Raw genomic sequence first — 101637 nt, 5'->3', positions numbered from 1 at the left:
AGACGGGAAAGTGGAGCTGAGTCCACAAAAGATCAGCCATTGAATAGCGGAGCGGGCTCGAAGGGCCAGATGGCCTACTCCTGTTCCTAGTTCTTATTATTATGGGCCAGGGTTTAGAGAACCCCAAAGTGTATCATGGAGTTCACCTGACCCACAACCTTTAATAGATTGTGGTATGGGGAGCACATGGCCCACTCTACAGGTGTGGTACAGCAGAAATGGAAAAGTACTTTTACTTTATAAAGCAAAACAATGTTTATTCTATGAACTCAAGTTACCTTTTTAAAACATACAGTAAAGATCTTAGCAACCATTAATTCAAATACAACACTAAGTAATGCTTAATAACTTCCCAAACAATATCCAGAAGACAAAAGAAACACCTTTTAACTGAAGCACATTAGGTTTACATTCACTACTGAGAACATTTATAATTCTGAATTCACCAAATGATCAAGAGATAGTCTTTTGATGTCAGAGAGAACAGCAGTACACCTGCTTGGTCTGGCCTCAGCTCCAACACTGAAATCGAAACTAAAACACACCCTGCAGCAAATAGCTTAAAACGAAAGTAAAAAGCTGACAACCCAGCTCCACCCACACTCTGACATCACTGATAAACACCCATTTCTTAAAGGTACATTTCTTAAGCACCCATTTCTTAAACGTACTCTCACATGACACCTCCTTTCTCTCTCCACCCCCCCCCCCACCCCTCCGAAGAAAAAAAAATTAACCAACTTCAAGATGGTTTCATTTTTCACCTTTTCACTATCCTTTAAGAAATGCACACAGTAAATATACTTCTCCGTTTCAAAAACAACACACGCAAACAGGTATAATATAGTCCAATTTTTTTCCATTCTTCCAACTGAAATCTTTCTCAATTGACAAGTGTCTTTGAACACGAAGGTCTCTGCATGATCCGTCCATTTCTCTACGCCTCGGCATATCTGGTTCAATCTGATCACAAGTCCCTTGTAATTCTCTCACACAGGAGCATTGGTTATCATTTTTGACGTTTCTTCAGCAAGTCCATCAGTGGAGCAATCACGCTACAAAACATTTGCACAAATGTTCGATCAAATCCACTTGTGCCAAGAAATTGTATTATCTCCTTTCGTCTTGAGGGTATTGAAAACTCATCAATAACTTGGTTTCACATCCCGTGTGACCATTCGACCCTGTCCGATTGTATGGCCAAGGAAAGTGACTTGGGCTTTTCCAAATTCACTTTTGACTAGGTTTATCACCAAACCTGCTTCCTGAAGTCGATCGAATAACTGCATCAGATGTTTCAAATGTTTTGCCCTTGTCTGGCTGAAAATTACCAGATCGTCGATGTATACCGCACAATTGGGTAATCCTGAAACAACTTTGTTAGTTAACCGTTGAAACGTGGCTGGGTGTTTTTCATGCCAAATGGCATAACTTTGAATTGGTATATAACATCTGGAGTCATAAAAGCTGAAATCTCCTTCGCCCTTTCGGATAAAGGTACCTGCCAGTAACCTTTAAGTAAATCCAGTTTAGAAATAAAAGCTGATTGTCCCACTTTCTCAATGCAATCTTCCAAACGTGGGATAGGATAAGAGTCCGTTCTTGTAACTGCATTCACCTTTCTATAGGCCACACACAACCGTTGGGTACCGTCTGGTTTAGGCACCATCACTATGGGTGAGCTCCATTGGCTGCAACTCTCTTCAATTATGCCATTTTAAGCATACTCTCAATCTCTTTGTTAACCTGTGCAAATTTTAACGGGTTAAGTCCATATGGATGTTGTTTGATTGGAACAGCACTTCCCACATCTACATCATGTACAACCATTTTAGTACTTCCCAATTTATCTCTACAAACTTGCCCATGTGATATCAATAACTCTTTTCAGGTCAGTCCGTTTTTCCTCTGGAAGGTAACTCAACAATTTATCCCAATTTTTAAGAACATCCTCATTTTCCAATTTAATTTGAGGTATGTCAAATTCACAGTCATCTGGATTTGGTCAAATTTACAGTCATCTGGATTTGGTTCGTCACTTTGAATTAGAATCATTAAAACCTCCTTTTTCTCTCCTCTTTCAAAGTACCTTTTAAGCATATTCACATGACACACTCGGTGAGTCTTCCTTCTATCTGGTGTTTTTACCACTTAATTTCCTTTCAATCTGATAAGGTCCACAAAACCTAGCTTTTAATGGTTCACCTATCACTGGTAACAATATTAAAACTTTATTTTCACTGGCAAAACTACGAACTTTGGATTTCTTGTCCGCTACCCATTTCATCACGTTTTGTGCAACTTTTAAATGTTGTCTAGTCAATTCGCCTGCCCTATTTAATCGTTCCCTAAAATTTGACACTTAATCCAATAATGTAATTTCCGATTTCTCACTCACCAACTTTTCCTTAATCAATTTAAGTGGTCCTCTTACCTCATGACCAAAAATTAGTTCAAAAGGTCTAAATTTGGTTGATTCATTAGGTGCATCCCTAATTGCAAACAGTATGAATGGAATTCCTTTATCCCAATCCTCTGGATAATCTTGACAATAAGCCCTCAACATTGTCTTTAATGTCTGATGCCATCTTTCTAACGTTCCCTGCGATTCTGAATGGTACGCAGTTGATATAAATTGTTTTATTCCCAAGCTATCCATAACTTCTTTGAACAACCTGGAGGTAAAATTTGATCCTTGATCCGATTGTATTTCTGTGGGTAGTCCATATCTAGTAAAGAATTTAAGTAATTCCTCCACAATCTTTTTAGCTGTAATATTATGTACTGGAATGGCCTCTGGAAACCTAGTAGACACATCCATTATCGTCAACAGATATTGATTCCCACTTTTTGTTTTAGGAAGCGGTCCTACGCAATCAATTAGGACCCTTGTAAAAGGTTCCTCAAATGCTGGAATGGGTATTAAGGGCGCTGGTTTTATCACTGCTTGAGGTTTACCTATCACTTGACATGTGATTACTCCCTGTGCCACGTGCCAGTGAGGCTAGAAATAGGAAGATAGAGCAGACAAACACGTGGCTAAACAGCTGGTGTAGGAGGGAGGGTTTCTGTTATCTGGACCACTGGGAGCTCTTCCGGGGCAGGTGTGACCTGTATAAGATGGACGGGTTGCATCTAAACCGGAGAGGCATAAATATCCTGGCCGCGAGGTTTGCTAGTGTCACACGGGAGGGTTTAAACTAGTATGGCAGGGGGGTGGGCACGGGAGCAATAGGTCAGAAGGTGAGAGCATTGAGGGAGAACTAGGGAATAGGGACAGTGTGGCTCTGAGGCAGCGCAGACGGGGAGAAGTTGCTGAACACAGCGGGTCTGGTGGCCTGAAGTGCATATGTTTTAATGCAAGGAGCATTACGGGTAAGGCAGATGAACTTAGAGCTTGGATTACTACTTGGAACTATGATGTTGTTGCCATTACAGAGACCTGGTTGAGGGAAGGGCAGGATTGGCAGCTAAACGTTCCAGGATTTAGATGTTTCAGGCGGGATAGAGGGGGATGTAAAAGGGGAGGCGGAGTTGCGCTACTTGTTCAGGAGAGTATCACAGCTATACAGCGAGAGGACACCTCAGAGGGCAGTGAGGCTATATGGGTAGAGATCAGGAATAAGAAGGGTGCAGTCACAATGTTGGGGGTATACTACAGGCCTCCCAACAGCCAGCGGGAGATAGAGGAGCAGATAGGTAGACAGATTTTGGAAAAGAGTAAAAACAACAGGGTTGTGGTGATGGGAGACTTCAACTTCCCCAATATTGACTGGGACTCACTTAGTGCCAGGGGCTTAGACGGGGCAGAGTTTGTAAGGAGCATCCAGGAGGGCTTCTTAAAACAATATGTAAACAGTCCAACTAGGGAAGGGGCGGTACTGGACCTGGTATTGGGGAATGAGCCCGGCCAGGTGGTAGATGTTTCAGTAGGGGAGCATTTCGGTAACAGTGACCACAATTCAGTAAGTTTTAAAGTACTGGTGGACAAGGATAAGAGTGGTCCGAGGATGAATGTGCTAAATTGGGGGAAGGCTAATTATAACAATATTAGGCGGGAACTGAAGAACATAGATTGGGGGCGGATGTTTGAGGGCAAATCAACATCTGACATGTGGGAGGCTTTCAAGTGTCAGTTGAAAGGAATACAGGACAGGCATGTTCCTGTGAGGAAGAAAGATAAATACGGCAATTTTCGGGAACCTTGGATGACGAGTGATATTGTAGGCCTCGTCAAAAAGAAAAAGGAGGCATTTGTCAGGGCTAAAAGGCTGGGAACAGACGAAGCCTGTGTGGCATATAAGGAAAGTAGGAAGGAACTTAAGCAAGGAGTCAGGAGGGCTAGAAGGGGTCATGAAAAGGCATTGGCAAATAGGGTTAAGGAAAATCCCAAGGCTTTTTACACTTACATAAAAAGTAAGAGGGTAGCCAGGGAAAGGGTTGGCCCACTGAAGGATAAGCAAGGGAATCTATGTGTGGAGCCAGAGGAAATGGGCGAGGTACTAAATGAATACTTTGCATCAGTATTCACCAAAGAGAAGGAATTGGTAGATGCTGAGTCTGGAGAAGGGGGTGTAGATAGCCTGGGTCACATTGTGATCCAAAAAGACGAGGTGTTGGGTGTCTTAAAAAATATTAAGGTAGATAAGTCCCCAGGGCCGGATGGGATCTACCCCAGAATACTGAAGGAGGCTGGAGAGGAAATTGCTGAGGCCTTGACAGAAATCTTTGGATCCTCGCTGTCTTCAGGGGATGTACCGGAGGACTGAGAATAGCCAATGTTGTTCCTCTGTTTAAGAAGGGTGGCAGGGATAATCCGGGAACTACAGGCCGGTGAGCCTTACTTCAGTGGTAGGGAAATTACTGGAGAGAATTCTTCGAGACAGGATCTACTCCCATTTGGAAGCAAATGGACGTATTAGTGAGAGGCAGCACGGTTTTGTGAAGGGGAGGTCGTGTCTCACTAACTTGATAGAGTTTTTCGAGGAGGTCACTAAGATGATTGATGCAGGTAGGGCAGTAGATGTTGTCTATATGGACTTCAGTAAGGCCTTTGACAAGGTCCCTCATGGTAGACTAGTACAAAAGGTGAAGTCACACGGATCAGGGGTGAACTGGCAAGGTGGATACAGAACTGGCTAGGCCATAGAAGGCAGAGGGTAGCAATGGAGGGATGCTTTTCTAATTGGAGGGCTGTGAGCAGTGGTGTTCCACAGGGATCAGTGCTGGGACCTTTGCTCTTTGTAGTATATATAAATGATTTGGAGGAAAATGTAACTGGTCTGATTAGTAAGTTTGCAGACGACACAAAGGTTGGTGGAATTGCGGATAGCGATGAGGACTGTCTGAGGATACAGCAGGATTTAGATTGTCTGGAGACTTGGGCGGAGAGATGGCAGATGGAGTTTAACCTGGACAAATGTGAGGTAATGCATTTTGGAAGGGCTAATGCAGGTAGGGAATATACAGTGAATGGTAGAACCCTCAAGAGTATTGAAAGTCAAAGAGATCTAGGAGTACAGGTCCACAGATCACTGAAAGGGGCTACACAGGTGGAGAAGGTAGTCAAGAAGGCATACGGCATGCTTGCCTTCATTGGCCGGGGCATTGAGTATAAGAATTGGCAAGTCATGTTGCAGCTGTATAGAACCTTAGTTAGGCCACACTTGGAGTATAGTGTTCAATTCTGGTCGCCACACTACCAGAAGGATGTGGAGGCTTTAGAGAGGGTGCAGAAGAGATTTACCAGAATGTTGCCTGGTATGGAGGGCATAAGCTATGAGGAGCGATTGAATAAACTCGGTTTGTTCTCACTGGAACGAAGGAGGTTGAGGGGCGACCTGATAGAGGTATACAAAATTATGAGGGGCATAGACAGAGTGGATAGTCAGAGGCTTTTCCCCAGGGTAGAGGGGTCAATTACTAGGGGGCATAGGTTTAAGGTGAGAGGGGCAAAGTTTAGAGTAGATGTACGAGGCAAGTTTTTTACGCAGAGGGTAGTGGGTGCCTGGAACTCACTACCGGAGGAGGTAGTGGAGGCAGGGACGATAGGGACATTTAAGGGGCATCTTGACAAATATATGAATAGGATGGGAATAGAAGGATACGGACCCAGGAAGTGTAGAAGATTGTAGTTTAGTCGGGCAGTATGGTCGGCACGGGCTTGGAGGGCCGAAGGGCCTGTTCCTGTGCTGTACATTTCTTTGTTCTTTGTTCTTTATGTGTGACATGATTGACAAAATTTAACTACATTTTTATGTAGCCGAGGCCAATAAAAATGTTTTTGTATTTTAGCTTGTGTTTTCCTTATTCCCAAATAAATGCCCCGGCCAATGAAGGCAAGCATGCCATGTGCCTTCTTGACTACCTTCTCCACCTTTCAGTGACCTGTGGACCTGTACACCTAGATCTCTCTGACTGATCTCTCTGACAAAGATGTGCAGGTTAGGTGGATCGGCCATGCTAAATTGCCCTTAGTATTCAAAAAGGTTAGGTGGGGTTACGAGGATAGAGTGGAGATGTGGGCTTGAGTAGGGTGCTCTTTCCAAGAGCCGGTGCAGACTCGATGGGCCAAATGGCCTCCTTCTGCACTGTAGATTCTATAATTCTTTCAGCCAATCTCCATATCATTAACGGGACTGACCCCCTACCTAACGGCCTCCTGTGATCTAACTGGCTCCCCAATGAGTGGTCACACAGGTGCCCTTTAGCACACCTATTTAAATACTGGAACCTAGTGTAATGGCTGCCAAGAGGATCTGAGGAGGTGAGTAGCCATCTTTGAAACCAGGCAATTAGCTGCTGCCCCAGTTCTCAGGGGGCAGGTGTCGGCTGCCATTAGTCGGGTTGGGGGGGGCGTTACCCCTTGGCTGGGCAGTGGGGGGGGGGGTGTCACCCCTTAGCTGGGCAGTGAGGGGCTCAGCTACTGTGGGTCTAACATGTTACCCCTCCCCTCAGATAGTATATCCCCATAACGGGGACAACTTCATCTGCTGCCGATTTGTCGCACTGCACATCCCCAGGATAGACCCCTGTCCGTGGTTATATCGTGAAGGTAATTTTAACTCCCTCTGGCCATGGCGGCCTCTGGTTGCAGAGCTGAAGGCTATTGCTAATAGGGAATTGACCTTGTTAGTTACATGAGCCATCCCAGCTCCCAGGTGTGCCCCTGCGTTTGGCTGCAAACTGCCTGAAAGCGTAGTGTTTGTTTGCTACAGCCTTTCGACTGCTGTGGCCTGCAATAAGGCAATGGGAGGCTGTAATTAGGCCTACTACCAGTCGGAAGGAGGGGAACAGGTGCTCGCTCCCTCTGCTGTTCTCTGTGTTAGTGTGGCTTTCAGGTAATGATTGTTCCTGCCTTGAGAGTCTGCTACTGGGAGCTACCAGAAGGAGAGAGAGAGGAGGAGCGACTCGAATGTTACTGCAGTTCCTGGAGGCTGTGTGTCTGCTGCTGCCTCTACTGCTTCTGTGACCTGGAGTGAGGCAAGGGGAGGATTGGCTGGCTTAATACTGGTTTGAAGAAGCAGAAGAGGTGCTCTCTCACTCCTCTGCTGGGCTCGCTGTTAGTGTGGCTTTCAGGTAATGATTGTTCCTACCTTGCGAGTTTGCTGCTGGGAGCTGCCAGAGGAGGACTGACCCAACTGCTGTTGCGACCATTTGGAAGCTGTGTCTGCTTGCTACTGCCTCTTTTGCTTCTGTTGTCTGGAGTGAGGAAAGGGAGAGAGTGAGATTCAACCACTGCCAGTGCTGACGAAGGAGAAGGGTGGCTGCTGATTCAACTGAGCAGCATGCTGGAGCCACCATCTCTTTTATTTCTGTGGCCTGGACTGGGTGGAGTTGGTGACCAGAAGCTGGTACGACAGGAGTGGAGGGGTGGCACTCGATTTGATTGAACACATTTTTGAACGTATGAGGACTTGCCCTTGCAGCTTGTTGTGTTTTTAATTGTACTATGTTCAATGTTTCATGTTTCAAAGTGTGCTGGGCAGCACGGTGGTTCAGTGGTTAGCACGGCTGCCGCACAGCGCCGAGGACCCGGGTTTGATCCCGGCCCCGAGTCACTGTCCGTGTGGAGTTTGCACATTCTCCCCAGGCTAAATTGCCCCTTAATTGGAAAAAAGAATTGGGTACTCTAAATTTATGGGAGGAAAAAAATGTTTGGAAGTGTGTGCTTGCTATTGACTCCATTACTTCTCTGGGCTGGACAAAGGATTAGGTGGAGTTGGTGACCGGACACGGGTACTACAGAAGGTGAAAGGAGGAGGGGGGGGAGGAGGAGGGGGGGAGGAGGAGGGGGGGAGGAGGAGGAGGGGGGAGGAGGAAGAGGGGGAGGAGGAGGAGGAGGAGGAGGGGGGAGGAGGAGGAGGAGGGGGGAGGAGGAGGAGGAGAGGGGAGGAGGAGGAGGAGGGGGAGGAGGAGGAGGAGGGGGGAGGAGGAGGAGGAGGGGGGGAGGAGGAGGAGGAGGGGGGGAGGAGGAGGAGGGGGAGGAGGAGGGGGGGAGGAGGAGGGGGAGGAGGAGGGGGGAGGAGGAGGGGGAGGAGGGGGGGAGGAGGAGGGGAGGAGGAGGGGGAGGAGGAGGGGAGGAGGGGGAGGGGGGAGGAGGAGGAGGAGGAGGAGGGGGGAGGAGGAGGAGGGGGGAGGGGGGAGGAGGAGGAGGAGGAGGAGGAGGGGGGGGAGGAGGAGGAGGAGGGGGGAGGGGGAGGAGGAGGAGGAGGAGGGGGGAGGAGGAGGAGGAGGAGGGGGGAGGAGGAGGGGGGAGGGGGGAGGAGGAGGAGGAGGGGGAGGAGGAGGAGGAGGGGGAGGAGGAGGGGGGAGGAGGAGGAGGAGGAGGAGGAGGAGGAGGAGGAGGAGGGAGGAGGAGGAGGAGGGGGAGGAGGAGGGGGGAGGAGGAGGGGGGAGGAGGAGGAGGGGGGAGGAGGAGGAGGAGGGGGGAGGAGGAGGGGAGGAGGGGGGGGAAGAGAGAGGCGGGGGGAGGGAGAGGAGGGGGGGAAGAGAGAGGCGGGGGGAGGGAGAGGAGGGGGGGAAGAGAGAGGCGGGGGGAGGGAGAGGAGGGGGGAGGAGGGGGGGAGGAGGGGGGAGGAGGAGGGGGGAGGAGGAGGAGGGGGGGAGGAGGAGGGGGGAGAGGGGGGGAGAGGGGGGGAAGAGAGAGGCGGGGGGAGGGAGAGGAGGGGGAGGAGGGGGAGGAGGGGGGAGGAGGAGGGGGGAGGGGGGAGGGGGAGGGGGGAGGAGGAGGAGGGGGGAGGGGGGAGGAGGGGGGAGGGGGGGAGGAGGGGGAGGAGGGGGAGGGGGAGGAGGAGGGGGAGGAGAGGGGGGGAGGAGAGGAGGGGAGGGGGGAGGTGAGGAGGGGGAGGGGGGAGGAGGAGGGGGGAGGAGGGAGGAGGGAGGAGGGAGGAGGGGGGAGGAGGAGGGTGAGGAGGGGGGTGAGGAGGGGGGGGAGGAGGGGGGGAGGAGGGGGAGGAGGAGGGGGAGGAGGGGGGAGGAGGGGAGGGGGGGAGGAGAGGGGGGAGGAGGGGGGAGGAGGGGGGAGGAGGGGGGAGGAGGGGGGAGGAGGGGGGGAGGAGGGGGGGAGGAGGGGGGGAGGAGGGGGGAGGAGGGGGAGGAGGGGAGGAGGGGGGAGGAGGGGAGGAGGGGGGCAGAGGGGGGAGGGGGGAGGAGAGGAGGGGGGGGCAGAGGGGGGAGGGGGATGGGGAGGAGGAGGAGGGGGGAGGAGGAGGAAGGGGGGGAGGAGGGAGGAGGGGGGGAGGAGGAGGAGGGGGGGAGGAGGAGGAGGGGGGGAGGGGGAGGAGGAGGAGGAGGGGGAGGAGGAGGAGGGGGGAGGAGGGGGAGGAGGAGGGGGGAGGGGGAGGAGGAGGGGAGGGGGAGGAGGGGGAGGAGGAGGGGGGAGGGGGAGGAGGGGGAGGAGGGGAGGAGGAGGGGGGAGGGGGAGGAGGGGGGAGGAGGGGGGAGGAGGAGGGGGGGAGGGGGGAGGAGGAGGGGGGAGGGGGGAGGAGGAGGGGGAGGAGAGGGGGGGAGGAGAGGAGGGGGAGGGGGGAGGAGGAGGGGGGAGGAGGGAGGAGGGAGGAGGGAGGAGGGGGGAGGAGGAGGGTGAGGAGGGGGGTGAGGAGGGGGGGAGGAGGGGGGGAGGAGGGGGAGGAGGAGGGGGAGGAGGGGGGGAGGAGGGGAGGGGAGGAGGGGGAGGAGGGGGGAGGAGGGGAGGAGGGGGGGAGGAGGGGGGGAGGAGGGGGGAGGAGGGGAGGAGGGGGAGGAGGGGAGGAGGGGGCAGAGGGGGGAGGGGGAGGAGAGGAGGGGGGCAGAGGGGGAGGGGGGGGAGGGGGAGGAGGAGGAGGGGGGAGGAGGAGGAAGGGGGGAGGAGGAGGAGGAGGGGGGAGGAGGAGGAGGGGGGGAGGAGGAGGAGGGGGGGAGGGGGAGGAGGAGGAGGAGGGGGAGGAGGAGGAGGGGGGAGGAGGGGGGAGGAGGAGGGGGGAGGGGGAGGTGGAGGGGGAGGGGGAGGAGGGGGAGGAGGAGGGGGGAGGGGGAGGAGGGGGAGGAGGGAGGAGGAGGGGGGAGGGGGAGGAGGGGGGAGGAGGGGGGGAGGAGGAGGGGGGGAGGGGGGAGGGGGGAGGAGGAGGGGGAGGGGGGAGGAGGGGGGGAGGGGGGGAGGAGGGGGGAGGGGGGGAAGGAGGAGGGGTGGAGGAGGGGGGGAGGAGGGGAAGGAGGGGGGGGAAGGAGGGGGGGGGGAAGGAGGGGGGGGGAAGGAGGAGGGGGGAGGAGGGGGAGGAGGGGGGAGGAGAGAGGAGGGGGGAGGGGAGGGGGGAGAGGAGGGGGGGGGCTCTCTCACTCTTCCACCATGCTCTGTGTCATTGTGACTTTTCTGGTGTATTGTTCTACTCGCCCTTGAGCGACTTTCCACCGATGTGCATCTACTGCTGAAGCTTTGTGTGGGAGGGGAGTGAGAGGCATGCTGTTGTCAGCAGGGGAGATTAAGGAGAGCTGGTGACCATCTTAGCTGCCCTGTAGGGTGGTTCTGAGCCGGCCTCTAACGCTCCCTCCTCCCAGACAGTGCCCATAAGGCCCTGGAAGTCGCCGTGGGACAGAGGGGTGGCTGGAGTGAGCTCCAGAGGCCCATGCCTCATCTGGCTCTGCCAGCCCTGGCAGCTCCCCATTGTCTACACCATGGTGTCGACGCCCTCAACGATGCCACTCTCTGACCGGGCCACACTCTGGAATGCCTTGGCAATGCCCACCTGAGACTGGGACATGTTCCGCAGCTCCTCGGCATGCCCATCTGGGATGGGACATGCTCCGCAGTGCCTCGACAAGATCCACCTGTGTCAGGGACACATCCCCCAGAGACTGGGACATGCAGTTGAGGGGTTCAACCATGACCGTCACTGACTGAGCAACGTCTTAGACACCGCCATTCATGGTGCTGAGCTCGTGCTCCAGGCTTTCCACTGCGGTAGCTGCTCTAAATGTTATCCTCGGTGCCACGCATTGCCGGTGCCACCTCCAGCATCCATAGCCACTGGGACTCCTCCAATTGGCTATGGTCCCGCTGGAGTGTCGCTAACATCCCCTACTGAATCTCATAGCCACACCCTAGCATCTGCATCAGCTCCGGGATAACCTTGTCCAGAGGCTCAGTATCTGCCGGTGAATTCAGCTGGATCCTGGGATGCAGCAGACGTCTGACTGCTGTCCCCCTGGAAGTTCCTGCCTCTGCCTGATGGACATCAGCAACTGTACAGTGCTCACCAGATTGTGCCCCAGGTGTGTGTTGTTCAATTTCGCTCACTCTGAGTAATGCTATGGACGAGGCATTTTCAGAACCCCAAAATGTATCATGGAGTTCAACCAACCTCTCCCTTTAATGTATTTGTTGCTTTTCCTAGCACGCGGCTTTTTCCCTAGGTGTGGGATTACAATTATGGGCACGTGGGTTTTTAAACACAAAACACTGTTTATTCCATGAACTCAACTTAACATCTTGAATAAACATTGGATCTCTTAACACCCCTTACTTCAAAGATAACTCAGAAAATATTGCAACAGTAAATAATGCCTTAAAATGTTCCTTCAAACTTGCAAGAGACTTAACACCTTTAAACAAAATCACATCAGGTTAAAAGCTTCACTATTATAAGTTTAAATCACCCAAATGATCCAGAAATGGTCTTTTATGGCAGAGATCCAGTTCACTGCAAAACACAGACACACACAAGCTCTTTTTCAAACTGCAAAACTAAACTGAAACCTCAAAATGGCTGACCTGAGCTCAGCCCCACCCACTCTCTGACATCACTGTTTTCTTAAAGGTACATTGCTTAAACATCCATGTCTTTAAGGTACTCTCACATGACACTAACATGACTCTAGAAGTAGATTTCTGCAGTGCGATTAACTGCTGAATATTTGAGAGATATTTAAACATGACGGAAACAAGGGGATCTGGAAGTTCTCCTTTGACTATTTGGTGTAAGGCATTTTTAATTCCTTGAACCATATAGTTAGCCTTAATGAGATCATTAGTGGTTTAAATTTGAAGCACCAAAGGGAGTCAGTGGTCAGAATTGTCATTATAGTGACATAGATTGTAGATTTGAAGTGGTCTCCCTTAACCACCAGGAGAAGATTCCTAATGCTTGTACCACCGAAGAGGTGGCCTTTTCACTGTCCCCTCATCAGTCTCCGTCTTTTATGGGCAAATCATGATACCAAATATGTTTGATGGAATTCTCCGCGGCGCGATCCTCCGGTCCGCTGGCAGCGCACCGACACCTGCGGGGTTGCCGACGGAAACCCCATTGGCCGGCTGTGGGATCAGAGAATCCCGCTGCTGGTGGGGCCACGCTGGAAAACGTGCTGGCAGACTGGAGGTTGTATTTGTTTTCTCTGATACGGGGGTAACAAAGTTTGTCAGTGTCATTTCTCATTATGACCCTAAAGATGGTGGATTCTTTCTGAATCTACCCTGTCTAATCCTGTTTGAATTTTATAAGTTTCTATGAGATTACCCCCTCACTCTTCTAAATTCCAATCAATATAACCCTAACCATTTAGTTTCTCCTCATATGACAGTCCTGCCATCCCAGGAACCAGCCCGGTAATCCGACTCTGCACTCCCTCCATAGCAAGAACATCCTTTCTCAGTTAAGGACACCATAACTGCACACAATTCTCCAGATGTGGCCTCTCCAATGCCCTGTACAAGTGTAGTGAAACATTCCTATTCCTGTATTTAAATCTTCTCGCTATGAAGGCCAATATACCATTTGCCTCTTTACTGCCTGCTGTACGTGCGCACTTACTTTCAGCGACTGGTGCATGAGGACACCAAGGTCTCACTGAGTATCCATCTCTATCAATTTACACCCATTGAAATCATAATCTGCCTTTATATTTTTGCGACCAAAATGGATAACCTCATATTTATCCATGTTATACTGCATTTGCCATACATAATGCCCATTCACTCAGCCTGCCCAGATCCCACTGAAGCACCTCTGCCTCCTCCTTACAGCTCATCCTCCCACCCAACTTTGTATCATCTGCATTTGTGGAGATAATACATTTAGTTCCTTCATCCAAATCATTAATATATAATGTGAACAGTTGGGGTCCCAGCACAGATCCCTGCAGTACCCCAATAGTCACTACCTGCCAATCAGAAAAAGACCCATTTATTCCAACATTTTGCTTCCTGTCTGCTAACCAGCTTTCTATTCATCTCAAGACACTACCTGTAATCCCATGCACTTTAACTTTACACAGTAATCTGCTATGTGAGACCTTGTGGAAAGCCTTCTGAAAGTCTAAATGAACCACATCCCACCGGGTCTCCCTGGTCAACTCTACTGGTTACATCATCAAAGAATTCCAGTAGATTTGTCAAACATGATTTCCCTTTCATAAATCCATGCTGCCTTTGTCTGATTACACCACTGGTTTCCAAATGCTGTGCTATGAAATCCTTGATAATGAACTCTAGCAACTTCCCTACTACTGACATTAGGCTCACTGGTCTATTGTTCCCTGTTTTCTCACTATCCCCCTTTTTGAACAGTGGGGTTATATTAGCTACCCTCCAATCTGAAGGAACCATTCCAGGGTCCAAAGAATTTTGAGAATGACTGCCAATGGATCTACTATTTCTAGGGCTACTTCATTAAGTACTCTGGGTTGAAGATTATCAGGCCCTGGAGATTAGTCCGCCTTCAATCCCATTAATTTCCATAAAACCATTTCTCTACTAATGCTAAATTCCTTCAGTTCCTCACTAAAACTTGTGCTTCTCAGAACATCTGGTACATTATTCATGCCTTCCTTTGTGAAGACAGAAGCAAAGTGCGAATTTAGTTCCTCAGCCATTTCCTTGTTGCCCGTTATGAATTCCCCCGTTTCTGACTGTCAGGGACCTACATTCATTTTTATCAATTTTTCTCTACATATTTATAGAAACTTTTACAGTCAGTTATTATGTTCCCCGCTAGCTGACTTTCATATTGTATTTTCCTCTTCATTTGCCTTTGCTGAATTTTAAACTGTTCCCAGTCCTCAGGTCTATAGCTTTTTCTTGCTGACTTGTATGTCTCTTCTTTGAATCTAATACTATCTCTAATTTCCCTTTTAAGCCATGGTTTGGCCCTATTCTCATTTTTACTCTTGCGCCAAATAGGAATAAACAAATTTTAGAATTTACCCATTCATTCCTTGAAAGTCTGCCATTGCCTGTCCACTGTCCTTCCTTTCAGCAATGTTTCCCAGTCCGTCATTGCCAACTCATGCCTCAAACTATCATAGTTACCTTTATTTGAGATTCAGGACCCTCGTCTTAAAATCAAATACCTCACTATCCACCATGATAAAGAATTCGATCATATTATGGTCACTCATCCCAAAGGCTTCTCTCACAACTAGAATGCCAATTCATCCTTTCTCATTGCACAACACCCAGTCCAAGATCGACTGTTCCCTTGTTAGTTCCTCAACGTATTGGTCCAGAAAACTATCCAAAATCCTTTGACACATACATCTCTGATTTCCTGTCTAATGCTATTCTCAGCATTACCACTGCAGTTTGGTGTTCTGTGTACCACCCCCATAAATGATTTTTGTTACATGGTGTTTCTTAACTCAACCCGTACAGATTTCACATCATCTGTGCGAATATCTTTCCTCAATATTGTATCAATAATTCCTTCAATCAACAATGCAACTCCACCACCTTTCACTTTCTGTCTGTCTTTCCTAAAAACTGAAAAGCCCTCAATGTTTAGTTTCCATCCTTGGTCACCTTGGAGCCATGTCTCCGTAATCCCAATTTTATCATATCCCTTTTAACGTTCCTTGACCGGTCCCTACTAATTTTTACAGCATTGTTATTTGATACTGGTCCCTGCTTTCTTTGCCTATCACTTTTCTTATTATCCTTGCTATGTTTTTCTCTTGTTCTTGATCCCCCCTGCACTGAATCCTTCCATAGGTTCCCACCCCCTGCCATATTAGTTTAAACCCACCCCAACTGCCCTAGCAAGTACCACCCACCCCCTGCCCCTCCCCCAGGACATCAGTCCCGGTCCTGCCCAGGTGTAACCTGTCCAATGTTTACAGGTCCCACCTCCCCCCGAACCAGTCCCAATTCCCCAGAAATCTGAAACCCTTCCGCTCACACCATCTCTTCAGCCACGTATTAATTTGATATGTCCTGCTACTTTTACTCTGGCTAGCACGTGGCACTGGTAGTAATCCTGAGATCACTACCTTTGAGGTCCAACCTCTCATCTTTCTTCCTAACTCCCTATATTCTGCTTTCAGGACTTCATCCCTTTATTTACCTATGTCGTTTGTACCAATGTGTACCACGCCCACTGGCTGTTTACCCTCCTCCTCCAGAATGTCCTGCAGATGCTCGGAGACATCCTTGACCCTAGCACCAGGGAGGCAACATACCATCCTGGAGTCTCGTTTGTGGCCACAGAAACACCTACCTATTCCCCTTACAATTGAATCCCCTTTAACAATTGCATTCCCACACTTTTTACTCCTCTCTTCTGCAGCAGAACCAACCATGGTGCAATGAGTTTGGCCTTTGCTGCTTTCCCCTGAGAGGTCATTCTCCTTAACAGTATCCAAAACGGTATATTGTTTTGCAGGGGAATGGCCACAGGAGATTCCTGCACTCTCTTCCTCTGCTGGTATCACCCATTCCCTTCCTGCCTTGTGGAGTGTGAGCCTGTGGTGTGACCACCTCTCTATACATGCTATCCATGATACTCTCCGTCGGGCGGATGCTCCACAGTGTCCCCTGGCCACTCCATCTCTGAAATTTTGGCTTCCAGGAGCTGCAGCTGGAGACATTTCCTGCACATATGGTGGTCCTGGGAGCTGGAAACGTTCCTGGTCTCCCACATGGAGCAAGAAGAGCAGACCACGGCTTGGAGTTCTGCTGACACGTCTTTCCCTTTAAATAAAATGTATCCTTTTAATATCAAATAATATTAACTAGTATAAAGTAATATTAATTAGGGCCCTTCTTCTCTGCTCCTTGTGATTATAGAATATATAAATATACTCACCCAATCAGCTCTTTTGATTTCCTGGCTCCACTTTCAGATTTACTTCTCCTTTATCCTCCGAGCTTGGATCCTTAACTGTTTACAGTTATTTAAGTACGAAGTCTTACAACACCAGGTTAAAGTCCAACAGGTTTGTTTCGATGTCACTAGCTTTCGGAGCGCTGCTCCTTCCTCAGGTGAATGAAGAGGTCTGTTCCAGAAACACATATATAGACAAATTCAAAGATGCCAAACAATGCTTGGAATGATTTAATCACCTACTAATGCTCGCATTCCAAGCATTGTTTGGCATCTTTGAATTTGTCTATATATGTGTTTCTGGAACAGACCTCTTCATTCACCTGAGGAAGGAGCAGCGCTCCGAAAGCTAGTGACATCGAAACAAACCTGTTGGACTTTAACCTGGTGTTGTAAGACTTCGTACTGTGCTCACCCCAGTCCAACGCCGGCATCTCCACATCACAGTTATTTAAGTTTCAGCTGTTTAGACAGTCCCTAATATCAGTTACACATCAACAAATCAGCTTACCGCTGTCCTGCGAATCACTGTTGATTTATTTCTTCAAACCCAGCGTGCTGCTTGTACAGCAAAAAGACTGCCCCTCGCAGGTCTGGTACTATCTGCTGCCTGGAGGTGAGTGAGGGCCCCGAGCCTTGTGTTCCCTTTTCCCTCCTCTCCCAGTAGAGTGTGCCTCAGGTCCAGTGCTCTCTCCCATACCTGAAGGTGAGTGAGTCTGAAGGTGAGTGAATATGGAACAGTAAATCAGAGAGTGCTGTGGTCATTGCGAGTGCTGAACAGAAGGCACTGGGGACAACTAGGTAAACGCGGTACAGCAATTTATCACCACCAAGACGTATTGGGTTTTTTGCGCATAAGGTTTGTTACCCACGGAAAGGGTAAATGGTCCAATATAATCAATTTGCCATTTTACCATTGGCTTATCTGATTTGGCAGGTCGAATCAATGGTGGTCTTGTGACTGCTCCTTTCTTATGGAGAAGACACTCTTTGCAATTTGCAGCAATAGATCACAATCAATTAATATATATGACCACCAGTAGTGCATTCCTAATTCTGCACATGTTGCTCAGCACCTCCATGGAGATGACCTGGACCTTGATGAGCTTCCCTTATTAGCTCCACATATAGTACATAGAACATACAGTGCAGAAGAAGGCCATTCGGCCCATCAAGACTGCACCGACCCACTTACCCACTTCCACCCTATTCCTGTAACCCAATAACCCCTCCTAACCTTTTTGGTCACTCAGGGCAATTTATCATGGCCAATCCACCTAACCTGCACGTCTTTGGACTGTGGGAGGAAACCGGAGCATCCGGAGGAAACACACGCACACACAGGGAGAACGTGCAGACTCTGCACAGACAGTGCTATCCATTTATGCTACCGCGCTGCCCCAAACCCCATTTCGTTTTAGGAGGGATATCCAGGCAGGCTTTCTTTACTAGGGTCTAGCAGTATTTGTAACTTCAACTTGATTTTCTGCTATTTGTTGTCTTGTTATGACATTGACCCCAGCCTCCTTAACCACAGTTAGGTCCATCGCGACAGCTTGTTTTGCCTCCCCGTCTGCAAAGTTATTCGCGAAGCTGTGCTATTTGCCCTTGGTTTGTCCTTGGATATGTAATACCTATATGTTTGGCTGTTCTGTCCTCAATACAGCTGCTGTCTGCCATATGGTCCTGATTAATCATCTTAATTCTATGTGTCTTCTGTTTAGTTCTTTCCCATATAAGATCACTCTCATATGCATTTCCTGCATATGCTGAGTTTGTACATATGAGTATTGTATTTTCAGAGCCTACCCCTTGCATAGCTTCTGCATACTGGGCAGTATGGGGTCCCAAAGGAATTGCTATGGTTTGTTTGTGGATATATCTGGACTCCTGAAATTGTCCTTTCACTGGTCGTATCCCTGTAGAGGATTTCATTAATCCATCTGGTTAGAGTATTTTCATTGAAGATCCATCAGAATACCAGACTTGTTTGTAGTCTGTGAGATTGTTTGGGTGGGAGGGAATATTGTCTCTTTGTTCTTCGGGGAATGCTCCATTTGAGGAAGAGATTCCAAATCAAACTGTTCAGAGTCAACTTCCCACTCTACTGTAGGGTCTTGAAGGAATGTGAGCCATTTACCATGTCTAATAGCTGCTGCTTTTCTTTCAATCTCTGGCAATCTGCTCAAATAAAGTTAAGTAATCTTTATTGTCACAAGTAGGCTTACATTAACACTGCAATGAAGTTACTGTGAAAAGTCATTCGTCACCACATTCCGGCGCCTGTTCGGGTACACAGAGGGGGAATTCAGAATGTCCAAATTACCTAACAACACGTATTTCGGGACTTGTGGGAGGAAACCGGAGTACCCGGAGGAAACCCTGAACAGGCACCGGAATGTGGCGACTAGGGGCTTTGCACAGTAACTTCATTGAAGCCTACTTGTGACAATAAGCGATTTTCATTTCATTTCATTTTCATTTTCATTTTCATTTTCATGGGGAGAACGTGCAGACTAACACAGACAGTGACCCAAGCCGGGAATCGAACCTGAGACTCTGGAGCTGTGAAGCAACAGTGCTACCAACTGTGCTACCGTGCTGCCACTTTTAGAAGTGCGACAAGAAATCTATTGGAATTGGGGTTTGGCCCTAGTCCGGTAGTAATAGCTTTGTTGAGAGCCCGATAGTAATAGCTTCGTTGAGAATTTGGAGGCAGTTTCGACAGCACTTCAGGCTGGGCATAGAGTCAAGGGAAATGCCGATTCAGGGGAACCATAGATTTGAGCCAGGGAAGTGAGTTGGAAATTTTAGGAGATGGAGGAGAAAGGAATTAGGACACTAAAAGATTTGTTTCTTGGGGGTCGTTTTGCAGGATTGAAGGAGCTGCGAGCGAAGAATGGGCTGGAGCGGGGGGAATATATATCAATACTTGTAGGTTCGAGACTTTGCCAGAAAGGAGATACAGAGCTTCCCAGCAGAGCCAGCTTCCACGTTGCTGGAGGAGGTGCTGACGACAGAGGGACTGGAGATGGGGGTAGTATAGATGGTTTACGGGGCTATTTTGGAGGAGGAGAAGGTGCCATTAGAAGGGATCAAGGCAAAGTGGGAGGAAGAGTTGGGAGAGGGTATGGAGGAGGGGTTCTGTTGTGAGGTGCTCCGGAGGATGAACGCCTCCATCTTGTGTTCGAGGTTGGGGCTGATACAGCTGAAGGTTGTGTATAGAGCGCACCTTACAAGAGCGAGGATGAGCCGGTTCATTGAGGGGGTAGAAGGTGTGTGTGAACGTTGCGGGGGGGCGCAAACCACGTTCATATGTATTGGTCCTGCCCAAAGCTGGAGGATTACTGGAAGGAGGTTTTTAGGGTAATCTCTAAAGTCGTGCATGTGAAACTGGACCCGGGCTCTCGGGAGGCCATATTCGGGGTGTTGGACCAGCCGGGGTTGGAAACGGGCGCAGAGGCAGGTGTTGTATACTTCGCCTCGTTGATCGCCCGAAGGCGGATCCTGTTGGGGTGGAGATCAACCTGTCACCCTGTGCTCTGGCGTGGCGGGGGGAACCTGCTGGAATTCTTGACGTTTGAAAAGGTCAAATTTAAACTGAGGGGAAGGATGGAGGGGTTCTACAATTCATGGGCATTATTCATTATGCACTTTCGAGAAATGGATCACATCGAACATTAGGGGGGACTGTATGTGTTAATGGTGACTATGGGTGATTCCAGATTCCTTTTTGTCATTTGTTTATGTTAACATGCGGGCTAATGTCTGGAGTTTGATGGGAGGATGGGATTGTTGTTATTGATATGGGGATTGACATTACATTCGTTACTGATTATTGTTTATTGTTGGGTGTAAATTTGAGAGAAAATGTGAAAAATAAAAAATATTTTTTTAAAACAGAATTGGAGTTTGGCCCTGTAAAGGGCATATTTTAATTAGTATTTGTGAGACAAAAGTCAGTTTTCGTTCAACAGCATGCATCGCTGTTCAATAATGGTAAAATTGTAAGAATAATATCCAATAGGAATAATTTCATCTTTATTGTATGCTACGGCTATTCCTGCTCTTGTTCCAATTCTCATCTTAAGAACAAGCTGTGACTGACTTTTTCTGGTGTTTAAATCTATGACCTTTTGTATGTTGTCCATTAGTTTCCCCAAGGGATTTATAGTCCTCATTGGTGAAAATTTTAGATGTACATCGGTCATAGAGATGTTTAGCTAATGCAGAATAATTAGGGAGGAATGCCTTACCATAATTTAGTAACACTAAAATTGATTGGAGTTCTTTAAGTTTTGTGAACAGTTGCGACTTTTTCTCTAAACTCATCTGTCTGACCTTTCGGGGTTTGGGGGAAAACTATCCTTGATTACTATAGTATCTGGAATTAGGGATTCTATTTATAGGAAGCTGCTGTCTCAGTGGTGGTTGTCAAGGGGGTCCTCCTGAGAATAATTGTCCGTCTCTTCAGGTAGACTTTTTTTTCTATGAGTCCATAATCTTTCCCTTTCTCAAAAAAAATATTTTGTTGATGCTGGCATAAAGATCATTGCAAAGCTTGATTAACTTTTGCTTGGTTGAGATGTCTTATTAATTAGAAAGAGTTTGTAGTCTAGTGCTTGCTTCAAAAGATCTCTGTGCAGGATACTCTATCGGAAGGAAGAGATCGTGTTACAGCAACAACAGCTGTCAAGATTGTTTATCCCGAAGCTCAACTGACAAACACAGTCTCTAGATTCTGAAAGTTATTGACTGCAGCGCAAGCTGCAAACCCTTTGAGGGACTTCTGCATTTGCTACTTCATGTATTTCTTGGGCTACTCCATATATATATATTTTTTAAAATATATTTTATTGAAAATTTTTCAATCACAATTTTTCCCCCTTACACATCAAACATAAGAGAGAAAAAAAAAAATTAACAGTACATGTAACATAATAACCACAGTCTAATAACAAGTAACTAACCAACGTGGTAAACTAATCAATTAACATAAAATAAAACTTCCCCCCCACCCCCTGGGTTGCTGCTGCTGGTCATCTATCTTCCCTCTAACGTTCCCCTAGGTAGTCGAGGAATGGCTGCCACCGCCTGGTGAGCCCTTGAGCCGATCCTCTCAGCGCAAATTTCATCTGCTCCAGTTTTATGAACCCCGCCATATCGTTTACCCAGGCCTCCAGTCCGGGGGGTTTCGCTTCCTTCCACATGAGTAAAATCCTACGCCGGGCTACTAGGGACGCAAAGGCCACAACATCGGCCTCTTTTGCCTCCTGCACTCCCGGCTCATCCGCAACTCCAAATAAAGCTAACCCCCAGCCTGGTTTGACCCGGACCTTCACCACCTTCAAAATCACTCCCGTCGCTCCCCTCCAATACCCCTCCAGTGCCGGGCATGACCAAAACATATGTGTGTGGTTTGCCGGGATTCCGCCGCACCTCCCACACTTGTCCTCCACTCCGAAGAACCTGCTCAACCTTTCTCCCGTTATGTGTGCTCTATGTAGCACCTTAAATTGAATCAGGCTAAGCCTGGCGCACGAGGAAGAGGAATTTACCCTGCTTAGGGCATAAGCCCACATACCCTCCTCTATCTCCTCCCCGAGCTCTTCTTCCCATTTTCCTTTCGGTTCGTCCACCAGCTCCTCCCCCTCTTCTCTCATCTCTCGGTATATCTCTGACACCTTGCCCTCCCCGACCCACACCCCTGAGAGCATTCTATCCTGGATCCCCTGTGTCGGGAGCAATGGAAATTCCCTCACCTGTTGTTGTCTTGTGAACGCCCTCACCTGCATATCCCTAAAAAAGTTTCCCCAGGGCAGCTTATACTTTTCCTCCAACGCTCCCAAGCTCGCAAACGTCCCGTCTATAAATAAATCTCCCACCCTCCTAATTCCCAACTGGTGCCAGCTCTGGAATCCTCCATCCATCCTCCCTGGGGCAAACCTATGGTTGTTCCTGATTGGGGACCCCACCAGGGCTCCCAGCACACCTCTCTGTCGCCTCCATTGTCCCCAGATATTTAATGTTGCCGCCACCACTGGGTTCGCGGTAAATTTTTTTGGTGAGAGCGGTAGCGGCGCCGTCACCAGCGCCTCTAGATTCGTCCCTTTACAGGACTTTCTCTCCAGTCTTTTCCACGCTGCTCCCTCTCCCTCTATCATCCATTTACGGATCATCACCACATTTGCGGCCCAGTAGTAGTCGCCCAAATTCGGCAGCGCCAGTCCTCCTCTGTCTCTACTACGTTGTAAGAACCCCCTCCTTACCCTCGGGACTTTCCCTGCCCACACGAAGCTCGTGATGCTCCTGTCTATTTTTTTAAAGAAGGCCTTAGTAATTAGTATAGGGAGACATTGGAATACAAATAGGAACCTCGGGAGGACCATCATCTTAATTGCCTGCACTCTGCCCGCCAATGACAGTGGCTGCATGTCCCACCTCTTGAAGTCCTCTTCCATTAGTTCTACCAATCGTGTCAGATTAAGTCTGTGCAAGGTTCCCCAGCTCCTGGCGATCTGAATCCCCAGGTATCGGAAGTTTCTTTCCACTTTCCTTAGAGGCAGGCCTTCTATCCCTCTACTCTGGTCCCCAGGGTGTATCACGAAAAGTTCACTCTTCCCCATGTTAAGCCTATATCCCGAGAAATCTCCGAACTCCCTCAATATCTGCATGACCTCTGTCATCCCCCCCACTGGGTCCGTCACATACAACAGTAGGTCATCCGCGTAGAGCGACACTCGGTGTTCTTCTCCCCCTCTAATCACCCCTCTCCATTTCCTGGAGTCTCTCAGCGCCATGGCCAGTGGTTCAATTGCCAACGCGAACAGCAATGGAGATAGCGGGCATCCCTGTCTTGTTCCCCTGTATAGTCGGAAATACTCCGATCTTTGCCGACCCGTAACCACACTTGCCGTTGGGGCCCCATAAAGGAGTTTGACCCAGCTAATAAACCCGTTCCCGAACCCGAACCTCCTTAGCACCTCCCATAGGTACTCCCACTCCACCCTGTCAAATGCCTTCTCTGCATCCATTGCCGCCACTATCTCTGCCTCCCCCTCTACTGGGGGCATCATTATCACCCCTAATAGCCGTCGCACGTTGACATTTAGTTGTCTCCCCTTTACGAACCCTTTCTGGTTTAGGAGGCATGGTTAGTAAGTTTGCAGATGACACCAAGATTGGTGGCACAGTGGATAGTGAAGAAGGTTATCTACGATTGCAACGGGATCTTGATCAATTAAGCCAGTGGGCCGACGAATGGCAGATGGAGTTTAATTTAGATAAATGTGAGGTGATGCATTTTGGCAGATCGAATCAGGCCAGGACCTACTCAGTTAATGGTATGGCGTTGGGGAGAGTTATAGAACAAAGAGATCTAGGAGTACAGGTTCCTAGCTCCTTGAAGGTGGAGTCGCAGGTGGACAGGGTGGTGAAGAAGGCATTCGGCATGCTTGGTTTCATTGGTCAGAACATTGAATACAGGAGTTGGGACGTCTTGTTGAAGTTGTACAAGACACTGGTACGGCCACACTTGGAATACTGTGTGCAGTTCTGGTCACCCTATTATAGGAAGGATATTATTAAACTGGAAAGAGTGCAGAAAAGATTTACTAGGATGTTGCCGGGACTTGATGGTTTGAGTTATAAGGAGAGGCTGGATAGACTGGGACTTTTTTCCTTGGAGCGTAGGAGGCTTAGGGGTGATCTTATAGAGGTCTATAAAATAATGAGGGGCATAGATAAGGTAGATAGTCAACATCTTTTCCCAAAGGTAGGGGAGTCTAAAACTAGAGGGCATAGGTTTAAGGTGAGAGGGGAGAGATTCAGAAGGGCCCAGAGGGGCAATTTCTTCACTCAGAGGGTAGTGAGTGTCTGGAATGGGCTGCCAGAGGTAGTAGTAGAGGCGGGTACAATTGTGTCTTTTAAAAAACATTTAGATAGTTACATGGGTAAGATGGGTATAGAGGGTTATGGGCCAAGTGCGGGCAACTGGGACTAGCTTAATGGTAAAAACTGGGCGGCATGGACTGGTTGGGCCGAAGGGCCTGTTTCCATGCTGTAAACTTCTATGATTCTATGATTCTATGGTCTTCGTGCACCACCCCCGGGACACAGTCCTCTATCCTCGATGCCAGCACCGTTGCTAGCAATTTGGCGTCCACATTTAATAGTGAAATAGGCCTATAGGACCCGCACTGCAGCGGATCTTTATCCCGCTTCAAAATTAGCGATATCGTCGCCTCCGACATTGTCGGGGGTAGAGTCCCTCCTTCTCTGGCCTCGTTAAAATTCCTCACCAACAGCGGGGCCAGCAGGTCCACATATTTTCTATAAAATTCCACCGGGAACCCATCTGGTCTTCCACTTGGACCTCCCCATCGTCATTGGCCTCCAGGTACCTCTCGATACATCCCCGCACTCTTCCACAGACTCCCTCATCCGCCAACAATCCCACATCTAATCGCCAGAGTGCTCGCTGCTCCCTCTCCTCTCCTAGTTCCAGGTCCACCCAATGTGGGGCATGATCGGAAATAGCTATGGCTGAATACTCAGCTTCTTCCACCCTCGAGATCAACGACCTTCCCAAAACAAAAAAATCTATCCGGGAGTACACTTTATGAACATGGGAGAAGAAGGAGAACTCCCTGGTCCTCGGTCTAAGAAATCGCCATGGATCCACTCCCCCCATTTGGTCCATAAACCCCTTAAGCACCTTGGCCGCTGCCGGCCTTCTTCCGGTCTTAGATCTGGATCTATCTAACCCTGGGTCCAGCACGGTGTTGAAGTCTCCTCCCAATATCAAGTTTCCTACCTCCGGGTCCGGTATATGTCCCAGCATCCGCCTCATAAATCCCGCATCGTCCCAATTCGGGGCATATACGTTAACCAACACAACCTCCATTCCCTCCAGCCTGCCACTCACCATTACATATCTGCCTCCACTATCTGCTACAATGCTCCTTGCTTCGAATGCTACCCGTTTCCCCACCAGTATGGCCACCCCTCTATTCTTTGCATCTAGCCCTGAATGGAACACCTGTCCCACTCATCCTTTCCTTAACCTAACTTGGTCCGCCACCTTCAGGTGCGTCTCCTGGAGCATAGCCACGTCTGCCCTCAGTCCTTTCAAGTGCGCGAGCACTCGGGCCCTTTTAATCGGTCCATTTAGGCCTCTCACGTTCCACGTGATCAGCCTCACTAGGGGGCTACCTGCCCCCTTCCCGTGTCGACTAGCCATCACCTTCTCTAGGCCAGTCCCACGTCCCGATTCCGCGCTCCCACTCGTTCCCCAGGTGTCGCATTCCAGCCCCGACCACCCTTTCTTTAGTCAGTTCCTCTTTGATTTCTGCAGCAGCAACCCAGTTATCCTCCCCCCCCCCCCCCCCCCCCCCCGCTAGATCCCCCTCTAGCGTGATTGCTCCCCCCATATTACTTCCGCAAGTCAGCTGACTTCAACTGACCCCGGCTTCTCCTGCTCACTCCTTGACCCCCCAGTGTGGGGAACTCCCATCTACCTTGCGCCTATCTTCCCGCCATTATCTTTCTGGCGCAGGAACATCTCTGTAGCTGACCCGCCTCTTGTGGCGCAGCTCCCTTTCCCACCCCACTCCCATTCCTCATCATCCGCCTATGTCCCTTCTTTCCCCCCCCACCGGCGCCCACATTTCTTAGTGTCTCCCCCCTTCCTCATTTACTTCGCTATATACATCGACAGTAACATTTCCCTGTAATATCAGTCCCTCAGTTCCGATCCAATTTCTCATCTTTAATAAAGGTCCATGCTTCTTCCGCTGTTTCAAAGTAGTGATGTCTCTCCTGGTACGTGACCCATAGTCGTGCCGGCTGCAGCATCCCGAACTTCACCTTCTTCTTGTGTAACACCTCCTTGGCTCGATTAAAACTCGCCCTCCTTCTCGCCACCTCCGCACTCCAATCCTGGTACACCCGTAACACTGCATTCTCCCATCTACTACTCCATACCTTTTTGGCCCATCTCAGAACCACTTCTCTATCATTAAAGCGGTGAAATCGCACGATTGTCGCCCTAGGTGGTTCTCCCGCTTTTGGTCTCCTCGCCGGGACCCGATGAGCCCCCTCCACTTCTAAGGGGCCCGAAGGGGCCTCAGCTCCCATCAGCGAGCTTAGCATCGTGCTCACGTAAGCCCCGCAGTCCGCTCCTTCCACTCCCTCAGGGAGACCCAGAATCCGAAGGTTCTTCCTTCGTGCTCTGTTTTCTAGGGCCTCAATCCTTTCAATGCACTTTTTGTGGAGCGCCTTGTGCGTCTGTGTTTTGACCGCCAGGCCCAGGATCTCGTCCTCGTTATCCGTCACCTTCTGCTCCACCACGCGGAGCTCAGCTCCTGGGTCCTTTGTGCCTCCTTAAGCCCCTCAATTGCCTGTAGCATCGGGGTCAGCACCTCCTTTAGTAGCTCCACACACCGTCTTAAAAATTCGTCTTGATCGGGCCCCCATGTCGCCTGGGCTTTCTCCGCCGCCATCTTGTTTCTTTTTCCTTTCTGTCCCTATCTTCGAGGATTCCTCGCGCTGCAGCCGCCGCCGCCGATATTTTCCTCTTTCGTTGGTGGGGGATTCCCTGTTAACTCACCCCACACCGGGTTTCATCGCGCGAAAATTTCCCGTTGGGGCTCTTAAAAGAGCCCGAAGGTCCGTTGGAGCTGGAGCCGCCGAAACGTGCGGCTTAGCTGGTCATCGCCGCAACCGGAAGTCTACTCCATATATTTTACCTGCATTTTGTTTATATCCATGTTTACAGGTTCAAACACGTTCTATTCGTTTTTTTCCCTTCTTATCTTGTTTTAAATATTTTTGAGGTAACCCTCACATCCCACAGCGTTGGACGCCAACTGTCGCCGGATTAGGAATTCCTAGACCCAAATGATTAATCTTACAAGTCTATTTCTGACTAAGCCAGCAGAAGAGGGAAAACTCTCTACAATACACTGAATCAGCTCTGACTGAGGGAGATTACCGGTTCAGTTCTTACACAGTTACCTCCTAATAGAAGATTGAGTATGACACCCATTTACCTCTGTTTGGTTACGGATTCTTTGTCATATAAGACTTCCTAAATGAGTGTCTAGGATCTAAACTTTAGTAAAATACAGTTTACTTTTTAGTGGAATTTTATTCCATAAACATTCTAGATGACAAAGATACAGAGTTTAAAAATAGGAATCTTCACAGTCCTTTGTTATCTGCTAACAGATTTGTTTTCATTAAGAGAGAGGTATATTTAAACATGGAAATCCAAAAGTTCTCTATTTCAAAACATTTCTCAATAGAGTAATAAAAACATACAAAGTTTCAAAATACTTTATTTCGATGAGATGGGCTATTAGAACATAACTTTGACTGCACCCTTTGCTGAAGAGGGATGAGTGCTGGCTCTGTCAAATCTGTCTCTTTTTATACATATTTTTAGTTTGAGTGTCAAACGTTTTAAATATATAGTCAGACAGAAAGCTACTATGCAAATGGCTCTGTTTTGTTTATTTCTTGTGTGCCAAGATTTTAAATATATAGTTGATCAGAAAGTTACTATTACAAGTAGCGCTATCTCATGTGTCAAAATGTTACATAGTTAGAAGGTCGCTTAATTAGTTTTATTTGTTATCTTTGATATAGCCTTCTTCATTTGTCAGTGAGGTAATTAAAAGGGATTTATGCTCTGTCAAACCAAGGATCTTTTGGCCAAAACACTTCCAATTATTCTAAGGGTGGTATACATGTCTTTCTTTCCCACTGTGTCTAAAAGGCATGTCTGCTACAATGATTTTAGTCTACTTGGGTTTGGTATACTGTGTATTAATTTTAAACCTCCATCCTTACAAAAACTTTATTTTAAACTGAATACATGGTCAGTGAGATAATCATCACATCCCCCTCTTGATAGACTTAAATTCCTTTAAATTACTGAGTTCTTACTCAAGCCCGTCCTCTCGCCTACTAACATTGACTCCTCCTCCCCTACCAAAGAAGAGTCCTTAGTCAGAAGGAGCAGCATATCGTGCATTTGTTTGGCAGGCTATCGTGTTATCCATTCACAATTCTCTTTTAATATTGGAAGATAATCACCTTTGACGACATCTCCTCATTCATTGATGATTCCATAGATTTGATCCTTCAAACATTGTTGATCTACAAGTGGTAATGTTTCTAATTTCTGTAGAAAAGATGATAATGTTTGTTTTCCTGTCCACTGTAGGAATCTCATTTGTGTGGTTCTAGTCAAAGCATTTTTTGTTCTGTTTTTCATGGTGGTTGCAGCAGTGACTGTGTTTTGCATGAGACCTAAGCCTAGTTGTAGAGCTGATTTAGATTCCCAAGTTGTTTTTCTTTCTCAGGATTTAGTTCAGTCTCTATTTCCTTTTTAGTTTGGTTCATCTCTTTTTGCATTAAGCCCATTAGATAATTACAAATGATCCTAAACTTACTCAAATTGTTAAGGGTTAATCTAATCGGTCTTAGTTCCGTTTCTTATCTCCCATAGAGAGAGAAATCGCAGGAATCCTGTTCCCGCTATTCACAGGAGCTTATCCACAAGCCTCGAGATTCTTCTTCATTTTGTTTGCGTAAAGATGTGGAACCATTGTGACTAGACTCAATTTTCCATTTTTATTTCTTCAGATATATATTTTAATTTTTTGGACTGTCTGTAGGGGTTACTGATGAGATTCCCATGTAGTTACATTCCTAGTCTAGGTGTTGGGTTGGTTTAAGAGGGTTGGAAGGTCATGGGTCTCCAAATGTCAGGTGTTCCCACATCGAGTTATCCGGATACTGAGGTAGAATAGATTTGGCCTGTACTCCCTTCTGATATGCATATGGTTGGATTTGGAGGATAAAACACAACCATTTTCTTTACAGGAAAATCAGTGTCATGAGTGTCATACTGTGTATATTGTGTTAATTCTGGGCTGTGATATTCTCGAACATAAGTCCATTCAGGTTGGCTGAGGGATTTCCCTTTTCAGCCTTTAGCCAAGCTCCAGTGCTTCCTGGTTGTACTTGATGGTCACCCACTACTAACCCCCATAGGTTAGCCAGATTGTCTGAATTCCATGTAGTACTCAGGAGAATCCAAGGATTAACTTTATCCTTTTCTTGGGGAATGGATCCTGCTGCCGGCGGGGATGCGCCACGCTGGGAAAGTGGGCTGGCGGGATGGAGAATCCTTGGTCTTCCCAAGAGGATATACAATATTGTTACATTTAACAGCAAGCAAGTAAAGAATTTCATGATCATTACTTAACATATAATTTTCATGTTTGTACGCTGAGGTTTGATGTATCCTGATCTTAGTTCAGCCTTTAAAGCTTTGTATCTTTGTAATGCAATTCTTCCTCCATAAGTGAGGACAAAAATGTTTGTTCATAAAATCCATATTTAAGGTTTTAGTAATAGATTGTTTCAATCCCTTGAGAGGGTTAAGATTTCCAGGTCTCCTTTAATTAAACAAACCGTTGGAATAATGACTGTTCTGGTTCCTCATTGTTAATGGGAATGGGTCGTCGGTTAAGTGCTGTTGGTTCCAATAATGTTGGGCTTCTTGATAACTGGATGATGGCAGAATGGAAGGGGTTCCGATTGCTTTTGAACACTTTGTCTGTCGATGTCCCTGAACAAAATCTTGCCGGAGGTGAGATTGGTTGATACATTAGGTCCTTTCTAGCTGGGCAAATACAATATAATGTGGGTAAATGTGAGGTTATTCACTTGATGGCAAAAACAGGAAGGCAAATTATTATCTTGAATGGCGGCAGTTAAGAAAAAGGGGAAGTGCAACGAGACCTGGGTGTCATGGTGGAACAGTCGCTGAAGATTGGCATGCAGGTACAGCAGGTGTTGAGGAAGGCTAATGGCCTGCAGCCCTTCATAGTGAGAGGCTTTGAGTACAGAAGAAGGGATGTCCTGCTGCAGTTATACAGTGCCTTGGTGAGGCCACACCTTGAGCATTGTGTGCAGTTTTGGTCTCCTAGTTTGAGGAAGACCATTCCTACTATTGAGGATGTCCAGCGAAGGTTCAGCAGACTAATTCCCTGGATGGCAGGACTGACATATGAATAAAGATCAACTGGGCTTGTACTCATTGGAGTTTAGAAGAATGAGGGGGAATCTCATAGAAACATATAAAATCCTGATGGGACCGGACAGGCGGGAAGAATGTTCCTGATGTTGGGGACATCCAGAACTAGAGGTCACAGCTTAAGAATAAGGGGTAAATCAATCAAGACTGAGGTGAAGAAGAACTTCTTCTCTCAGAGGGTTGTGAATTAGTGGAATTCTCTACCACAGAAAGCTGTTGGGGCAAGTTCATTGAATATATTGAAGAGGGAGCTGGACATGGCCCCTGCGGCTAAAGGGATCAAGGGGTATGGAGAGAAAGCGTGAGTGAGGATACTGAATTTGCATGATCAGCCATGATCATATTGAATGGTGGTGCAGGCTCGAGGGGCTGAATGGCCTACTCCTGCACCTATTTTCTATGTTTAATGGGCAATATGCAAAGAGTGGAGATGAACGGGTGCTGGCAGGCTGTAAGAAGTGGAGTGTTGCAAAGCCCAGTACTATTTAGCCAAAGACACCATTTATGAATGATATAAAGTTGGGTTGTGAGGAGGACACAAGGAGATTGCAAAGACATGTGGACTGGTTAGGTGAATGGGCAAGAAGACGGCAGAGTTAATGTGGGAGAATATTTATTTTGGTTGTGAGGATAGAAACGCTGAATTTTGTTTTAAAGGGATGACATTTGTAAATGTTGATATTCAGAGGTACATGGATGGATTTGCACAGAGGTACATGGATGTATTTGTACAGAGGTACATGGATGTATTTGCACAGAGGTACATGGATGTATTTGTACAGAGGTACATGGATGTATTTGTACAGAGGTACATGGATGTATTTGCACAGAGGTCCATGGATGTATTTGCACAGAGGTACATGGATGTATTTGTACAGAGGTACATGGATGTATTTGCACAGAGGTACATGAATGTATTTGCACAGAGGTACATGGATGTATTTGCACATGGTTACATGGATGTATTTTCACAGAGGTACATGGATCTATTTGCACAGGGGTACATGGATGTATTTGCACAGAGGTACATGGATGTATTTGCACAGAGGTACATGGATGTATTTGCACAGAGGTACATGGATGTATTTGCACAGAGGTACATGGATGTATTTGCACAGAGGTACATGGATGTATTTGCACAGAGGTACATGGATGTATTTGCACAGAGGTACATGGATCTATTTGCACAGAGGTACACACAAATTTAGAGGAGGGTACAGCTAGAAGACAAATAGCACGTTGCCTTTCATAGCCCTGGGGATTGGTGTACAAGGATCAAAAGTCTTGCAGCAATTGTATATGCTAAAACTCACATGATTTGCGGTAGCCCCACTACCAGTTCATTAGTGCCCATTTTAACTAAATAAAAGACAGGTCCAGAAGTTTCCATATGAACACAGTTAATGCTTAAAGTTATGATTAGGACATGCCTTTACTGTGCATGACACTACCCTGGAGAATTGCAGATGCTCCAACATTCAGGACATTCATGACTGATTGAAAATACACTAATTTGGTCTCCACAGCCTCGTGCAGCAGATTCACCACCCTCTGGCTGAAGAAATACCTCCTCATCTCAGTTTTAAAGATCAGCCCTTCAGTCTGAGGCTGTGGCCTCTGGTTCCAGTTTTTCCTGCAAGTGGAAACATCCTCTCCGCGTCCACTCTATTCAGGCCCCTCAGTATCCTGTAAGTTTCAATGAGATCCTCCCTCATCCTTATAAACTCCAACTAGTACTGACCCAGAGTCCTCAACCGTTCCTCGTATGACAAGCTCTTCATTCCAGGGATCATTCTTGTGAACTTCTTCTGGACCCTTTCCAAGGCCAACACAGCCTTCCTTAGATACGGGACCCAAAACTGCTCACAATACTCCGAATGGGGTCTGACCAGAGCCCTATGCTGCCTAAGAAGTATATCCCTGCTCTTGTATTCTAGGCCTCTCGACATGAATGCTAACATCATTTGCCTTCCTAACTGCCGACTGAACCTGCATGTTAACTGTAAGAGAATCTTGAACTAGGACTCCCAAGTCCCTTTGTGCTTCTGATTTCCTAAGCATCTCCCCATTTAGAAAATAATCCGTGTCTCCATTCGTCCTACCAAAGTGCATAACCTCACACTTTTCTACTTTGTATTCCATTTGACACTTCTTTGCCCACTCTCCTAGCCTGTCCACTTCCTTCTGCACTCCCCCTTGCTTCCTCAATACTACCTGTCACTCTACAGATCTTTGTATCATCTGCAAACTTAGCAACAGTGCCTTCAGTTCCTTCTTCCAGATCATGAATTCTGCTACAAGTCACTGCGGCCAGTTAAACAAGGATGAGTCAGTTCAGTAATCTACATCATTCTGTATTTTCAGTGTCTTGCTCACCGTTCACAGCAGAATCTGTCGTCCATCTGCAACCAGAGTGAAGCCAGGACTACAACTCCCAAACACTGGAAAGTGGTGTGACCCAGCCATTGGAGTAGAGAGAAAAACAACAACAAGAGTTCCAAGTTGTTTTACTCAATGGCTTCAATGTCTGACAACGTGTCAGGAGCAGCAACAAGTAAGTTATTTGAGGGAGAATGTGGTTGCTTGTTTTTGTTTTATTTTTGTCATTTCAAAAGTTTGAAGCCATTCCACACACTTTGGGTGTGATTTATGTGGTAGCCAGCAGGAACCGCCGTGAGCTTCCTGATGTTTGGCCCGACAGGGCCTTCACTGCTACACGGACTTCACCGCAAATCATCGTCCCGCCGGCTGATTCTCTGGGACCACGCTCGCCTGCCCCCTGCCAACAGGAGAGAGCAGCGCTTAAACAAATCCTACAAAGCCAACCCCACTCAGCTCACATCCATGCCTCTGAGACAACTAGCTCCATGATTTGGCGATGCCAACTTGGGCAGGCTACTGGAAGCAGTGGAGGGCAGATGGGATGCCTTGTTCCACCAAGTGTCAGCTGGGAGGAAGCGGCAGCGGCAGTCAGCTTGGGAGCGTGACCAGAAGGGCCGGCACCCAGTGCCGTAAGAAGGTTAACAACCTCCACCGGGGAGTTTGCACCAGACCCCCAACACACCCCCTGCCCATATTTCCCTAGCCCTTCTCCTGCCCACCCCCAATAAGGCCCCCCCCCCCCCCCCCCCCCCCGCCACGTGTAACCACACATGAGGCTAACAATACCCCTACTGTGTCCCTGTAGGAGAAGTTGGCCCACAATAGAGGGGAAAGGTCACAGGTGGGTGGCGCGGGACATCAGAGACCTCAACTCCGAAGAGGAAAAGGTCCTGAGGTCGCAGAGGACAGCAGTGACCACCGTAGACGTTGGCACACGGCACAAAGATAACGATCCACCGGCCCCAACCCAGATGACCTGTCAAACAGAAGTTATTAAAGCCATACAGACTGACCCATTCCATCCACATGTTCATTCTCCAGCAGGACCTACAGCCGGTCCATCCAGGATGTGCCCTGACCCCAGCTCCGCCCCCGCCTGCCTCCAAAGAGGACACCGAGGTTGCCACCATAATAGTTACGGCGCAGTTATCATCCTCAACCTCCACCAGCATAGAGGCACACATGCTGGTGGCTGAAGGTAGCGGACAGGCTTCTGGGGCACATTTGGTGAGCATCACACAGTTGCTGCTGCACATCAGGTGGAGGCAGAACCATCCGGTGAGACAGCGCTCAGACGTCTGCTGGATCCCAGGACCCAGCTGGGTCCCAGTCAGATGCTGAGCCTCTGGACCAGGTTTACCCGGAGCTGATGCAGACGCTAGGGTGTGGCCGTGATATTCAGAGGGGGATGTCAGCAATGCTCCAGCATGTCCATAGCCTACTGGAGGTCCACAGGTTACAGGTGCAGGCACCGGCAAAGCGTGGCACTGAGGCCAACACTGCTAGGATGGTGACTGCAGTGGAGAGACTGGTGCATGATGGCGGCAGCATGAATGGAGATGTCCAAGGCGTAGCTCAGTTGGTGGCGGCCATGGCTCAGCACCTTGACAGCATTCCTAGTCGCTGGGGGAGGTCACTCAATACCAGGTGGGCATTGCTGAAGTGCTGCGTGGCATGTTCCAGTCTCAGGTGGGCATTTCTGGGGTGCTGCAGAGTATGTCCCAGTCACTGAGGAGCATCACTGAGACCGTCAACACCATGTTGTAGACAATGGGGAGCCTTCGGGCAGTGCGAGGTGACACTGGGGCAGCCGGGGCTCGATCCAGCTGCCCCTCTGTCTCGAGGTGAACCCCAAGGCACTATTGGCACCGACCAGGAAGAGGAGCATCGGGTGTCAACCTGAATCCATCCTACGAAGTGGTGATGTTGACCACCCGAGTTCCACCCCCTGACAACGGCGCACCTCGCAGTCAGTACCCGGTGCACTGCAGCGCGGTGGCGCATGTGCCGCCGACAAGTGTGCCAGGGCCCTCGTGGGCTGTAGTTTGAGATGCCCCACAAGTCCCCACTCGAACCCTGGAATGATCCGGAAGCGTAGAATCTAGGGATGCAGTAACCTTTTGTTTCATTAATTTTTGAAAAATTTAGAGTACCCAATTTTTTTTTTTCCGTTAAGGGGCAATTTAGCGTCGCCAATTACCTGGGCTGCACATCTTTGGGTTGTAGGGGTGAAACCCACACAAACAGGACTGCAGTATCCTGGATGGCCTGGATGGGAATGGGTATCGTTCTCCGCCTCGTGGTGCCAAGTCCACATGGACGTGACGGGTGCCCCACCTTCCCCTTGTTGAAGCTGAGCTTCCAGCATCTATTCTAAAGCCCAGTGACACTTGAACACCTTGGGCCATTGCGGGCCTCTCCCTTGGGTGGAGGGTGGGGGGTGGGGGGGGGTGGGGGGGCGGGGGGAGGTGGGGGGGGGGGGGGTGGGGGGGGGGTGGGGGGGGGGTCGGGGTCGGGTCAACACATCGGCCGGTGCCTTGTGCATCTCATCGACACTGCCTTTCTTCGGTATCTGGCCTCCTTACCTGCCAACAGCACTACTGGAGAAAGTTCCACGGGGTCCAAGATATTGTTCATCCCATGAATATCTGCAAGGGAGTGATGAGGGAGAGAGACTAACAACCAGCAGTGTCTTCCATCCCAGGACACCCCCCCCCCCACTCCTCCCCAACCGTTGCGGGGACCCCACTGGACCCCAGATCCTGGACCCCAGACACCGGCACGTAACGTTATCTAGACTGGGCGCTGGTCCCCTCTGGTCACGGAGGTGCTCTCGGTGCCAGGGCCCAGCCCCTGGGTGCTCGGATGTTGGCTGCTGTGTATTGCCTCCTGCAGTGATCAAGCACAGTGCCCAGGCATCACAGTCTGATTGGGATGCTAGGTAATAACTCCCACATGCTACATGGCCCGCCTACCCACGGGGATTCACTTGGAATGTGTGAAGTGCTCACTTAACTACAATTGCCAATTCCCAATTAGCTATAGCCTTCAGCCTCACGGTCAGAGGCCTCCGTGGGATGAGGGAGTTGGGGGTGGCCGGTTGGGCAGGCAGGCAGGGGTTGTTCTCGGAACAGGACCACAAGATGGTCTAGGTGTTGTCATGCGTTGTCATGGCAACATCACGGACACAGCACCAGGGAGCTCTCAGTGACATGAGGGTGGGCTTATGTACTGGGAAAAGGAACAGCGTCCGGTCCAGGTAAGGTTATGTGCGGGTGTCTGGGGTACAAGGTGTGGGGTCCGATGAGCAGCATCCCCCCACCCCCTGCTGTGGCTGGGGTGTGTGTGTGGGGGGGGTGTACACTGGGGTGTACATCGCTGGTTGTCAGTCTCACTCTCTCAAATTCCCTCCAGATATTACATGTAATGGGTGATATCTTGGACACGGCAGAAGCTGCCCTCGTGGTGCTGCTGGCAGGGAAGGCAGAAGCCCTTGTGCAGGGCCATGCCCCACATCCTGAAGACCTGGCCACCCATCAGGCTAGGGAGGGACCCAGAGAAAGCGATGGGCCAAGGTATACAGGCATTTCCAGTCATTTGAACAGATGACGGACAGCCTGTGCTGCAGGGGGGCCTACCTCAACAAGGGAATGGTGCAGTAACTGTGCCATACCCTCGCAGCCTTGGCACCATGTGGAGGAGGAGGATACAATGCACCTGGTGGCCATCAAGGTCACCGCAGCTTTGAACTTCTGCACCTCAGGGTTATTCCAGGGCTCAAGCAGGGACTTGTGACATCTCAGGAGCTACAGCCCACAAGTGCATCAGTGAACTCACTGATGCTCTGTTTGCCAGCAGTGGACTATATATGCACACTGACATGGGAGTGTCCCGGAAAGAAACGTTTTGTCTTATCACATAGCTTCAGTGTTGTCATTGTGTGGGTGGAGCTGGGCTGTGGCTCTGGGAGTTAGTTTTATTTTCGCTTTGGCTTTGGAGCAGGTTTGTGGCTCTGAGATTTTACTTTTGTTTTCACATTTGGCTGCTGTAGACTCAGAAAGAGAAGTATTTTGGCCTGTCTCTTTATTTTCAATTTTAAAGAGTTATTCCAAGGAAGAAACCCAATCATTATAGTTACCTACTGTTTTGGTAAAAAGGGTTTTTTGGTTTATGGGATCATGTTATTGAATTGGAACAGTTAAGGGGCTGGTTTAGCACAGTGGGCTAAACAGTTGGCTTGTAATGCAGAACAAGCACGGGTTCAATTCCCGTACCGGCCTCCCCGAACAGGTGCCGGGATGTGGTGACTAGGGGCTTTTCACAGTAACTTCATTGAAGCCTACTTGTGACAATAAGCTATTATTATTAAATGTTACACATGAATTACTGTAGCTGTGTAGGGTCTTCATGTTTGTAGTTGATCATAATTATTACTGTGTGTGTTTATACAAATGTTAACTAAATTTGTAGAATAAAGCTTGTTTTTTGATTAAAAGTGTTTCAGAACTCTGTTGAATATCTGAAAGACAGGCTCTTGTGCTCATTGTAACCAAAATCAATAAACGGTTGCAGGCCTGGTGGACTCCACAATATACTTTGGAGTTGTTAAATCCTGGCTCATAACAACACTTTGACATGGCCCAGGCCTAATAGAGTGGTGCATCGTACTCCTCAAGGTGTCTCGAATGCTCTGGTGGTGCACTGCAGTGCATCCCCCCCCAGAGGATCGCCCATTTTGTGGTGGCTTGCTGTGCCCTCCACAAACTGGCTAAGTAGTGGGATGACGTAGAGGGGGAACTTGTGACCACCTTGGAGGAGGCGCCATACCAGGAGCGGCTGGAGGATGAGCCTGGGGAAAGCCTGTAGGACCAGCCGGTGGATGGAGACAGGCATAAGTGGCGAGGGTCCGGACGCCCGGAGGGTCACGGAGGCCCTCATTATCCCTCACTCCACATAGAACGTAAACAGGTCCGTCATTCCCCCCCCACCCTCCATCCATCAGCCTTCCCCCTCCCAGGGTCTATGTAACATAACTCCAGGGTGATGGTGGGACTGTGGCGGCACTGTCAGAGGGGCACCGTCAAGGGCGGGGTTGGGGAGTGTGGGAGTCTCCTCATTCAATGCCATAGTCTGACCTCTGCCTGTGTGCTCTCCAACACCCATCACCTGCACGTTGTATGCTGGGGGGCTGTGGGGGGAGCCCAGGACCTCCATGACCGGGAAATGGGGCAGGGATTGATGCTCGGCTTGGATCGTGGAAGAAAGTGCCAGAGGCGTTGTGTTGGTTGAGGTCATAATTTTCCCCACTGTCGGTTGGTGTCCAAAGGATCCATTGCGGTGGAGGGGCAGTTGGATCGAACCCCGGCTGCCCTACATCCTCTGGCTCTGCCAGCCCTGGTGGCTCCCCAAAGTCTACCAGCACAGTGTCAATGCCCCTCAATGACTGGAACATGCTCTGGTGCGCCCCAGCAATGCCCACCTGTGACTGGGACAAGCTCCGCAGCGCCTTGGCTATGCCAACCTGAGACCAGGACGTGTCCCGCAGCGCCTAGGCTATGCCAACCTGAGACCAGGACATGTCCCGCAGCACCTAGGCTATGCCAACCTGAGACCAGGACATGTCCCGCAGCTCCTAGGCTATGCCAACCTGAGACCAGGACATGTCCCGCAGCACCTAGGCTATGCCAACCTGAGACCAGGACATGTCCCGCAGCGCCTCGGCCCACATGAGACTGGGAGACTCTTCCCAGGGACCAGGACATGATCTGGAGAATCTTGGCATTGCTCACCCGAGACTGGGACATATCCCAAATCGCTCATCAAGGTCCACGCTCCGCAATGTCTCAAGGTCAACCTGGTACTGGGTCACGTCCCCAGCGACAGGGCCTTTCTGTTAAGGCACTCAACAATGACTGTCACCGACTGTGCTATGCCTTGGACACCTCCACTCATGCTGCTGAAGTTGTGCACCAGCTCTCCGCTGCAGTCACCACTCTTGCTGTATTGGCACCATCTCCTGCACCCATAGCCTCTGGGGCTCCTCCAATCGGCTATGGACCTGCTGGCGTGTCGCTGACATCCCCCTTTGAATCTCCCAGCTGCACCATGCTGTCGACATCAGCTCCGGGTAAACCTGTTCCAGAGGCTCAGCATCTGTGTGGTGCCCAGCTGGGTCCTGGGATCGAGCAAACCTCTGACTGCTGTCTCGCCTGGGCGGTCATCCCTGCCCCCACCTGATGTACATCAGCAACTGTGTGGTGCTCACCAGAATTTGCCCCCAGAAGCCTGTCCACTACTGTCGCCCACCGAGGTGGCTCTGTACTGCTGGAGGGTGGGGATTACAGCTGTGCCATGAATATGGTGGTGTCCTCTGAGCTCCTCGCCAAGGTGTTCGCATGGATGGCGGGTGGGGGGCGGGTGGGTACTGCTTCAGATGGGCTAGCACCGTTGAATGGAGATCCTATGGAAGAATGGACATGTAGTCAATGGGAGGAATGGGTCATTCTAACGACTCATATGTGTCGTTTTGGGGTGGGAGCCGGTGGATCCTCACCTCATGCGATGTACGCCAACCTCAATGTCGATGACTGATCTGTCCTCAGCCACCCTTGTGACCTGAAGGGCCTGTTCCTCATAGGGGGTGAGGACTCTGTTGTCCAGCACCCCATAAGCCTTCTGGACCATCTCCCGTCTGTTATGGGCCAACATCTCCTGCGGGGACACAGAGGGGGCATCATTAGTCGCATGCGTGTGGGGTTTATGGGGGTGGGGTAACTTGGACAGCACAGCTGGCCAGATGTGGGCCAGAAGTGGTGTCCGTAGGGCCTTGTTAAGTGGACCAATTAATATTTTACAGCAGTGACAGCCTCGCCAGTTCGAGCATTTTCAATCTCGCTACCACACTAGAAATATTTTGGTTAAATCGCACCCAGCATTTCTTAAAAGTGTCATGTGAGAGTACTTTTAAGAAATGGGTGTTTAAGAAATGTACCTTTAAGAAATGGAACTGCTCGTGTTCCTGAAGTGATGTCAGAGTGTGGGGGGAACTGAGCTCACTTCTGCTTCTTGAGTTTCAGTTTGAGAGAGCAGCTTGGGTGTGTCTGTGTGTTTCCAGTGAGCTACATGAAGAAATCAAAGGGCTGGAGCTGAAGTAACCAAAATCAGCAGCACGGCTGAACCTATTCTCACTATAAAAATTGAATGTAACCTAATGTGCTCCTGTTTGAAGGTTGGTTAAGTCTTTTGGATGTTAAAAGGACAGCTGAAACGATTACTTAGTCTTTGGGGGTTATCTTTGGATTAATGGGTGTTAAGATAGTCAATGGCTGTTTTAAAGAGGTTAACTTGAGTTGATAGAATAAACATTGTTTTGTTTTAAAAAACACTTGTCCATTTATGCTGTATCACACCTGTAGAGTGCGCCGTGTGCTCCCCACACCACAATCTATTAAAAGTTGTGGGTCAGTTGAACTCCATGCTACACTTTGGGGTTCTCTAAACTCTGACCCATAACAAAAGTGACTGCGGAAAACAGTGGGAGATGGAGGGGTGTGTTACGCACTGAACTATGTTTACATTTGTATTTGAATCTTTTGTTGTTATAAAACCATAAATGTCTTAATAAAATGTTTTTTCAAAAAATAATGACTGCAGAAATTACGGCTTTTGGAAATTGTTCATTTCAGTGGGTTTGCAATGTAACCTGCACATAGAACAAAGAACAAAGAAATGTACAGCACAGGAACAGGCCCTTCGGCCCTCCAAGCCTGCGCCGACCATGCTGCCCGACTAAACTACAATCTTCTACACTTCCTGGGTCCGTATCCCTCTATTCCCATCCTATTCATGTATTTGTCAAGATACCCCTTAAATGTCACTATCGTCCCTGCTTCCACCACCTCCTCCGGCAGCGAGTTCCTGGTACCCACTACCCTCGGTGTAAAAAATTTGCCTCGTACATCTCCTCTAGACCTTGCCCCTCGCACCTTAAACCATGCGTCACCGCGGCAGAAAACATGGACCACTTCTCTCACAGTTGATACATAATTGAGTCCATGACTGATTACAGCACCATGCTTCATGCTTCAACTAAACTAACTGTGTAGTGGGTATGTTTTTACTGCTGCCTCACAGCACCAACCACTCTGGGTGAAGAAATTTCTCATCTGTCCCAAGTGGTCTAACCCAAATCCGCAGACTGTGATCTCTGGTTCTGGACACACCCACCGTCAGGAACATCCTTCTTCAGCAAGACATTCCTGCTACTGTACTCGAATCCTCTCACATGAAGGCCAATATACCATTTGCCTTCTTTACTGCCAGTTGTACCTACAGTGTACGTGGACATCCTGGTCTCATTGCACATAATCCTCTCTCATTCAGATAATAGTCTGCCGTCTAATTTTTGCTACCAAAGTGGATAACCTCACATTTGTCCAAATTTGGAGATATGAATGATTTAGATGAGGGAACAAAATGTAATATATATTGTGAACAGCTGGGGTCCTGGCACCATTCCATGTGGTACCCCACTAGTCACGGCCTGCCAATTTGAAAAAGACTCATTAATTCCTACTGTTCCTGTCTGCCAACCAGTTTCCTATCCATCTTAATAACCTACCCCTAATCCCATATGCTTCAACTTTATACACTAATCTCTGATGTGGGACTTTGTCAAAAGCCTTCTGAAAGTCCAGATATACCACATCCACTGGCTCCCCCTCATTAACTCTACTAGTTACACCCTCAAAGAATTCCAGTAGATTTGCCAAGCATAATTTCCCGTTCTTCATAAATGCATGCCATGCTGACTGTCCAATCTTACCACTGTTTTCTAAGTGCTCTACTATAAAATCTTTGATAATGGATTCTAGAATGTTCTGCACTCCTGACATCAGGTTTACTGGTCTGTAATTCCCTGTTTTCCCTCTACCTCCTTTTAGAAAATAGGGGGTAGTTACATTAGGGGGTAATTACATTAGTTACCCTCCAATCTGCAGGTATCATTCCAGAGTCTATAGAATCCTGGAAGATGACCTCCATTTCTAGAGTACTCTGGGATGTAGGTTATTATTCACCCACCACCCCATCTTCATGGCACTGCTATCCCAGTGCTTCAGTTAAAAATCTGAATTGCTTTGTGGCTTCGCCCCTCTCTTTCAGCCTTAGAACTCTGCACTCCTCCAACATTGCCTCTTGTGCATCTCCAAGCTCCTTCGCCCAGTCTTTAGCATTTTACTCAGAGAAACAAGGAATAAATGCCAATTTCTGAAAAGAGGTCACCACTAATAAGCCATAACAAAAAAAAAATTTAAAGAAAAATTAACAAATTGAAATTACCAAGGTTCAGTTCCTCCAGTACAACAAAGCCGCAATGGTCAGACGACAACAAAATATTTCAGGCTCAACAAGGTATCACAAAAACAGGGGAACAGGACAGACTAGGATACATTCAGCCCAATACCCCCACCACCCACACAAATGGTAAAGATGCTAACAGCAAAGTATGGGGACAGTACACACCATAGCATCTAATCCATCAACCCAAGGCCTTACCAGCACCACGTAACTTTCAGCCACAAGATGGGTGTGGGGGAAATCAGGTAACCAAAAACACTCACCTCCGCATACCAAAAAGGGGGAAATTAGCTGCACCCACCAATGACCCAGGGAGCTGTCACCCCAGAAGTTATACAGTACCAATTCAATCAGGCACAAGAATTGGAGAAGGTGGCCAACAGCTCCAATTCATGCTGGACACTAATGAAGTGAACAGCAAAGGGGAGTCCAAAGAGTTCATAAGAAAGACATTTATTCATAACAGCAGTATTTACACAGGACCCAGTTACACATCTCAGGTCTCCGCTCCTTTCTGCCAGCTGCTACAGCAGCTGACCTGTTATAGTAGTGCTGGTTAACTCACAGCACAATCAGCACTAGGGAGCAATCGTCCCCAGCTGGATGAGTCCCTGCAGGGTTATAACTTAAGTGTACATCCCACCTCCTTTCCTGTACACTTTAATGTTACACTTGTTTAATATAAATTTCTGTGTCAAAGCATGTAGCACCTTGTGAAGAAACAAAGATAGGTATTTGTTTCGAAACAACTCTTCACCATTAGTAAATGCCAGAGCACCATTTACATTGACCTTCTCAGGAACAGGTCCAGGGTTCCATATGCGAACGATAATTTTAATTTTTACATTGCTTTTAATGTTGTAAAATGCCCCATGGCACTACACAAGAGCGTAATCAGGGACTTTAAAAATGGCACCGGGCTAAAGGAGGAGATATTAGAACAAGTGGTTAATGGCTTGGCCAACGAGAGATGTTTCAAACGGTGGAGAGGTTTATGGAGGGAATGGGACTAGACACTTGAAGACCCAGTCACCACTGGTAGTCCAAAGCACAAGCGACCAGAACAGGAGGATTACAGCATTGGGCCTAGGTAAAGTGATGTCGTGAAGCAATTTGACCAAGGTTAAAACCTTTAATTCTAAAATGTTGGGGGACCAGGAGCCATCGTAGGTTAGTTGAGCACAGGAATAAACGAGTGAATGTGACAAGCTACGGCACTAGCCAGTTAATGATTAACCCTTGAATGAATTTCACATTTTACAACTTGAAAGGAATGGACAGAAGTACTTTATTAGATAGTTTTTAAAATATGATTTAATGATACTTCTTGATATTCAGTGGCATATCCACTAATCCACCATGGTACATTTTTCTAAATATTTTCTTTAAAATGTGCTGTCACACTTGAAGATGCAGACAATCTTAAAATGTTTCTGATGTGGTGCCTAAAATTAAAAAGCATATTATCACCTCCACAGTTACCTGACCAAACAACAATTGAAGTCAAATTGAATTCAGCTTATGTTTACTTAACTTTATGGCCTTAAACGTAGATAGCCCCAGCTCAGCAGAATCAATGCCCAGCTCAGGGTATAACACTCTAGTCCTTTATGAAACAAGATATAATCTGACGGGCCATAAGTGACCTTTTGGTTCATCAAAAATAAAGCGGTTTTCTCGGATTGTAAAAGTACAGTGCCCACTGTGAGTGGGCCTAATGGGTGATTCTGTATTTTGCAGTTCTAGGGATAGTTTGTTACAGGGTTGATATTGACCGAGTTATTTATTAACGACTATTTGCTGTTCTGCCATTTATTCCTAGAATTCCGCCTGGCGCTTATTCAGCTCGCGGTGTCTCCCCTGAAAGCCAGTAACCTCAGCAAAGTCCGAACACTGGTGAAGGAAGCAGCATTGAAGGGGGCAAAGGTTGTCGCGCTCCCTGTAAGCAAAACAATCAGCAACACAAGAAAAGCAGTGGTTTATCTTCCTCATGGTATAATTTAACCCTCCCCAGGTGAAGTTATTTTCAGATCGAAGGCAATGGTCAGCCATGGTTATACTCAATGGCGGAGCAGGCTCCAGGGATTGCTGCTGTACTCATGCTATTTCTTATGTTTATGGAGAAAGGAACAGAGATTGGGAATAGTTCTTGTATTGCAGTGAATGATTTGACTGGCCTGCCTGGTAGAGACATTGGAGTTGTTCAGAGAATGCAGTGTTGACCAATTAGGGCCCTAAATGGCCTGAAGACCTTTTTGGGCCAAATAGCTTTTTCTCTTCTTTGGGGTTTCTTATACACAAAAATTAGGCAGATGGAGAAAAGGAGGGGGAACAAAATCTTTATTATGGAAAGCATGTCTGATGATGAGTGAAAGGGATTAAACAATCCAAGAATTCAAATGGGATTTGTAAAGCTTTCCCTTTGTGCAGGTCAAGGACACACAGTCTGAGTGAGAGAGATACAGACCGAGTGAGAATTTGGTAATTTGGTGCAGTGAGGTAATTCAGTGAAGAGTGGGAGAAGGTGCTTTTTCCCTTCTGTTTTGTTCTCTCTCTTTCTTCGGGCCTAATTTCGGGAGCCGTTCAGAGGAGGAGGAGCAGTCTCTGTGAGTATAAAAACCTAACGGACACTTCCTGTTTTCCATTTTTTTTTCCCCAAAAGTGACGTCAGAGGGAAGCTGTGATCTGAGTGGTTGATAGCAAATCTGCCCCAAATTTTAAAAAAAACACAGCTAAACTCATAAACTTAAATTAAACTAATTAATTAATTAGTGATGGCTGGTCAGGTGATGTGCTTGAGCTGCTTGATGTGGGAGCTGGCAGATCCCATTGTGAGCTGTAGCGACCACATCTGCAGTAAGTGTTGGCTGCTCGAAGAGCTCCGGCTCAGAGTTGATGAGCTGGAGTCTGAGCTTCAAACACTGAGGCACATCCGGGAGGGGGAGACTTACCTGGACACTGTGTTTCAGGAGGCAGTCACACCTGTCAGAGTAAGTAGTTTAAATCCTGCCAGTGGCCAGGGACAGCAGGGTGTGACTGCAAGTCAGGCAGGTAAAGGGAACCAGCAGTCAGGAACTCAGGAGCCTCAGCCCTTGACTCTGTCCAACAGGTATGAGGCACTTGCTCCCTGTGTGGATGGCGAACAGGGCTGCAGGAAGGATGAGTCAGCTGACCAAGGCACCATGGTTCAGCAGGCCATTCAAGGGGAGGGAGTAAATAGGCAAGTTGTAGGGGATTCTATTATCAGGGGGATAGATAGTATCCTTTGTGAGCAGGATAAAGAGTCCCGCATGTTATGTTGCCTGCCCGGTGCTAGGGTGCGGGACATCTCTGGCCGGCTTGAAAGGATACTGGAGAGGGAGGGGGAGGATCCAGTTGTTGTGGTCCATGTCGGTACCAACAACATAGGCAAGTCTAGGAAAGAGGACCTGTTTAGAGATTATAAAGAGCTAGGATTCAAATTAAATAACAGGTCCTCAAGGGTCATAATCTCCGGATTACTGCCCGAGCCATGTGCAAATTGGCATAGGGAGGCAAGAATAAGGGAAGTTAACACGTGGCTGAAAGAGTGGTGTGGGAAAGAGGGGTTCCTTTTCATGGGACACTGGCATCAGTTTTGGGACAGGGGGGACCTATACCGTTGGGATGGTCTCCACCTGAACCGAGCTGGGACCAGTGTGGTGGCGAAAAGAATAAATAGGGTGGTCAATAGGACTTTAAACTAAAGATTGGGGGGGAAGGGAAAGTCAGGGAACCAAGAGGTGAAGTAATCAGTGGGAAGCGTAGCTGCTTAGGAATACAAAAAAGCACGAAAAGACAAAACTCAGGGGAGGTTACGATAGTCCCCATCCCACAAAATATGACACAGTGTATGGAAAGGCTCAGTAAACCAAGGTCCACCACACTAAGAAAACAAAAAGGGACGGTCAATAGAGAATTAAAGGTGCTATATTTAAATGCGCGCAGTGTACGGAACAAGGTAGATGAGCTTGTGGCCCAGATTGTGACTGGCAGGTATGATGTGGTAGGCATCACAGAGACATGGTTGCAGGGGGTTCAGGACTGGCATTTAAACATCCAGGGATTCACAACCTATCGAAAAGACAGGGAGGTGGGCAGAGGGGGCGGGGTTGCCTTGTTAATTAGGAATGAAATTAAATCAATAGCACTAAATGACATAGGGTCAGATGATGTGGAGTCTGTGTGGGTAGAGTTGAGGAACCACAAAGGCAAAAAAAACCATAATGGGAGTTATGTACATGCCTCCTAACAGTAGTCAGGACCGGGGGCACAAAATGCACCACGAAATAGAAAGTGCATGTCAGAAAGGCAAGGTCACAGTGATCATGGGGGACTTCAATATGCAGGTGGACTGGGTAAATAATGCTGCCAGTGGACCGAAGGAAAGGGAATTCATTGAATGTTTACAGGAGGGCTTTTTGGAACAGCTTGTGATGGAGCCCACGAGGGAACAGGCCATTCTGGACTTAGTGTTATGTAATGAGCCAGACTTGATTAAAGATCTTAAAGTAAGGGAGCACTTAGGAGGCAGTGATCATAATATGGTAGAATTCAATCTCCAATTTGAAAGAAAGAAGGTAGAATCAGATGTAAAGGTGTTACAGTTAAATAAAGGTAACTACAGGGGCATGAGGGAGGAACTGACGAAAATCGACTGGGAGCAGAGCCTAGTGGGAAAGACAGTAGAACAGCAATGGCAGGAGTTTCTGGGAGTAATTGAGGGCACAGTGCAGAGGTTCATCCCAAAGAAAAGAAAGGTTATCAGAGGGGGGATTAGGCAGCCATGGCTGACAAAGGAAGTTAGGGAATGCATCAAAGCAAAAGAGAAAGCCTATAATGTGGCAAAGAGTAGTGGGAAGTCAGAAGATTGGGAAGGCTACAAAAACAAACAGAGGATAACAAAGAGAGAAATAAGGAAAGAGAGGATCAAATATGAAGGTAGGCTAGCCAGTAACATTAGGAATGATAGTAAAAGTTTCTTTAAATACATTAAAAACAAACGGGAGGCAAAAGTTGACATTGGGCCGCTCCAAAATGATGCTGGTAATTTTGTGATGGGAGACAAGGAAATAGCTGAGGAACTAAATAAGTACTTTGCGTCAGTCTTCACAGTAGAAGACATGAGTAATATCCCACCAATTCCGGAGAGTCAGGGGGCAGAGTTGAATATGGTAGCCATCACAAAGGAAAAAGTGCTAGAGAAACTAAGAGGTCTAAAAATTGATAAATCTCCGGGCCCAGATGGGCTACATCCTAGAGTTCTAAAGGAGATAGCTGAAGAAATAGTGGAGGCGTTAGTTATGATCTTTCAAAAGTCACTGGAGTCCGGGAAAGTCCCAGAGGATTGGAAAATCGCTGTTGTAACCCCCCTGTTCAAGAAGGGAACAAGGAAAAAGATGGAAAATTATAGGCCAATTAGCCTAACCTCGGTTGTTGGCAAGATTCTAGAATCCATTGTTAAGGATGAGATTTCTAAATTCTTGGAAGTGCAGGGTCAGATTAGGACAAGTCAGCATGGATTTAGTAAGGGGAGGTCATGCCTGACAAACCTGTTAGAGTTCTTTGAAGAGATAACAAATAGGTTAGACCAAGGAGAGCCAATGGATGTTATCTATCTTGACTTCCAAAAGGCCTTTGATAAGGTGCCTCACGGGAGACTGCTGAGTAAAATAAGGGCCCATGGTATTCGAGGCAAGGTACTAACATGGATTGACGATTGGCTGTCAGGCAGAAGGCAGAGAGTTGGGATAAAAGGTTCTTTTTCGGAATGGCAACCGGTGACGAGTGGTGTCCCGCAGGGTTCAGTGTTGGGGCCACAGCTGTTCTCTTTATATATTAACGATCTAGATGACGGGACTGGGGGCATTCTGGCTAAGTTTGCCAATGATACAAAGATAGGTGGAGGGGCAGGTAGTATGGAGGAGGTGGGGAGGCTGCAGAAAGATTTAGACAGTTTAGGAGAGTGGTCCAAGAAATGGCTGATGAAATTCAACGTGGGCAAGTGCGAGGTCTTGCACTTTGGAAAAAAGAATAGAGGCATGGACTATTTTCTAAACGGTGACAAAATTCATAATGCTGAAGTGCAAAGGGACTTTGGAGTCCTAGTCCAGGATTCTCTAAAGGTAAACTTGCAGGTTGAGTCCGTAATTAAGAAAGCAAATGCAATGTTGTCATTCATCTCAAGAGGCTTGGAATATAAAAGCAGGGATGTACTTCTGATGCTTTATAAAGCATTAGTTAGGCCCCATTTAGAATACTGTGAGCAATTTTGGGCCCCACGCCTCAGGAAGGACATACTGGCACTGGAGCGGGTCCAGCGGAGATTCACACGGATGATCCCATGGAATGGTAGGCCTAACATATGATGAACGTCTGAGGATCCTGGGATTATATTCATTGGAGTTTAGGAGGTTGAGGGGAGATCTAATAGAAACTTGCAAGATAATGAATGGCTTAGATAGGGTGGATGTAGGGAAGTTGTTTCCATTAGCAGGGGAGACTAGGACCCGGGGGCACAGCCTTAGAATAAAAGGGAGTCACTTTAGAACAGAGATGAGGAGAAATTTCTTCAGCTAGAGAGTGGTGGGTCTGTGGAATTCATTGCCACAGAGGGCGGTGGAGGCCGGGACGTTGAGTGTCTTTAAGACAGAAGTTGATAAATTCTTGGTTTCTCGAGGAATTAAGGGCTATGGAGAGAGAGCGGGTAAATGGAGTTGAAATCAGCCATGATTGAATGGCGGAGTGGACTCGATGGGCCGAATGGCCTTACTTCCACTCCTATGTCTTATGGTCTTATGGTCTTATGAATAACATCTTCAGACTCTTCTGTTGTGATACAGCCTTTATTTTTATTAGTTAGAATTCCGACAGTGCAGAAGGAGGCCAGTTGGCACCAACCCTCTGAAAGAGCATGCCACCTAGACTTATTCCCCCACCCTATCCCTGTAACCCCATAACCCCACCTAACTTCGGCATCTTTGGACACTGAGGGGCAATTTAGCGTGGCCAATCCACCTAACCTGCACTTTTTTGGACTGTGGGAGGAAGCACCTTGAGGAAACCCGTGCAGACATGGGGAGAACATACAAACTCCACACAGACAGTCACCCAAGTCCAGAATTGAACCTGGGTCCCTGGCGCTGTGAGGCAGCAGTGCTAACCACTGTGCCTGCATGCCATCCTTGTAACATAGTCATTGTTTTTCTGAAGTACATTGCGGTGACCTTGAACAAAATTCAGATAGTGGTTCTTTGTAGTATTGAATGTCTCGGATTTCTGAATATCTGCGTTGAAATATTTCATGTATTTTAAATCACAGGAATGTTTCAATTCTCCCTATGGGACAAATTATTTCCCAGAGTATGCGGAAAAAATTCCAGGGGAGTCGACCCAGGTGTTATCTGAAGTAGCAAAGGAGCATGGGATTCACCTTATTGGAGGTAAATATGGGCCCACTGTTGGAAAGCTTAATGCAGATTACATAAAGAAATAACTTAATTGCTGCATTCCATTGTATAAAGCAACTTCTTCTTCAATCATTATCGACTGGAGCGTGGAAGCTACTAATCCCCAGGTGCATTTGGTTAAAATTATCTTATGACATTTATTAATGGTGGCAGAATGAGAAATAGTGATAATGGAATTTATATTTAGCTGGCAAATTCTAAAATTGCACACCACAAATGAGCACTATCGTTATGACCGTGTGTGCTACAATGCTGCTTTCGCTCCAGCTGTGTTTGTGACACATGCATAACAATATTATGTATAATTTTTGACTATACTCCACGGGCGGGATTCTCTGGTTGGCAACGGCAAAATTGCATTCGGCCATCGGCCAGAGAATCCCCGTTTGCGCCGAAATCGGGGGGGGGGGGGGGGGGGGGGGGGGGGCGTTGCCGCTTTTGCAATACTCCACCCCCTCAAAAAAGGGGTATGGCTGGGGGGTGTTATTGGAGGACATTATTTGGCAGGCTGGATCTGCGCTCAGCCAGCGCTATGTTGCACAGCACAGCCACAGCAGGCCGCCACCATGCGCATACGCGGCCACGGACCCGGCCATTCTCCAGCCATTTTTGGCATGGGAACCGGGAGCTTTACCTGCATGGGTCCGGGAATCAGTGCAGTTATTGCACCATTTCTTCTGGCGTAAAACGCCACTGTTCCCACGCCAGCGTCAGCACATAGTCTGCAAATCTGAGAATCCATCCCCACATATCGCAAATATTACAGTAATGGATGTACCCACATTTTCAAATGGATCATGGCGAGTTGCTTGAGCTGGTGGTTTTCTCACCACTGAAGTCAAGGTCCACTCTGCAATTTGAGCACCTAATTTGGTTGACACTTTTTTTCACTGCAGTTCTGAGTAAGGCTGTGTTGTAGGTGCTATCTCTCAGGTAAGACATTGGGCAGAATTTAATGGTCAGGGCGGTGGGCCCATCCACTGGTCGGAAAGCCAGGGAAATCCCGCCATGGCCATTTCTGGAAGCCCTGGAGTGACTAAACGCCAATCAGGCAATCTGCTGCCTGTTGTTAAGGTTCCTGCATCCAGCAGGAGGAACGGTCCGCCTCCTAGAGCTGCTGGCCAATCAGAGGCAGGCAGCTCCTGCGTACCATCAGCAGCACCAGGAGCAGTGGCCACTGCTGGTACTACAATAGGCACAAGGAGGAGCAATGTCACTGGGATCCCAGAATCCAGGCAAGCCCTGGCGAGGGATAGAGATGGATTAGTGTAAAGGGCAGAGGGCTCTTTCCGTGAGAGCAGCACTACTGAGAGATCCTTCGATTGGACATAGGGTCTCTGAAAAGAAAGGACGACTCCTCCCCCTCCCTCCCCCCTCTCCCCATTCCCCAAGACCCTTTCCACCCTAAACATAATTGAGTTAAATTCCCAGGAAGGTGATGGTCTGTCAACTCAAGCCTTTCCTCCCCATTATATGGCCTTCCCCACCTCCCATCCACCCATGATAGAATTTAATGCTCTGCTCATTAGACAAAGTCTGGTAGCTCAGGTGGACATGCAGGATCCCTCAAACTATTTGTATTAGAGCAAAACGTTTTCCCAGTGTCCAATGTCACATCATTCTTTACCTTGCTGTCAGCAGGCCACTCTCTAACGTATTAACAGTCACTGCACTGGGCATAAAGTGCTTTGGGATATTCATGCCTTATTTTTACTTTCTTTTAACCAGTGATGACCTTTTTTGTTATTTTATATTAAAATAGTGGAAAACGTTGGGCAGCTTGTTGTATTCATAGAATTATAGAATCGCTACAGTGCAGAAGGAGGCCATTCAGCCCATTGGGTCTGCACCAATCCTCCGAAAGAGCACCCTACCTAGATCTATTCCACCACTCCAATCCTGCAACCCACCTAACCTGCACATCGCGGCACACTAAGGGCAATTTAGCATAACCAATCCACCTAACCTGCACATCTTTGGACTGTGGGAGGAAACGACGCAGACACGGGGGTTACATGCAAAATTCCATACAGACAGTCCCCCAAGGTGGGAATTGAACCCGGATCTCTGGCACTGTGAGGCAGCAGTGCTAACCACTGTGCCACCATGCTGTGATTTGTATTTGTGAAATTGTTGTTCGGTAAATTTGCAGCAATGCTGTTTTTGCCAGTAGCTGAATATAAATGGTTGCTTATGTTCTTTAAGGCTCTATTCCGGAAGAAGATGGTGGGAAACTCTACAACGCCTGTACAGTATTTGCACCAAATGGATCTATGTTGATGAAGTACAGAAAGGTGTAAAATCTTTATTATTTGGCAGTGACTGGGTGGAGCAGTAGGCCAGAAGAACTTCTTTTCCACTTTAGCCTAAGCTGATAAGTGGAAGTTCTCTCTCTTTCAAGGCCCAACATGAAACAATGCTGAAGACTTTCGACCTAGTTTGAATGAGATACCACGTTACAGCACAAGATTGTGCAGAGAATTGGGCACAGTGTTGGCTAGTTGTATGAGTACGTAGAACATAGAACATACAGTGCAGGAGGCCATTCAGCCCATCGAGTCTGCACTGACCCACTTTAGCCTTCACTTCCACCCTATCCCCGTAACCCAATAACCCCTCCTAACGTTTTTGGACACTAAGGGCAATTTAGCATGGCCAATGCACCTAACCTGCACATCTTTGGACTGTGGGAGGAGTGGTCCGGGGTGTGCGAACCGGCCAAAGGGGGAGCACTATTTCACAGGCCAGGTCCGCGAGCAGCCAGCGCCATGTTGCACTGTGCGACTGCTGCAGGCCACCGTCATGCGCATGCACGGCCATGGACCCGGCAATTCTCCGGGCTATATCGGCAGCTAGAGCTGGGTGCTCTACGCTGCCGGCATGCTAGCCCCCAGCCACACGGCGGATCGGTGGCCGTTTTCGCCGAATGTCCGGGCGTAAAACAGCATCGTTCCCACACCAGCGTGTGGGCGTAGCCTCACAATCGGAGAATCCAGCCAATGGTTTCTGACTGGTGCGAGTGATCATTACGCATGCCATTGGCTTAAAAAAGTTTCAGTAGAAAAAGGGATCAAATAGATTTGATAATGAAGATGGATTTTTACGATACTGTGGCCAACACTGTCATAACATAAGTTTCTTTTACTTCCACAATATGGATTTGGTTTCAAGGGCTAAATATCTCTGATTATTAACTAAGGATTGAAGGGGGTGTCCAGAGATGAGACCTCTTAAAACTGGATAGCTAGGACAACAATAGAATAGTTCTACATAAGTTAGTTTATTAAAGATTGAGATTAATCATAGAAAATATACCCAGTAATCATTACTAACCATTAAACATGTATTTTACGACATAGCAGTAATACGTATTTAAACCCTTGCTACAAGCAGTGGCCACAATGCACGATGGGATTTAAGTTAGCTAACTTGCTCATGTTATTGAGATAAACGGGATTGTGTGGTCAGCAAATTACACAGTCAACTCAGTAAGCAGTTTTTATCAGTGCTCCCAATATCCTGTCTCAAACAATCTATGGTGTGAAGAGGAATGCCAGCTTTGGCATCCTGCTCCTGGATGAACAATGAGGTGAACAGGAACTGACTGTGATATGTAGGATGGAAATGTCAGAAAAACAACTTTAGAATGGACACCACAAGATCCTAGTAAACAACAGGTGACAGGATGGGGTTAAATCATGAGCTGATCACAAGTCATCATTCTGCTTAAAGTAAATTTTACTGGATAATATAGAAGTGACTGGCCACACTAAATTGCCCCTTAATTGGAAAAAATCATTTTTCTTTTTCTAAAAATCACTAACTGCCCATGTTGTATATTTGAACCAGATTCACTTGTTTGACATTGATGTACCTGGGAAAATCTGTTTCCGGGAATCTGAGGCATTCTCTCCTGGCAGCACGATGTGCACCTTTGATACCCGTAAGTAACAACACAGAATCGGTTGAATGTATGAATCCATACGACTCTGGAATTACACGAGTCTGTTCTTTTAAAATTCGAAATGGCATCACTTGTACTGAAGTTGCTCGGTGTGAGATGCAAGTTAATGGCTATTATCTTTCACGTGGAGGTTTTTGATTAGATTATTGGGTGGAACACTAACATATAAGCCAACCTCTTGTATAAAAAAGGAGAGACATTGGCTGCTGAACAAATCACAATGTGTGCATACTCATTACCAAGGGGATTGGCTAATACCAGATCATTAGACTAATGTCCAACTTGTCAGTCAAGAAATCATGAAACGCAAATGGAAGATTAAAGGTAATTATTCTAAAAGCAAAGTTGTAAGCATGTTAAATTAAACATTTGAATTGCACAAACTAGGTTTTCAGTTGAAGCTTTAATTTATTTATCTATCTGTAGATATATTACTGATTAGCTGTAATAATCATCTTTATTAGTGTCATAAGTAGGCTTACATTAATACTGCAATGAAGTTACTGTGAAAATCCACTTGTTACCACACTCCGACACCTGTTCGGGTACACTGAGGGAGAATTCAGAATATCCAATTCATCTAACAAGCAAGTCTTTTGGGACTTGTGGGAGGAAACCGGAACACCCGGAGGAAACCCACGCAGACACAGGGAGAACATGTAGACTCCGCACAGACAGTGACCAAGCCAGGAATTGAACCCGGGTCTCTGGCGCTGTGAAGCAAAAGTGCTAACCACTGTGCTCCCGTGCCGCCCATAGCCATCAAATGTGACCATTTTATAATTCCTGTTAATTCCCATTGCCACCAATGGCTTGTGATTCTTGTTGAATGTCAGTAGTTCCTACAAATCCCACTTGTTCCCTCTTTCACCTTCCCCATCCAAAAACTGCCATTCCGCTGTGAGTAAGAGACTGTCCTAGAACAGGATTGCTGCGGTGCTCAGGTATCTCACACGATAGAATGTCATGGTTCACTTCCAGTGGCGGCTATGAAGGAGTAAGTCGCACATTTGGTGGCTCCCGCTCTGGTCGGACTTTTGAACCTTTCCCCCGTTTTTCTACCGGACTTGGTTTGTAAAACAGATGTTAGTGGCAATTGTTTACTGAATTCCCACTTCGGTGCATGGAGAGAAGGACTAGAAGTGTTTGTAAGGGCAGAAACAAAAAGATAGCGACGGCTTGGGCTGTAGCTGCAACAGAAGACAGCATGGCGGAGATTCGGACCTCTGGATTGTCGACCCAGCAGTCTATAGAGCAGCTGATGCACGTCATTCAGGAAGGCTTTGCTACGCAGAAACAGGACTGCTTGGACCCAATAAAAGAGTTGATTGAACGGTTGGAGCATAGATTGGACGCCCAGGATCGGCGATCCAGAAGGTGGAGAAGGCGCTGGCTGAGCAGGAGGAATATCAGGCTGTGGTGGAGCTGCAGGTGGGGATGAATGAAATGAAATGATGCTGAGGGACCAGCAGAAGAAGCTCCTGGAGAAGGTGGAGGACCTAGAAAATAGGTCCTGCCAGCAGAACCTAAGAATCATCGGGCTCCCGGAGGGGTCCGAAGGAACGGACGCTGGAGCATACGTCGCAGACATGTTTGAGAAGCTGCTGGGGGATGGGGCATTCTCCCGGCTCTTGGAGGTCGATAGGGCTCACAGATCACTCGCGAGGAAGCCGCGAATGGGAGACCCCCCGAGGGCAATGGTGGTGAGATTCCACAGATTCTCGGATAAGGAGCACATTCTACAGTGGGCCAAGCAGACACGGAGCTGTAAATGGGACAATTGCATCCTGCGGGTTTACCAGGACTTGAGTGTAGAGGTGGCCAGGAGGAGAGCAGGCTTCAACCAGATCAGGTCGATCCTTTTTAAGAAAAAGGTGAAATTTGGACTGTTATACCCAGCCTGTCTCTGGGTCACTCATGAGGATTAGCACTTCTACTTCGAGTCGCCTGAGGACACGTTGGACTTTGCGAAAAAAGAAAGGGCTGGTGATGGATTGAGAACTTTTGAGCTTGGCTGCAACATTCATGTTTTTGTTTTTTCTTTTTGTTTCTCTGTTTTTGTAAAAAGTTTCCCGTTTTGCATTTCATGGAAGATGTTTGTGGTGCCTTTTGCATTGATTTGCATTGATTTGCATTGATTTGAACCAGCAGTAGAGCTGAGTGAGTTAAGTTTTTCATTTGCACTGTTGGGGGATGGAGGGGTGCTTGTTTAGATCTTGGTGTTTTTCTGTTGGGCAATTGTGTGGGGATTGTTTGATGCTGGAGTTTGTTTGTATGGGTGGGGGAGGGAGGTTGGGGAGGGAACAATAGGTGGGAGACTATCTGGCGCCGGGGATGGGGGCCACCAAACTAGCTGGGCGAGCTATCTCTTGGAAGCGCATTGGGAGGTGGGCATATGTTTGGTTTAGTAAAGGGGTTGGGTTACAGGGTGTTGTTACTGGGGGGGAGGGGGGTGAATGTTCTGCTGATGAGGGAGGGACTTGAGCTGAGGGACAGAGAGGAGGTTGGGGGCAGGGGCTGCCTCGGGACGGACCAGTGGAGGTGCGGAGCACAGGCTGGAGGCGGGCCTAAAAAAAGGGATGGCTGATCGGCAGGGGGGGGGGAATGAACCCCCCAACTAGGCTGATCACCTGGAATGCCCAAGGGTTAAATGGGCCGGTCAAAAGGATTCGTGTGTTCGTGCATCTTTGGGGATTGAAGGTGGACGTGGTAATGTTGCAGGAGACACACCTTAGAGTTACGGATCAGGTTAGACTGAGGAAAGGCTGGGTCAGTCAGGCCTTTCACTCGGGGGCTAGATTCAAAGACTAGAGGGGTCAGATCCTGATGAATAAGTGGGTGGTGTTTGAGGCGGGTAGAATAGTCTCGGATGTGGGAGGTCGGTACATTATGGTCAGTGGGAAGCTAGAGGGAGTGCAGGTGGTATTAGTAAATGTGTATGCACCAAATTGGAATGATGTGGAGTTTATAAACAGGATGCTGGGGAAGATACTGGACCTGGACTCGCACAGGTTGTCATGGGAGGGGACTTGAACACAGTTATTGACACTGGCTTGGACCGGTCAAACTCGAAAATGGGCAGGGTGCCAGCAATAGCAAAGGAACTAAGAGGGTTCATGGAGCTGATGGGGGAGGGGAGGGGGGGGGGGGGTGGATCCATGGAGATTTGGGCAGCTGAGGGTGAAGGAGTTCTCCTTCTACTCACAAGTGCATAAAGTGTACTCCCGGATTGATTTCTTTATTTTGAGCAGGGCCTTGCTGGCTGGGGTGGTGGACACGGGGTACTCGGCGATCACAATCTCAGACCATGCTCTGCACTGGGTTGACCTGCAGGTTAGTAAAGACAGTAACCAGCGCCGCACTGGAGGTTAGATGTGGGACTTTTGGCGGATGAAGGGGTGTGCGAGCGACTGAGGAAATGTATTCAGAGCTACCTGCAGGTCAACGACACGGGGGAAATTTCAGCAGTGGTGGTGTGGGAAGCACTGAAAGTGGTGGTCAGAGGGGAGCTGATCTCGATCCGGGCCCTGTTTTTGTTTTTTCTTTTTGTTTCTCTGTTTTTGTAAAAAGTTTCCCGTTTTGCATTTCATGGAAGATGTTTGTGGTGCCTTTTGCATTGATTTGCATTGATTTGCATTGATTTGAACCAGCAGTAGAGCTGAGTGAGTTAAGTTTTTCATTTGCACTGTTGGGGGATGGAGGGGTGCTTGTTTAGATCTTGGTGTTTTTCTGTTGGGCAATTGTGTGGGGATTGTTTGATGCTGGAGTTTGTTTGTATGGGTGGGGGAGGGAGGTTGGGGAGGGAACAATAGGTGGGAGACTATCTGGCGCCGGGGATGGGGGCCACCAAACTAGCTGGGCGAGCTATCTCTTGGAAGCGCATTGGGAGGTGGGCATATGTTTGGCTTAGTAAAGGGGTTGGGTTACAGGGTGTTGTTACTGGGGGGGAGGGGGGTGAATGTTCTGCTGATGAGGGAGGGACTTGAGCTGAGGGACAGAGAGGTGGTTGGGGGCAGGGGCTGCCTCGGGACGGACCGGTGGAGGTGCGGAGCACAGGCTGGAGGCGGGCCTGAAAAAAGGGATGGCTGATCGGCGGGGGGAGGGGGGGGGGGGGAATGAACCCCCCAACTAGGCTGATCACCTGGAATGCCCAAGGGTTAAATGGGCCGGTCAAAAGGATTCGTGTGTTCGTGCATCTTTGGGGATTGAAGGTGGACGTGGTAATGTTGCAGGAGACACACCTTAGAGTTACGGATCAGGTTAGACTGAGGAAAGGCTGGGTCAGTCAGGCCTTTCACTCGGGGGCTAGATTCAAAGACTAGAGGGGTCAGATCCTGATGAATAAGTGGGTGGTGTTTGAGGCGGGTAGAATAGTCTCGGATGTGGGAGGTCGGTACATTATGGTCAGTGGGAAGCTAGAGGGAGTGCAGGTGGTATTAGTAAATGTGTATGCACCAAATTGGAATGATGTGGAGTTTATAAACAGGATGCTGGGGAAGATACTGGACCTGGACTCGCACAGGTTGTCATGGGAGGGGACTTGAACACAGTTATTGACACTGGCTTGGACCGGTCAAACTCGAAAACGGGCAGGGTGCCAGCAATAGCAAAGGAACTAAGAGGGTTCATGGAGCTGATGGGGGAGGGGAGGGGGGGGTGGATCCATGGAGATTTGGGCAGCTGAGGGTGAAGGAGTTCTCCTTCTACTCACACGTGCATAAAGTGTACTCCCGGATTGATTTCTTTATTTTGAGCAGGGCCTTGCTGGCTGGGGTGGTGGACACGGGGTACTCGGCGATCACAATCTCAGACCATGCTCTGCACTGGGTTGACCTGCAGGTTAGTAAAGACAGTAACCAGCGCCGCACTGGAGGTTAGATGTGGGACTTTTGGCGGATGAAGGGGTGTGCGAGCGACTGAGGAAATGTATTCAGAGCTACCTGCAGGTCAACGACACGGGGGAAATTTCAGCAGTGGTGGTGTGGGAAGCACTGAAAGTGGTGGTCAGAGGGGAGCTGATCTCGATCCGGGCCCATAGGGAGAAGGTGGACAGGGCGGAGACGGACCGACTGATAAAAGAATTACTACAGATTGATGGGAGGTATGCGGCGACCCCAGAGGCAGGGCTTTTAAGGGAACGGCGGAGGCTACAGGCGGAGTTTAGCTTGCTGACCACAGGGAAGGCGGTGGACCAGCTGAGAAAGGCGAGGGGGGCGATCTATGGACATGGAGAGAAGACCAGCAGAATGCTTACACAGCAGCTTAGAAAGAGGGAGGCAGCTAGGAAGATAGGGAATGTAAAGGACAGAGATGGGAACCTGGTTGGTGATTCAGTAGGGGTGAATAAGGCGTTTAGGGATTTCTACAGCAGGCTGTACAGGTCGGAACCCCCTAAGGGGCTGGAGGGAATGAGGCACTTCTTGGAGAGGCTGAATTTCTCAAAGGTGGACGGGGAGCGGGTAGAAGGGCTGGGGGCCCCAATCGGACTGGAAGAGATAGTGGAGGGCTTGAAGGCCATGCAGGCGGGTAAGGCCCCGGGTCCAGACGGGTACCCAGTGGAGTTTTATAAAACGTTCTCGGGGATATTGGGGCCGGTGTTGATGAGGTTGTTCAATGAGGCAAGGGAAAAAGGAGTGTTGCCCCCGGCGATGTCACAGGCAACAATTTCGCTGATTTGTGTGGGTCCTACATGCCGATCTCCCTGTGGAATGTAGATGCCAAGTTGCTGGCCAAAATCTTGTCCTCCAGAATCGAGGATTGTGTTCCGGATGGTATTGGGAAGGACCAGACAGGGTTTGCTAAGGATAGGCAGTTGGTGGCCAATGTAAGAAGGCTGCTAAATGTGATCATGATGCCCCCGGAGGTAGGGAGGTGGAGGTAGTGATCGTAATGGTTGCAGGAAAGGCTTTTGATCGGGTAGAATGGGACTATCTGTGGGAGATACTGGGACAGTTCGGATTCGGGCGGGGCTTTATTGACTGGGTCAGGTTACTGTACCAGGTTCTTGTGGCAAGTGTACGGATGAATAGGACAACATCGGACTATTTTAGACTGCACCGGGGGATGAGACATGGATGCCCCCTCTCCCCATTGTTGTTTGCGCTAGCTATAGAGCCGTTGGCAATTTCTCTGAGAGCCTCGAGGGCTGGAGAGGACTGGTCCGGTGGGGGGGGGGGGGGGGGGGGGGGGGGGGGGTGGAAACACACGGTTTCGCTCTCTGCGGATGACCTGCTTTTGTACGTTTTGAAATCAATAAAGGGGATGGAAGAAATCATGAGGACTCTAGGGGAATTTGGCCGGTTTTCGGGGTATAAGCTTAATATGGGAAAGAGTGAGATGTTTGTGGTCCAGGCGAGGGGACAGGAGAGGCGACTGGAGAGCTGCCGTTTAGATTAGTAGAGGGAAGCTTTAGGTACCTAGGCATCCAAGTGGCGCGGGAATGGGACCTGCTGCATAAATTAAATCTGGCCTGGCTGGTGGTGACGAATGTGATATAAAATAGTTACTTTAGAGATATTAGTTACTGTAATGTAGAGATAGGCCAGTCTCATTCTGGTGAGTTCACAGACAAAGGATTTCAGACCGCATGGCAAAGCAAGGAGGAGGTGTGTCCACCAAAGGAGGAGAAAAGGATGCTGGGTAATAGGGGCCAGAGGAAGGGATTGGAAGTGAGCCAATCAGAATGTCTGACTAGGTCAGGAGGGGTATAGGATGACCTATGGGAATCGTGTATGTGAAACTTGATACCATTTGAATTGATTTGCAGAGATCCCTTTGTCTCTTTGTTCATTCGCTTTCCGGGGTGTAGGAGACAGGATGTGTCTTATGCCTCTGTGAAATGAATCAAGCTTGCAAGCTAAATAAAATAACTAATGCTGTACCTGCAAATCCATCTCGACTTTTATTGAGGCCAGACTGACGGGTAAAGAAATTTGGGATTTGTCATTTGGTGCCGAAATCCGGGATTTCTTAAGACGGTTCTGACCAACTGCGAAATCAGAATTAGACTGATTATGAACAGGGAGAGTGGGAAGAAGGGGCCCACAATGTATAGCTGGAAAATCACCGTGCATTGCTTTTTCCCCTCTTCTTATCGTCTGATTAGTCTGGTCACTCGCGGTTGGTACGGAAAGATCGTCTCGACGAAATCAAAGGTCAGTCCGGGGATTAGCAAATTAGACTAATGGGATATCATAATTGACAATTCAGTTTTGGGTTAATTGTGTTGTTGATTAACTGATGGGACATCGAGAGATGGTTCAGTTCTACGAGTGCTGTTGTTTAAATGATGGGACATCGGGAGATGGTTCAGTTCTACGAGTGTTGTTGATTAACTGATGGGACATCGGAAGATGGTTCAGTTCCACGAGTGTTTTAAATCTATAGTTGATTAAGCTAAAATTGTACCCTTGGACTGTAGTGGCGAAAAACGCAGTTCTGAGGACTAGTTGAGATTGTGGGGAATTGCTTGGATAAATTTCAAGAGCTGGATGCTGCATGTTGGTTGAAGCAGAAGTCTCTCAAAGGGTTAACAGCAGCAGCCAAAGTTAAAGACGACAGACAGTGCTTCTCACTCAGGCCTTGAGATAACAGCAGCAGCCTGTAGTGTAATCGAATACCTTTCCTTTGAGTCAGTGAACTCCAGCAAAGTTACGTTTTGAATTAATTAAAGGAAACCAGTGGGTTTCTCCACCTCTTTGATAAAAGTTATTATTTTCGAAAGCAATTGATTGAAATTGCCAGAATCTTAAGTTTTACTTACTTGAAATAATGTTTATCTCATTTTATTTGTGAATTAATAGAAACTTAAAGAAGATCACTGACACCATTTTAAAAAGTGTAAATCTGGAGATGATAGTTGACTTTGCCAACATTTTTGTGAATGTAAGAAAAACTTGTTAAAAGAAAAATTGTTAAGATAATGAATTAATTAAGTTGTAAATGTTATACAAGTTGTGTTAAGCAAATCGTAAATTTAGTTCTGAGTTGAGATCAGAGCTAAGCTTGCAAGTTGCAGTAATTAAATTTGAATTTTCAAACATTTTTAAGTTTTAAAAGAACACTGTTAGAACCTTTTCAATTGTTTTGCCAAGAAAAAAAAACGCGTAAGTAGAGACAGGATAGTCTCGGGTCAAACAAAAGATGAGCTACGTAGTTCAATGGCTGACGGGTAAAGAAATTTGGGATTTGTCAGTGGACCAAATGAAGGATGATTTTCGGAGATGGGACGTGCTTCCGTTGTCTCTGGCTCGAAGGGTGCAGACGGTGACGATGACGGTCCTCCCGAGATTCCTATCTGTATTTCAGTGTTTCCCCATCTTTATTCCGCGGTCCTTTTTTAAGCAGGTCAACAGAGTGATCACGGGCTTTGTCTGGGCGGGCAAGACCCCGCGAGTAAGGAAGGTAATCCTTGAGTGGAGTCGGGGAGAGGGCGGGCTGGCGCTGCCAATATTTAGCAACTATTACTGGGCGGCTAATATAGCCATGATCAGGAAGTGGGTGGTGGGGGAGGGGTCGGCATGGGTACCTATGGAGGCGGCTTCATGTAAGGGCACCAGTTTGGGGGCATTGGTAACTGCGCCTCTGCCGTTCCTGCCGGCATGGTACTCCACCAGTCCAGTGGTGGTGGCGGCCCTGAGAGTTTGCGGCCAATGGAGGAGACATGTGGGAGCAGTGGGAGTATTTGTCTGGGCCCCAATCTGTGATAATCACCGGTTTGCCCAGGGGAGTATGGACGGGGGGTTCCGGTTATGCCGGAGAGCGGGGATTGAGAGGATGGGGGATATGTTCATAGAAGGGAGCTTTCTGAGTATGAGGGCATTGGAGGAAAAGTTTGGGTTGGCGAGGGGGAACAAATTCAGGTATCTGCAGGTGCGGGACTTCTGTCGTAAACAGGTGGCAATCTTCCCGCTCCTACCGCTAAGGGGAATTCAGGACAGGTTAGTTTCCAGAGGGTGGGTAGGAGAAGGGAGCATCTCGGACATTTATAAGGAGCTTATGGGGTCGGAGGAGACGCAGACCGAGGAACTGAAGCGTAAGTGGGAGGAGGAGCTGGGAGGTGAGATAGAGGATGGTCTATGGGCAGATGCGTTGTGTAGAGTCAACATGTCTGCAACATGTGCCAAGCTCAGCCTGATACAATTTAAGGTTGTTCACCGGCTCACATGACAATGGCCCGGATGAGCAGATTCTTTGGGGTGGAGGACAGGTGCACAAAATGTGCGGGAGGACCGGCAAACCATGTCCACATGTTTGGGACATGTCCAAAGCTTAGGGGATGTTGGCAGGGGTTTGCGGACTTCATGTTCACGGTGTTAAAAACAAGGGTGGCCCTGAGCCCAGAGGTAGCGATTGCCGGGGTGTCAGATGACCCGGGAATCCAGGAGGAGAAAGAGGCAGATGTTCTGGCCTTTGCTTCCCTGGTAGCCCAGAAACGGATACTATTAGCATGGAGGGACTCAAAGCCCCCAAAGTCGGAGACCTGGCTCTCGGACATGGCTAGCTTTCTCTGTTTGGAGAAAATCAAGTTCGCCTTGAGACGGTCACTCTTAGGGTTCACCCGGAGGTGGCAACCATTCGTCGACTTTTTAGCAGGAAATTAATCGTCAGCAGAGTAGTGGGGAGAGTAGTTTAGATTGGAGTGGGGGGTCTATAAGGGTGGGATCTGTATGAGAGGTAAATGGTTTTTGCACTATGTTTATGGTTTCATGTATATTGTTTATTTTGTTGTTGTCACTATACCAAAAATACCTCAATAAAATGTTTATTAAAAAAAAAGAATGTCATGGTTCACATAAAACAAACCTCTGCAGATTAGTATCTGGTATCAGTATGAGGAGATGTTTAACAATGGTTGGGCATTATTTTCCCTCGGTTGCATCCACTCCCCTTCTGTGAAGTAGTCACACTGCATTCTAAAGCTTCCCAAGAAGATTAGAAAGAGACTAGGAACTTGCTGTGGGACTATTGTAAATATGAACTCATGCTGATATATATGGACATGTGGAGTGTTTCTAAAGTCTTTGCGCAACTTTATCTTTGGATGTGAATGATAGAAGCAGACAGTAAATGGCATATGAAAGCACAAGTCATCATCTTTTAATACCAATGCTGCTAATGGTATTCATTTCTGATGCTGAAGCTGATTGAAATGGTGACAGTAGAGGAAAAGGTGAACTGTCTGTTAGGCTTGGCAGAATTGAAGTCAATTACAACAGTAAAAACAATATAAATCAAGAGGTTATGCCATTTATGGCTGGACTCTTATCATGTGTGCATGCAAAATTATTAGCATTAAGGACTTTATAAATGCTGTGTTTCAATGTATGTTTTGTACATCTCACACACAACCACACACACAAACACATGTGTGTATATTCTAAAATAAAGCCTGATCATGCTTTAGTCATTTTTCATCTTTGTCTCTCTTTGCAGCATACTGCAAGATTGGGATTGGGATCTGTTATGATATAAGGTTTGCAGAACTTGCTCATGTTTATACAAAAAGAGGCAAGTAAAAGACAAATTATACTGTGGAATGTAAAGCTATTATGTGTCTAGATGTTGTCTTTCCCCATGCTGTACAGTGAAGTACGGTCCAAGGTGTTGTCTTTTAGTCGAGATGTTCAATTGACGCCCCATCAAATCTCACTCACTGATGTAAAGGAGCCTGGGGCAAGGTGGCCGCAGGGTTGCCCGAGGCAGTATTTGCCCTTCTATCTAGTCACATGGGTGAACAGCAGCTGTGTGTCCTGCGCTTGGAGCTAGGTATAGAGAGGACACCAAGCTAAAATGGTGGATAAAGCCCCTGTAGCTGCTTCTCCATCACTGCTGCTGATATAAGTGGTGTTTCTCATCCCTGCTTTGGTAGCCATCAAAATCTGTCAGTTGAAAGAAGAGCAGGTGATGTGCCATCAATGAACACAAGACAAGTAGTGAACGTAACTGAGGCTTTAATAAACAAAACAGAAAGCCTCCTGGCCTCTGATCCCGAACTGGGGCAGCGGCAGAGACCAGCCACCTTTATACCGAGCCTGAGGGGAGGCGGAGCCATCAGGCATTCCATATAATACAGTGGCAGTTTACCACAATACACATATTATATACTACAGTGGTTCGGAGCCAGCAGGGACAAGCCCAGGCATGTAACAATACAACAGTACAATACAATACAATACAGTGGTTTACATTCACCCCCTGTTAAAAAAAAAGTCCAGCGGGAGTGAAGTGGACTTAAAGATCAAGTCTGTCGGGGGCCTTGACCTTCCGCCGTGATCGCCTCAGTCCTGGCTGTAGTGTGGGCACCGGTGTCGAGACCCGCGCGTCCGGGAGCGTGTTGGCCTCCTCTTCACCCAGTAGTTGAGTCGGTGGAGGGGGTGGCGGTGTGTGGGCGGGGGTGGTGGTGATGGTCGCCGGTGGGCCTGCGGGTGCCAGATCCTGAAGTAGGTGGATAGCGGTGGAGGGGATGGGTGTAGGATCGGGGTGGTGATGATGGTCACTGGGGAACCTGCAGGTGCCAAATCCCGGAGGGAGACTGTGTCCTGTCGCCCGTCATGATGTGCCACGTAGGCATATTGTGGATTGGCATGGAGGAGCAGGACCTTCTCGACGAAGGGATCTGATTTATGACTCCTCGCATGCTTCTGGAGGAGGACGGGCCCTGGGACTGTCAGCCAGGACGGGAGCGAGACCCCGGAGGTGGACTTCCTGGGGAAGGCAAACATATGCTCGTGAGGGGTCTCGTTGGTGGCAGTGCACTGGAGCGACCGGATGGAGTGGAGCGCATTCGGGAGGACCTCCTGCCAGCAGGAGACTGGGTGACTTCTAGACCGTAGGGCCAGGAGGACGGCCTTCCAGACCATCGCGTTTTCCCTCTCCACCTGTCCGTTGCCCCGGGGGTTGTAGCTGGTCGTCCTTCTGGAGCCAATGCCCTTGCTGAGCAGGAACTGACGCAACTCGTCGCTCATGAAGGAGGAACCCCGATCGCTATGGATGTACGTGGGGAACCCGAACAAGGTGAAGAGACTGTGCAGGGCCTTGATGATGGTGGCAGAGGTCAGTCAGGGCATGGGATGGCAAAGGGGAATCGTGAATACTCGTCTACAATGTTGAGGAAGTACATGTTACGGTCAGTGGAGGGGAGGGGCCCTTTGAAGTCGATGCTGAGGCGCTCAAAAGGACGAGAGGCCTTTACCAGGTGCGCTCTGTATGGCCGATAGAAGTGCGGTTTGCACTCCGCGCATACCTGGCAATCCCTGGTCACGGTCCTGACCTCCTCGATGGAGTAAGGCAGGTTGCGAGCCTTGACAAAATGAAAAAAACGGGTGACCCCTGGGTGACAGAGATCATTGTGGAGGGCCTGAAGTCGGTCTACTTGTGCGCTGGCATTTGTACCGCGGGATAGGGCATCTGGGGGCTCATTGAGCTTCCCCGGTCGGTACAAGATATCGTAGTTGTAGGTGGAGAGCTCGATCCTCCACCTCAGAATCTTGTCATTCATGATTTTGCCCTGCTGTGTATTGTTAAACATGAAGGCAACCGACCGTTGGTCAGTGAGGAGAGTGAATCGCCTGCCGGCCAGGTAATGCCTCCAATGTCGCACAGCTTCTACAATGGCTTAGGCTTCCTTTTCGATGGAGGAGTGACGAATTTCGGAGGCATGGAGGGTTCGGGAGCAGAAAGCCACAGGCCTGCACGCCTGGTTGAGGGTAGCGGCCAAGGCAAAGGCCGACGCATAGGTATAGAGAGGACACCAAGCTAAAATGGTGGATAAAGCCCCTGTAGCTGCTTCTCCATCACTGCTGCTGGTTCAAGTGATGTTTCTCATCCCTGCTTTGGTAACCATCAAAATCTGTCCGTTGAAAGAAGAGCAGGTGATGTGCCATCAATGAACACAAGACAAGTAGTGAACGTAACGTAGAGCCCGAGGGGAGGCGGAGCCATCAGGCAGTGGTTTCCCACATTACATATAATACAGTGGCAGTTTATCACAATACACATATTATCTACTACAGTGGTTAGGAGCCAGCAGGGACAAGCCCAGGCATGTAACAGTACATGCCCGTACTGGTCAACCATTTGGTTCATTTCTCGTTGGAAGACCAAGACCCCATTGGTGACGCCGAAGGGAACCCTGAGGAAGTGGTAGAGGCGGCCATCTGCCTCGAAGGCAGTGTATTGGTGGTCCTCCGGTCGGATAGGGTGCTGGTGGAACGCGGACTTCAAGTCAACTGTGGAGAAGACTCGACACTGCGCAATCTGGTTGACCATGTCAGATATGCGGGGGAGGGGGTACGCATCAAACTGCGTGTACCGGTTGATGTGTCTGACTGTAGTCGATGACCATCTGGTGCTTCTCCCCAGTCTTTTTTTAAAAATATATATTTTATTGAAATTTTTTTTCCCTGAGCAACATTTTTCCCGCTTACGAAACAAACGAAACGATAACAACAACAAAACAGAAATTTTTAAACTTTTTAACAATAATAATAATAATAATAATAATATACAAGTAACAAAACCTCATACTCTATTGACCTATACTCAACTAAGCCTCCTCCCCCCCCCTCCCCCCTGGGTTGCTGCTGCTGGTCATCTGTCTTCCCTCTAACATTCCCCTAGGTAGTCGAGAAATGTTTGCCACCGCCTGGTAAACCCTTGAGCCGATCCTCTCAGGGCAAACTTTATCTGCTCCAGTTTAATAAACCCCGCCATATCATTTACCCAGGCCTCCAGTCCGGGGGGTTTCGCCTCCTTCCACATGAGTAGGATCCTGCGCCGGGCTACGAGGGACGCAAAGGCCACGATATCGGCCTCTTTCGCCTCCTGCACTCCCGGCTCTTCCGCAACTCCAAATAGAGCTAACCCCCAGCCTGGTTTGACCCGGGCCTTCACCACCTGCGAAATCACTCCCGTCACTCCCTTCCAATACCCTTCCAGTGCCGGGCACGCCCAAAACATATGTGCGTGGTTTGCCGGGCTCCCGCCACACCTCCCGCATTTGTCCTCCACTCCAAAGAACCTGCTCAATCTTGCCCCCGTTATGTGTGCTCTATGTAGCACCTTAAATTGAATCAGGCTAAGCCTGGCGCATGAGGAAGAGGAATTTACCCTGCTTAGGGCATCAGCCCACATACCCTCCTCTATCTCCTCCCCTAATTCTTCTTCCCACTTTCTTTTTAGTTCGACCACCGACTCCTCCCCCTCTTCCCTCATCTCTCTATAAATCTCTGACACCTTGCCCTCTCCGACCCACACCCCTGAAAGCACCCTGTCCTGTGTCCCCTGTGTCGGGAGCCGCGGAAATCCCCTCACCTGTTGTCTAGTAAACGCCCTCACCTGCATATATCTCAAGAAATTCCCCCGGGGTAACTTATACTTTTCCTCCAGTGCTCCCAAGCTCGCAAAAGTCCCATCTATGAATAAATCTCCCACCTTCCTAATTCCCAACTGGTACCAGCTCTGAAATCCTCCATCCATTCTTCCTGGGGCGAACCTATGGTTGTTCCTGATAGGGGACCCCACTAGGGCTCCCCGCACCCCTCTCTGTCGCCTCCACTGTCCTCATATGTTCAGTGTTGCCGCCACCACCGGGTTCGTGGTGTACTTTTTCGGTGAGAACGGTAGCGGCGCCGTCACCAGCGCCTCTAGACTCGTCCCTTTACAGGACCTTCTCTCCAGCCTTTTCCACGCCGCTCCCTCACCCTCCATCATCCATCTACGTATCATTGCCACATTGGCGGCCCAATAATAATCTCCCAAGTTCGGTAGTGCCAGTCCTCCTCTGTCCCTACTGCGCTGAAGGAACCCCCTCCTTACTCTCGGAACTTTCCCTGCCCACACAAAGCTCGTAATGCTCCTATCTATTTTATTAAAAAAGGTCCTGGTGATTAAAATAGGGAGACATTGAAATACAAATAAGAACCTCGGGAGGACCATCATCTTAATTGCTTGCACCCTGCCCGCCAGCGATAAAGGCTGCATGTCCCACCTCTTAAAGTCCTCCTCCATTTGTTCTACCAGCCGTGTCAGATTAAGTCTGTGCAAGATTCCCCAGCTCCTAGCGATCTGAATCCCCAAGTATCGGAAGTTTCTTTCCACTTTCCTTAGCGGTAAGCCTTCTATCTCTCTACTCTGGTCCCCTGGATGTATCACATATAATTCATTCGTCCCCATGTTTAACCTATACCCCGAAAATTCCCCGAACCTCCTCAAGATTCGCATAACCTCTATCATCCCCCCCGCTGGGTCCAACACATATAACAATAGGTCATCCGCGTATAACGAGACTCGGTGTTCTTCTCCCCCTCTAGTAACCCCTCTCCATTTCCTGGAGTCTCTCAACGCCATGGCCAGAGGTTCAATTGCCAGCGCAAACAACAATGGAGACAGCGGGCATCCCTGTCTTGTTCCCCTATAATATCGGAAATACTCCGATCTATGTCGACCTGTAACTACGCTTGCCGTTGGTGCCCCATAAAGTAGTCCAACCCAGCGAATAAACCCGTTCCCAAACCCAAACCTCCTGAACACTTCCCATAAAAAATCCCACTCCACCCTATCAAATGCCTTCTCTGCGTCCATTGCCGCCACTATCTCTGCCTCCCCCTCCACTGAGGGCATCATTATCACCCCTAATAGCCGTTGCACGTTAACATTCAATTGTCTCCCTTTTACGAACCCTGTCTGGTCTTCGTGCACCACCCCTGGGACACAGTCCTCTATCCTCGATGCCAGCACCTTTGCTAGCAATTTGGCGTCCACGTTCAATAGTGAAATAGGTCTATAGGACCCACACTGCATCGGATCTTTGTCCCTCTTCAAAATTAGCGATATCGTCGCCTCCGACATTGTCGGGGGTAGTGTCCCCCCTTCCCTGGCCTCATTGAACGTCCTCGCCAACAACGGGGCCAACAAGTCCACATATTTTCTGTAGAATTCCACCGGGAACTCGTCCGGCCCTGGAGCCTTCCCTGCTTGCATGCTTCCCAGTCCCTTAATAACCTCGTCCACCTCAATCGGCGCCCCCAGGCCTGCCACCACCTGCTCCTCCACTTTCGGGAACCTCAATTGGTCCAGGAACTGCCGCATCCCCTCCTCTTCCTCTGGGGGCTGAGACCTATACAGTTCTTCATATAAGGTCTTAAACACCTCATTTATCTTTCCTGCCCTTCGCACAGTGTCTCCCCTTTCATCCCTAATTCCTCCTATCTCCCTCGCTGCTGCCCTCTTTCGCAGTTGGTGCGCCAACAGGCGACTAACCTTTTCCCCATATTCATACCTCCTCCCCTGTGCCTTCCTCCACAGTACCTCCGCCTTTCTGGTGGTCAGAAGGTCAAACTCGGTCTGGAGTCGTCTCCTCTCCCTGTACAGCTCCTCCTCCGGGGTCTCTGCAAATTCCCTGTCCACCCTTAAAATCTCCCCCAGTAATCTATCCCTTTCCTTGGCCTCTGTTTTCCTTTTGTGGGCCCCAATAGAAATCAGCTCTCCTCTGACCACCGCTTTTAGTGCTTCCCAGACCACTCCCACAGGGACCTCGCCGTCGTCATTGACCTCCAGGTATCTCTCGATACACCCCCTCACTCTTGCACACACTCCCACTGATCCGCCATCAGTCCCACATCTAATCACCAGAGTGTTTTCTGCTCTCTGTCCTCTCCTACTTCCAGGTCCACCCAATGTGGGGCATGATCCAAAACCGCTATGGCTGAGTATTCAGCTTCTTCCACCCTAGAGATCAACGACCTTCCTAAAACAATAAAATCTATCCGAAAGTACACTTTATGGACGTGGGAGAAGAAGGAATACTCCCTAGCCCTGGGTCTAAGAAATCGCCATGGATCCACTCCCCCCATTTGGTCCATAAACCCCTTAAGTACCTTGGCCGCTGCCGGCCTTCTTCCAGTCCTTGAGCTGGATCTATCTAGCCCCGGGTCCAGCACCGTATTGAAGTCCCCTCCTAAAATCAAATTTCCGGCCTCCAGGTCCGGAATACGCCCCAGCATCCGTCTCATGAACCCCGCATCGTCCCAATTTGGGGCATACACATTAGCCAACACGACCTCCATTCCCTCCAGCCTACCACTCACCATTACATATCTACCTCCACTATCTGCTACGATGGTCTTTGCTTCAAATGCTACCCGTTTCCCCACCAAAATGGCCACCCCTCTGTTCTTTGCGTCCAGTCCTGAGTGGAACACCTGTCCCACCCATCCTTTCCTTAGCCTAACTTGGTCCGCCACCTTTAGGTGCGTCTCTTGGAGCATAACCATGTCTGCCCTTAGTCCTTTCAAATGCGCGAGCGCTCGGGCCCTTTTTATCAGTCCATTCAGGCCTCTCACGTTCCACGTGATCAGCCTCACTGGGGGGCTACCTGCCCCCCTCCCGTGTCGACTAGCCATTACCTTCTCTAGGCCAGTCCCATATCCCGCCTCCGTGCTCCCGCTCGCTCCCCCAGCGTCGCATTCCGTCCCCGACCACCCACTCTTTAGCCATTTCCTTTTGGATTTCCGCAGCAGCAACCCAGTTGTCCCCTCCCCCCCCCCCTCCCCCCGCTAGATCCCTATCTAGCTTGATTGCTCCCCCCATATCACTTCCGTAAGTCAGCTGACTTCAACTGACCCCGGCTACTCCTGCTCGCTCCTCGACCCCCCCGGTGTGAGGGAACTCCCATCCGCCTTGTGCCTGTTTTCCCGCCTTATTCTTTCTGGCGCGGGAACATCCCTTTACCTGACCCGCCTCTTATGGCGCAGCTCCCTTTCCCCTCCCCCTCTCCCTCCCCATTCTCCGACTCTGTCCCGCCTCTCCCCCCCTCACCGGCGCCCACATTTCCCCAGTGTCCCGCCCCTTCCCCGTTTACTTCTCGATTAACTTTCACCATCCCATTAACAAAAACAATAATAACAACAATAACAGTTCCCTGCAGCATCAGTCCCTCAGTTCCGGTCCAGTTTCTCTTCATTGATGAAGGACCATGCTCCCTCCGCTGTCTCGAAATAATAGTGTCTCTCCTGATGCGTGACCCATAGTCTTGCCGGCTGCAGCATCCCAAACTTCACCTTCCTTTTGTGCAAAACCTCTTTGGCTCGGTTGAAGCTCGCCCTCCTTCTCGCCACCTCCGCACTCCAATCCTGGTAGATCCTTACCACAGCATTCTCCCATCTGCTACTCCGCACCTTTTTAGCCCATCTCAGGACCTCTTCTCTGTCCTTAAGGCGGTAGAATCGCACGATTATCGCCCTCGGTGGTTCTCCCGCTTTTGGTCTTCTCGCCGGGATCCGATTTGCCCACTCCATCTCCATGGGGCCCGCAGGGGCCTCAGCACCCATCAGTGAGCTCAGCATCTTACTTGCGTACGCTCCACAGTCCACTCCTTCCACACCCTCCGGGAGACCTAGTATCCTAAGGTTCTTCCTTCGCGCTCCATTTTCATGGGCCTCAATCCTGTCAGCACACTTTTTATGAAGTGCCTCGTGCGTCTGAGTCTTAACCGCCAGGCCCAGGACCTCGTCCTCAATACCTGACACCTTCTGCTCCACCACGCGAAGTTCAGTCTCCTGGGTCTTTAAGGTCTCCTTAAGCCCCTCAATTGCCTGTAACAACGGGGTCATTACCTCCTTCTTCAGCAGGTCCACGCACCGTCTCACAACCTCGTCCTGCTCAGGCCCCCATGTCACCTGCGATTTCTCCGCCGCCATTTTGTTCTCCACTCCCTCTGACTTTGTGGTCGAAGATTCTTCGGGCTGCAGCCGCCGCCGCCGGGTTTTCCCTCCGTCGTTCGGGGGGACTCCCTTCCCTCGCGCCTCGCACCGGGTTTTTCGGCCGGCAAAGTCCCCGTTGGGGCTCTTAAAAGAGCCCAAAGTTCCGTCGGAGCTGGAGCCGCCGAAACGTGCGGCTAGCTCATCCCTGCCGCAACCGAAAGTCGCTTCTCCTCAGTCTTGACGACCACCACTAGGGCTCTACAGGGGCTGGTACTAGCCTCAATGATCCCCTCTCGTAGGAGTCGCTGGACCTCCGACCTGATAAAGGCCCTGTCCCGGGCACTGTATCGTCTGCTCCTAGTAATGATGGGCTTATAGTTCGGGGTGAGGTTAGCGAAGAGCGGGGTGGGGCGACCTTAAGGGTCGTGATGCTGCAGATGGTGAGGGGGGGCAGGGGTCCACCGAACTTTAAAGTAAGGCTTTGGAGGTGGCACTGGAAGTCAAGCCCCAGTAATAGGGCAGCGTACAGATGGAGAAGGACGTAGAGCTTAAAGTTGGTGTACTCTACGCCTTGTACAGTAAGGGTCGCGACACAGTACCCCCAGATTTCTACTGAATGTGATCCAGAATCCAGGGAGATTTTCTGGGACGCGGGTAAGATTGGGAGGGAGCAGCACCGTACCGTATCTGGAAGCATGAAGCTGTCTGTGCTCCCGGAGTCGAAAAGACAGGCCGTCTCGTGCCCGTTGATCCGGACGGTCATCATAGATTTTGCGAGGTGATGAGGCCGGGACTGGTTGAGCATGATGGAGGCGAGCTTCGGAAGGTGATGGGTAGGCCGGTCGGAGGTAACGGCGGCAAGCGTACCACCGGGTGAGCAGGGCTCCCGGGAGGTGCGGAGTGTTCCCAAGATGGCGGCCCCCATGGGTCACGCGTGGCGGGTGGCATCGGCGATGGCGTCAAAGATGGCGGCCCCCATGGGTCGCACATGGCGGGTGGCACGGCAGCTGGGAGCGGCCCCGACAGGCAGCGGGCAATGCTGCTGGGCCTAGGTGTTTTAGGGAGAGATCGGGCCTGGCACGCTTTCGCAATGTGGCCCTTCCTCCCACACCCGTTGCAAGTTGCGTTCCGTGCAGGGCAGCATTGTCTGGGATGCTTACCCTGGCCCCAAAAGTAGCACTTCGGGCTTCCGGTGTTGGTGGGCTGCTGCACGGCACAGGCTTGTGCCGCACTCGAGTCGGATGATGGCAGCACCCATGAGGTCCACGAGGGTGCCACGTTGTCGGAGGTGTAGGCCCCCATGTTCTGGAAGGCCACCTCCAGCGAGTTTGAGAGCTGCACTGTCTCTGGGAGGCCGAGTGTACCCCCTTCTAGCAATCGCTGGCGGATGTAGTTTGATTTCATGCCTGCGACATAGGCGTCCCTGATCAGCAGCTCCGTGTGGTGGAGGGCCGATAACGCCTGGCAAGCACAGTTCCGGCCGAGATCCCAGCAAGGCACGCAGGAATTCGGCTAGTGATTCCCCAGGGCGTTGTCGCCTCGTGGCAAGAAGGTGCCTGACATACACCTCGTTTACAGACTTTACATATTGTCCCTTCAGCAGCATTATCGCCTCCGTATACGAGGGGGCATCCCTGATGAGAAGGAAAACTTGCGGGCTCACCCGTGCGTTGAGGATCTGCTGCTTCTGGAGGTCGGTGAAGTCTTCGGTGGAGGATCCGAGGTACGCTTCGAAGCAGCTTAGCCAGTGCTCGAATGTTGCAGTGGCGTCGGCTGCCTGTGGGTCCAGCTCCAGGTGATCAGGCTTGAGCGATGAATTCATCTTCGATGTTTAGTTTATTAAATTGATGTGCCATCAATGAACATAAGACAAGTAGTGAACGTAACTGAGGCTTTAATAAACTAAACAGAAAGCCTCCTGGCCTCTGATCCCGAACTGTGGCAGCGGCGGAGACCAGCCACCTTTATACCGAGCCCGAGGGGAGGTGGAGCCAGCAGGCAGTGGTTTACCACATTACATATAATACAATGGCAGTTTACCACAATAAACATATTATCTACTACAGTGGTTAGGAGCCAGCAGGGACAAGCCCAGGCATGTAACAGTACAACCGTACAATACAATACAGTGGTTTACCACAGCAGGTTGGGCTCCCTGGTGTCCTGACCAACATTTATCCCTCAACCTACAACCCCAAAGCACATTATCTGGTCATTTCTGTGTGTTAGCCTTTGGTGTGCACAAACTGGCTGTTATTTCCCCACATTGGAACAAGGTCTGCGCTTTGAAAGTGTCCCATTGGCTTTGAAGCTCTTTGAGGATGAGTTGAAGACTTGGAGGGTCTGGATAAAAACAAGGTAGTTATTCCCAAGATTGAGCTCCTCCATGCATTTATTTCATAAAACTATTGTAAAAGCCTTGAACCCTTGATTCTCTGACAACTACCCATGTACTTGCAGGGCAGATGCTATAGACAGTTTAAAAAAAATTATTTTGTGGAAGTCGCTGACAGGGCCAGCATTTATTTCCCATCCCTAATTGCCCTTGAACTGAGTGGCTTGCTAGGCCATTTCAGAGGGCAGTTACGAGTCAACCACATTGCTGTGGGTCTGTGACAATACCACAATGTCACTGCCTCCTTGTTGTGTTTGCATTCACACATTTGCTCAAAGGGTGTGGTGCAGTTTTATTTCTGACCCCTGCAATTTCCCTGATGATAGTGGAAAGTTAAAAAATTTTTTTTTTAGAGTATCCAATTCATTTTTTTCAATTAAGGGGCAATTTAGCATGTTCAATCCACCTACCCTGCACATCTTTGTGTTGTGGGGGTGAAACCCACGCAAACACGGGGAGAATGTGCAAACTCCACATGGACAGTGACCCAGAGCCGGGATCGAACCTGGGACCTCGACTGCTTCTCCATCACTGCTGCTGGTGCAAGCGGTGTGTCTCATCCCAGTTTTGGTAGCTGCCGGATATTCTATTTAATACCCAGCAATAATCAGTCAGCTCTCATTTTAAAACTGTGGGTCAGCTGTTATCAAAACTATTTTTTAATGTTCTCTGCAGGCTGTCAACTTCTTGTTTATCCAGGAGCATTTAGCATGACCACAGGCCCAGCCCATTGGGAACTCTTACAAAGAGCTCGGTGAGTGGTAAAGATATTCTGAGTGGATTACAGAGAGAATACAGGTGGTCATTTTATTTATTTATTTTTTACATTTAAAATACCCAATTCATTTTTTTCCAATTAAGGGGCAATTTAGCATGGCCAATCCACCTACCCAAGTTCTGGGGGTGAAGCCATGCAAATACAGGGAGAATGTGCAAACTCCACATGGGCTGCAAAATTGGGCAGAGAAATGGGAGATGGAATTTAACCCGGACAAATGCGAGGTGATGCATTTTGGTAGATCCAATTCAGATGTGAGCTATAAAATAAATGGCAGAACCATCAGGAGCATAGAGACACAGAGAGATCTGGGCGTGCACAGATCCTTAAAAGTGGCAGCACAGGTGGAAATGGTGATAAAGAAAGCATATGGCATGCTTGCCTTCATAGGATGGGGTATTGAGTATAAAAGCTCAAAAATTATGTTACAATTATATAGAACGTTGGTTAGGCCACATTTGGGATACTGCGTCCAATTCTGGTCACCGCACTATCAGAAGGATGTGGAGGCTTTGGAGAGAGTACAGAAAAGGTTTACCAGGATGTTGCCTGGTATGGAGGGTATTAGCTATGAGGAGAGATTGAATAAACTGAGATTGTTCTCCCTAGAGAGACGGAGGCTGAAGGGCAACCTGATAGAAGTTTATAAAATGATTAGGGGTACAGATAGAAAGTTGGAGGCTTTTCCCCTGGGCGGAAATGACAATTACAAGTGGGCACAAGTTCAAGGTGAGGGGGGAAAGGTTCAGTGGAGATGTTCGGGGGAAGTTTTTTTACACAGAGGGTGGTGGTGGCCTGGAATGCACTGCCAAGTGAAGTAGTTGAGGCAGATACGTTAGCGACCTTTAAGACTTATCTGGATAGGCATATGAACAGACGTGATCGGCGCAGGCTTGGATTGCTGAAGAGCTGGTTCCTGTTGTGTTATTCGTTGTGTCTGAATAAAGTTTGTAGTCTTACAGTTGAAATAGTTGCTTTATTTTGAGTTTGTTCTCTCTCCAGCGCTTATACTATGTTACATCTGAGCTGCCTGTCTTTGTCCTGCTCACCAGCTGCCGTTCCTGTGAAGAGTCTCAGACTTCCTGTCTGTCTGTATTTATACATCTCCCGTGCTCCCTCTAGTGATTGCTTAGTTGTAGTGCATCTACATTGACCCCTGATATATATATATATATATATACACACACAGATATGCAGATCACTACACCTGTGCTGTATTGTTCTTTGTTCTTTGAAAGTGACTCAGAGCCAGGATCGAATCTGGGATGTCAGTGCTGTGAGGCAGCAGTGCTAACCACTGCACCACCGTGCTGCCCTTGGCATTTTCTTTTTAAGCAAATATTGAAGCAATAGTTAATCTTAGAGTGGTGTGGAAGTAATGGATTCAAAACTGTTAATAATCATTTGTATTCCACATGGCACAAATAACCAGTCTAACAAAATCATTTGTGTGCAATTATTTATACTTAATTGGGAGATCATGTTGTTGAAAGTAACTCTAGTTTAATGAGAATGGGGGAATTACATGACATTCCCATGATTGATACACAGTCAGTACATTTTTTTTAAATTGCGAAAACTGAAGTCAAAACAGAACATGTTGGAAATGTGGAAGGTTTGGCAGGAAGGATATATTAATTTTTAACAAAACTATTTGTATCCAGTTTTTAACATTAAATTTTTTTTTCTCAAGGGGCAATATAGTGTGGCCAATCCACCTACCCTGCACATCTTTGGTTTGTGGGGGTTGAGACCCACACAGACATGGGGAGAATGTGCAATCTCCGCACAGACAGTGACCCGGGATCGAACTCGGGTCCTCAATGCCGTGAGGCAGCAGTGTTAACCACTGCGCCACCGTGCTGCCCTGTTTTTAACATTCTAACATTTTATAAATTAAACAAAACACAAAACACAAAAAATAACTAACCCTAACCCTACCAACCAACCCCCATATAACTCGCCGAAAAACCCCACCCATCCCAACCGCCCCCCCCCCCCCCTCCTGAACCTCCTCAGCAGTTGACAGTAACCAACTCTTTAAAGTGAAGACCCCATCTTTTATGGAACCTCTCAATCGCCGCCCCTCAAGGTGAACTTCACCTTCCCAAGATGCAGGAATTCCATCAAGTCCCCCAGCCACAGTGAGGCACAGGGTGAAGAAGCTGACATCCAACCCAACAGAACCCGCTGGCGAGCAATCAGCGAGGCAAAGGCTAAAACATCCCCCCCCCGCCACTCCCCGCATCTCCGGTACATCACCCCAAATATGGCCCCCAGGGGACTGGGCTCCAAGTCAAAGTGCAAGATCGGCAACATGGTGCTGAATAAAGACTTCCAAAATGTCTCCAACTTTGGGCAGGACCAGAACACATGTACATGGTTGGCCGGATCTCTCCCACACCACTTGCAAGTGTCCTCCACCGGCTCATCCTTGACCTCGGTCCATTGTCCCACCATCCCCAAACCATCTCCTCCCAGGGTCTCCTGTGGCATCACAACATTGGCTCTCAAGCTCTTTAAATGCGAAAAGACTCTCAGTGTCTTCACCAGTCTGCCCAACCCCCGCACGTTCCACATTACCATTTGGACTGGGGAGTTTCTCATCTCCCCCTCCTATCAGCCATTACTGCCCCGCAGGGCATACCTGCCCCCCTGCCCCCACCAACCTCCTCGGCCCAACTTACTCCCAAAATATACCCGGCCCAGCCCCACGAGTGAGGCCAAGCCCTACCCCGAGTTACCATCAACAAACTACCCCTCCCCCTCACCCAATCCCAGAAAGCCTCCAAGCACTTCCTCTCGAAACTGCTTCTCTCAGCGTACTCCCCATCCCCCCACCATTCACACCTCCCATGCCGGCCGAAACCTGTCCGCACAGGCTCGGCTAACCGCAGCCCCTCCCCCAGCTCACTGCTGTTCATTAGCCAACTTAAGTTTGCTAGCGAGATGGCCCCCACCAGAGCCCCTCCCCCACTATACCTAACACAAAGACCAACAAAGAACCCATCTCCCCGCCACAGCCATGCCTTCTAAAGAACCAACATGCTAAACACCAAACCAAGGGGGAAAAACCGCGGTCCATTGTCCCACCATCCCCAAACCATCTCCTCCCAACCACAACATAAGAAATCAAAGTCTGAATCCAGTTCAGTCCCAGTCCTTCAGCCTTCACGAACGTCTCCACTTCCTCCACCATCTCAAAGAAATGGCCCTTGGAGTTATACATAACTCTCAGCTTCGCCGGCTAGGCCACCCCGAACCATGCATCACTTTTGTACAGCGCTGCCTTCGCCCTATTAAAGGCCACTATCTTGCCAACTCCACCATGACTTCCTGGTATGTACGAATACCACTGCCTTCCCACCTCACCTCCCGATTCTGCTTGTCCATCGCAAAACCCTCGCCTTCATCTGGTGGCTGTGGAAACAGACTATCACAGCTCTCTGTGGATCATTCACCTTTGGTTTCAGCCGAAGTGACCAATGAGCCCGATCCAGCTCAAAGAGGGAGGTGTTCGTCCCCGAAAAGTATTCCATTGGCCTTGAGTCCTCCAGCCCCTCACGAAGTCCCACGATCCGAAGATTCTGCTGCCATGACCTGTTCTCCAGGTACTCCACAGGCTCTCAGTCCTTTATTGCTTTCCCCCACCTTCCACAGCTCCTCTCCCATCGAGGCGAGCTGGTCGCTGCGCTGCGTCAATGCTTCCTCCACCCCCTTCAACACCTCACCATACTCCCACACCGTCTCCAACGTCTTGCCAAGAGCTTCCTTTATCGGGGCCAGCTGCTTTAGCGTTTCCATCATATCCTTCCCATGCCACTCAAAACGTTTGGTAAACTGCCGCTTAAACTCCACCGCCATCAGCTCGGCCAGAATGTCCACTATAATGGGCGCAGCCCCATCGGCGGGTGGACTAGCGCTCGTTCCTCTTTGTGCCGTATTCTTTCATTGGGAATTCGATATCCTCTAATTCCCATAACTTTACTGCAGACAGCTCATATAAATGTTCCCCCCCAAAACTGGGTGAAAAAGGCCAAACAATGAGAATACAGTGGGAGCCACCCATGTGTGACCTCCACCTACATGTTACCACTGGATGTCTGGATAAATTAATCTTTAGGGTAAAGACATTTTGTCAAAACTGGAAGCTAAAAGATCAGGGAACGCCTTAATAATGTAATGATGGTGGGGGAGAGCACCGAGCAGGGGAACTGGTGAACCTTTTAATCAAGAAATCTAATATTATAAATCTACATTGCTCTTTAAATCCTGTAGAATTTTTCTGTAAAATGTGTAGATTGTATATGAAAAGAAATTGCATTTTTGCTAAATTACTTTTTCATCTGTTAACAGGGCTGTTGACAACCAGGTGTATATAGCAGCTGTGTCACCTGCACACAACGAGAATGACTCCTATGTGGCATGGGGGCACAGCAGTGTAGTAAACCCATGGTATGTATTTCACAAGATAATTACAGTCGAGGAAAGTCATCTGGTCTGTTTCAGCTCATCCATCCAGACATTGCCTCCCGTTGCAGCATTCGGCTAGTTTTTTACACTATTCTAGAGGTTTGCCTCTAATAGGGCAGTTCATGTCAAAGTGCAGCAAGATCCAGACAATACCCAGGCTTGGCCTGACAAGTAACATTCACACCACACAAGTGCCAGGCAATGACCATCCCTAACAAGCGAGAATCTAACCATCGCCCCTTTATATTCAGTGGAATTATCATTGCTGAATCCCCCACTAACAGCATCCTGGGGGAATTACCATTGATCGAAAACTGAGCTAGACCAGCCAAGTAAATGCTGTAGCTACAAGAGCAGGTCGGAGGTACCTTGCAGCAAGTAACTCATCTCCTGACTCTCCAAAGCCTGTCCACCATCCACAACACACAAGTCAGGAGTGTAAATGAATGCTCTCCACTTGCCTGTATGAGTGCTGCTCCAACAACACCCATGAAGCTTGACACCATCCGGAAAAAAGCAACCTGCTTAATTGGCATGCCATCACAAACATTCACTCCTTCTACCACTGACAGACAGTAGACATACATCTACAAGATGCACTGCAGGAACTCACCAAGACTCCATTCGCAGCATCTTCCAAACCCATGGCCGCTACCATTGAGAAGGACAAGGGCATCAGATACCTGGGTACACCACCACCTGAAACATCCCCTCCAAGTCACTCACCATCTTGACTTGGAAATATACCGGTGCACCTTTCCTGTCGTTGGCTCAAAATCCTGCAACTCCCTCCCTAACAGCACTGTGGGTGCACCTACACCATATGGACTGCAGCAGTTCAAGAAGAAAGCTCACCACCACCTTCAAGGGCAATTGGCGATGGGTAACAAATGCTGTTCTAGCCAGGGAAGCCACATTTCTGAATTAATTTTCAAAATTGTTTTCCAATTAAGGGGCAATTTAAACCGCGGTCAATCCACCTATCCTGCACATCTTTGGGTTGTGGGGGTGAGACCCACACAGACACGGGAAGAATGTGCGAACTCCACATGAACAGCTCTGAATTAATTTTTAAAACTCTATCTAGAAGTTCATTTCATTTTTAAATGTTCACTTTTAAAGCATTAACTTCAGAAAAAAATTGCTTACCAAGCACCTAAAATGTAGACATTTTAATGTGCATCTGTTTCTTGTCTTTTCAGGGGCGAAGTTGTAGCCAAAGCTGGTTCTGAGGAGACCATAATATACGCAGATATAGGTGAGAATCTGGTGAAAAGCTTGCCTCGTACATGATTGGTAATTAATTATGTAGGAAAGACGTCCCTCTCCTTTATTGCTTTTCTTACCCAATCCTTCAGTCTGGATGGGTAAATGATATATGCTCAGTTTGCAGCCAGTACTTTTCTTGGGTTTGATGTGAAAAACAAATGGATCAGTTTGATCTCTTGCTTGTCCATTCTCCTTCTGGTCTCTGGAGGGTGGAGTCTTGCAATAAGATGAAGCAATTCTGCATTTTGATTTACTCTTCTGCTCTGCTGAAGATGGTGACTTGTGCATCCCTAGCCACTTGGCAATCGTCCTGTACGGACTGCCCTAACCTCGTGGTCATATTCACCTCAAGAGCCATTCGGCTTTTTCAGCAATAACTAAAAGAACTTAATTGTCTTTCTTGATTCTTTTTAATTCATACTTTAACACATAAGTTCAGAAAGTTGCTTTGATTATTTCTAACTGTGCATTTGTTCCAAGAAACATGCATCTGACAAAATAAATATTTACAATATTATATACAGTACTTTGAATATCTAATTAGAAATTCAATCCCAGCGAACCTCTGCAATTCCCCGACACCCAGAGCTCCCTGTAATGTGCTCTGCCAAACAATTTCCTCAGGAGCATGTAGTGGATTTAATCATTTACGGTTATTTTTGAATTTAGCTGTCACAAGTACATCAGTTTCAATGTTGTAGTAGTGGCAAATAAAATTGTCTCACACCGTTCTTCTCTGAAGCAGATAAATAGCCAAGAAAACATAAAAGAAACATCTAATTATGTTCTATGCAGGAAGACATTGCACTGTTTCCTCAGACAGACACTGCACTGAAATTTTAATTTTGTGCACTCAATTTTCCTCTGAACAGATTTGAAATATCTTTCGGACATTCGCCAACAGATCCCAGTTCTCAAGCAGAAACGGCAAGATCTCTACAGCGTTCAGGCTGTGCAAAATTGAGTATCCTTGCGATCGCTCAGGCCCTTCAGTCAGATGCAGTACATGGAAACACAAATCTTCCAATTACCTCAGCGATTTGTGTATCAACCTTAAACCCAGCTAGATTTAAAACAGTAAATGCGCAAACCATCAGTTTTTTGAAATATAGAATAATAGATTATTGTGAGGGAATTGTAGTAAAGTCTTCAGTTTTCTGTGATGTACATCACTCAATGTTTAAAATTTCATCTGAACTATGTTGAAATTAGTTTTATGCTCTGCCATACATTATTATTGCATGTATTTTCCATGACATTAAAATGATACAAGTGCAATTAGAGTAGTTGATATTACATTCATAGAATTTACAGTGCAGCAGGCCATTCGGCCCATCGAGACCGCACCGGCTCCCGGAAAGAGCACCCTACCCAAGATCAACACCTCCACTCTATCCCCATAACCCAGTAACCCCACCCAACACCAAGGGCAATTTTGGACACTAAGGGCAATTTATCATGGCCAATCCACCTAACCCGCGCATCTTTGGACTGTGGGAGGAAACCGGAGCACCCGGAGGAAACCCACGCACACACGGGGAGGATGTGCAGACTCCGCACAGACAGTGCCCCAAGCCGGAATCAAACCTGTGACCCTGGGGCTGTGAAGCAATTGTGCTATCCACAATGCTACCGTTCATTGTAAATGGAGGGGTTATTGCCTTCTCTGTCCAACAGTGGGTGGAGGTTATGGCTCCTTGGTTTCTCTGTCTCTTCTAAATGCCAATTTTTCTTTATTTTAGGACCAGTATAGGTTCAGGTAAAAACTTGTCATGTTTATAATTGTGGATAGGTGAAGATTTGGAGCTGCAGCATGTGATCGTCTGCACAGGACTTTTACGATGGTAAACAAATTCACGAAAGTAGTCGCAAACAGCAAGGCTTTGTCATTATTGGTGTCCTTTGTGCATGTATCTCATTTTAAATCCTTCACATGTTCAGATCAAGAGCATCAACAATCATAAGACTGAGTTCAAATTCCTCTCCGAGACTTGAGCACAAGATCAAGGCTGATACTCTAGTGTAGCGCAAAAGGAGTCCAACATTGTTGGAGATGCCTGATGCAGCCACAAAGGTCAGTGTGAGGGCAATGTTGGGCAAATTTCTCTCCCCCCCCCCCACCTTATCTAAATCGCGTCCCTTTCAACATGGTGCATTTTGCACCCCAGATGAAGTGGACAATGACTCCAGAGGAGTGAGGAATGGGCCAGACCTACAGCAACAGAGTGCCTCACACCTGATGGCCAGGTCCTTGCCCACAATGAGAAGGTGTGTCATACCCAGTTTTGGTTCATTATACCTGCTCACTGATGCACTATCAATTACTACAAAGACGAGAGTATTGGAATAATCGAGACTTTATTGAGCAAAGATGTGTGGCCTCCTGTAGCTGCCACCAGAATGGGAGCAGCACCAGCGAGCACACACATTTATACGCTGCCTACTGGGCGGAGCCAGCAGGCAGGGATTTACCCAAGTACCTCTTGTACAGGAGCCTTACCGTACTACATCGAATATACATCTAATACAGTTAGTGGTGACTACCACATTCACCCCATTAAAAAAAAAGAGTCCGGCGGGGTAGGTGGAAAAATTTACAAGTTCAGTCTGTCGGGGGCCTTGATCCTCCGCTGTAATCGCCTCGGTCCTGGTGGTGATGCGGGCGCCGACTTGGTCACCGGTGACTCCGGGAGTGTGTTGTCCTCGTCTTCATCGCCTCCAAGTGGAACCAGTGGGAGGACGGATCCTCCTGGGGCGGGGGCTGCGGTGAGGTGCGCTGGGGGGGGAGGGGGAGTGGCGCAAGGGCAACCGGAGGGGGGAGGGGGTGGTGGCTGTGGGTTGGGATCCAGCAGGTGCCAAGTCCCGGAGGGATACTGTGTCCTGGCACCTGTCGAGGTGCGCCACATAGGCGTATTGCGGGTTCGCGTGCAGGAGTTGGACTCTTTCGACCAACGGATCCGACTTATGGATCCGCACGTGTTAGCGAAGGAGGACGGGTCCAGGAACTGCCAGCCATGTTGGGAGCGAGACCCGGAGGTGGACTTCCTGGGGAAGGCAAAGAGACATTCATGGGGGGGTTCGTTAGTTGCAGTGCAGAGGAGCAATCGGATGGACTGGAGCGCGTCGGGGAGCACATCCTGCCAGCGGGTGACTGGGAGATTCTTAGACCGTAGGGCCAGCAGGACGGCCTTCCAAACCGTCCCATTCTCCCTCTCCACCTGCCCATTTCCCCGGGGGTTGTAGCTGGTCATCCTGCTCGAGACAATGCCCTTGCTGAGCAGGAACTGACGCAGCTCATTGCTCATAAAGGAGGATTCCCGATCGCTGTGGACGTAGGTGGGGAAACCGAGCGAAGATGCTGTGGAGGGCTTTAATGACCGTGGCAGAAGTCATATCGGGGCATGGGATGGCGAAGGGAAACCGGGAGCACTCATCGACCACGTTCAGAAAGTACCTGTTTCGGTCGGTGGAGGGGAGGGGCCCTTTGAAGTCCATGCGGAGGCGTTCAAAGGGACGGGAGGCCTTCACTAGGTGTGCTCGATCTGGCCAGTAGAAGTGCGGTTTGCACTCCGCGCAGACCTGGCAGTCTCTGGTGACAGTCTTGACCTCCTCAATGAAGTAGGGCAGATTGCGGGCCTTGATGAAGTGGAAGAACCGGGTGACCCCCGGGTGACAGAGGCCTTCGTGTAGAGCCCGGAGTCAGTCCATTCATGCGCTGGCTCATATACCGCGGGATAGGGCGTCAGGGGGCTCATTGAGCTTCCCGGGACAATACAAAATCTCGTAATTATAGGTGGAGAGCTCGATTCTCCACCTCAAGATCTTAGCGTTTTTGATCTTGCCCCGCTGTGTGTTATTGAACATGAAGGCAAACGACCGTTGGTCAGTGAGGAGAGTGAATCTCCTGCCGGCCAGGTAATGCCTCCAATGTCGCACAGCTTCCCCAATGGCCTGGGCCTCCTTTTCGACAGAGGAGTGCCGAATTTCGGAGGCATGGAGGGTGCGGGAAATGAATGCCATGGGCCTGCCTGCCTGGTTGAGGGTGGCGGCCAGAGCTATGCCCGACGCATCGCTCTCGACCTGAAAGGGGAGGGTCTCGTCAACCGCGTGCATCGTGGCCTTGCTGATGTCTGCCTTGATGCGGTTAAAGGTCTGACGGGCCTCAGCCATCAGGGGAATAACTGTGGACTGAATGAGTGGGCGGGCCTTGTCCGCATAGTTAGGGACCCACTGGGCATAATAGGAGAACAACCCCAGGCATCGTTTCAGGGCCTTGGAGCAGTGGGGGCGGGGGAGTTCCATGAGGGGGCGCATGCGGTCGGGGTAGGGCCCTAGAACTCCATTTTCCACAACATAGCCAAGGATGGCTAAGCGGTTGGTGTGGAACACGCACTTCTCCTTATTATACGTGAGATTAAGGAGTTTGGCGGTGTGGAGAAATTTGAGAAGGTTAGCGTTGTGGTCCTGCTGATCGTGGCCGCAGATGGTGACGTTGTCTAGGTACGAGAAGGTGGCCCGCAGTCCGTACCGGTCAACCATTCAGTCCATCTCACGTTGGAAGACCGAGACCCCGTTAGTGACGCCGAAGGGAACCCTAAGGAAGTGATAGAGGCGGCCATCTGCTTCGAATGCTGTGTATTGGCGGTCCTCCTTGCGGATGGGGAGCTGGTGGTAGACGGACTTCAGGTCCACTGTGGAAAAGACCCGGTACTGTGCAATCTGATTGACCACATCAGATATGCGTGGGAGGGGGTACGGGTTGAGCTGCGTGTACCGATTGATGGTCTGGCTGTAGTCAATGACCATCCTGTGTTTCTCCCCAGTCTTTACAACTACCACTTGGCCTCTCCAGGGGCTGTTGCTGGCCTCAATGATGCCTTCCCGCAGCAGCCGCTGGACCTCCGACCTGATGAAGGTCCTGTCCCGGGCACTGTACCGTCTGCTCCTGGTGGCGACGGGTTTGCAATCCGGGGTGAGGTTTGCAAACAAGCAAGGTGGATCGACCTTAAGGATCGTGAGGCTGCATACGGTGAGGGGGGGGGGGGGGGGGGGGGGGGGGGGGGTAGGGGTAGGGGTCCGCCTAATTTTAAGGTTAAGCTTTGGAGGTGGCACTGGAAGTCCAAGCTGAGTAACAGGGCAGCGCAGAGGTGGGGGAGGATGTGAGCCGGAAGTTTCTAAACTCTACGCCCTGGGTGGTGAGGGTCGCGATGCAGTACCCCCAGATTTCCACGGAATGGGACCCGGAGGCCAGGGAGATTTTCTGGGTAACGGGGTGTACCGGGAGGGAGCAGCGCCTCACCGTAGTGGGTGGATGAAGCTCTCTGTGCTCCCGGAGTCAAAAAGGCAGGAAGTCTTGTGCCCATCGATTTTCACCGTAGTCGTTGCGGTTGCGAGGTTGTGAGGCCGGGACTGGTTGAGGGTGATCGAGGTGAGCTGCAGCCGATGCTGGGAGGCCCTGGGCTGGTCAGCGGTGGTGGCAGGCGATGAGCGGCCAGACAAGCTTCCCGACGAGCAGGGTTCCTGAGGCACCGTCCAAAATGGCGCCAAGGTGGCGGGGCCCACGGCGAACGCCATTAAAGATGGCGGAGCCCACGGGCCGCACGTGGTCTGCGGAGAAGAAGATGGTGGTGCCCATGGGCCGCACGTGGGGGGTATAGGAACGCTGGGCCTAGAAACAGCAGTGACTGACCGGGCCTGGCACACAGCAGCAAAATGTCCCTTCTTTCCGCAGCCGTTGCAGGTTGCGCTCTGCGCCGGGCATGGCTGCCGGGGGTGTTTGTTCTGCCCGCAGAAGTAGCATTTGGGCCCCCCGGGGTTGGCTGGCTGCCACGCGGCGCACGCTTGCGGTGGGCTGGGGTCGGTAGTTGGTGGGGCCTATGATGCCCATGAGGGTGCCGTGCGGTCAGGGGTGTACGACTGGATGTTACGGGAGGCCACTGTTAATGGGTTCACGAGCTGCCTGGTTCCCGCAAGATCAAACGTACCCCCCTCCAATAGGCGCTGGCGGATGTACGCCGACCCCATGCCCGTAACAAAAGTGTCTCTGATTAAAAGTTCTGTATGCTCGACTGCCGAAACTGCCTGGCAGTCACAGTTCCTCGCCAGGATGTGCAGGGCACGCCAGAAATCGTCTAGAGATTCACCGGGGAGTTGCTGTCTTGTGGACAGGAGGTGCCTGGCGCCTAGGTCGTTGACCGGCCGAACGTAATGTCCTTTCAGGAGCTCCATTGCTTCAGCGTAAGTGGGCGCATCCCGGATGAGAGGAAAAATGTCAGGGCTCACCCTTGAATAAATGACCTGGAGCTTCTGTGCGTCCGAGGGTTCTTCAGCGGATGTTCGGAGATAGCTTTCGAAGCAGACTAGCCAGTGGTCAAAAGCGGACATAGCGTTGGCTATTTGAGGGCTCAGCTGCAGGCGATCAGGCTTGATGCGAAGTTCCATCGTTTAAAAATCTTTGCTCAATAAATTGATGCACTATCAATTACTACAAAGACGAGAGTAGTGGAATAATCGCAGCTTTATAGAGCAAAGATGTTGTGCCTCCTGTAGCTGCTCCCAGAATGGCTGCAGCACCGGCGAGCACACACATTTATACACCACCTACTGGGCGGAGCCTGCAGACAGGGATTTACCCAAGTACCTCTAGTACACGAGTCTTACTGTACTACATCTAATATACATCTAATACAGTTAGTGGTGACCACCACTCTCACTCCTTCCAGTTTTTAACGCATGTCCTTAGTCTCTCCAAGCCACAACGCAACCACCGTCAGGCTGTCTGATTTGACGGTGAATGGGACAGGGGATTGGTCAGCCCAGTTTCCAAAAAAACATGCCTCGCTCTTAAGACCATAAGACATAGGAGTGGAAGTAAGGCCATTCGGCCCATCGAGTCCACTCCACCATTCAATCATGGCTGATTTCAACTCCATTTACCCGCTCTCTCTCCATAGCCCTTAATTCCTCGAGAAATCAAGAATTTATCAACTTCTGTCTTAAAGACACTCAACGTCCCGGCCTCCGCCGCCCTCTGTGGCAATGAATTCCACAGATCCACCACTCTCTGGCTGAAGAAATTTCTCCTCATCTCTGTTCTAAAGTGACTCCCTTTTATTCTAAGGCTGTGCCCCCGGGTCCTAGTCTCCCCTGCTAATGGAAACAACTTCCCTACATCCACCCTATCTAAGCCATTCATTATCTTGTAAGTTTCTATTAGATCTCCCCTCAACCTCCTAAACTCCAATGAATATAATCCCAGGATCCTCAGACGTTCATCGTATGTTAGGCCTACCATTCCTGGGATCAGCTGTGTGAATCTCCGCTGGACCCGCTCCAGTGCCAGTATGTCCTTCCTGAGGTGTGGGGCCCAAAATTGCTCACAGTATTCTAAATGGGGCCTAACTAATGCTTTATAAAGCTTCAGAAGTACATCCCTGCTTTTATATTCCAAGTCTCTTGAGATGAATGACAACATTGCATTTGCTTTCTTAATTATGGACTCAACCTGCAAGTTTACCTTTAGAGAATCCTGGACTAGAAATCCCAAGTCCCTTTGCACTTCAGCATTATGAATTTTGTCACCGTTTAGAAAATAGTCCACGCCTCTATTCTTTTTTTCCAAAGTGCAAGACCTCGCACTTGCCCACGTTGAATTTCATCAGCCATTTCTTGGACCACTCTCCTAAACTGTCTAAATCTTTCTGAAGCCTCCCCACCTCCTCCATACTACCTGCCCCTCCACTTATCTTCGTATCATGGGCAAACTTAGCCAGAATGCCCTCAGTCCCGTCATCTAGATCGTTAATATATAAAGAACACTGAACCCTGCTGGACACCACTCGTCATCGGTTGCCATTCCGAAAAAGAATGGCAACTGTGCCACTGTTTACCTTGGCACCTGGGGCCAGGTGACTAGGTTGTGTTTTTTGTTGCAAAAAAACTTTGTTAAATATCTGAAAGAACATTTAAAAACAGCGCAATACTATTCAGGTTCTCTATATTGAGGTGCTTCAATACAGGCACGGTTGTTTAAAGTTAAATTGAAGTTTATTGGGTAGTTTATTAAACCCGCGGACTTCACCAATGGAATGAACTAAAACTACACTATAGAGAATGTGGCTGCAGATTTATTCCCGTGGGAAGCTGATTGATTAATTTCATGCATCTGGAGTTTAGGGTTCGGTGAACTATTTGTTTTATTGGATGAAGTGTTGACAGCACTATTTAAGCATCAATGGGAGTTTCGGCTGGGGTATTTTGTCAATACCCTCCACCCAGGGAGGAGGAGAGCGGGAACAGATTAGTGACAAATGGCAGACCGGGGTCAACTTCAGGCCAAGGACGGGCGGAAATCTCGCTCCTCCAGGTCAGGTTTGCAGTTCCCGGTTGGCCGGGTGGATCGGTTGTTGAAGAACGGTAACTACGCGGAGAGGATCGGGGCTGGGGCGGCGGTCTACCTGGCGGCTGTACTGGAATACCTGGTGGCCGAGTTGGTGGAATTGGCCGGGGCCGCGGCCAGGGACAACCACAAAGTGCGGATCGCGCCCCGCCACCTGCAGCTGGCGGTGAGGAATGACAGCGAGCTGCTGCTGCTCCTGGGAGGTGTCACTATCCCCCAGGGGGGAGTGCTGCCAAATATCCAGGCCCAGCTCCTGCCAAAGAGAACAGCCAAGAATGAGGGAGGAACGCAGGGCTTTGGCTCCTTGGAATTTTAACCTGGGAGATTTCCCCACCCTTTCTTAAATTGCCGTCTTCGGGATTTGGAAGCAACCTTTGCTGACTTTTGAAAAGAATATCTGGGGTGTTCCCCGGACTCTGCCACACCTCCCAAGTGGCCACTTTCTGCATTTGTTTATGAACCCTTTCAAACTGAGCTGGGTGTCGGTGAGATTCAAGGTGGACAGTGCTTTGCTGTACTTAATCAACTTTTAAAAAACTTTTGTGATGCAATTTTGACTATCGTAGATGCCTCCGATGTTGTAATAAACTTTTTTTTAATATAGTGGAATTGTTTGACTCCATTCACTACACAGTTTGCTGTTTTTTTTTCATATGGTTGGTTCTATTTTTAAAATTTAGTCAGTAAGTTAATTTGTCCATGTTACCAGAAGTGGCTATTTTTTTATTAAACTTTTTTTTTATAGTAACAATTTCGAATGCTAAATTGGGAAAATGTGATTTATGGTTAAACATCACATTGCATGCTTTTTAGCTAGATTTGAAAGCTGGTTGGAACAGGGGGCTTCCGGCCACCAAGGAGGCGGGAAGTTACCCAGACACTGATCCTGGAGGTAGTCAAACCGTTCACCTCTGGTCTGGTTAGTGGGTCATTAAAGGGGATCGTGCGACTTGGGTCGAGCAGGTAAAGTCTTGTTCATGTCCATTTAAGAAAGTCTTATTCCTGGCCAAAAGAATAAGTGTATTAATAAAACCAATGTCAACCATGGCAGCATCTATAGAGAAACTGGCCTGTTTCTGATTTTTATTTATTCCAAAGGTTGGTGTCAGGGTTGAATTCCCAACACCAAAGAGGTGGTCGGTAGAACTAGGAATTAAATTGACACTCCTATAGATTATTTAATCTGGAATTCTTTAGATTTAAAGATTGAAAGCGTTGTGGGTCAAGCCACTGTTACCAGGTAGATAGTGTGTAAATGTTTGCATTAATGTAATTAACAAATGGATGAATTAATCTTTATGGGAATGGTTTGACCATTATGGTGATGTGGTGGTGAAATTACCACATATACAATAACCCTTCAGAGGATCAAGACGAGGGATTTTGGCGCCTCAAGGGAAGAAAGATCACAGAACTTTCTGAACAAAAACTAGGCTGAGTTGGCCAGACCGAGTAGCTGGATTACACCATTTGAAGGTCGATGTAATGGCACTACAGGATAAGGGTCCAACTTTTTCAAACAGAAATTTAAATGTGTTTGATTTGAGAAGAGGCATATGTTGCCAGAAAGGATAGTAAATGTACAGATGTATTTATCAAAATTCCAAAAGGATATCTGGGAAAACTCTGGTAGTTTGGGGGAGAGCAAAACCATAGTAGATGGAATATAATGTTTGGAATTGTCTGTGGAGGAAGAGAATACAAAATTGGGAAATTGAAGATTTTATATTCTGCCATTGCATGCTCTTGTACTGCATGGTGCTGAGTTCCTGAGTTGTAGAGATGCATGAGGCGGAAATGAATTGCAGGTGGGAGTTATTGTAAATTGGGATAAAACATTAGCCATGTGCATTTGCAGTGACTTTGCATTTGCAGTGACTGTTAAGAATTAGTAATTTAACAGTTCTTCTCTTGGCAATGTTTGTCTGCCTACTTTATAATTAAAAAAAAAGGTAGCACAGTTGCTTCTCAGCGCCAAGCTCCCTGGTTCAATTCCTGGCTTGGATCACTGTGCAGTCTGCATGTTCTCCGTGTCTGTGGGTTTCCTCCAGGTACTCTGGTTTCCTCCCACAAGTCCCCTAAGTAATTTGGATATTCTGATTTCTCCGTGTACCCAACCGGGTGCTGGAATGTGGCGACAAGGGGCTTTTCACAGTAACTTAATTGCAGTGTTAATGTAAGCCTACTTGTGACTACAATAAAGATTCTTAAAAGGAACTGCATTTGACAGTCTGGCCATTAGAACCATGCAAGAGGAGCAAAGTTCTGCAACAGCTGACTCTCCCCCTCTGTTAGGCTTGAATTTTTGCCTGAAAGGCAGAGGGTGGCACATTGAGATTCCAATGTGAGCAAGTCTTGGTCATGTGTGATGTGGCTAGCATGCAGCACTGTGAAATGGACCCCAGCTCTCGGGCAACAGTATAACATGGTAAAGTAGATCATTACGGTGTTAACCCATCCCACAATTGGGTTAGAATTTAACACTTGAGGAAACAAAACAAGATTTAATTTGTATTGGACATATTAAAGTTAGGAAAATAATACCATTGGACTATACGCTAGATAAACTTGGAACTGGACAATTGAGCATTGACACACACTGCCTTCAAGGGGAACAGACGTACTGAGAAATGACAAGTTTTCAGAATTAATCACTCAACCAAGCAATGATGTTTGGACACAATGCATAAATGGAGGAGCAATTAGCAATAGGAGATGATGGAATGGTTCCGGTGTTGGATCAGAACAACATCTTGTGCCAGTGTAAATTTGTTGGTTATTTTGATTATATGATGATCACCATGAGATATAATCTATTGGTCACACACTGCAGCTTGGGGACTGAATATGATGGAATGATGCAGCATGTTATGGAAAACTTCAGAATATTCTCAAACCTTGATTATGGCCACAATTTCTTTATGCTTTTATTTTTTTATTGTACTATTCGGATGTATATTGGCTACTTGTATTCTATATATAGCAAACCAGAAGCATGATGGGTAAATGTTAGGTACACCTGTTCAAGTCATGACCATGACGATAAGACATGTTAAGTAGTGAACAGTGGCAGTGGTTAGCATTGCCTCATTGCCAGGGACCCAGGTTCGATTCTGGCGACTGGAGTTTTCACAATCCATCCCTGTGGGTGTGGCTTTACACCCACAGTTCAAAAATGTGCAGGTTAGGGGGATTGGCCATGCTAATGGAGATGAAGGGTCAGGTGATGAGTTCCTGCATAATGTGAGCTGGTGGACCCCATTGTGGTTCCCAGTGACCACATCTGTATGTAGTAAGCTGGCTCAAGAGTTGATGAGCTGGATTCTGAGCTTTGGATGCTGCAACACATCCGAGGGGGAGAGGTACTTGGATGCTGTTTCAGGAGGCAGTTATGCCCCTTAGATTAAATACCTTTAATTTGGCTGGTCAGTGACCGGATGGTGTGGCTGCAAGTGAGGCAGGGGTAGCGGGATCCAGGAGGTAGGATTGCAGGAGCTTCAGCCCTTGTCCAACAGGTTTGAGATTCTTGCTCCCTGTGTGGAAGGGAATGGGGACTGCAGGGAGGATGAGCAAACTGATCACAACCATGGTACATACAGGGGACCATTCTAATGTGGGGGAGAGAAGAAATGTGTTTTTAAAAAAAAATGTTATTCTCCTTTTTCACATTATCTCCCACATTTACCCCCATCAACAATAAACAATCAGCAAGATATGTCAATCCCCATAATAACAACGATCCCATCCGCCCACCAACCCCCGAACCTCAACCCGCATGTTTACATAAACAAATGACAAAAAGGAATCCGGGATTACCCATAGTCACCCTTAATCTACACAGCCCCCCCCACCCCACCCCCCCAACTAATGTTCGATGTTATTGAGTTCTTGAAAGTGCATAATAAATAGTGCCCATGATGTGTAGAACCCCTCCGAGCTTCCCCTCAATTCGAACTTAACTTCTCAACGGTCAAGTATTCCAACAGGTCCCCTGCCACGCCAGGGCACTGGGTGGAGAGGCTGCTCTCCATCCCAGCAGGATCCGCCTTCGGGAGATCAACGAGGCGAAGGCTATGATATCTGCCTCTGCTTCCGTTTCCAACCCTGGCTGGTCCGACACCCCGGGGGCCCGGGTCCAGTTTCACACGCACCACCTTGGAAATTACCCTAAACACCTCCTTCCAGTACTCCCCTAGCTTTGGACAGGACCAAAACATATGAACGGGATTCACCCCCCCCCCCCTCCCCCGGCAACGCTCACACATATCCTCTACTCCTCCAAAAAATCGGCTCATCCTCGCCCTCGTGAGGTGTGCTCTGTATACCACCTTCAGCTGTATCAGCCCCAACCTCGCACATGAGGTGGAGGCATTCACTCTCCGGAGCACCTCACACCAGACCCCCTCCTCTATAACCTCTCCCAGCTCTTCCTCCCACTTTGCTTTGATCCCTTCCAGTGGTGCCTCATCCTCTTCCAAATTGGCTCCGTACACCGCTGACACTGCCCCCTTCTCCAGTCCCCTTGTCGTCAACACCTCCTCCAGCAATGTGGAGGCCGGTTCCTCTGGGAAGCTCTATCTCCTTCCTGGCAAAATCCAAAACCTGCATGTACCTAACGACTTCTCCCTGCTCTAGCCCATACTTCACTTCCAGCTCCCTCAATCCTGCAAACCGACCCCGAAGAAACAAGTCTTTTAGCGTCTTAATCCCCTTCTCTTCCCATTTCCCACCTCCCTGGCTCAAATCTGTGGTTCCCCCGAATCGGCACTTCCCTTGACCCTATCCCCAACCCAAAGTGTTGGCGAAACTGCCTCCAGATTTTCAATGAAGCTATTATTACTGGACTCTCTGAATATTTCCCCGGAGCAATCTGGAGCGGCGCTGTTGCAAGTGCCTTCAGCCCCGACCCCCTGCACAAACTCTCAAACAAAGAACAAGAACAAAGAAATGTACAGCACAGGAACAGGCCCTTCGGCCCTCCAAGCCCGTGCCGACCATACTGCCCGACTAAACTACAGTCTTCTACACTTCCTGGGTCCGTATCCTTCTATTCCCATCCTATTCATATATTTGTCAAGATGCCCCTTAAATGTCCCTATCGTCCCTGCTTCCACTACCTCCTCCGGTAGTGAGTTCCAGGCACCCACTACCCTCCGCGTAAAAAACTTGCCTCGTACATCTACTCTAAACCTTGCCCCTCTCACCTTAAACCTATGCCCCCTAGTAATTGACCCCTCTACCCTGGGGAAAAGCCTCTGACTATCCACTCTGTCTATGCCCCTCATAATTTTGTATACCTCTATCAGGTCGCCCCTCAACCTCCTTCGTTCCAGTGAGAACAAACCGAGTTTATTCAATCGCTCCTCATAGCTTATGCCCTCCATACCAGGCAACATTCTGGTAAATCTCTTCTGCACCCTCTCTAAAGCCTCCACATCCTTCTGGTAGTGTGGCGACCAGAATTGAACACTATACTCCAAGTGTGGCCTAACTAAGGTTCTATACAGCTGCAACATGACTTGCCAATTCTTATACTCAATGCCCCGGCCAATGAAGGCAAGCATGCCGTATGCCTTCTTGACTACCTTCTCCACCTGTGTTGCCCCTTTCAATGACCTGTGGACCTGTACTCCTAGATCTCTTTGACTTTCAATACTCTTGAGGGTTCTACCATTCACTGTATATTCCCTACCTGCATTAGCCCTTCCAAAATGCATTACCTCACATTTGTCCGGATTAAACTCCATCTGCCATCTCTCCGCCCAAGTCTCCAGACAATCTAAATCCTGCTGTATCCTCAGACAGTCCTCATCGCTATCCGCAATTCCACCAACCTTTGTGTCGTCTGCAAACTTACTAATCAGACCAGTTACATTTTCCTCCAAATCATTTATATATACTACAAAGAGCAAAGGTCCCAGCACTGATCCCTGTGGAACACCACTGGTCACAGCCCTCCAATTAGAAAAGCATCCCTCCATTGCTACCCTCTGCCTTCTATGGCCTAGCCAGTTCTGTATCCACCTTGCCAGTTCACCCCTGATCCCGTGTGACTTCACCTTTTGTACTAGTCTACCATGAGGGACCTTGTCAAAGGCCTTACTGAAGTCCATATAGACAACATCTACTGCCCTACCTGCATCAATCATCTTAGTGACCTCCTCGAAAACCTCTATCAAGTTAGTGAGACACGACCTCCCCTTCACAAAACTGTGCTGCCTCTCACTAATACGTCCATTTGCTTCCAAATGGGAGTAGATCCTGTCTCGAAGAATTCTCTCCAGTAATTTCCCTACCACTGAAGTAAGGCTCACCGGCCTGTAGTTCCCGGGATTATCCTTGCTACCCTTCTTAAACAGAGGAACAACATTGGCTATTCTCCAGTCCTCCGGGACATCCCCTGAAGACAGCGAGGATCCAAAGATTTCTGTCAAGATTTCTCTCCATTCTGACCCACTGAGAATCAACCCCTCTGACCCAGCTCCGCACTTTCTCCACATTCGCCGCCCAGTAGTAGTACAACCAGTTCGGGAGACCCAAACCCCCTGCCTGCCTTCCCCTCTGTAGCAGCACCTTTCTCACTCTGGCCACCTTCCCTCCCCATATGAATGAGGTAATCCTTCCCTCAATCTCCCTGAAAAAAGACTTTGGCAGGAAAATCGGTAGACATTGAAAAATAAACAGGAATCGTGGCAACACATTCATTTTAACCGCCTGTACCCGACCTGCCAGTGACAGAGGAAGGCCATCCCACCTTGCCAGATTGGCTTTCACTCTCCCCACCAAACTAGTGATGTTGTACCTGCGAAGCCTCCCCCACTCCTGGGCAACCTGCACCCCCAGATACCTAAAATGAGTCCCTGCTCTACGGAATGGCAGCCCCCCACCCCCGGCCGAGACACCACAAAGTACACACTCTTGTCCAGGTTCAACTTGTACCCCGAGAAAGATCCAAATACCTGCAGTAGCTCCAATATTCCTCCTATCGACACACTCGGCTCCGACACATACAGCAGCAAGTCGTCGGCATTTAAGGACGCCCTATGCTCTATTCTTTCCCCCCCCCCGCACTATTCCTTTCCATGCTCCCGAACTTCTCAATGTGATGGCCAATGGCTCAATCGCAAGTGCAAACAGCAGGGGGGGGGACATAGGACATCCCTGTCTCGTCCCATGGTGGAGAGTGAAATATCTCAAACTGATATTATTTGTGCGGACACTCGCCTTCGGTTCCTTATATAATAGCTTTACCCAGTTCACAAACCTTGGTCCAATCCCAAACCGCTCCAGCACTGCCATCAGGTACCCCATTCTACCCGATCAAACGCCTTCTCTGCATCCAGGGAGAGAAGAAATGTTAATTGAGGATTGTATAGTTGGGGCATTGACAGGTTCTCTGACCAGGATCAAGAATCCCGAAGGTTGTGTTGCGTGCCTGGGTTCGGGATATCTCATCCGGGCAGCAGAGGAACTTGGCTTGGAAGGGTAAAGATCCAGTTGTCACGGTTCACATAGGCACCAATGACATGGGTAGAACATCTGTCTATGAACAGCTAGGCAGAATGAGTGTAGTGACCATTGCTAAGGAGAATGTGGGGGGAAACCAAGTCTGAAGGTGGATAAATCCCCTGGACCAGACAGACTACACCCCAGGGTTCTTGTGGGAGCATTGATGGTCTTTCAGGAATCACTAGAGGCAGTGATGGTCCTAGAGGACTGGAAAATGGCTAATGTAACACCCCTGTGTTTAAGAAGGGAGGGGGGCAGGAGATGGGAAATTATGGGCTGGTTAGCCTGACTTTGCTCATTGGTAAGATATTAGAGTCCATTATTAATGATGAGATTGCGGATTACTTGAAGTGCATGATCAAACTGGTCCAAGTCACCACTGCTTCGTTTAGGGGAGGTCCTGTATGACAACTGTTTCCGTTCTTTGAGGAGGCAATGAGGTGAACCAGTGGATGTGATTTTAATTTTTTTTTATTTAAAAATTTTTTTTAATAAAAGATTTCCAGGAGGCCTTTGTCAAGGTGCTGCAGAGGAGGCTGTTAAATAAGAAAGAGCCCATGGTGTTAAATAGGAGGCTGTTGTGTGTTAAATAGGACGAGTCCATGCTGTTAATGGTAAGATCCTGGCATGGATAGAGGATTGGCTGACTGGTAGAAGGCAGAGAGTAGGGATAAAGCTGACTTTTTCAGGTTGATAGCCGGTGACTAGTGGTGTGTCTCCGGGGGGGGGGGAGCTGTCTGTGCTGGGACCACAATATACATTAACAATCTGGAAGAAGGAACTGAGGGCACTTATGTTTGCAGATGGTACAAAGACGGGCAGTATTGAGGAAAACATGCAGAAGGACTTGGACAGGAAAAGTGAAGTTATGCACTTTGGAAGGAGGAATTGAGGCAGACTATTTTCTGAATGGGGGAATGTTTGCAGATTGTCAGAGTTAGGAAGGCAAATGCCATGTTGGCATACATGTTGAGAGAGCTTGAATACAAGAGCAGGGATGTATTTCTTGAGGCTGGATAAGGCTCTGGTGAGACCCCCGTGTGAGCAGTTTTGGGCCCCAGATCGAAGGAAGGATGTGCTGGCCTTGGAAAGGGTCCAGAGGAGGTTCACAAGAATGATCCCTGGAATGAAGAGCTTGTCATGAGGAGTTGTTGAGGACTCTGGGTCTGTATTCATTGGAGTTTAGAAGGATGAGGGGTGGGTCTTATTGAAACTTGCAGGATACTGCAAGACCGGGAGAGGATGTTTTCACTTGATTAGATCCAGAGGGCACAACCTCAGACTGAAGGATGATCCTTTAAAACGGAGATGAGGAGGAATTTCTTCAGCCGGAGGGTAATGAATCAGTAGAACTCTTTTGCTGCAGAAGGCTGTGCTGGCCAAATCAGTGTCTTTAAGACCGATAGGTTGTTGATTGTAAGGGGAACTGAACCTGGAGCTGTAAAGCAACAGTGCTAACCACAATGTTACCATGCCGGTTGGTAGGTCATACAAGAGTCAGCAGGTCATGTTACAGTTGTATAGGACTTTGGTTAGGCCACATTTGGAATACTGTGTGCAGTTCTGGTCGCCACATTACCAGAAGGATGTGGATGCTTTAGAGAGGGTGCAGAGGAGATTCACCAGGATGTTGCCTGGTCTGGAGGGTGCTAGCTATGAAGAAAGGTTGAGTAGATTAGGATTGTTTTCGTTGGAAAGACGGAGGTTGTGGGGGGGACCTGATCGAGGTCTACAAAATTGAGGTATGGACAGGGTGGATAGCAACAAGCTTTTTCCAAGAGTGGGGATGTCAATTACAAAGTCACGATTTCAAGGTGAGAGGGGGAAAGTTTAAGGGAGATGTGCGTGGAAAGTTTTTTACGCAGAGGGTGGTGGGTGCCTGGAACGCTTTGCCAGCGGAGGTGGTAGAGGCAGGCACTGTAGCATCATTTAAGATGCATCCAGACAGATATATGAACGGGTGGGGAACAGAGGGAAGTAGATCTTTGGAAAATAGAAGACCGGTTTAGATAAAGGATCTGGATCGGTGCAGGCTGGGAGGGATGAAGGGCCTGTTCCTGTGCTGTAATTTTCTTTGTTGTTATGCCACTCAATGTTTTCCCACATTCTGCTAAGCTTCACAGCTTGGCGGAGACCTTAGAATTGATTAGACAGAACAATACATTCTCAGTGCTGAATACACTAATACTGACCAAGTTCCCACAGTCAAGACATTTTTAGTATTTAGCCTATTAGCTATATGCAGTCAACTAACCCCTCTATGAATAAAACTACTCTCCCAAGCCCACTCTCCGATCTTGTCCCTCAGTCTGGCATCTCAAGTTTTTGAATGTGGTTCTTATTCCCTGTTTTGTGAATGTATGCAACTCACTGACGGGCAGTGTGGAGGAAAGTGGACATTAGTAGTAATAAGTGTTCCGTTCCAAACATCCAACTACCCCCTGCTACCTATACCTACGTAGTGGAGCTTAACAAAACTCTCATCTCCTCACATTTTACTCTTGGGCAAAGGCTTATATAAGCACTAATGCAAAAATTATACAAAAATTGCATTCGGCTCCATCCACACCAGCTCTGGCCTTCTGTACCAACCAACTCCTTGGCAAAAAAACCTGCATCAATTTGTCCTGGTATCCAGCACCACCAATGATCTAAACCACACAGATCTGCAATGCTCTATTACCAATGAACACTTACTGGTTTAGAAGGACATTGGGGTTTTGGAATTATCTTCTACAAATACAGCAATCTCATCTATTCTGAAGGGTCATTGGGCTGAAACATTTAACTGTTTCTCAAATGCATTCTGACAGAGCATCTCTGACATTTTGTTTTTATTTCAGATTTCTAGCATTTGCAGTATTTTGCTTTTGTTAAACAATTCCAGCAATGTCCAAATCTTATGCCCTCTGTTCTCTAATATAGAAAACAGTTCATACATTCCAGTATATCAAGATTTCGCTGTCGCCTAAAATGAAGCTTGAGAGTTTGCCAATGAAGAGCTTGAACTAGACAAATCAAGCCATGACATCTCAGGACAATCCTCAATTTCTATGCATCACAGTGAAATCTGGCACTGCTGTATCTTTTTAAATTGGGTTAAGATGAGGTAGGAGACTACGCCACTAGTTTTGAGTGTTACACATATTTACTGGGCCCCCAAATAAAACCTTAGGACTAGATATCCCTTTTGGGGAGTAATCCAACTGGAGCTTTGTTGACCAGTAAATGCCCCACTACTCATGGTGTTAGTCCAGCTCCTAACAATCAAAAAATAGATTGTTGACAATCCCAGTTAGTGTTATAACTGGATGGGAAAACCCCAGAATAGAAATCTGGCTCAAAATATCGGGACATCCTTTCCTGCAGTGTATGAGGTACACAACGTTGGCCGAGTCGCATAAGTATGTACCGTGTACCTGGTGGGTGGTGTTCTCATGTGTAATGGTGGTACCTATGTCAGCAACTCTCTCACGCCCGGAATACGTGACGTCAGTGCACCGGGCATAACCTGCTCTCTGTGGGACGTCCTGGTCATTTTCTGAAAAATTCTGGTCTAGATAGAACGCTGATGTCAGGAGGCTGTGCACCCTGCTGGACTCCAGGCCTGCGCACTGCTTGATCCAGCACGCATGCACAGGACGGCTGGCAATCCAAAAGTCCGTCACTGCCGGCATTTTTAAACTTAAAGCCAAGTTCCGCACACGAGTACGGCCTCAACCGGGACCTTGGATTCATGTGGCATTACATTCACCCCCCCACCATCTGGCCTGGGCTCAAAAAATCCTACCAACTGTCCTGGCTTGAGACAATGCGCACCTCTTTAATCTGCTCCATCTCGACCTGTAACGACTTCATTACCTGCAAAGACTCGCATTCAAAGTATCATATTGCATCTTTGACTTTGTCGATATAAATGTTTCTTGAATCCACCTCTTCATTCACCTGAGGAAGGAGCTGCGCTCCGAAAGCTAGTGATTCAAAACAAACCTGTCGGATTTTAACCTGGTGTTGAAAGACTTCTTACTGGGCACTTTTAAAGGTTGGTCACGGCAGTCGGCTCACCTGCCTGTCGAGACCCTGCATTTGAAAACCCCTGCAATAGATCAAACTAAGCCAGAGTAGGAGATTGGATGGCTTGGAGAGGGAGGAAGAGAGAAGTAGGAAGTAGATTTTGAGCTTAAAGATTGAAACAAAATTGAGTAACTCGAGGCAATTATTGCAGCACAGATACTGTATGATT

At 48.5% G+C, this 101637-nt stretch overlaps 2 protein-coding genes across 3 annotated transcripts; both read left to right on the top strand.

The window, feature by feature from the left end:
• The first annotated feature begins 17058 nt into the window (after nucleotides 1-17058).
• Nucleotides 17059-82765, top strand: LOC140427812 (omega-amidase NIT2-like). 2 transcript variants are annotated; one of them, XM_072513490.1, is made up of 11 exons: nucleotides 17064-17187; nucleotides 33046-33235; nucleotides 44243-44361; nucleotides 49760-49880; nucleotides 52113-52201; nucleotides 53757-53850; nucleotides 64306-64380; nucleotides 75643-75721; nucleotides 80102-80200; nucleotides 81421-81476; nucleotides 82360-82765. In XM_072513490.1, the coding sequence occupies exons 2-11, from the start codon at nucleotides 33196-33198 to the stop codon at nucleotides 82449-82451; spliced, it is 864 nt and encodes a 287-aa protein (XP_072369591.1). In that variant the 5' UTR covers nucleotides 17064-17187; nucleotides 33046-33195; the 3' UTR covers nucleotides 82452-82765. The 2 variants fall into 2 exon arrangements, with proteins under 2 accessions (XP_072369592.1, XP_072369591.1); XM_072513491.1 differs by lacking the exon at nucleotides 64306-64380 and having other exon boundaries at nucleotides 17059-17187.
• A 6729-nt stretch (nucleotides 82766-89494) lies between these two features.
• LOC140427811 (histone H2A, sperm-like) lies at nucleotides 89495-90486 on the top strand. Its single transcript, XM_072513488.1, has one exon. The coding sequence runs from the start codon at nucleotides 89797-89799 to the stop codon at nucleotides 90199-90201; it is 405 nt and encodes a 134-aa protein (XP_072369589.1). The 5' UTR covers nucleotides 89495-89796; the 3' UTR covers nucleotides 90202-90486.
• Nucleotides 90487-101637: the final 11151 nt, after the last annotated feature.

The sequence above is a fragment of the Scyliorhinus torazame genome, chromosome 8 (assembly GCF_047496885.1).
Source record: "Scyliorhinus torazame isolate Kashiwa2021f chromosome 8, sScyTor2.1, whole genome shotgun sequence".
NCBI classification, from domain to species: Eukaryota; Metazoa; Chordata; class Chondrichthyes; order Carcharhiniformes; family Scyliorhinidae; genus Scyliorhinus; species Scyliorhinus torazame.
This window is presented reverse-complemented; position numbering and strand designations above follow the sequence as displayed.

Excerpts from the sequence above, each read along its gene's own strand:
- LOC140427811 (XM_072513488.1), top strand. The coding sequence starts at position 89,797 with ATGGCAGACCGGGGTCAACTTCAGGCCAAGGACGGGCGGAAATCTCGC.
- LOC140427812 (XM_072513490.1), top strand. The coding sequence starts at position 33,196 with ATGGCTTCAATGTCTGACAACGTGTCAGGAGCAGCAACAA. Across the intron at positions 33,236-44,242 it reads CGTGTCAGGAGCAGCAACAA|AATTCCGCCTGGCGCTTATT; the intron begins GTAAGTTATTTG and ends ATTTATTCCTAG. Across the intron at positions 52,202-53,756 it reads TGTTGATGAAGTACAGAAAG|ATTCACTTGTTTGACATTGA; the intron begins GTGTAAAATCTT and ends TATTTGAACCAG.